The following is a 144,179-nucleotide window of genomic DNA, read 5'->3' on the forward strand; positions in this document are numbered from 1 at the left end:
AATTGATTGAAGGGAAGGAATTTTGAAACTCTAAAAACACAATATGCCAAAGTGCTATGAATGAAAAGAACTAATGTGAAATGAAAGAAGTCATTATCTAGCACATGATTTTGATAAATGTAAGTGAAAAGTGAGGTAATCATATGTGAAATAGCAAATAAATCAGATCTATTAAGTGCCATAATGAATGTTGAAAATTAATGTGAAAAATGAAGCAATCCACAAATCAAATTAACCAAAATAAATTAGGGTTTTTTATAATTTAAACCTCTAAATTTATATAATTTGATCAAAATGAGATCTATGAATTTTAAATTTGAATTTTAAAATTTGAATTGTAAAATTAAACAATCCAAATTTTCCTTTTCTTTGTAAATATGATTGTTCAATTAAATAGAGATAAATGCAATCCACAAATGAATTTAAATTTAAAAATTAACGTTTTGTGAAAATAACCTCTTAATTTTTAAAATTTGAAATTGGATCTAAGATTGAAATTTTGGATTTGAATTAGATCTGAAATAATTAATCCAAATTAAGCAATTCACAAGCTCAATTTTTAAATTTAAAAATTAGGGTTTTTGAAATTAACCTCTTAATTTTAAAAAATTGATTGGAAATTGAACTTGTAAATGAAAATTTGAATTTTAAATTGCATAAACATTGAGATTTGAGAACATAAATTAGAATTAATGGTGTAAGGAGTCAGGTTCACCAAAATGTAATGGTGAAAAATTAGGGTTTCCACCCCAAAAGGATGAAAACTGCTATTTTTTGCTTAGGATGACCATCACATTCAAAAGAGGGGTGAATCCAATAGATTCAACGAAGATAAGGACTAAATACTAATTGGATTCAAGGTGTATGAATTTGTGTACCCTTTTTTGTGAGTTGAATTGCTAAAATTAGGGTAAAGTGTTGAAAATGAAGGTAAAAACACAAGAACAGTGAGTTATAGTCATCTAATTGAGCCACACCACTAGATCTGAGCAATATAAGCAGATTCAAATCCAATCCCTAAAAACGCTCCAAAAATGTTGGGACTAGAATGCATGTCGCTCTTGTCCTCCGAACTTTTTGTACATGAAAGGGGGATTGATTTGTCATTATAAATAATGCCTATTTTGAGGATCGTAGCTCCGCACTTGTTTCATGCACACAAAAAGAAAGGGAAATAGGTTGGGAATAGGGGCTTGCCTAAGTCAAACCTTGGTTTAGGAATTAACCTTGAATGAAATATTACAAATACTGAAATAAATAATGGAAGGATATACCTCATATCTGCAATGACCGATAATGATACTTTACTTCTTAAATGTAATCACATATGTTGTATGAAATGGTATGAACATGACAAAACCCTAATCACACACGCATGCTTGCATATGAATGATGTAATGTTTCTCCCCAATTGATGAATGAAGAATGCAGCCTTGAAGACCTCTAGAGATGCTTGATGACTTGATGATTATAATTTTTCCCTTGTAACATTATCTCCTTATGATTGTTGTATATCAAAATGAGAGGGGAAAACCTCCTTATATACTTACTCATCAAGAAAACAACTAATTTTCCAACACAGGCCAACAAGGAACAAGTTTTGCCACCCAAATTTGAAAAGGCAAGAGGGGTTCAAAATGGGGCCCAATTAAGGAGGACGAGGGTGTGGCGCCTGGTCCCAATGAGGACCAAGGCTCCATGCCCTGGTTCTATCCCAATTTAGGGCCAAGGCAAGGGGGCCATTCAAGGTATAAAGTGATAGTAAGGCCATATTTGCATGATGTAAACATAATTAGGTCTTAATTAAGCATTGGGGAACGAACACTAAGGTGAGGGCCCAAAATGAGGACTAAATTGTAAGGGAATGCAATTTAGGAAGCTACAAATTATTTCCTTGCTTTCTTAGCTTTTGGTACATCCTCACTTTTGTTAAATTTATTTCCAACACATCTTTCCATAATTTCATCATATGTTCCAAATCTTTTTTCATTCAAATCATTTGGCATTTTAAGAGTTATCTCTACAATACTCATACATTCATCTTCTGACACTTCATAAGGAATCTTAGCCACCCATTAAGTCCTCAAAATAACAACTTCAATGAAGTAATTGTCCTTGTCAACTAAGAATGTAATGTCATCCTTGTACCATTCAATAACTTTTAGAGGAATCTGATTCCTCACAACCAATTATTTGTAAAGAACTTGTGACAAGTAGCATCATACTCATCCAAACTTTTCAAATTTTCCTTGATTTGAGCATTGATAGAAACATCTCTTTTCTATACAACGTTATTTATTCTCGGCAATACATTGAGAAAATAAAATACCAAGAACACAATAAGATATCCATACCAAAAGGGGTACATCTAAGTCTTTGTCAACCTGAGATTGTCCAACAATTTCCACCTCAACAAGTCACATAGATCATAGTTAGTATTTTCTTTCACCATTTTATACGCTACATATACTGTTGTGGAAGAAGATGAACCTTCTTGATTCTTGTAATACACCTTGTATGAATTTCCCATAGTCACATATCTTACTGCCAAGTCAAGAATACCATCAATTCGAAGGGCTCTCTTATCCAACACAAAACCAGTCAATCTATTCACTTCATCATTCTTCACATACTTCAAAACAGATACAATTCCAATTGAGCATAGATTAGTCATATCCCTTAGGGTTTCCTTTGAAATCAAATATGGACAATCTAGCCATAAACAATCTTCATGAATTATGCTTAACACAATATTAATTATTTCTTCATCATAGAACATGGGAAAGTTACTCCAAGCATCCAAACCCTTATGCCCTAAACTAGCACAATCTGCCTTAAATCTTTGTGCACCATCTACTAGATGAATTCTCTTAAAATCATTAAGCTTGTTGTGATTATACTCTTCCAAAGAAACATGAATGTAACTGAAAATATCTTCTTTACAAATCACCTTGTCAGGAACAACAAGAAATGCACCAACAGGGTTGCTCATTGCTAAAACAAATGGTGGAATTTTAGCACTAGGTCTAGCTTCACTATAATTACTAATAATCTTAGAATTTGTTGGCAATTGACACTCATCCAGTGGTTGTTGATGCTTGATTAATGGTTTAGGGTTGTCATTGATGGCAACTCTTCATGAGATTCCTATTCGGTAATTACGAAGCTTGATATCCAGAAGAGGATGTGAATCGGTAGCCAGTTAACCGATATTCCAGGTTGAGCTGAGAAGTTTTGATCCGAAAGATTTTCGGTGATTGCGGTGTTATGAATCATGTATAGGGTGATCGGTCCAATATAGAGACAACATTTTATCACCTATTTGGTGATCCACATTTATCTTTAGTGATCCGGTCAAGTCAAAATATGACTACATGTTACATTAGCAGGCCGACTTGGTGAATGATCTATTTTGTGATTGTGGATATATAAGATCGATGCATAAGATCTTTTTGGTGTATGACATGGTTAATGTGCAAGCGAGTGGGTCGATGATCCTTTGTAGTGTAGCTTCATGTGCACATTCTTAATCTGGTAGTTGACTGAGACAAGAAACATAGTAGATACAGTAAGAGATTTGGCGCTTAACCAGAACTCATTCGGGCATTGTTAGATGCTATTTTGGAGTTATTTCACTGTATTTCATCATTGTAATTGATCAGTAAGGTAGTGAGCCTTCCGGGGTTGCAATCCTTATTGTAATTGAGCAATGAGATCTAGGCAATATGCCTGAATGCTTGTGCATTCCCCCTCATGTAATATTGTTTTGCTACTGGCCATAGTGGAATAATATTTTGGGTTCAAATCCCACCATGGTTTTTCCCATCTGGGTTTCCACGTAAAAATCTTGGTGTTATGATTTTGTGGTTGGTTGTTTTGAGTTTCTACATTTCAGTTTCATGCATTTGCTTCCGGTGGTTTAAAGTTAGATTTGAAAATAGGATAATCGGTAGAACACTGATTCCCCCCCCCCCTCTCAGTGTCCTCGATTCCAATAGAATTTGCCATTAGAAAATATCACAAACAAGAGAAATACCTCTATTGATCTCCTTCACTCCTCTTCACACTTTGTAGCTCTTCGATCGCATTTGCAAAAATGAATTTCAAAAAAGCAATATATAGTCGTCATCTAGGGTTTCCTCAAAAAGCTAAATAGTTCTAGATCATCAATTTTACTTGGAATCCACCAAAATTATCGTCCAATCATCTGCCATGTTGAGAACAAGTTAGCACCATACCGTGAGGGGACAAAAGATATGTGTTAGGCTCTCCCCCTCAGACACAGTTGTTTGAGCTAGTTAATGGAAGAAGGGTTTGCACCCACAAAAGGTGTGAATCCATCCTCAATATTTTTTTTAGCCTTATCATTTGATTTCTTTACCCAGTTCATCTTCATCTACCCCTTCTCTTCATTAATATCGATTTTCTTTTCTGAATCACTAGGTTTCTTAGTTTTGTCTCTACAATGTCTTGTAATGTGTCCTATTTTGTTATAATTGAGCATACCAGACCTCTCTGGGGTTCACTATCATTCATTTTATCATTTTTGAATCTTCAATTTGTTATACAATTAACAACTCTATGCCCATAAGCTTTGCATATATAACAATATCCACCAAAATATTGAATACCTCTGCTAGAATTTCCATTTCTATCCCAATTCATCCTACTTCTGCACACACTTTCTTTATGACCAAATGCATTATAGTAATGACAATTTCCATTAAAAAAATGATTCCAATTTTTATTTTTGCAACTAGCTTTATGTCCAAATCTATTGCATGAAAAACTACCATTAAAAGATGAATACTTGGTAGGAACAAGAGGTCTCCATACATTCTTTGGATTTTTGAATCTTCAGTTTGGAATACATTTTTTTTATCTTTGGAGTTTTTCAAATGATTATCAACCTTGTCTTTTCCTTTATCCTTTTTCAAACATTCACCGTCCTTAAAGCCAAGTCCACTTTTGTCTTTACTTTGTTTCTAAGAATAAGAACATTATCTAATACTTCACTGCCACCTTTGAGTTTTAATCCATTGTTAACTACTTGTTTTGTAATCTTCATTTTTTCCTTGAGTTTTGTAATTTCTTCTTCAAGCTTTGAGCATTCTTTGGTCTTCTCATCAAGCTTTGTTTCATATTCATCAATAACCTTCTTTCTTTTATCAAGCAAACTTCTTAAAAAAGAAATCTTCTCAACTGCCTTTTTATGTTTCTCTCTACTATCATCTAGGTTTGCTAATGCAAATATCAATTCACCTTCCAAATCAACAATTTCATCCACATCATTCCAATTATCCTGATCCATATCATCCATGTCATTTAATTCTTCTTCAAACATAGTATTCAAAATCCAAGATTTACTTAAGCGGTTAAGTTGTCTCTTCAGGAACCAACACTTTGATACTAATTGCTGAACACTATCGTAAGCTAAGAGGGGGGGGGTGAATCAACATATACAAAAACTTGACCTTATTAAGCTACTTGAACAATAACATTCATGCATAAAATTAAACCATTGAAACACCAAAATCATTCACACAAGAACACCAAGATCTTTTATGTGAAAAACCCAAACTAGAAAAAACCATGGTGAGAATCTAACTCACAATGTATATATCAACTATTTATAATGAATAAGGCTTCCCGCCAAAGATCTTATTGTTCTAGACTTGCAGTTTAAGGTGCACACCCTCAGGCAAGATACAAAAAAGACTTGCACAACTAAATATCACTTCTTTAGGGGAAGATACAAAAAAACTATTTAAATACAGTAATGAATGGCTGAACTATATGCAAAATAACATCTACCAAAATGTAGATCTAACAGTTCATAGTTTTATACTCATCTGTCTACTCTGCACAACTTTTGAACCACTAACACACATCATATTCACTCTATAATCATAGTACCATATTGCACCATACTAATACTCTTACTCTCTCCCTTTCTTATAATTCATATATCATAAACACAATTGTTTTGTCCATTATATATCAATCGGATCCACAAATAATCTCTACTAGGTTGGCCAAAAGAAAATTATAATGTGTACATAACATCAACCCAAAATATGTTATCCAAAAGTTCAAGAAGACGTGTGAGGGTTCACACCAAGTGGGCACACCTTCTAATCATCATAAAAAAGCTTTGCACACAATTGCTCGGACCAATATGCATAAGTTGGTACAAACTGATATGCTAAATCCAAAAAATCTTAACACAGACCCAAAAATAGAATAAGCGTCTGCCACAAAAGAAGTACAACACCTTAAGAATAGTAATATTTGATCTACAAAAAATTAAAGACGAGGAAAGAAATATAGTCCTCCACAAACTCCTGATAGCAACATTAGAGTAACAATGACAATTTTGTAGTAGGACACATGATCATGTGAAGCATATTTGGTCTAAGCAAACATTCTGGATCATAACATAGTTCATTAGATGAGACAATAATGATAACAACATAATTTTTGGACCATGTAATGAGCATTGAAACTTTTAAAAACAACTTGAATCAATATCCCATATCATCTGATCAACACAACATATATCTGGATCAAGAGCATGGTGAACCACACACTTCTACTGTACATCATTTTAGATACGTGGTCAACACTAACATCATAATACATATCTAGATCAACATAATCGCCAACATCCAATTTTGACATCAATGGCAACAAAGACACTCATAAGTGCAACACACTTCATGATAAAGATCATCTATGAAATTTCCCCCAACATTTCTCACTTACTAGTACTTTATGCTCATCTTGAATTCATTCTATCTTGTAGGGTCTTGGATGTTTCAATTGATTCAAATTTAACTTTCCCACCATCTCCTCTGAAACTAAATTGTATTTGCTACCACTATCAATAATGACTTTGCAACATTTACCTCTTGATTTGCATCTTGGTCTAAACAAACTCTTTCTTTGTAGTGGCTCTTGAGTTGTTTCTTCTTGCAACAAAGCTATCCTCATCACCAGTGTTTCACATTTCTCTGGTTTTCCAACTGAACTAGGTGATCCAATAGGTTATTCTTTCACATACGTTGCTCTTGCATGGTTCTCAGTTCTCTAACCGGTACTCCCTTAATGGTACTCAAATTCTTTGTGCCCTTCACCTCTACACTTGAAATAAGTTCCTCTGAATGGTCTTTTCTCATATCTACTTCCATCTCTCCAGTATCCATCATTGCATAAGGAATTATAACCTCCTTAGTTACTGTGGTAAGAATTCTTGTCTTCTCTCCTTTTGTAGTCATCTTTTCATTCACTGCGGTAGGGCTTAAATCTTTTTTGTTCTACTCAGCATAAGATCTTCCTTCTCTAGAATATATTCTCCTTCTTTGAAATCTTCCTCTTTTGGACCATTGTCTCTGTTCAAACTTAATGGTCAATTTCTCCTCTACCTTCAATGCAAATTGGTAGGCTTCCTCAACTATGCTTATCTTCACCAGACTCAATTCTCCTCCAATTCGAGTCGACCATTTATCTCTTACACCTCTTAATCCTATCCCTCCATTTATAGGGTACTCTCTATATAAAAGGATCCCTTTATCCTTATCAATCCTAATGCTCATGCGAATCTTCATAGCGATCAATCACTCAAGCAACTACACAACCACAATCAGTTCTTTGTTGAGCTCTTGTATACACATAAAATCTGAGAGAAACCAACATATCAAGCAAGATCAATTAAGATAGGAAACAATGAAGATCAAATGTAATGAGCATGTGAATGGTATAATCTTTCATGTTTTTTGCTTTGCATGTTTTTAGGTTCTTCATTGGTGTATTGTGGATTTCATTGTAGAACTAGGGTTTTATGTGGTTGGATCTTTTTAGGTTTTATAATAGTTTAGTCTTCCAAATTTACTATATACAGGCATACTTCCTCAACTATGCTTATCTTCATCAGACTCAATTCTTCTTGAATGATTATTCTTAGTGTATTGATGTATTGCACAACCTTTTCTTTACTTGCTTCACTATGTCCAACCCTAATGATCACTTTATAGAATTCTTCAGTGTACTCTTTCACAAATTTCTCCTTTTGCCTCAGGTTTTGTATTCTCTTCAACAATTCAAGTTCATAATCAACATGTATGAATCAATTCCTCAATTTTGTCACCATTCTATCCCAATTTGTGATTTTCTCCTTTCCTCTCCTATTCCTATCCAACTGAACTTCTTTCCACCATAAAGCAGCATGAACCCTTTCCCAATCTTCAATTTCCTCATATTTAAATTCCTCAAGGTTTTGGTTACCCACATAATTTTGAATTTCAATTCTACGTTTTTTGTTATTTTTTGAAATGGCTCTCATCATCTTCATGTGATCTGATTCTTCTTCCTCTTCTCCGAAATCATCCTCAATTAGGTTTTGGTCAAACTCATCATCACTTTCACCTTTCAGTTTAGGGTTTAGGTCTCTCTTTCTATCTTCTTCTACAACATCCAATCAAACTCCCATCACTCTCATCATCTCCATCATTTCATCCATTCTATTAGCGACATTTTTAACAATATGTAATCTCCTAGGTGGCATCTCCTCCTTGGATTCAATTCAACTGCCTCAATTTGGTGATTTTGCTATAAGGTCTTAATTGCCTCATAGTCGATGATTAGTTGAAAACACTTGTAGACTGCCTTAGGTTGGTGATCTATTCACCACAAGGAATGCCTCTACTTCGCAAGGAGTCAAAACTCACTCTAATACTACTTGTTGTAGTCATAAATGGAGCATCCAAATAGGTCTATCCAATTGTGAATCATAGATTTCAACATAGTGGAAACAACATAAGAAATTTCTCAACAATCACGAAGATCATTGATTTCACCATCAACAACATTACATACATCACATGCCTCCATATGCAGAATGTCTGTGGGCTCATAGGTCTACCACAAGGCATTATATGATATTACAATGGGTGTATTGGCTTGATTGCAGTCCCATGGGTTGGTGGATTGAAAATATCTAACTATTATGCACTTCCAACTATCTAATTACTTGATTTCATATAGATAATTGATTACAAAATAATATTAGATATATTTCTCCATCTCTATCAAATGCTTGTGTTGGCCTCACGAGTCACAAAACCTAAAAGAATGATGAAATATGTAGGTTGGCCTCAAAATATAAGAAGATACTTTGCGAAAGGTGATAACATGTTGCAGATCATGGGGAAAGTTCCCCTAGGACCCAAAATGCCATGAATGGTGTTCCAATCAAATCCACATGCAATTGAATGGTTTGCAAGTGAGATGTCCCAATTAGGTACACAATGCTCCAAAAGAGAAAATGATTGCAACTTCATGGAGTGATAACTTAGCGATGCAAATCACAAGATTTTTGGATATGATGTAGATGACCTCATGATGAGTCTAAATCCAGATCTGTAAAGGCATGGCAAGAAAGATGTGGTTAAATGCAAAAGAAAGTATTGAGACAACTAAATACTGAAATGCAAGGAAAGAAACTATTTTTGGTTGACACAAGATTGCTTTATATCCAAGGATGCCCCTACACCAATTCATCAAATCAGAGGAAAAAAAAACACATTTTTATAGAAATATCTAAGAGAATCAAGAGTCGAGATTAAGTGTTAAAAGATAAATGACAGTAATTAAGTAGTTGGGGGAGAATCAATAGGTTTAAGAGGTTAAAGTGAGATGGAGGGATAAGATTGAATGTAGGTGAAAGTGAATAAGATTAAGAGGTTAATTTGAATGAGGGGCTAAGATTGAGTGGTAGGTGAGAGTTTGGTAGATGTGTTGTCATGTGAAGAGGATGAGAGAGAAAAGGGGAATGAAGAGGAATGAAACACTTGTCACATGCCTATGAATTTGAATTATGATCCACGCGAACAAGTTGGAGGGCTAGGATTAGAAAGAAGAGGATAATGAATTAATTAAATAAATAATTTTTTATATTTAATTAATAGAGGAAAATAGGATAATCAAATAAATAATAACTATTTATTTAATTTTAGAAAGAAAAGGCTAATGAAATAATTAAATTAATAAAAAACATTTCTTTAATTAATAGAAAAAAAATTGAGGTAAAATAACTAAATAATAATAAATATTTATTTAATTAAGAAAGGACAATTTTAGTTGCCTACAGTAGGTTCCCAAGTTTGTGAACTCTTCAAATCATCAGAGAAGAAATAGACCAAGGAGATGAACAAATGGTTTGTGGAAAAGTGATTTCACTAAAGCCAAGTTTGTTAAAACATCAAATCATCAAAAAGGAAAAATAGCTTAGGGAGAGAACTTCAAAGGTTTGTGAAATTTGATGCCGAACAAGGAAATGCCAAATGTCAATTGTACAAGAGACCAACAAAGGAATTGAAGTTCTATAATGTGGACATGTGGAGCTGCATGTTAAAGGTTGTTATAATGAATAAAGTGGCAAATATTGCTAGAGGGACACAATTGTTGTGGAGTCGACATGTCAAAATGTGCCATAGGGATGCGACTATTGGGCATAGGCCAGAGAAGATTTGGTGGTGGGAAAATTCTTTGATCTACCACACTAGAAATATAAAAGGAGGATCACATGTTACATGAGTCTTTGACTAATTAAGAAGAGTTTTAGGATGAGATCAAGAAGGCATGAGCGAAATCGAGTGAGAAAGGAAATTGCCATTGGAGAGTAGGTGAAAGGTTGAGTGGTAAAAAAAATCCCGAGAGGAAATGACCATGAGCGAAGACCAATATGTAATGAGACAAATCTAATTTCTGATGCGATAAATAAGAAATTAATTACCACTATAATTTAAATTGAAACATTTTATTGCATTAATAAATTAATTCAAAATTAAAATAAAATAATTTAATGTCTTTTTTCATTAATTTTAATAATTTAAATTAATAAATTATTATTTACAAAATAACTAAACATATGAAATAAAAAATATTTCATTTTCATAAAACTTTATACATAGAGATAAAAACTAAAATATTAATAAAATTACAATAAAAGATATATTAATATATCTATTTTAAAACATCAAACAACAAGAGTATCTATATTAATGATCTTTCTTTTAGATTGATATATTTAAGACATCTTCTACACATATATCATTTTTTATTATGAAATGTTGAAGAATATAAAATAGGTTGCATTTAGATGGTCCTTTAAGCGTATCCCGTCGAACGTTGTAAGGCCATGGGCACATGATTCGTAGACTATGGTAATATTAATATTCTTGTGAAGAGCCACCATTCATTTATAAATAATAAAAACTAATAATATTTAGGGTCCGCCTACCGTGGCTTGTAAAACCATCCAAGGCATCCAAATCTTACATGGTGTGCTGGTCATGGAATTTCTTAAGAGGATTCATCACGACGGGCCACTGTAGCATACTTTTCAAACCATACACACTGCTTAAAATAATAATCATCAGATTTCCGTGACATAATTTATATATTGGGTTGGACCGGAAAACTCACAAAATCCATTCGATCCAGCAAGGTTTTCTTCTTCAGAAATGTATAGCAATTTCAAGGAGCAAGCAATAGAATTTGTCAGGCAGGCAGTAAATGAAGACAACGCAGGAAATTATGCCAAAGCATTCCCTCTATACATGAATGCTTTGGAGTACTTCAAAACCCATCTCAAATATGAGAAGAACCCCAAGATCAAGGAGGCCATTACACAGAAATTTACAGAGTACTTGAGAAGGGCAGAAGAGATCCGAGCTGTTTTGGATGAGGGCATCACTACCAAGCCCGCTGCCAACGGGGACGCTGCCGTGGCTACAAAACCCAAATCCAAAGGCGCCAAGGGAGGTGATGGGGATGGAGATGGAGAGGATCCAGAGCAGGCCAAGTTGAGATCAGGTCTCAATTCGGCTATAATAAGAGATAAACCAAATGTTAAATGGAGTGACGTGGCAGGCCTCGAGAGTGCCAAGGCGGCCCTGCAGGAGGCTGTAATCCTACCTGTCAAGTTTCCTCAGTTTTTCACAGGTGGGTTCTGTTATTTGTTAGTTGAAATTTTCCATTTTTGTTTGAGATTGAGAAGACGATCATCCGTTCTTTTGATTGTTGGTGAGAATATGCCTCTAAGAATAACCTACACCTATTAGGAGGATTTACTTCTATACCTAGCTGCTGAGAAATTCTCCAGCACGGGTCAACCCATAGGATTAATTCTAATTGTAGAAAGAATCAGCTTAGCGTTGGCAAAAGCCCAACTGTCTTGCCTCTTCAAGAATGTCAATGGTGTTTGTCGTGGCCCCTAACTGTGTGGTGATTATGCTGTTTTATCCCCGTGACTTGAGGATTAAACCTACATGTTGTAGGAATCACCCCAGCCGTTCTAACGGTAAACGAGCAATAATCTTACCTCTGCATGCCAAGCAAGAGTGTTTGCCTTGGCTTCTGTTCATTTTGGATTTGTGCCAATGTACACAGGTGACTCAAGGATTGTACCTAATTGTATTAGGAATCACCCCAGCCTTGCAAATAGTAAAATCTTAATAATCTTACTTGTGTGTTTAGGGCAAATGGGCTTGCTCCATAACATTTGCTAGTGGCTCAATGTAAGGGGATCGAAGTTGCTATGTGTTGTCCATACAAAGAATAAGGAGGTGGGCATTTTGTATACATTTTTGGTTGCAGTTGGTTTTTTGGTTACCATGTATACATAAGTACTTTATTCCTTTTTAGGGTAGGGTTATCTTCTGTTATACTTGTACACCTGCGGATTTTGTTCAATGCAAGTCCATAATATGTGGCCTATTTCTATTTTTCCAAAAACAACACAGGGATGGTTTCTTGCTTTTTCCCTTTTCATGTGTGGCTTTGCAATTTGTTAATTTTGCTTTTCTCAATTAGTTTGGAGAAAAGTGGCCAGCCTGAGGTCTGAAACAACTACCCATGCTTATTAAGTTGCTTGAGTTGTATGCACTGGTCCTCTGGAAGATGGGATTATTGCTAAGTATAGGTGGAATTTATGTGTCCCTAAAAGCCATTAAAGTATAGTAGTCTCATTTCTGCATGCCCGACAGACATGTTTGTCCTATTATATTGGGCGTTTGTTGCAGACAAAGTTCTGAAAGGTTGGCATATTGATTTTAGTCAGATCTATAGAGGTGTTTATTCTTGTCATTTACATGTGGTCCTTCAATTCCTTCTTGGGCCTGCAGTAGAAGTCTCCATCGAGGATATGCACCAGTACTCCGGTGGCATGGGCTTACACCTTATCGTTGGAGGAATCATGCAAGCCCTGCAAATGATGAAAGACTTGATTAACACCTCTGCATGCCTGACACGAAGGTTTGTCCTACCAAATTCAACATTCTTTGTTCCAAACTTAGAACAAAGAAGTTGCTTATTGCTTTTATTTGTGTTCACAACTAGGTTAATACACAACTAGGTTTTTGTGATTTTTATGTACAGATGGCCCTTTTGTTCCTTTTTATGGCAGGTATGTCTTCTGAAGTTCTCTTGTAGTTGGGCATTTTGAAGTTCTATTGTAGTTGGGCATTTGTCCAAAGTAATTCCCCAATCCATGTTTATTTCTACTTTTCTAACAGTTGGATGGCTTCTTTTGGCTTTATGCATTTGTTAGACTTAGTACTTTTAAACAAATGCCAGTTTGCCGATATCCATTGTGTTTGACATATTTTTTTAACCATTGATTGTAAATGAATAAGGATATAGACAAGGTAGGTATCTGGCATACAATAGATTTTTAGAAAGCTTTTGTATGATACGACTAAGATATTTTGTAGGTGAAATTTATTAACTTCCAGCAAATAACAACAGCCAAGAGAAGCAAAACAACTCGGAATCCTGAGAAATTTGATAAAGAAAACACACTTGTTTAGTGATGAAATCAGCTGTGAGGGAGGAATGGCAGCCTTCATGGCCAAAAATCGGTTTGAAAATTCTCCAAGTTACACAAAAACACTTGGAAGCACAGAATGGATAATCCATCAAATGTGAAGTTAAAGATAGTGGATTATGTTTTATTAATGCCCCTTTCTATAACTTCCTTATTTTTGCCTTCAATAAATATTCCACACTCATAATAATACTTGCTTAATGAATTATAAATATTGATTCAACTTTAAACTTATAATTTTGATAATTATAAACTTCAGATTCAAAGCTTAATTACAAATTTGAAAATCTATAAAATGTCTTAAAATGTCTCTGAAATTTCTATCTAAAGTTAGGGGTTTCCAAATTCACTAACTTGGCAAGAGAAACTAAGGGTTTTCGTCCTTAAATCTCTGCTCTTTGAGGGGTTTCCTCCTCTGTTTGCTGAACCGCATTCTACATTCCACAAAGGGATGAAAGTCAGATATAAAATATATTTTCCATGATGACCTCTCTTCTCCTTTTTGGATTTCCTTGTACACCTTTTCTCTTTAATAGGCATAACTCTTCATAATGCCTCTTGTCTTTTTGTTAAGGCTAATCTTAATTTGATATCATATTATTATTACTTAATCTATTGAAGATTATGTTCATTATTATGGTGGTGGCTTTCTTAGTTTTTTCTACATTTGTGGCTCACATTCTGAATGCTGCCATTTATATTTTTGGACCCTTTCTAACCTCGTGAATGCTTACTTTATTCTGAGTTGAGCAATGAAGCATATTCCTTAAACATATTTGTAAAGAAACAAATATTTTGGTCTTGTCTAGGTAACACCCCCAGGGACATATCTCCTTAGGTATATCTTGGTTTTCTTTGAAACGGTTGATCTCCATGTCCCTTCCTTTGTGGAGATTCAGTTCTTTTAGTGTGACAGTGCTTTCTTTATATACATGGAACAACTCCTTACAAGGTTGCATCTAGGACTATGACTCCTGCTACATCCCCTTTTACATGGCACACATAAGATGATGAACAGTTGCTTGCTCTATACTTTAGGCATGGCGTGATAATTTGACAGGTAAAGCTGCGTTGCCTTATTAAATGTGTTTCCTAGCCATACATTACGCTCAGTCACCATATGAAGTAGCTGGCGACCAACACCAACAATTACATCATGAATTACAAATGTCTTGATGGTAAGAAGACATATTCCATCTAGATGAAAACCATCATATTTGCATGAATTTTGATTTACAAGTTTGTGCCTTAATATTGGGGCATTACAGTTGTTTGAAAGGCTGCTTGTTTCTTTTTGGAGCAGGAATTGCATTAATTTTTCATAAATTACATTTAGGATTTTGTACTCAACAATTATTTTTAGCTCCGATGTATTGAAGACACTGAACTCTGGAAAGTTAAGCAGCATGAGGAGTTGCACACAGGTTTATTTTTGTGATTTTTATACACAGATGGCCCTTTTGTTCCTTTTTAGGGCAGGGATATCTTCTGAATTCCTTTGTAGTTGGCCATTTTGTTGAAAGTGATTCCCCAATCTAAGGTTTACCTATGTTTTCCTAACAGTTGGATGGCTTTTTTTTGGATTTCTGTATTTGTTAATCTTAGTACTTTTAAACAGATGCCAGTTTGTCAATATCCACTGTGTTTGCCATTTCTTTTGCAAGAACAAGTGCTATTACTGTGGTTAAGTTGTATTGATTGGAAATGGATAAGTATACAGAGAAGGTACGTATCTGGCATGAATACATATATGTATAGAAATCTTTCATATGTGGATTCTTCCAACTTCCAGCAAATCACGGGAGTCAAGAGAAGCAAAATAACTAGGAAAACCAAAAACTGGATAAAGAAAACATGGTTAGTTAACGGTCTCATGATGGATCATGGAGTGTAATCCAAAAATTCAAAAGCATACACACAGTTTCTGTGAAAAGCTCTTCAATTAATTATAATGGTCCGAGGAAGTATCATGTCTTTTAAAGAAAACATACTCAGTCAGTGATGAAATTAGCAAAGATGGAATAAATAGCAGCTCTCATAGCCAAAAATCAGTTTGGAAATCCTTCATGTCACACAAAAACACTTGGAAGCACAGAATGGATAACCATTTTGTTAATGTTAATAGCTGCAGGAGATTTCATTATACCTGCGATGATGTAAATCTCCTTGTTGTTGCTTTCCTGTCAGTGGTGGAGTATGTAACAACATTCAATGTAACAGCATTCAATGTAACGACATTCAATGTGATGGTGTATTCGGCTCCTGTTGGTGGTATAATATGTAACGGCATTCAATGTAACTGCCGCTTTGGGTTTTGCATGTATGAAGTGTTGGTCCTTTGTCTTCCTCCATCTTAGAGATGTTTCAAGCCTTGCCTTCAAAAAGGCGTGTTGCTGTTTGTGTTGGTGTATGAAGTTCACAATAGAGAGTCTATTATATGTGTTCACTTAAGCTGAGAGTTTTGTATCTTCTTCTTCTGCTATTCTGTATATTTTGTAGAAGATCTCAGTTCTGATATATTGTCAGCTTCTACCATTGATTGTTAAGTGTTAACAATCTTGCTTGAGAGCATTATATTCAAATTTTGTTCCTTCAATAAAGGTTGATTTTTGGTGTGGTTGGGTTTTTCACCCAAAGGTGGAGGGTTTTCCCAGGATAAAATTCTGTGTATCTTGTTCTTGTGAGATTTGCTAAGTTTCAGATTTATGTGTCTTATGTTTCTGGTTCTAACTTTAACACATTTAAATGTGATGTTAAAGATAGTGGATTGTGTCACTGGGAACACTTGCTCTCTCGTTTTGGAGCAGATACTTGAATATTTTAGTTTTTTCCTGTCAATTTTATAAATTTAAAATTACAGTCAGGATGCTGCACTAAACAATAATTTGTAGCTCCTATGTATTGAAAACACTGAACTTTGGACAATGTTGAAAATTCCTGTACACTATGGTAAGCAGGCTCTGATCTTAAAGAATCCTAAACTAGATAACTTAAAAGTGAAAGCTTAAAACTGCTGAACTTTAAATGCTAGAATCTGCAAACACATACAGTTGAGAAACAGTAGTTGATAAATAGTCAGGTCTGCTTCAAGTCAAATCACTGTTTCTCTAACATATGCTAGCCTGATTGCAATATCAAGGTTTTAGACTTATTTTTTGGAACTATGGCATCTTTTTGATTTGGAATTGAGGGGCAATGTTGCTGAATTTCCATTTAAATGGATTTTCAGCTATTGTAGTGATATCTTGGAAAATGTTGACTTTTCCCATGAGAGTAAAACAAGATTCATCATCGACAATGGAGGCTGATTCATTTTTCATTTTTAACACAGATGTAGACATGCATACTGTTGCTGATAGTTCAGCAGTTTCTGCAAAATTGTCATAGAAACTGAATTTCCATTTAAATGGATTTTCAGCTATTGTAGTGATATCTTGGAAAATGTTGACTTTTCCCATGAGAGTAAAACAACAAGATTCATCATTGACAATGGAGGCTGATTGACATCTATCCATCATATCTTCGACATCAGCTGGTGCTTCACCTCTTTCATTTTTCATTTTTAACACAGATGTAGACATGCATACTGTTGCTGATAGTTCAGCAGTTTCTCCAAAATTGTCATAGAAACTTAGAAGCAATTGTTTTTAGGGCACTGCTGCACATCAATTGCTAGTAGATTCTCTTGTAGGCCTTGCAACAGCAGATGTAATTCTTTGAGCTCATGGATCTTCTTACATCAATGTTATGGAGTTTGCAGCCTTAGTATTTGAGGCCTTTGGTGGATGTTATCATGCCCACATGCTAAAATAAGTGAAAGTAGCAAGGAAGCGAGACTGATTATTTCAATACCTTTAGAATCTGTGAATTGCTAAAGGTCTATAATTGTATATAATTGGCCTCTAAATGCCTTGTATGTTTTAGTTGGTTTGTCAATTTTGTTAGACCATCTAGCTGCTTAGAGAATCATAAATGTCATGCAACTTGGCATCCGAGCATGCACTTAAGTTTTGGTGTCATTATAGTGGATGCAACAGTAGCTATGTACAGAGTTGAAAAACTTAAGGCTTGGCAATAACTTAACAGACTCAAATTTTTTCAAAAGCTTGGGAAAGAAACTTGTCAAAATTCCTAAACATTAAAAAAACATATAAGTTTGTAAAATAATCTTAAAAAACATGCAAAAATCTGATCTTACAAAGATTTTTCCATCATTTATAGATTAAAAACTGAGTTCAATTCACATCATGTTGTCATATGATCATAAATTTCATATTCATATTTCATCATTGGAAATTTGAAAACATTGGTCCAAAACAAGATTTAGATTTTGCTTTTTAAAAGAGGTAAGAGGGGCAGCACCACTCATGCGGGCTGGGGTCACCACCCTTGGTGTGTACCCGGTTGTGATACAAGATGGGGTTCTGGGAAGGGGTCCCTGTTGCCTAGTCTAAATTAAAGCCTTTGATCCCACACGGGCCTTCGTGGCACATGCTTGGAAAAAACTGTTTTATTCCAATGCAGGTGGAATTTTATTTGGCTTCCTAAATGCTTGCAAACAATTGTGAAATGCTCCAACATGAGCGCTAATAAAAAAGACACTCCGAAAATGCAAAATGAACTATTTTCTGGACATAATTGACTTATCTAGCCCTGGCTAAGTTTTTGTCACAATTGGGGAGTTATTCAGCAAATAATTTATGAGCCTGAATGACTCGGGATTACTTGTGAGTTTAGTGATTTTTTCATGCTTTTTTCAACTATGGCCTATGGGTTAACATCATTCATCCTCCTTGGCTGTAGATTGGTTGTACACATCATATGAAAATCCAAGTAATGTTATAATCATTGTACACATTTCCATAATTCAATAGAATTCTGAACAAATTTTCACACATAAACAGACAACTACACTCTTCTATGACTCCTCCAAAATAGGGACCCCACCCAGATGCAATCCTTGAATTTGTTTGGTACCAGAGTGAATTTTCAAAATTTCTTTTCTAATGCATGTATGTTAACACAAGGTTTGGGTAGAAGGTATGACTTTGCTGCTAGATCCACTAACATAATTTAGAAGTGAATCAAAATGTCTATTCAATTATTTTGGACATATATTCTGGGTACTCTTGTTGAAGATGTCTATGTAGGAGGTTAAAGGAATTTATGTTCCGGTACCAATCCTAATTGATGCAAGAGTGGAAAAAGTCACCTGTTCAAAAGAGAACTGCATTATACCAAATCCTTCATAGGGAAATCATTGCCAAAGCTCTGGGTTATTACCTTTTAGCCGCTAAAAAAATTAATTGACAAGGATCCAAAAAATATTAACATGAAAGAAATAGAAAGAAAAGAAATTAATTGGTCAGATTTTTTAAAGAAAAATTATAAATCTATATTTGTTGAAAATAAGGAAAAGTGGGGATATATACTAAATTGCATGTAATTGGAGGAATTGTGATTAAAACAGTGAAACACGAGGATGTGTGCCCTCTCCCCTCCCCCATTTTCTTGCCGTTTTGAGGACGGGGATGTTCCCTTGTCCGTCCTAGGGATGCCTATGAGTCTTTCATAGCCCCCACTTAGAAATTCAGTCCTTCAGCAAAAAATGGTGAAAAATTTGTGAAAATTGGCATCCTTGTCTTCAAGTCGGTCTCATTCTTTTCATCAGTGTATATATATATATATATATGAAATATAACATTTAAGTATAAGAAATGTGACTTATACTTTAAGTTATATTTCATGTATATATTGGCAGGATGTTTTAGAGTGGTTTCAGATCTTTAGGAGTTATAATGCAGATTGTAGGCTTTAGAAGATTTATAAATTTTCAGATTTAGTCAAATTTCAGTTATCAGCAAGCGCCTATCAGCATTCTCTCACTCTCTTTATATCCCCCAAATTTTAGACCTACCCCTCTCCCTATCACTGTTCTTCTATCTCCTCTCTCTACCTCTCCCTATCTCACTATCTTCTCTCTCTCCCAAGATCTAGACCTATCTCTCTAAATCTCTCTCTCTCTCAACCCTAGACCCTCGCGAGGGGTGCTACCTTAAACATCATTTCTTAGTTGCCCCCAAATCTCCATCAAACTATAAGTCTAGGCAAGTAATAGCTACTAATAGGCCAATAATGAATCATGATCATAAAAATCTACATAATACATATCACTTGTTGCAAATATCTGCATATTCATAGTGAAAGCCACAATCAAGACCCCCGCAAGGGGTACTGCCCCTTCAGCCCAAACCTCCACCTACCATTCTTATTGTTTATGCAATCATTTCTATGTTTTTAATGTTTATTAGTTTAAAACTTTAAACTTCACTTAGCATGCTAAAGTTTCATTTTCAATTCTTATACTTATTCTTGGTTTGCACTTTGCTCCCAAAGTTCTAAAACTTTGCCTGCCATTGCTAATATTCAAATTTCAAATTTTCAATGCAATCATTTTCATGTTTTTAATGTTTATTAGGTGTAAACTTTACATAATGTGGCAAAGTTTCATTTACAGTTCTTATACTTATTCCTTACACATCTTTTTATAACTAATTTTTCAAATAATATATGTATTTGTGCCACCTCCCTGCCACTGCCCTTGAAATCCGTCCGCGTCCCTGCGGCCCCCTGTCAGGGAACTCAGTGGAACATAAGATTGAAAGGATATGCAGGATGGCATATAAGCAGAAAATTTAATGAAGTTTCTCATTTAGAATTGTCTGCCTTGGTGGTAGTCAAGGACATTAAATAATCTGTCAGGAAGATTTGAAGGTATTACCACCATATATTCCATTTTTTTAATGTTCTTTCAATATTTAGAAGCTGATTTCTTATATTCAGGTTTTTTAATATGTTTACTTCAATATTTAATGATCATTGTGTGGTGTGGTAATAAAAATGTTATGTAATGTGAACATGTGCTCTTCAGGCATTATCTGTTGCTTCATATCTCCCATGGCTGTTTTTTGATTTTTAGAGCTTCTTGTTACTCTAAAGCATCCCCTTTTCAGCCTTTTATTATTTGAGAGCTCATTCATGTTATTAATCAATTGCACATTTATGTCAATATAGGTAAGCGGAAGCCCTGGAGAGCATTTCTTTTATATGGCCCTCCTGGTACAGGAAAATCATACTTGGCAAAGGCTGTTGCAACGGAAGCAGATTCAACATTTTTCAGGTACCAGTCTTGATTTTAACAAGCATAGTTTTCTACTTAAAAATTAAAATGGCATTTATTTGTGAAAATAAAATCGAAGAGTTTAAACAACTTCAATTATATTTGTTTTGCTACAAATTCAAAATTATAATTATCATTCAATCTATCCTCAATCTACATGGCAAACTGTAAAAGCATTTAAAAGTGTGTGAATGCTGAAAGAGTTGGTTGCTGTATCCAGCCTTTTTAACTATTGGGTGAATGATTCTAAAGTGAGATATCATTATGGTATCTATTATAACTTGTTCATGGTCATGTCTAAATTTTGTTCATAGTCATGTCCGGAAATAAGATTGGCAATTTCTATTTAAAATATGTTCTGAAGTCTACAAATACAGGTCAAATGAGCATCTGAGACAACTGATACAATGACTTGTCTTCTTATGAGCAATACAATACTTTTACCTCCTTAAGAGCAGAAACTTAGAAGTTACTGCTAGAAGCCAAACAGTGGAAGACCAAAAGTGACCAGGTTTGGAATTTTTTTGAAAAATGAGATGATTTTTTTATTGAAGTTAGGTAATTTTGTTATAACTAGGAAGTTACACACCAGAGATCTATAGCTCAGTGGCTTGTATTTTGATTGAAATACAGTTTTTCGGTTGGCATGATATGATATGAATTTCTGTTTTCATAAGTGGGAAAATCAGGAATCTTACTATTTTGAGAAGTTCTAACACAGCTGTTTGGAAGCTATTAAATAGGAAGGTAAATGCTCTATTATTTCTTAATTATTATATAATAGTAGATTAAAATATCAAGTCAAAAGTCTATTCACTCAGATTATAATGCATGGATATTAGGCTGTGAGGAATGTTAATTTATACTCAGGCAATCACCAGACCTCTGGCAAAGGTCTCCTACAGATTTTTTTTGATCGGTAATAAAGTATATTATATTAATATTTAATCAAAAAAGTACATTGAGATTATTCATCAAGACTACATCTGACTACCGTAGATACAAAAATTACATAGCCATAGCTTCACCGCTCCCCTATCAACCTAACAGAAACTTCACCATGCCGAAAACAAGCAAACCCTGCCTGTATACAAAGTACCATAACGTTCTGCCATTAACGGCTAATCAAAATTTATCCCTAGACAGCTTACCCAGACAACGACACTAGCATGGTCACTCTGTGAGGGAAAACTAGAGTACCATCAAAACCAAACCCAGCCACGTCTCAGAATTTCTGTACAAAAACAAACAAAGAGAGCAACCACTTCGAAACAAACCCCAACGGCCGATGGCCAACACCTTCGAAACAAACCAAAATCACCACAAAATTGCCACAAAAGTGACCCCATCATGAAAACCCTATACAAGAACACAAACACACCAGGGAATACAAACATTCTTTTGAAAACAAAATTTTCCTGACAGTCAAAAGGGCAATACCAAAAAAAACATTGCCGAAACCTCCCCCACCATTCCATCACTTACTGCTCCTTTGGCTTCCTCCCTCGCGGTTTCCTTTTCCGCCTCCCGCCATCGTCACCACCTGCACCATTTGCTACCACCAACACACCCCCTCCCAGAGCCTCCCTCTGCCATAGAAGATTCTTCAAAGAATCCCAAGCAATGAGGGCCTACACCTGTCGTTCATCACGGTTGAAGCCCATCAGCCAGCGCATGAAAGGTACAAGCCCGTGCAGTTCTGCCAACACAGGGTCCTCAAAACCTTCATTGACATCAAAGCCCGCACCAGGAATTGCCCATTCGAGCACAGAATTCAGACCCAACAACCATTCATCCTCAACAATAGACCTCACAACCCACTGCACATTATTAGTAGTATCCCCCAATTCCAATCCCCAAGCAACCACCATGGTGACAATATCCATATTCGAACGGAACTCGTGCTTAGCAGCCAGAAACACTTACCCCAGTAACATCTCCATCAACCTTATGAACTCACCATCTTTCACTTTGAACAAACGCTTCATTCTCAGCGGCGTCACTAGCCCAAAGAAAGCAGCCTGAGGTTTGGTAGTATACAAAGGGAAATTTAAAACAATGTGAGACACGCAATGGATTTCAAAGAATTGATTTTTTATCAGAATGAGCAAGACGCTCATAAATAATACAAGGATATTTACAAGAATAGCAAGTTTCTAATAAGAAACTGCTGAGAAGATCGAAGACGATCTGTCTAAAATAGAAAATACAGTATTGAGCATTAATACTAAAATTAACATTATTTTAATATTCTCTTACCCTCCCTTAATGCTCAATCTATGAACTACACCTATAGACCCCCTGAATGTTACAAATTTATCAGGACCAAGGGGCTTGGTGAAGATGTCTGTTGGCTGCTCCGAGGTAGGAACATACAGCAACTGGATGGATCCGTCTTCAACCAGCTGTCGAATATAGTGACAATGCGTTTCCACATGCTTGGTTCTTTCATAGAAGACTGGATTCTTGGCGAGTTTGAGCACTCCTTGATTATCACAGAACAAGGGAGTAGGACCTTCCTGGGAGACATGCATATCCGCAAGCATTCGTCGAAGCCAAACCGTCTCACAAGATGCCTTAACTGCTCCTCAATGCTTTGCTTCTGTCGAGGAGAGAGCCACTACCTGATGCTTCTTACTAGTCCATGTGACAGCACCAAATCCCAAACTAAACACATACCCTGCTGTAGACTTACGGTCATCAACCGAACCTGCCCAGTCAGAATCTGTGTAACCACTGAGTATAGGATCAGAACTCCGAGTGTACAGAAGTCCATAATCAGGAGTGCCACTCACATAACGCAGCACACGCTTTGCTGCTAACCAATGATCAGCCTTGGGAGCTGTCATGAAGCGTGAAATGTAGCTCACTGCAAAACTGATGTCAGGTCTAGTGGCAGTAAGATAGATGAGGCTGCCCACTAGTTGCTTGAACAGAGATTCATCCACAACTGGTGAGGATGACTGAGCTGAAAGTTTGAGCTCGGGTTCCATAGGAGTAGAGGCAGGTTTGCAATCCTGCATTCTGAACCTGTCCACAAGACTTCTGGCATACTTGGACAGAGAGAGAAAGATACTGTTCTCAGTCTGCCAGACTTCAACTCCTAAGCAGTAATGTAGAAGTCCCAAATCTGTCATATCAAAGGTGCGGCACTGTTGACGTGTATTTTGTACACGATCATACACAGAATAAAATACCGACAGGCATCTTATCCTCTCTTGAGAAAATAGTCTCTAACTGCTGAAGATCTGCAAAAAGGATCAGTTAGATGGACTCCAAGGTTCTTTTAGTGGGGTCTCCACGTGTGGACAAGCTTCTTTAGTGGTATGATGTGATTTGCTGTTTCCTCCAAGGCGTCTTACGGATTCCAAAAGTTCGAAGATTTACTAAACTAAAAGGAACTTTCAAAAAAAATGGAAAAAGATAGGGCTTAAGAGGTCTAATCTAGCCTAACCCTATGAACGACTTAGCATGAATGAGATTTGGCAAGACTCAACCAACTTCAATTTTGCCATAAGATAACAACTTAATTGAAATTAGTGCGATCTTCTAAGGTAATAATGGTATTCAATGCATCAAAGACCAAGGACACTACTACGAAGGTACATATCCTAGATGCGAAAATGTTTGAAGGTTAAGGACTCAAAATGTTTTCCAGTCGACCACGCAAGGCGTTCCTACAATCAGCAAGAAGCTAGTGGTTTGGATTGCGAATCCTACCAAATATCAAATCTCACACTTAGCCTTTCAAATTAACAAACTACTTTGATTGAGCGTGATTCAAGTACATCCAACAACCATGAAGATAACTTATGAAATTTGCAACAAAACACCATAACTTCAATATTTTATTGATTTCCAAGTCATCATATACAACAATTGCTTGAATTTCTCTCTTCAAGACTCAATCTTGCTACAAAATAAAAATTGCTTCTAATTCTAATCTCTCTATCAACTATTATCTCTCACACTTATTCACTATTAACTCTCTCCAAATGAAATGAAAAATGGGGTATAAATAGCATCCCCAGTTACAATGAAAGGTCCAGATTGAAAGCAAATCAATGGACAAGATCATGACACCTAAACCCTAATTAGGGTTTGTTACAAATGACCTCCTTTTTACTGAACAATATTAAATACATAGCCAAATATTAAATTTGGCACAAAAATCTAGGAGGTATCAACCAATGAGAAATAAGATGTCATGTCATCTGTAACAACCTTTCATCTAGAATCTTATTCCCTTTCCAATTCTCTTTCTTAGCATATGCAATGAATTTTGTCACGATTTCTTCGATTTCTGTGCTTGGAATCTCGGGAAGATTCTTGATACTCTCTTCTAAGTGGATAACCTGATCAAATGCATCTAGAAGAGCTGTGTCCCAAGTAGGTTCAAGTTCCTTTGTTCTATCAATCAGGAGCATGGTGGCATACATCTGATCATACTGCTCATCTGTAACATCTGCGTCCTTGCGAAAGATGATCTTGATTCTATCCTCAAATTCTTGTAAATCCACATCTGTCTCGACCTCGATCCTTCTACCAAGAATGGTACGAAGTACCTCAAATACTCTGTCCTGGATCGGATTGATCACCTCCTCAACCTGGCCACATCTAACACTGATGTCCTCAAAGAGAACACTCTTTATATGGAGTAAGGTTGACCACTGAAACAAACTGTGAGAATCACCTTCTAAGATCTTCTCTTGTGCTAAAATTCTTCTGGATGTGTGTCTTATAACTTTCAAGACAGGAATGACAACGTCCTTGGTATGGGCAAATGCAGCTACTGTTGCCATCAATCTGTGAATAATCTCAAGAACTTGGATAGCCTGATGGGTGATCTTCGACATCCTTGTAACAAACTCAATGGCCACCGTGTGAGATCTATCCATCCAACTACATGTACGCTGGACCATATTCCTGAATCTTTCTGCTTCATTGATTGATTGAAGGGGTAATGCCTGCAATGGTGATCTAACTGGATCCTGACGTCCCAAAGGTTCATTGATGTGACTGAAATAAGTCCTCCATGCACCGACCTCTCTCTCAAGCTTTCTATTCTTTTCTACTTCTTCTCTAAACTTGTCCTTCAATGCCTCAAATGTGTCGGTGGCATCATCTAAAGTTTGCTCTGCTGTGGACGGTCCTAACTCAATAGTCTGTATATGATAGTCTTCTGCTAGGATCTCACCCTCATATTTGTCTGCTGCCGGTGTAGCTATCTGCAGTTTTCTAGATCCAGCCTCATCTCGAATCATCTTGGACATCTTTGTAGCCTTCTTCTTCTCTGTTGTCATATGTGAACGTCCCACAAGGCTCTCTAAATCAATTGCACTGTCCTCGTCCTCAATTACGATCACCTTAGTCAATCTTTCCTTCAACCAATCTGGGATATTCGATCTTGTCTCTTGAACTTGAATTTCTTTATGTACCATTTCTTCTTGTCTGGGAGGAGATGTCACTTCATTATCATTGTCTAAATCATAGTCTTGGAGAGATCCATCGGATGAAACATGCTGTGCTTGTCCTTCCTCCTGCCTGTCATTCTGTACCATCGATTCCATGGATTCTTCCACTCGAACTGTTCTATCCTCTGGCCTGGAAGAAGTACCTGGTGTTTGATCTTTGTTAGCACCTTGCTTTTTCTTGGAAGGCTCTTTCTTTTCTGATCTTTCCTTTCTCTTTGAACCTCTCGAATGGAGATTGCCCTCACTGGCACATCGAAGGTTACCTTCACCTGAATTCCTAGGATTAGGATTGCCTTCACTAACACTGGCTCCACCTTCGGCTGACTTTTCTTCCAAAGTAAAAGACATGGCTATGCCTTGTTCTCTCAACTTCTGATGTTGAACGTCTACCCATCTGCGAGTACAAGACAAGACTGGTGCCATCAAATCATCTAAATCCACGGCCTCGGGCTCATTCCAATTCAAACTTATTGTTTTGCTTTCTCTATCATATGAAGATTGGATGTGCCTGCCGTTGTCCTGAGCTTGGTCGGCTACTCTGTAAATCTTACATCTCCTGATGAAATCCAAAGGCAATCTAGAATGTATCTTTCGTTTCACTTCGAGATCATCTAGGAGATTCATCATAAAATCTTCAATCTGGTACTCATGTCTAAATCTTCTACCGACCGTCTCCTCTAAATGTCCATGTGGATCAAAACTATTCCTCCAAGCAAAAGATGAAAAAGGATACAAGGCTAACTCCTTCTCTGCGTCATCCATGGCTAAGACATTAGGACATACCTCAACTGAATTACCCAAAATAATAGGTACCTGAACTCCATTCTGATGTCTGTGTCTGAATGCCTTCACATATGCTGCCAACTGCCTTGTTACTTCAAGTAACACAATTCTGTCTGTCGGGTACCTCGGCAACATGTATGGAGGTAAAGGACATCCATACACTCTAATGTAAGTGAACTTGGGAAACTGAATGAACCAAGCACCATACCTCTTGATGAACTCCTGGGCATCCTGAGATAATCTGTTGTGAATCCCTCCTTGCAACGTCCTTGTGATGTTCATCGTGAAAGTATCATTGATTAACTTGTAGTTCTTCCCTGGTGGATGATGCAAGTAGGTATAGGATTCACAAACTCTGACTTCGTCGGGTCCTCTTCCAATCACTCCTCTATGAGGTAGTCCTGCGTACTCAACGCTCCTGATTAAGGCATAGATGACGTATGAACTCATGTGGAAGGACTTAATAGCCCTGAGTCTTCTCAACTGTACGTCTAAGCAATGGCTAATTATCCTAGCCCAATGTATTGTACCCTTTCCTTGAACAATCACCTGGATGAAGTAAAACATCCATTTCTCAAAATAGAAGGCATGAGGTGCTCCTGTGACTCTGTTGAGCATGGTGATCAAATCTCTGTACTCCTCTTGGAAATCAATCCTGTGTGGTGTGTTCGGTACTTTGCTCAGACGGGGACGACTCTTAAGTAGCCAGTTCTTGTTGATTATGCTTAGGCAAGCATCTGGATCATCATCGTACACTGATCTGGCTCCTTCAATGCTCTTGTATATCATGTCCCTGTGCTCTGGAAGATGGAAGGCTTCACTTATAGCTTCCTCTGAAAGGTACGCCAAAGTGTTCCCTTCATTGGACACAATTGTCCTGGACTGTGGATTGTAATGACGGGCACACTCGATCATCAACTCGTGGCACTGAATGGCTGGAGGAAAACCGGCCGCCTTGATGATGCCACTCTCTATTATTCTCCGGGCGACAGGTGATGGCTTGCCGATGTAAGGAACCTCTCGGAACTTCTTCGTGCTAAAGTTCCCCAAGTTGGTATCTCCAATGTTGCTCCACTTGGACACGATCTTGGTCTCCACTTCTTCAGTCTTCTGATCTTCTTTCATGAGAGCCGAGCGACTGGTAGATGCTCCCGCCTTTGGGGTCGCCATACCTACACAACATTTCATTATAAGAAATAGATTTTGCAATAAATAACGTAAATAAGAGAGATAAATTTTAGGAAACCTCATGATAAGTCTCTAGAGTTATCATTTCCTAAAATACAACGATTGAGCCAAGAGATACTCAAGGATCAAAATTTCAAAACTTGAAATATGACGATGAATGAATAAAACAATAACAATAAAATCGCCATACCTCGATAGAGAGCTAACTCTAGAATGCAAAAACAAACTTTGCCTAGGCAAAATTGAGGTATAAAGATAATCTTCAATATGATCCCCTCAAAATTGACTTCGCCACCTCTGGATAGGATGTGATCTTCACTTATCGCCTTGGACGTGGTCTCAAATGGATCTTCAAATTCGCACTAACAAATCTCCAAGTCCTTAGCAAATTCCCCTTTGGCGTGGTCTTAAATGGATCTTCAAATTCGCATCACCTTTTGATTGCTTACGCCACCTTGGATGGAATTCGCACCTCTCCAAACACACTTCGCACTCCACGCAAGATGATACTAGCGCCACCCTTGGTTTGAAATCGCACCACCTTTGGATGAATGAAACTCGCACTACATTCGCCTCTTCTCAATTCGCATGAAGGAAGGTAAAATAATGATGTAGAAAATGATAATTCTACCCCCCTTATATAGCGCATTCATCCTTCACCCCTTAGGCCGACTTAACAAAAATAAAACCATTTTAAACGATTTTTAAATGATTTGCAATGACATGACAAGGCCGACCTCCATATATGAGCGCTCCAATTGATTTTTTATTAATTAATTAATCAATTATTTAATGCCTTGCGTTTTTTTATTTGAGAATTTCGATTTTAAATAAAGGCAAAATAATTAATAAATGTCTAACGCCATATTAAATGCCAATTTAAATAAGATTTTCAATTTTTAAATCGATTTAGCATTTAAGGAAATTCGAATTGTTTAATTTGGCGCCAAAAATATGAAAATAAAGGGACGTACCTCATCGCTCTGGTCCCTTGGAGAGGGACAGGAGCGATCCATGATTTTGGTCTAGATTCTTGCGTTTTCAACGTTTAACTCCTTTACTTCCACGTCCCAAATTGATCATCTGGTGGACCTTTCGAATTTGAATGCCTTTCTTGTGCGAGCAAATGCATCTCATGATCATTATCGCCCTGGTCCCTTGGAGAGGGACAGGAGCGATCCTAAGTTTTTTGCTTGAAATTCTCCATTTTGGTACGATCCTTTCCTTGTATCATCTTCCAAACGTTATTTAGAACCATGTGCGTCCTTGTCTTAACGTGACTTTCAAAGAATGTCATGTGTTTTATCTAACATCGCCCTTGTCCCTTGGAGAGGGACAGGAGCGATCTCCATGTCTTCATGTTCATCTTGTATCTTTGACCTTCGAAATATCAATGCTTGTGTTCTTTTGCGCTTATTCCCATTTGCTTTTATTATGTGTTTGGATGCATTAAAGGGACCATCGCCCTTGTCCCTTGGAGAGGGACAGGAGCGATCTTGATTTCTCCTTGATCTTGGCGACTTTTAAACTTCGATCTCCTTTGCAATGTCCTTCAAACGTCGTCCTTCGCACTTCCTAACCTTGCTTCGCCTTGATCTTTGAAGGAACGTGAGTGTTTTGATAGTATCGCCTTGGTCCTTGTCCAAAGGACAGGAGCGATGTGGGGCCTTTACACCATTTGGCGATGTTTGGACGTTCAAAACTCTTGTTTATCACCTTGTTGTCATACCATGGACCCTCCAGAACATTGCAATATATTGTCCTTACGTGAATTTTGTATGAAATGATCAATACATCTAATATCGCTCTGGTCCCTTGGAGAGGGACAGGAGCGAAGTTTATCATTATGTGCTTGTTCTTGTTTGTACCAACTTGCAATCAACTTCATTGCGTGGAATAACGTCCTTTCGACCTTCTTGGTTGCTCGAAACTTGTTTGCCTTTTGAAATCTACGCCATTATGTAGATATCGCTCTGGTCCCTTCCCAAGGGACAGGAGCGATCTGGGTCTTAGAGTGCACGTTCCTTCCATGTGATAACCTTTACAACCTTGCGCTTGATGGAAATGCTCTAAAATGTCTTCGCCACCCTTCGTCTTGACTTGGATCGGCCTTGAACTTTGGAGGAACGACCTTGAACTTGCGTAGAGAGTATTATCATCATCATCGCCCTGGTCCCTTGGAGAGGGACAGGAGCGATCCTTCCCTTGTGGCCACTATCTCACTTTGCCTGGTTCCAAGTTTATATTCAACGGACTCGTCCTTCTTCCCTCTATTCGTTCATACCTTGACATCATTTGTAACTTTGCAAGAAAAGCAATTATATCAAAAATCGCTCTGGTCCCTTCCTGAGGGACAGGAGCGAACTAGGCATTTAGCACTGGTATGGACGTCCAAAAAATCTTCAAATTATATTCAATGCGTTCATCTCATGTTTTCCCTTGTTTTTGAACATAAACTTGCCTTGACCCTTGTCTGGATTTTGCAAAATGAAGGAAATCGCTCTGGTCCCTGGGAGAGGGACGAGAGCTACAAGGTACCTCGCCCTGGTCCCTTGGAGAGGGACAGGAGCGATTTAGTCAATATAGGTCATTCTCCTTCGTTTCTGCATCTCAAATTATATTCATTTGGCAAAGCATCTTCCTTTGGACGTCCTCAAATCATTAAGTTGTCGAAATCTTGCAAGGACGAGGCGAAATTTGATTTGTAGCTCCTGTCCTTCACTGAGGGACAGGAGCGATTTTTCTCCTGGAGGCCTTTCTGTGTTCATGACAATCTTCAATTTATATTCAATGGAAAGATCTCGTCGTTCTCCATCACTTGAAACGTAAAATTTGTCTGGACTCTGCAAGGATGATGAGATATTTGAAATTGAGCTCCCGTCCTTCACTGAGGGACAGGAGCGATTTTGCTCCTACAGGCCGAAATAACAAGATTTTTCACATTTTAACACTTCACGAGGCGAAAACAAATCAATTCCAATGCCCAGGATCAAAATTCAAAAAAGTCAAAATTTGGTCAAAATATTCAATCAGACAAAAATTCATATTGACGGTCAACACTTAGACAAGTTTAAGTCCTGCATGAACATTCTAATTGAAAATTAGACCATTTTGGCGAAATCATTGCATTCAAAATTTGCATTCTAGAAAAGAAGCGCAGAAGCTCTCAAAAATGACTGGATTTTGGCTTGAAAAGGCAAAATTTAAAACCCTAAGGCTTGGCCCTAAATCCAGACAACTAACTGACTAACAAAACCCTAAAAACGAAAGCGAAAACGAGCGAAAAACAAGCAAAAAAGAGGGGGTCCCCATTTGCGATGGGGCGATGTGTGAAATGGTCACAACAGGCACAAATCCTGTTTGATTCCAGTGATCAAATGTGCTGAACTGCCAGTAATGATTAAGTCATCCACATAGACAACCACGAACAAAATATCATTACTAGTATGCTTGATATACAGGTTTGCATCAGATGGACTCCGCGGAAAACCATGATCTGTCAGGTACTTATCAATTTTCATGTACCAAGCCCGAGGAGCTTGTTTCAGACCATAGAGTGCTTTGACTAGTCTACAGACCTTCTGTTCTTGACCAGCAACCTTGAATCCTGGGGGTTGCGTCATGTAGACTTCTTCCTGTAAGTCACCATTCAAAAAAGCACTCTTGACGTCCATTTGATGGACTTTCCAACTGAACTGGGCTGCCAAGGCAAGAACGAGCCGTATGGTACTCATTTTGGCTGTAGGAGCAAAAGTCTCCTCATAGTTAATGCCTTCTTTCTGTGAGAACCCACGAGCAACAAGACGAGCCTTATACTTGTCTAAGGTTCCATCAGCTTTGTATTTTACTTTGTACACCCATTTGCAGCTAATGGGCTTCTTCCCTGAAGGAAGATCAGAAAGGGCCCAAGTGTGATTCTTCTGAAGACTCTGGAACTCAGCTTCCATAGCCTGTTCCCACTCAAGTATACCTTTAGCCTCTGAGTATGTCTGAGGCTCAAAAACACTGTGTATGTTAGGCATGAGAGCAAAATTGACTGTATGCTGCTGTTTGCTCTTATTACGGGAGGTTCTACCCTCAATGAGCTCAGTATCCCTGAGATCACCAATGGTCTTGGCCCACCATTTAGGCCGGAGAGTAGAAGTGTGAACATCTGGAGGAGCTGGAAGAGGCTCAGGATCAGGAACAGGAGCAGCAAGAGGAGGATTATTCTCCTGAGGGAACTCAGGTAGTGCATCATCGGAAATAGATTTTGCATCATCCCTCCCATCAGGAGAACCTAATGGAATAAGAACACTGTGAGGCTGATCCTCAGAACTCTACTCAGAAGAAGGTGACTGAAAGAATCCTCTGTCTTCATCAAATACAACATCACGACTGAAGATAAGACGTTCAGTGTCTATATCTATCAGTCTGTAGGCCTTATGGTGATCACTGTATCTTGTCATCATGAGTTTCTGACTTTTGGAATCCAACTTGGAGCGCTTAGCATCTGGAATCCAAACATAGGCAACAGAGCCAAAAACCTTTAGGTGGCTGATCTGAGGCTTCTGACCAGACCAAACCTCTTCTGGAGTCTTCCCTTTAACAGCCTGAGTAGGAGAGCGGTTAAGAAGGTAGACAACAGTAAATACTGCTTCAACCCAATACTTATTCGGAACACTCCTGTGTTGTAACATAGAGCGAGCCATCTCAACAACCGTACGATTGCGACGCTCGACAACACTGTTTTGGTGAGTAGTGTAGGGTGTAGTCAACTGGCGTTTGATGCCATGGGTATCACAGAAGTGGGAGAATGCAGAAGAACAAAATTCCCCTCCGTTATCTGTCCTAAGAGTAATGATACTATGTCCAGACTCTTTTTCAACAAAGGACTTAAACTTCTGAAAGATACTAAATACATCTGATTTATGCTTAAGAAAGTACACCCACATCTTTCTACTAAAATCATCTACAATAAACAAAAAATATTTGCAACCAGTAACAAAAGATGTATTCATAGGACCACAAATATCAGCATGAAGTAATTGAAGTACCTTAGATGCGCGCCAAGACTTTCCATGTGGGAATGGAGTCCGATGGTGTTTGCCAGCTTGACAGGCGCCACATACTCCAAGATGCTGAGTCTGAATATCAGGTAACCCTGAAACAAGTCCCTCCCGAGATAGCTGAGAGAGATACTGAATGTTGTGATGTCCATATCTCTGATGCCACAAAGTGCTAAGAGGAGAAACACGAGCTGCCAGAGCCACTTCAGGAGAATCACCAGTATCAAGAAGCCTATATAGGCCATGATCCTCTATGATCCTCTAGACCAACAGCAACAGTAAGATGAGTCTCCCGATCAATGATGGAACACTTGTGAGCACTGAACACCACATCTAGTTGAGGAGAATTCCTCATAATCTGGCTGACAGAGAGCAGATTAAGTTCCATTCCAGGAACATAGTACACATTCAGAAAAAGGAGAGTCCTGCGACCAGACTGTATCTGAACAGTGCCTCTACCAACAACTGTATACTCCTCACCTCCACCAAATACAACGGAATCACTGAAAGGTGAGAAGTCGGTAAACCAGTCACGCCGATGAGAAAAATGATGTGATGCACCAGAGTCGATGTACCAAGTAGAAGACTTGGCATGATCTGAAGACCTCTTAGCCATAAAGGCATAAAAGGCAGACTCTTTCTGCTCGGAATGTTTAGCAACATGCGCCTTCTGGTGTGACCCTCCTTGCTTCTTTTGTTCAGAAGCGAGCCTCTGACGACAATCTTTCTTCATATGGCCGTACTTGTGACAGTAATTGCACTGCACATTCTTCTTCTTAGCTCCATCCTGTGTCTGAGAAGAGCTTTTCTGCTGAGAAGACCGAGAGGACTGAAATTTGCCTTTATCCTTGTGAAAGGATTGGGCTGTGAAGGCATTTTCCGAGGAGGCTGATGTAGTACCACTACCAAACTGTTGTTTCCAACGATCCTGCTGTAGAAGTTTGGTGCACAATTCTGAAAACTTCAGATCAACATTAGTGGAAGTAATATTGAGGGTCTCAATGAAGTGTTCATACGATTTCGGAAGACTTTTCAGAGTGATTACTACCATGTCTTCTTCCTCCATAGTCCGACCAATAGCTTCGAGTTGATCTCGAATGTCCTTAATCCTCGTGAGGTGCTCCTGTAAGGACATACGTTCGTCCATCATAATGGAGAACAACTGATTCTTGAGAAAGAATGCTCCGCTCTTGTCGGATGTCTCATGCAATTCCTTCAGATGCTTCCAGATGTCGGAAGCTGTCTTGCCGGAAGGAATTTGCGGTAACCGATCATCAGTTATTGAGAGTTTGAGAAGCATAATTGCCTCTCGATTGCGTTCATCAAACTTATCTTGATCTGCACCAGGTGTACCAGGACTGAGCTCTTTGCCCAAAACAAGCTGGTCAAGAGGCCTATATTCAAAAATGGTCAACGTACGCTGTTTCCAGATGTTGTAATTGTGACCATTAAGGCGTTGACTGCCTTCTAACATCAGATTGGTGAGAGAAGCCATTTGCACGTTTCCCCAAAAAAATTCCTGGCTGACCCAAAAAAATCCAAAGACAACCCAGAAATGCGTGCGAAAAACCCAGAAGGAATCTGCTATCAGAATCTGGATCCGCGGGCTTGAAAATCGAGGCACAAAAATCGAAGCACCTAGAAAAATTGGGCAACTACCCAGATTAGATTTCGAAAAACCCACCAAGAATCTACAGGAAAAATTGATTTTCGATAAAAACTGGGAGGTTAACACCTTAATTGAAAATTGCAGAGGTCGTGGGCGCCATGGTTTTCACAGAAAATGACATCGCCAAAGGTACAGATCGCGGGTTGCAGGTTGCGTGTTGCAGAGAGTTGCAGGTCGCGACACTTTGCAGACGTGCGCGATGCCGAAGACAGGTTGCAGACACCGAACAATGCTGTGAACAGGTTGCAGGTGCCGAACGATGCCGAAGACAGGTCGCAGGAGCCGAACGACGCCAAGAGTAGGTCGCAGGTGCCGAATGACGCCGAGAACAGGGCATGACGCCGAAGGTTGCGAACAGGCGAAGCACTAGACACAACAACTTTGCAGGTTGCGGAAAAAAAAAACAGGTCGCGAAAGAGAAACGCGACGACCCTGCAGCTCGCGCGGGAGTTATAGTGCGAGCACAAACGCACAGAAAAACCAGGCGATAGCCCCCACACAAAAACGTGAATTATAGGCCCTCACATGAAAATGTGTATTACAGGTCCTCACCCGAAAATGTGAATTACAGGAAAAATTCGCTCCAGATCACTACTGCTCTGATACCATAAAACAATGCGAGACACGCAATGGATTTCAAAGAATTGATTTTTTATCAAAATGAGCAAGACACTCATAAATAATACAAGGATATTTACAAGAATAGCAAGTTTCTAATAAGAAACTGCTGAGAAGATCGAAGACGATCTGTCTAAAATAGAAAATACACTATTGAGCATTAATACTAAAATTAACATTATTTTAATAGTCTATTAAAATTTGCTTCCATAATGCCTCCACTACCCAAGATTGCTAGAACCAATTCTGAGAATGATAGAGTCACTCCCAGACCGCCCCTAAAACGCTACTCCCACAAGCCAAGTCACATCAATCAATCACCCTCCTTAATACTCATTAATGCCGTTATCATTAATCCGAGTGCCATCTCAAAAATCATCAAAGGGAATGATACAGAAATCTTCAACTCGTACTTCCCCGACCACCTCAAAGCCAACTGCCCATTTTGACAGGGTGTCTGCCACATCATTTGTAGAATGTCTTACATTTCCAACTCGATAATCTCGTACTGATGCCAACTCACCTCTAATAGCTGATATGTCACTTTCTGCAAATGCCACGCTTGTGTTGCACCCGTCAAAATAGCATTCACTATGATCCATGAGTCCCCTTCCAGGTACAATTTGGAGAAACCCAGTTTCTTTCCAAACCTGATTGCATTTAGTACCGCCAGCGCCTCTGCTATATTATTCGTCCCATCATCAGTTCGCTGAGTTCCAATTGCCAAAACATTCCCGTAACAATCCCACACCACAAATCCTATACCTGAGGGTTCAGGGTTGCCCTTCGAAGCCCCATCAAAATTTATTTTTATATCTCCATCCTCTGGTTTATACCAAACCTCCTCTTGCCTATCGCTAATCAGATTCACCCGATGAAGCCCATTCACGGGCCAAAGGTCTCCTACAGTTGAGATTGCAGTGCAAGCTGCATTTTATGTGGGATTGACCAGATAATCAAATGCCCCAAATTTAGGCTGAGAGGTTTGCTCAGAGTGAATAAATTTAGTCACTTCATCTCCTTACAACATGCTTTATGGAACATGCTATATGGTCCAAATAGGGCTTGGGTGCCAAAGAACACAACGATTCTGATATTAATACTAGATTAAAAACATTTTGAAGGAGTATACCTACATTCCATGTAATTTCACATGCATTAGCTCACTTGTTGGCAGGATGCTGTTTCTGGGATAATTTTGTCAGCCTGAATGATCTTGGTTGCATTTGCAGACAAAAAATTCCTGAAACAATTTTAATGATCAGCCATATTAATATTTATTTTAATTCTTGTTAGCTGGTAATTTTAGTATACTTTACACATTACTGAGTGTTAAGCAGATTCTGTACTCAGAAAATTAAACCCTAAACTTGATAACTCCTATCAAAACTGCTGATTCTGAATACAAGAATCTACAAACACGTACTGCTTAAAATATGTCATATCTCCCTTTTCAATGAGAAAAAAGGGGAAACATTAAATTATTGTAAATATTATTGCAAAAGGAAAAAGTAAAAAATAAAAAAATGAAAACAGATCTCAAATAAGGATAAGGCCAAAAGTTTATGTCTCAAATAGAGTAAGAATCTGATTTTTCTGATAAACAATCAAGCAAAAAGAAAGAAGTGAAAGGAGATGGCTGCCCTAAGGTTACCAGCAGTTGGCAGTAAGAAAGGTATTCAGAATATTCTATCACGAGCCTTCATTTGAACATCTTATTCACACAGTCCTAGGATAGAAAATTTGAGGGTTGTTTGAGATGACAGGACATACATCTTTGGACATCTCATATGTAGATTGGGGATGAAAATCCTCAGTGTTGTTCCAGTTAGGGAAGTTCACAGAACTTAAAGCCTTCAGCATAGTTCCAGTTTGATGGTTTCAGTCAGTTCAGTTTGGAGGTTTCAGTATTGTCTCAGTTAAGCAATCAAGCTTAAGCACTTGCATGGTCCTAATGTAGCAGTACTAGTTAGCAGAATTTTTTAACTTCAGAACAACAGTTTAACTAACAGTCAGCTTCAGGATGTTCCAGTTCAACTTTGCAGCCCCAGTTCAATATCAGCAGTCAGCCTCTTGTCAGCAGATTTGAAGTGGGATTGTCCCATTTCATTGTAAGAATTGATTAATCTGCAAATTTACTTTGCATCTAGACTCACCACAAAGTTTCCATGTTTTAAGAGAAGTATAATTTTCCAGTAAAGTGTCTCTGAATTCATTGTGTTGTTTTCTGAATTTGTTAAATTTTTCTATATTCAGTTGCAATTGAAGAATCCATAAATTATTGTTATATAATAAGTAGTCATGACAATGATATCAGAGCAATAATCTTGTCAGTGTGTAGAGTGAGTTCATCTTTGATATTCGGAAAGAGAAAAGAAGAAGAATTCTCAGACATCAGATATAGAAGCAGAAAAGATTGGTGATAGAGAAAAAAAAATCATTCGATGAGGCCTTGAGAGAACTTGCAGCCCAACTCACGTAGAGGCAGGAAGCATTGGCAAATTTAGTGAGAGATTCCGTAGCCATCCTGATTCTTGCTCTATGTGACAACAATATGAGCAAGGCCAATGGCGGAGAAGGTAGTCCATCAGTGACTAGTTAGGTTCCTAACAGCTCAGCTCCACCTATTCCAAGCCCAAGATCTTCAGATTGAAACTCCTACCAAGGGAAGAACCACGTCTAGAGGTAGAAGCATGTGAACGTCCAACCCTAGAGATGATGAATATCTATCGCAAGGAATATCACAATCTCATTCTCGGTTTCCAGTTGGGTATGTCCCTCAAGGATTATTGTGATTTGTAAATGAGTAATGCACCAAGAAGGGGGCATAGAAGGACTCCTCAACATCAAGCTTCTAGAGACTTCTAGAGTCATGATGGCAAATTAACAATTCCTACCTATGATGGGTCTAACAAATGTTTAGCCCAAGCATGGTTACAAATTATTGACACCTATTTTTCATTGAACCCAATGGTTGAAGATGAGGCTATCCAAGTCGCCACTCTTTGCCTAGGTGGGATGGCTCATGAGTGGTGGTATCATGGGATAATTTCTTTGGGAGACAACTCTGTTGCCACCTTAGAAGAGTTTGGGAAGATGCTATTGAATAAGTTTGAAAGGAAGGATCCATAATTAGAGAGCTAGCCCAATTGAAGCATCATGGATTGTTAGAAGACTATGTGAATAAATTTAAGAGGTTAGCAATAATGGTACCAAATGTCTTAGATAGGAGAACTACATTTATTTTCGTCAAAAGGTTAGCCGAATTCCTGAAGGGTTTAGTGATAGCTTTTGATGCATCAACTTTTTAGGATGCAGTCAAGAAGGCCCTAGATCTAGAATCTTTGTGTTGATGTGTTTTTTATGCACTTCGTACAAAATAAAATACCAAGGTATCTTAACCTCTCTTGAACAAAATCTCCTCAAATGTTGAACTAAGTGATCACTTGAGGTGACTCCAAGGTTTCTATTGTCAGGTCTTGACGTGTGGATAAGCTCAAAGGTTTGATGTGATATTGCTGGAATCACAAGGGGGACTTATGTTTTGCATGAACTTATGCTTGAATGTGTGTGGAATGTGGAAATTCACTTGATTTGAAAACGATCAAAAGGATGAGAGTTTAGGGAGTATAATCTAATTACTAGAATGTAAGAGACTATGAATGATTTAGTTAAATTCTACTAGACTTTGCTTTGCTATGCAAAAAACAACTCCACAAAGCTAGTGCGATCTTCTAAGGTTATCTTATGATGTTCTAATCACCACCAACAACATAGACACCATCAATGTGATGCATATCAATGGGTGAGTAGCAATTGAAGTTGAACTTGAATAAAGAGTTCAGTTGACCATGCAAAGTATTTGGCAATCAGCAAAATACAGGTAGTATGAACATGCAAATTTCACCATTAATCATCCACAATAACTTCCATCCATCTAATCGACATAAAAATAAATTAGAAGTAGAGACCATGCAAATTTTGAATCAACACATGAAATTCACCATATCTTCAATGATAATAATATGCTTCTTGCAACAAAGTCTTGGCAACAATCTCCTTTTCTCCTACTCTACTCTAGCTATCTGCTATCAACTATTGTCTTTTAAATATTCAATGTCTATTATTGAACTATTAACCTTTACAAATGAGGAAGTGGAGCCTTATATAGTGCTCTCAATACAATTAAATGGCTAGGATCAAATCCACATCAATGGCCAAGACCGAAAGAAAGAAACCCTAATTAGGGTTTGTTTACACCCATTACATAACATTTAATGTTTGACCAATGATTGAATTACATTACATAGTGATAGGACACATGTCCATCCTTGAATTTCAACCAATGAATGATGGGGTTAGGTACATTGAACTTTGTGCCTCCACAGGTGGTAGTTACCTTTCTCATTTGATGAGTCAAGTGCATTGAATTTGGATGGCTTGACTTGGAATGATGTGATTAGGTTGGAGATGACCAGGCACCACCTCAGCTTCTTACCCCTTGTAACTCATCACAAGTGTTTGTGATTGAGCAATATCTCTTGACACTCAACATTTCCAAGCGCTTGATGTGATGATAAGTGGGAGATATTCCCAAATTGCATCATCTTGATCAAGTATCTAACTTTGATTAATTCTTCTGAAACTATTTAGCTTGATTATGTTTGTTCTTCTTGATGCATCCTCTAACTTGGGAATCTTTGTCCTTGTGATACCCTGAACTTTGATTGTGTTTGACTCTGACCTTGTGATACAAAAGCTTGATGTAGAATCCATTTGTTCATGGTATACTTGAAATATCCTTTCTTAGATTTGGAGGGAAATTATTGTAATTTGTTTAGCTTGATTAGATGTTTTGTTTCACAGCAATGAGTTTCGATTTGTAACATTTAAAAAGCAGAAACCAGGAAATACAAATGGAAGGAGAAATTGATAGCAATAGACTTTTATTGAAATAGGGAAGATAAGAGACACTACAGTATTTGCAGATTATTCCTTCAAGATTTAAAGTATCAAACACTAGCCTGATTGCTAAAAGAAAATATTGTTCCAGATATTTGTAGACATGCTATACATTTTCTTTAGTGCCCAGACCCTTCAAGTGTTGCGATTCCAGCACTGATTATATAGCTGTGATTTCTCCTTGAAGACTGACCTCTGGAAAGGTGGTTGTAAAACTGAAACGCGCAAAACTTACTGCTGCCAAAAGGGATTTGAAATCTGAACTCCATACTTGCTGTGGCTGTTGCTATGCTGTACGGCTGAATGAAAAAGCATGAGATATACATGGGGTTGCGTCCAAGCATGCACCTTTCAAGGGTTTCGTCCTGAAAAGCAGACTGTGATTCTTGCAGAGACAATTCATAACAAAGATTGAATGATAGAATGAATCCTAAACCATTTCCATCGACTTCTTATAGAGCCTCCCAAAAAAGCATCGAATTTCTCCATAGGCTTGACTTAGGCATTAAATGATAATTGCTTCACTTTATCAAAGTCACCTCCATGGGAATATTTGCCTAGGAAAGGTTAACATTGTAACTTATTTTGGCCCCCTTTTCTGAACTTAAGTGAACAATTAAATTCATCTCAGCAACTATAGCTTTTTGGCCATTTATTTAAATATCTCCACGTCCCTTTTATTATTAAATGCCTTAGCCTATGAGGGACGAATAAAAGAATGGGCTAGCATTTTATTTATTTATTAATTTACAGCCTAGGCTAGAGGGGACATTGCAATACTTGACTTTGATCTCCCCCTTTTTAACACTACTTTGATTCTTGGATTTCCGGAGGAAATTCAAGATAGTCTTATGTATTTCCTTGCTAAATCCTCCTGCGTTATTGAATGCTTCGTGCAGAGTAATCGACTTTATTTAGTTTTCCTCCTTTGTGTTGTGACGTTTTCAGTTTTCACACATCACCTCATTGCAAATGGGGACCCCTACTTTTTGCTTTTTAGGGTAGTTGTTTAGCTAAGTGTCTTGGTTTTTAGCCTTTCAGTGTGAGGAGGTTAATCTAGTTGGTTAGGATATGATGAGTTAGGGTTGAAGTTGCCAAGGATGTCAAAATTGCAAGATTGTTGTCAAAGATGTTAATATCGTCAAATGTTGTCAAGTTGCAAGATATTTCCTAAAGTACTTGGTCGCTAGGGTTGATTTGCTTAAGTTTTGGAGTTAGAGTTAGATGAGATTTGCATTATTAAGTTGTATTAAGTGATCGAGTCACCATGATCTCAATTGTAAACATGACTATCCTAGGGTTTTAGGGTGGCATAGGTCAAGATTGAAGCATGGTGGTCAAGAATTACTTTCCAATGATGAAAGACATCCAAATGGCGAAGAATGAATGCGATGAACTCATGAAGGCTTGAGGCGAAAATTTTGACTAAGCCATAATTTTGCTCAAGGCATGGTCTTGGTACTGGCTTGCTCACCATGAGCAATTTGTGCAAATGCATCATTATTTTGCGCCCTCCTTCAAGATTTGTGCAATTGAACCTAGGATTTGCGTCCATGCTAGAGAGGCAAAACCATGAGATAACCTAGGGCAATGTTAGATAAGTGATCAAGATTGGTGAATTGGGGTGTGAAAATTAAATTTCATTAAGTCAAATTTTTGCTCAAGTTGTGGTCTTGATGTTAGTTGCTCACCAGGAGCAAATTTGTGCAAATGAAGGCATAAAAGCCGCTTAACCAAACAACTTGTACAAATGAAGACATAAAATCTGCCCTAGCATGAACTTTTGTGCAAATGCATCATCATTTTGTGCCCTACATCAAGGCTTACTCACCACAAAGTTGTGCAAATGGACCTTGAAAAGCCGCCCTAAGAAACAAAAGTTGTGCAAATGGAGGTAGGAAATGCACCCTAAGTTGTACAAATGACCTCAATTTGTGTCTTCATTAGTATAGTTGAACATGAAAAATAATGCTCACTTGTGTAAACAACCATCAAAAGGCTGCCCTAGCAAGAAACTTGTGCAGACGACCATCAAAAGGTCGCCATAGCAAGAAAGTTTTGTGCAAATGCATGGTAAGAATGCGCCCTAGTTTGTGCAATTAAAGATGAAAAACCCCCTGAACCAAATAGGGCAGGTCTAATGCAACAAAGGGGTCCTAGTTTGAGGTGTGTGAAGTATCACAAGTTGAAACGTGTGGACTTGAAAGGGGCAGCGTGGAGATAGGATAGGTCTAAATAAAGCGTGTGGATCCAACACACAAGGCATATGAAAGAAGAAATAGGGTCTACTTAAGGCATTGGAGTCAAGAAGGCATGTGGGGACTTAAGGTGAAACATGAAACATTAAGCAAATTGCACCAAGAAATTGACCGATATCCAAGGATTTCACATCAAGATAAGAAGCGGGTTATGAAGGGAAAAGAGTTGTTTGACAATACAAGCAATAGCAACAGCAGTCACAGCAGTGATGAAGTTAATAGTTAATACCATCAAGGGGGCATTTCAAATCAGAAGCAAAATTCAGAAACCAAACCCTAACTAGAGTCTTATCAGGCCTTGAACATCACATAATCAGACATAAAAATCAGAAGTCAGAATACTCAGAGTAGAATATCAGATATATTAAGTGTGTTTAATTGCATCTCTGTTTGTTTTGCGGGTGACTAAGGAATAGATGGAGGAGTAAACTATAGATGACATTAAGAACATCACAGAATGAAGATGTGAAGCAAGAATTCAAGTACAAGAGGACTTTATCACACAGATAGCACCAAGTATTCAAACAGGGCCACATCTCAAGAACAACAGTCATAAAAGCAAGATGACAGATTTCACAGTTTCAGCTAGGCAATTGCAGCAGAGTGATCAGCATACTGAAGACAACGTTTGCAAATTATCAACACTTCAAGGTACAGCAGGGTGGATTGCTCAAGGCAAAGGACAAAGCTCTCAACATCATGGAGGAGTTAGGGAGGACAATATCAGGACCTGCCCATGAAGAGGAAAATGTTCAGTATTTCAGGTGAAGGACTTCAAAGTGAAGGAGATTCATGATCACATCAACACATTTGAAAAATAAATTGAATGAATGATTCAATAATCGGATAATCTATTCAACAATATACAAGCGTATATAAAGAGATTACAAGGACGACGTTCTAAATTAAGAACAAGTTGTTTAAAGTGAACTACTAAAAAGCTAAACGCTAAATAAAGCTTAAAAGCTAATCAACTAAAAAGAAAAAGCTAAATGCTAAATAAAGCTTAAAAGCTAATTAACTAAAAAGCTAAATGACCATTAAACAAGGAACTAAATATAGGTGACTAAAATATAATTAAATATTCTAATACCCTCCCTTAATGGTCATTCTATCTACTAACTAGCCTACAATAGGTCTTTTGATCACAAATGAAAAGAACACTCTGCTGTGGTGGAGATTCTCCCTGGATCTGAAAAGTGTTAATGACCAAGAATACCAGAATCCATCCAACCTGACGTTTGGTAACCAAACTGAAACCTGAAACCATGATTTTGAGGAAAAATTGACAAACCCTCCAAAACTGAAGATACAAATCATCATTTTTGTGGAAAAAAATGGTAAAAGCCCTTGAAACGATTTTTGTGGAAAAAATCAAACAAAACCCTGAAAATTCACATGGCAAGACCCAAAACACCACGTGGTAAGACACCAAATATCACGTGGTAAAACATCAGACATCATGCGGGAAAACACTAGACAACATCACGTGGTAAAATACCAGACATCACGTGGTAAAACTCTGATTTTTGAGAAAAAAATCAAGCAAAACCTTCCCATGATTTTTTATGGCGAAAAGTCAGAAAACCCACGCAAGCTTTGCAGATGATAGATAATAATTTTTAAGGAAAAAATTCTAAACCTTGCGAACAATTTTTGAGGAAAAAAATGTGAAAACCTTGGGACCTGTAGGACGAGGTCTGGCCTGAATCAATCTGATCAAGGCAATGATATTTAGATATCGTGAACATGCACTGTTTCCAAGTGTTGTGGCAGCTGTTGAACTTCTATCCGTGTTCCAACATGATGTTGGTCAAAGATGCCATCACGGAAACCGAGGTTGATCGAGGTCAACTGAGTGAAAGCAGAAGATTGAAGAATCTGATTAGAAGCGGCTGTTGAAAAAACTGAAACCTTTGGAGGAGAATTCTGGCACGAATTCCAAGGTGCAATTTCAAGGTTTGGAAGAAACCCATAAATTAAAATACTCTGCAAACTTAAAACCTGAAATTTTTCTTGAAAATAATTAGAATTTTTTTTTTTTTGGCAGAAAATAAAAAAATACCTCTGATTTTTTTTGTAAAAAAACCCAGAAAAATATTGACGATTTTTTTCCCCATAAAACGCAAAAAAAGTAGGGGCAGAAACCCTACGTCAGATGTACAACATAAACGGCCCCCAGAAGACACCAAAATTCCTGATGTCCACTTAATTAGTAGAAATCGCTGATTGTTTTTAAATTCCAAGGCAAATTTGCTGGCACAGAAAACAATGCACCCAAAAAAATTTGACGACCCAGTTGAGGTTTCAAAAAACCCATCAAGAATCCGCAACCAGAATAAAATTTTGACTTGAACTAAAGGGTCAAAACCCTAGTCGAAAATAGCATAAACCCTAGGAAAATTTTCAATTTGCAAAAAAAAAACCTTTAGGTTGCAAGCCCGAAAATCTCCAGAACCCTAAAAAAAACATGAACTGCTGCCTAGCACAAAGAAATTTGCTCATGAATTAGAAACCCTCGAAACCCTCAAAAAACCTTCAAAAAAGCAAAATCGTTTTTTTATAAAAAAACAATAAAAAAAATTTGGAAAATATTCCGGAAAGAAGGCCATGAATTTTTATTAAAAAATTCGCCAAACTTTAAAGAATCCCGTCAACCCGCTCTGATACCATGAAAAATAAATTGAATGAAAGATTCAATAATCGGATAATCTATTCAACAATATACAAGCGTATATAAAGAGATTCCAAGGACGACGTTCTAAATTAAGAACAAATCATTTAAAGTGAACTACTAAAAAACTAAACACTAAATAAAGCTTAAAAGCTAATTAACTAAAAAGAAAAAGCTAAATGCTAAATAAAGCTTAAAAGCTAATTAACTAAAAAGAAAAAGCTAAATGCTAAATAAAGCTTAAAAGCTAATTAACTAAATAAGCCTAAAAGCTAATTAACTAAAAAGCTAAATGACCATTAAACAAGGAACTAAATATAGGTGACTAAAATATAATTAAATATATAACATTGAGGTCCCCCTTGTGATTACAGCAAATCACATTAACGCACTAAGTCTATTCAAGAGCATGTCAAGACCTGACATTCGAAACCTTGGAGTCATCCCATTTGATCACGAAGCTTAGCATTTGGGAGGATATTGTTTAAGAGAGGATAGAATACTCAGTATTTTATTTTGTGTTGCATAGTGCATAAAAACACATCAACACTTTGCATTGTGGAGTTCCTTCACCCCCTGGATTGTTGTGATGTTTATTCTTCTCAAGTCACCTTGATGAAGTGTGCATCTTCACTTCCTTATGGTGTTGAGCCTCCTAGCATAACTTGATCTCTCTTTTCAAGTGGTGAAGTTTTCTCTTTCTTGATCTATCTTATCCATGTATCATTCCTTGCATAATTCTTCCTTTGTCTTGAGCATCCTTGATTTTGATGCTGCCCCTTTTCACACTATTGAGATATCTTTTTCTTTGATTGCCATCATCGTGAATGCCTTGACCTTTGAACTAGTATATCAATTGTCCCTGACTTCATGTTGTTTATTCGCCTTCTTCAAACCTTGATTAGGTCTACTCTGCGCACTAGGATCAGATCCTTTCATTGTTTTATGGTTTGAAGATTCTTTCATTGTTTTATGGTCTGATTTTTTTTATGTTCTTTGACCTGATTTTGATGTCTTTCCAGGTCTGATTATTAAGGTCCGAGCATGTTTTTTCTTTTTCTTTTTTGAAATGCTTTTTTAGAACTGATTTCCCCTTAGGACTGTGTTGACGGGTGTTTTGTGACCACACCAACAGAGAATAAAGTTTCCCAACGGTCACCTTATCCTCGCTCGATTAAAATCAGATGTATGCTAAGATTGCAGGAAGATCATACATTGGCTCCAACGTTCCAACTGCGTAGTAGCGAATTTACAACGGATATAGACTCGTTTGGCTTTGATGTTTGCTGGTAATCCAAGGGGACATACGTTTGAATCATTCTTTCACTTCTTTGCTATGGCTGGAACTTCATCATCAGATATAGCAATTCTATGATGCTTCTACATCGAACGAATTGAATTGGAATGAATTGAAATTAAAGGGGAAAGGGTTTAGGAAGGCTAAGCTAAATCTAAGAACTCAATAGATAACAATGCTTCGGATGAGATCAACCACACTTCACTTTGCCACTAGAAGAAAACTACATGAAGCGGGTGCAATCTTCAAAGGTTGTGTGCTCAAAGGATTTTAAACCATCGATGAACACCATTAGAGAACAATGTTCATCCCATGATTCAAATTAAGCACACACATAAATAGCTCAGTCCAACCTTGAACTTTTAATAAAAATCATCTATCAACAAAAGGTGTGAGCAAGCGTTCTTCACCTTAAAACATTGTAATCAACTTTGTTCATCTAAATGCTTGAAAATAAATTTCTACTTCGAGGAAGGTGAAACCATGCAAGTTTTGAAAAATAACTTAAGTGAACACTATCAGAGAACAATGCATCACTGTTATTATCTCAGTAACTTATCACAACAATTTCATACAAATCTCCCTCCTTTACAAATGAAGGGGTCATCCCCTTAAATAAGACTCAAGCTTTGATTACATGCAAACCCTAATTAGGGTTTCACCCTAAAGATTCCACACAAATGATGCAACAAGGTGGGAATAAATATTAGATGCCCATCATGCTCATTTACAATAGATTCTTTCCTGCCCAAAATGGCGCACGCTGTGCATTAAATGCACCACTTTTCAAATTCGCCCTGTGTAATAAATGCACCATCACCTCCAAAATCAGTTACATGCAAAAGATGCTCCATCACTACATTAAGTACGATGGCTGCCATACAATGAATTAGCCGCTACCTTGGTTAGATATTCCAGCAATGAATGCGCCACTATGCCTTAATGTATTCAATAGATTCTCGCCATGCAAATGGACCTCGCCGTCATTTATAATTTTCCTGGTTGTGCTTCATTTATATAGAATATTCTCTTTGCATGTTGCCAACTCATCCTTTACAAGAATCTTTCCATTCCGGGCTCACAAAAGGCATTTTGGAAGATTTTCCTGCCTTGGAAGAATTTTAAAAAATTTATTCGCTCTTGCATGATTCCTACACATCTGGAATTCTTGGAGAGAAAATTCTTGAAGAGAGAATTTTTCATCCTGAAGGAATTTTTCACGTTTTTGTGCTTATCTCATTTTGAAGGAAATTTTTTGACCAATCAATCACTTTTCCTATTTTTTAGGGATTTTTTCGATTTTGAGCTCCAAAATTCAGGAGAGAAAATTCTCTTCCTTGGCTAATTTTTTCTTCGTCTTGAAATTTCTTCCTTTGGGCGAATTTCTACCTTGAGAGAGGAATTTTGATTTTCTTCAATTTCCATGCCCCGCTTTCCAACTTCTTCCTTGGGAGTGGAATTGACCTTGTGGAGGAAAATCTTGCTTGGAAGGAATTCCTTCCTCACCCTTGCTTCAACGTGTATTTCTTGCCTTGGGTGTGGAATCTACCTCATGGAGGAATTCGTCTTTGGAAGGAGAAATCCTTCATCATCTTGTTCTAGCGCTCCTACCAGGACTTTGGCGCTGTTTTTATCATGAGGAATTTGATGTTGAGGAGAAATTCCTCCTAACCCCAGTTTTGGTGGCTCTCTTACTTGACTTGGGCACTGTTTCCATGTGGTCAAGGAGGAAAATTCCTCTTGACCCTCAGTTTGGTGCTTCCTTACCTGACCTGGGCACTGATTTGATAGTGTGGAGGAATTTGGGTGTGTAGGAAAATTCATCCTCAACTCCATTTTAGCGCCCATTTCCCATGCTTGAGCGCTAGATTGATTGACCATCTGCAGGAATTTTGATCATGGAGGAAAAATCCTCCATGACCCCATTTTGGCGCCCATGCATATGTGGAAATACATTCTGCCATTACAAGGATTTTCTTGGACTTAGCCAAAATTGGCCATTTTTGCTCATTTCCGGATTGGGATGCCATTTTAGGATTGAAGTGGTTTTTTTTGCCTTGGGAGATTTTTCAATGCCTTTGCACTTCTAGAATGAATTCCACACTTAGCCATTCTTGATCAACTGTTTGCTTTTCAAACTTTCTGAATGTAGGCAAATATTTAGGAAGGCCCCTGCCAGTGTCGGGCCCCTGCCAATGAAGAACCTGCCAAAAATAGACTTATGAAAAATAGTAAGTACTTCAAAATGTCAAAATTAGGGCAAATCAGGACAGGATGACACTTACTAAAAATAGAAACTGCTAAAAATGATAAGTTTGATTTCTGGCAAAATAAAGACAGTCTGGGAGGCAGTGAAATCTCTAAAAAATAGGAACTCACTCAAATTTCACTGGTAGGTTCCTTGAAGGGTCCCGATTTCAATGCAATGTTCAGTTTTTTCAAAACCCCAAGGAAAAGGCCTCAAATCTAAGGCTGAAGGGCAAAACCCTAAAATGGACTAAACAAGTTGCAGGCTTAACCAAATTTGCCCAAACGACTTGCAGACTTGATCAAATTCACCCAAAACACTTGCAGACCAGGGAGACCAAAAGGATTGCTGCGAAAAGGCCCAAAGAACAAAACCCAAAAGACCAAGAGGGCCTAAAAAGTAGGGGGTCCTCATTTACAATAGGGTGATGTGTGAAAACGTCACAACAGACTGATTTCTCATTTTTTTAAGTCTGATTCTTCTATACCTTGAGGCAAATTAGGTCTGCTATCCCTGATTTTTAGGTCAATTCTTAGGTCAGATTTTTGATGTGTGCAGGCCTGATTTTCCACCCTTAGGACTGATTTCTTTGTCTGATCCTTATGCGTTTTGACTTGATTTTACAACTCTGATTTGCAGTGCTTTAGGTCAGATTACAGTCTTTCAAAGTCTGATTCATTGACCCAGGTCTGAGATTAAGGTCCGATCTCTGTTGTTAACCTCTGATTCTGAGCCTTAATCTCGTCCAGATCTGATTGACATGCTTGGAAGTCTGATTTTAGATGTTACCTTGGTCTGATTTTAATCCAGATCTGAGTGCATACTGTATATGACACTGCACAGTGCACTGTGCATATGGTGATGCACAGTGCGCTCTGACTTAGGCAAATTGACTTATGTATTTTGATATAGATAGCAAGGAGAATTACTAAACTATCTAGATTCTTCAATTATTAATTTAATTATTTATTCTCCTAGAAGCAATCATGCATGGGTTAGTAAGGAGACATGATTGGGAGAGCAGCTACAGGTTCCCCCTCTAAGTAGGCCACCACAATGCTGGATGGACAAGAGATTCCTGCCACTTGTGGGCCAAGGGGTGCTATATCATGCTCTTGGGCTTAGTTGCGGTGAATGTTCCAGGTGCTCTATCATGCTTTCCTCTCCAACCTACGATGGTTGGTTGTTGGAAGTGAGAGCAAAGAATAGAAGCAATCATGTATGGGCTAGTAAGGATTCATGATTGGGAGAGCAAATATGGGTTCCCCTCTAGGTAGGCCTCCCCAATGTTGGATGGACAAGAAATTCCTGCCACTTGTGGGCCAAAGGGTGTTATATCATGCTCTTGGCCTTAGTTGTGGCAAATGTTTTGGCCGCCCTATCGTGCATTCCTCACCAATCCCTATCGTAGTTGATAATTGGAAATGAAGCTTTAGATTTAAGCATGTGATATTAATTGCTTATTTACTTCAGAAAGTTCAATAGATATTATATGAGTTAACTATAGAATACTTTTTGTTAAACAAATTATGTTGTGGAATTTTTACTTTGGGCAAAATTAGGTATACCCCAACTAGGGGACATTACATTAAATTCCTCTAGATTGTTGGCATTTGTTGTCATATACATTCATGAAGGAGACTTACAATTGACTTTGAGGTCATTTAAAGCACTTTTTGCTATGCCCTTAATATGCATTGGATTATGAGTAGTCGGCTTGTGTAATGTCCCCTAGTTAGCTATACCTTTAAAGTTAACCCCAATTTACAGCAAGTCTAAAATAATTTAAGTTTAGGGGAGTACCTCTGTTTACTGTTTTCCTGCATATAAAAAATCAGAGAACATATATGTAATGATACTTATAAAACTGAAACACACACTAAAAAGTATGTGAAATGATGTATGTCTTAATGCATTAATTACCATTAGTATGAGATTTATTAAATAAATTCAGATTGTTATATCTGTCAGATATGGTCAGATTTGTTAGATAAAATCAGATTTATAGGCTAGTTACTTTTCTTAGCTATCCAATTCCTCATTACACTAGGGTAGGCTAGTTGGATAGGGTGTCCAAGGAATCCTCCCTCCTAGGCCCAAGAGCAGATACCATATCCCCCTTGGCTCCATATGGCAGGTGTTAAGCATCCATCATGCAGTGGCATACCCAGCAAGGTGTCCTATCGCCGTTCCCCCTCATCACAACCACCCCCTCTCTTAAGCCCAAGAGCAGATGCTTCATCCCTCTTGGCTCCATGTGGCAGGGGTTAGGCATCCACTATGGAGTGGCGTACCTAAGAGAGGGTCCCTCATATGCAATGAACCAATTATGATATTCCCACTGAAATCATATTTGTTATTCAGCTCAACTAATTGTGATAATCAATTGTATTTGACATAGTTATTATACTTCCATTATACCATATTGCTTAGTGTCTTATATCAGATTGTTAACAGTTCTTTCTGTTAGTATTACTTTAAATCAGAATCATTCATTAAGTGTCATTGCTGCATCTTATATTAATATCATTTTATAGTATTATAGCAATTTATTACAAACTACATTTGATTGCCTTATTCCTTCTGGATTCATTAACAGATGTATATCTATATGTATTATGTTTAACAAACAGTACTGTTATGTATAATCATTTCAATACTGTTTGAATAATTATATTTTATTTGCTTCTCAACTTAATATCATATAAATGTCACCCATTTGAGTAAGATTACACGCAGCAGTTATATATAATTACATACCAATAAGATTTTAATATATATAAATTGCTGACTGGTTATATTCTAATATTAAATCAAACGTCAGACTTATACATACCTGTCACTGTTGACTCTTTCCCTTATCCCTGTTGGCAGCCCTGGGGATTCCTTTCTTTTCTTTCCTTTCCAGCAGACCCCTGATTTTCCGTTCTTCCTCCTCCTCTGATTTGCACAGGGAGGAGGGGTATTTAACCTACCCAACCATCGTGGTGGAAAGTCACGATACTTCTCTTGGTAGCCAGTATGAAGGGACACCACCTTTACCTATCGGGGCCCTCCACAATCTGACGTGGCTAACACTTAATCATCCCACCGATTCACCAAAGGTTATCGGGCCTTGGGAAATAGAATTAGTAAGTTGCTTTCTATTGCTTATAATGTATTTTTGAACATTGCTAATTAAAATAATCATTAATCAATATAAAGTGTAAATTAATAATATGATATCAATAATGCAATATAATAATTTCATTATGATTTTACATATGTTATGGTAAAAATATATCAATTATATTTTCTACAAATGTGGGGACATGACAGCTTGTGGCTACCTTAACTCTTAATTAAGTCATATTATTATTTATTAGATTGTTATTTAGGTCGGCCTAGGCTTATATCTTGTTATCGAAGTCGGTTAGGGTGATATCGTAGGAATAAGTAGGGTATATATAGAGAGGTACTAAGTCTTATTTGATTGTCAGATTATGAATTGTACTCTCGTTGGAGATATTTGTAGGTTTGCCCTCTTGAAGTGGTTGTAATTCTCAGCTATTATCAAGCAATTGTAGAATATTTCATATTATCTTCCTCTTTTCTGCAAGTTATTTCATAACACTTTCTCATTCCTAGGCAATAGAAGAAGTGGAGAATCTTTGTACAAAATGGAGCCAGACTCGAGGATGTGAGCCTTCGGGGAGTTATTGGTCAAAGATGTCTTTGTGGTTATGTTTTTTTGTTTGGGGACTCATTAATTGAGCACATGTGACACCCATGTGCAGTGATTTGATGTATGTACTATTCTTGGAAGATGCTCCCCAAGGTGGGTGTGGAATTTTCACATGATACCATGCTTTTGATATCTATTCTTCTGGTAAACCATTTGTGGTTTTGGCTTTTCTCCTTTCCTAGACATCGTAGGTATGAGATAGTGGTTTCATATTAATTTTCACAAGTACACAGGTGTTGCCGGAGTGCTGTTAGTGTGTAGGGTGGTTTGTTGATATCATATTGTGTACCTTGAAGATTAATATGTACTTGCCCTTTTTGTTTGGTGCAGTTTTTCTCAAAAGGATTTTCCCCACCTAAATCTCGTGTCTAGGTTTGCTGAATTTATTCCTATTGCTGATATGTGCATCTACATAATATTCTTTTATGGTGATCTTGGATAAATAAACATATTTTATATTTGCATACACTTTGTAGAAGATTCTATTGCAATAGTTTCACATTTAGAGAAAATAAAAATTTATTAAAAGATCAGAAAAATATTATATTTTACAACTTTGAGACTTACAAATGGCAAGAACCATTACTAAAGAAAGAAGAGGGAAAACCCAAGAAGGTTTACCAGTATCTTGAACCCAATAGAAGCTAGAATAACATAAACTAATTACCAGTATCTTGAACCCAATAGAAGCTAGAATAACATAAACTATCATATCCATTGAAAGAGTGAAACCCCTTATTCCTTTGTAATCTGGTCATTATTGATAAGTTGGAAAAGCTTAGAGGAATTATTAGAAGGCAGCAACCCCAACTCAGAAACATGCAAATAATGATTATTCTTTGAAGACCACTTGGCAAGGCAATCTACCATAGCACATTCTATTCCCTAGGAATATGAGAAAAAGAGACTCAAAATTCAATGAGAGATGAAGGATTTGTCCCACTAAAGGAGGACTCCTGAGAACCCTTTTGTTCATAAGAGAAACCAAGATCAAGGAATTAGATTCACAAATAACCTTAGTCCAACCCAACTTATAGGCTTTCTCAACAGGCACCAGAATAGCCTTGGGTCCCATCAAATTATTAGAACCAATGCCCAATTGTCGTTTCACCTTGTTTGTCAACAGTTTTTAATGCCTCTGGTAAATGATTTCTTAGTCTGCCAGAGTCGAGAGTTTTTGTCCACAAACTCAGCAAGGAAAATAGAAGGGTTTTTGTACTTCAATCTTTGCCATGAGGGGTTTCATCCTTAGGATTAATAAACTGTAGTTCCATGTTCCAAAGGAGTAATAATCAAATAATAAAAGATAAATTCTTCATATCCTTACCCCTTCTTGTTTGGTGTCTCTTATATATCTGTTTTCCTTCAATAGCTATGTTCCACGGGGACGCGTCCCTTGTGCTGGTACCCCTGTTCCTGTACCGGGGACAATACGGGGACGGCTTTTAGAAGTACCTTGCCTGCCCCCAAACCGAGCAGAGTTTCGGAAATGTTTCCAGGATGCCTCTGGGAGTTTGGGGACATAGGGGACAGCCATAATTCCCTGCGACGGCCAGGGGACTTCTGGAAGTCACTTGGCTGTCTCGGGGACTTCTGGAAGTCACTTGGCTGTCTCGGGGACTTTTGGGGACATAGGGGACAGCCATAATTCCCTGCGACAGCCAGATAATTTTTCTTTTTAATTTGAAAAAGGGCTGGCTGGGCCCACAAGGACCCCCAAACCACATTAAACAATACCAAAACCTAATCCAAGCATAAAATAACCAAAAAAGGAAAAGACATTCATTTCGGATTTGAAAAGGAGGAGAAGAGCAGCAAGAGAAGGAGCAGTGACTCAAACTGGAGTTCTGATTTTGATTTAGACTCCTAAACCTACCATGTGCTGATCATGGACAGTCATATATTTTCTTAGTTCTATCATTTCATTATTATGGGCAGCTGATTATGGACTTCTATGTTTATTGTTTACAGTTTGTCATTTCATGGTTGATACCATAGCAGCAAAAATAGTGGGGGGAAAAAATTGGCAAACCAAAAGTATTAATTTTTTTAAAAAAAATTGGCAAAATATTGGATTTAAAAAATAATAATATAATATATATTTATATTTAATTATAATATCATATTTGATTATAGTATTAGAATATTATTATAATCATTGTATTATTATTATTATATTATATTTTGTAATAATATAATATAATTATACTATATTAATAATTGTTATATTATTATACATTTATAATTATCATAATTATATTATTATATGATACAATATAATATTATATTAATATTTTAATATAATAATTGACATTATTATAATTATATTATATTATGTTTTTAATATATTATATTGTAATTATACTATATTAATAATTGCTATATTATTCTATATTTGTAATTATCATAATTATATTATTATATGATACAATATAATATTATATTATATAATATAATTATATTAATATTTTAATATAATAATTGATATTATTATAATTATATATTATATAATAATTTACATTATATTATAATTTGAATATATATTAAAAAAAGTGGAAACAAAATTAAAAAATAAGGCATAGTGGCCAAGGTTGACGCCTTGCATGCACACCTTATTGCAAAAGGGCTCAACGCCATGGGCATAACTAAAGTGGGTATCGTGGCTCATGGAGAGCCAACAACTCAATTTTTTTTATTGAAATCAATTTTTAAAACTGCAAAATTTTTAATCGAGATGCAGGATATCCAAGGCCAATGACTCTCTTTGATATTTGTTTGCATCTGAGCCCAAGCAAGTGTGCAGTCGTTTTGGGGAAACATTGTGTGACTAGTATTTTATTATTTTTTTTGCTTGTTTCTAGGGTTTCACAGGTTCATAGATTGTGGGAAAGTTAGACATGATTTTCTTTGGTTTTAAGCACAATCTCTAACACAATAAAACATGATTTAAATGCCAAAAAAACGTTGGCCGACGGTCAATGTTTTTCAATAGAAATTAGGGGAAAAATCGTCTCTAGGTCCAATTATATGAAAATTGCGATTAATCATGATTTATTGCATATTTATGCTTTTTTGGTTGATAATTGGAGCCTTTGGACATTTTTGTTATAATTCTAATATAATATGTATGCACATTAACAATGAAAGCATTTGAATTTTATTAATTTTTTTGTCGATTCTCAGGTGAAATGTCAATTCAAGTCTAATGCTATGTATTAATCTTCTACGATGTCTATGATGAATGCTTTATCAATGTTATGATATGCATATTGAAATTTCTCTATTTTAAAAAAAATTCTCCTATTTTTTTAACAACCGTCCGCTAATATGGCCCAAAAGTACTTCCATACTAGAAACACGTCTTGTTGTGCCGTGCCGTCCCTGTCCCCGTTGCTGAAACTCAGTGGAACATACTTCAATAGTCACAATTCTTTCACATGCTCCTTGACCTTAGATATAATTAAACTTTGATATTATATTTAATATTTTAATTTATTATTATTACAATCCCATTTCAAAAAGGGGACTATACAATCTTTTTTAAGATACTAGGATTCCAAATCAATCTTGGAAATATTATGAATATCTTTAATGATGTAGCGTATTTTGTTTAACTTCCCATCCTTGTCAATTCTTGTTGAACAAATTGGTCTTTCTTGTTTTCAAACAATTTTGCTTAATGTTTCATATTGTCTTGAAAAGCTTTTCTTGTTTTTTGTAATAGAACTCTTATATTCTCAAGTTCTTTTTTTTGTGTTTTTAAATGCATCTAAAACTCATTTTTTTCTTGTTTCCCTTTCATAGTTTTTGACTTGTCATTTCTTCATTCTATAGAATTTGAACATTGCCAACTTTTAATGCCTTTATCTACTTTTCCTCATGAGATCACTTGGACTCCACTTGCTGAAATAGTTGGAAACTTGAAACAAAGAGCCTACATGCCCTATACTGCAAGTTGTAGCCCTTACTCTATCACTTCTCTCCATGTTTTCCATGGTGACAAGTGTTTTGTAATAACATAGGAAGCACCAAGTCTGAAATATTCTCATACCTTAGGCTTTGAATAAAATGCTCATCCTCATTTACTGAAAAAAAGGTTTGTTAAGATATCCTAAATGCCTTCACTTTTTCAACTCAAAACTTTTGAATTTGGGCTAATTAAAATATTCTCTTCAAATGCCTATTCATCCTCAATGCTCTTCTGAAAATCAGGTAACAACTCACCATGTGGAAGCTTGAAAGATAGTGCATGATTTGGTGCATCTTACTTCAACATGAAGTCTTCCCATTCAACAAGAAGAATCCTTTTTGTCTTCCTTTCATTGATATTTTGGTGACACATTTTATCATTAGAAACCAATAAAACATCTCCTACCTGTTGTGACCATTTCACACATCGCCCCATTGCAAATGGGGACCCTTGCTTTTTTGCTTTTTAGGGTTTGTTTTTTGGTCTTTTAGGATTTTGTCTATTAGCCTTTGCATTTTGAGTGCTGTCGGGGAGATCAATAGGAAAGCAAGTCCGGCTTGAGTGATGTCCTGATCCTGAAAATTTGGCTCAATCTGAAAGTCCTGATCCTGAAATTTGACTAAGTCTGGAAACTGAAAAAACCTCCAAAAACTAGATTTTGCTATATAACTCCTGGAGGTCTGAAACCACTCTCAAACATCCTGAAAGTATATATGGAATATAACTTAAAGTATAAGTAACTTATACTTAAATGTTATATTCCATAAACATTATCTTGATAGAGAGTTCAAAAGTCAAATTTCGCTCCTGTCCTTCAATGAGGATCCAGAGTGAAAAGCGCTCCTGTCCCTCTCCAAGGGTCCAAGGCGAATCGCTCCTGTCCCTCACCAAGGGTCCAGAGCGAAAAGGCTTAGTGGAGTCATTCCTGACCTTGTTTGGACAAATTGAGACATCAAAGGCATGATGGAGGACAAAATGAACGTGATAGAGCATCCAGACTTGATTAAAGACGATGAAATGATGGAGTTTTTGTCTAGAAAGGTAAAAGCGCTCCTGTCCCTCACCAAGGGACCAGAGCGATTTTATTCATATACACATTTTTAACCTTTCTTAGACTTGAACTCTTATTCATGGCGTGTAAAAAGATGATATCTTCCCCAGCAAAGGAATTTCGAGATGAAAATTGTAACGATTTGGCCTAGAGGGCAAAATTCGCTCCTGTCCCTCACTGAAGGACCAGAGCTTGAATTCCAAATTTGCATTATCCTTGCAAGATCTAAGTGATTTTACGATTTGAGGAGGCCAAGGGAAGCGAGTTTTGTCCGTTGAATATAACTTGAGTGGGCCACAAAGGAGAGAATCAACCCAAAAGACAATAGGCGCTCTTGTCCCTCACCAAGGGACCAGGGCTATTTTCAAAGGGCGCTCCTGTCCCTCTCCAAGGGACCAGAGCGATTTTCCCTCAAGGCAATTTTTGGCAAAAGGAAAGCAAGTTTCATGTTTGAAATGAATGAAAGAGGGCGTAATCGGTCCATTGAAGATAATTTTGAAGGCTAGCAAAGCATAAGTGAGCTCATAATTGCAAAATCGCTCCTGTCCCTCTCCAAGGGACCAGGGCGAAAAACCTAAAAGACTATCTCCTCTCCAAATTGGGATGAATCTAGGCCAAGGCACAAGTTTGGAATGATACTTAAAGTGCTTCGGGGTGGAATGGAGTTGCAAGGACCACAAATTTCGATGACAATTAGCAAAAGCGCTCCTGTCCCTCTTCAAGGGACCAGGGTGATTTTTACAAAATCTACAAATCTCCTTCCAAGATCACGCCAAGACAAGGTTGTGCAAGATGAGAAATGTCTTTCAAAAGATGGTGAACAAGGAATTGCCTCCAAGAATCGACAATCCTAGGCTCAAATGCAAAAATCGCTCCTGTCCTTCACTGGAGGACCAGGGCGAAAATCTTGGAAGAGTCTATTTTGCCTTGAAGAAATGAGTTAAGCATGCATAGAATGGGCGAAGGAGATCATTGCTTACCCCACAACATGAATTGGCAATTTAAAAGATAAAGACCAAGGACAAAAGTGGAAAATCGCTCCTGTCCCTCACCAAGGGACTAGGGCGAAGATGTCCTAAGGTACGCTCCTCCTAAAGATCAAATGAATTAAACTCGAAGTTCCAATTAAAAATGCCATTTTGGACGCCTAGGATGAGGTTTTGAACGTGAAAGCAAGGAATGCAAGGCTTAAAATGCAAGAGCGCTCCTGTCCCTCACCAAGGGACCAGAGCGAAGTTGGTAACATTCATTATTTTTTTGCCTTATTCCTCCAAATCGCATTAGATACCAAATTTGCCAACTTCGAGATTTTTGAAAGAGGAAAATTTTAATTGAATTGGCATTTAATAAAAGCGCATGGGCATTTAATAATTAATTTTAAGCCTTGGAAGATCGATTTTTTCTTTTTTATTATTATTAAGGCATTTAAAATTAAGTTTTTATTAAATTAAAAATTGAAAAAGGAGCGCTTGAGGTATTATTTTTATCTATTTTATTAGGTCGGCCTTCTTGTTTTTGCAAATTTATTTATTTATTTTTTGGCCAATTTTGCCAAGTCGGCCTATGGGGAGGTGAACTGGTGAGCGCTCTATATATTTGGGGTGTGTTTTTCATTATTCAAATCATTCATTCATTTTTTCAAGTGCGATTTGGAGAAGCAAAGAAGACGTGCGAAAGCTGGCCTATTTGGAGCAAATTTTCCTTAAGTGTTGAAGACTTAAGGTGGTGGAGTTGATGCTTGTGAAAACTAAAGGAGGCGCATTTTGCTAAAGGGAGAGCTTTGATCTACATTTTGCCTAGAAAATTCTCCTATTTTTACATCATTTTTTAGAATTAATTCCCAAGTGGAGGTATGGCGTAATCACCTTGGCACCATTTTTGAGGATTTAAATTTTGCGTTTTGTTTTGAAAATCCTAAATTAGGAAATGATAACTCAAGATTTATCATGAAGTTTCCTAAATTAGAATCTTGAATTTTCCTTTCTACACTTCAAGATATATTATTAATTGTGAAATGTTGTGTAGGTATCAAGATGGCGACTCCCAAGCTCGAAGGATCTACAAGTCGGAAGGCTCTCCTCAAGGAAAATCAAGCTGGATCAAGGACGGTCTCCTCCAAGAAGATCAAGCAAGGACAAGGGCGACCTCCTCCAGTCTAACATCGACAAGGATGGCTTTCTTCGATCAAGCATCATCAGGATAGGGATGACCTCTTCCAATCCAGCGTTCCAAGGCGAGGTACATCATCATCCTGCAAATCAAGGACACAAGAAGTCAAAGCAAAGGGTTCGTTGAAAAAGCAGATAGTTCCAGAAGAATTAATTAAGGCTAACTTTTCAACGTTACCAAATTGAGTATCAACCAAGTGTCAAATGAGGTGGCATCCTAGTCATCACTTCTCCAGTTAGTGTGGTCCACCTCAGCACGTCCAGATTCAATGTACCTAACTCATGGAAGGTGGCACAAACTCCGATGTACCTACCTCAGCTATCCATTGGTGGAATTTTCTAGAGAGGACATGTGTCCAAGCAATACAATTTTATCATTGGTCAAGCATTAAATGTTATGTAATGGTTGTAACAAACCCTAATTAGGGTTTTCATTGTAAAATCTTGGCCATTGATCTCGAATTGATCTTAGCCATCGAATTGTATTGAGGGCACTATATAAGCCCTGACATTTCATTTTGTAAAGGCAATAGGAAGGAGTTAGAATATAGTTGGAAGCAGTTAGAAGACAGATAGAGAGTAGTTAGAAGGTGATTAGCTAGTTGATAGAATAGCAATTAGAGTAGAGTAGAGAGAGAAGGCAAAGATTGTTGCCAAGATGTTGTTGTAAAGACTTGTAACTTCATTGAAGAAATGGTGAAATTTATGGGTCGATTCAACAATTTGCATGGTCTTTATACTCATCATATTTGATTTCATGTTATTAGATGAGTGGAAGAAATGTGCTTGATTGATGGTGAAATTCGTATATCCATACTACTAGCAGTTTGTTGATTGCAGACTTGCCTTGTGTAGTCAACTGGAATCATTCAGCTTAAGCTTAACTTCAATTGTCGCTTCTTTATTGATATGCATCAACTTGATGGTGTCTATGCCTGCAGTGATGATTTGAACATCATAAAGCTTTCCTTCGAAGATCGCACCAACCTTGTGGAGATGGTCCTATGATGTCAAAACAAGACTTACTTAGAATTTCATCAAAGATCATTCATTGCTCCTAAATTCTTAGTATTAGGATTAGATCCTTTCCACGCCGTCATCTTTTTTTCCTTTTTTCAAATCGAAGCTAGTGAAAATCCTGTGTTCCAGCAATATTCAAAGCAAATCAGAAGTTCAGTCATCAAGTGTAAGTCCCCCTTGTGATTCCAGCAAATCACATCATACCACAGAGAGCTTATCCACACGTAGAGATCCTACATACAAGAACCTTGAAGTCATCCCGATTGATCCTTTTCGTGATATCTTCAGCATTCGGAGACTTTATTCAAGAGAGGATAAGGTACCTTTAGGTATTTTATTCTGTGTTTGATAGTGTACAAAATACACGTCAACACTACCAAAGACTCTTTATTGTCAACTCTCTCATTATGTTCCTCTTTTTCTTGCTCATTGATCTGTTCATTTTCTTGTAGCTCTAGTTCTGGCCCTCCATCCATGGCTTTACCAGCTTTTTGTGATTCTGATTCTGATATGGACTTCATTTCTTCTATCAAAATTTAAAAGTGATTCTTTTGGGTCATGTTCCCTGATCTCCTCCTTAGCCATTTTCCTTACGTATTCATATGGGCTTCTTTTTTTGGGATAATGGTTCTGGAGTGTCTCCATGTAATCATTAAAGGGAACACTAGCTTTGAAATCATTTGGCAACTTTTGGTATTGGTGAAAGATTTTGGGGGCCTCGAGTTTGTAGCTTTCTCTGCCCTTCTGTATTTTCATCAATAATTTTTGAACAAAGTCCATGTCCTCTTTGTGTAAGAACCTTGGATGGAAAATATTGTATTGTGCTTCTATAGAACCTTTTATCTCTATATTTCTTGTAGACTTTCAAGTCTTTGTAACTGGAATGCATCCAACATGTTAGCGTTACCCTATAGGCTGGCAGGATCACAGCTTTGATGCCAATCATAATGTTCCTTTTTAATTCCTTTAGTTTGAAGCCCTAGCACACAGAATATAATCTTGCACAATTGATTATTAATAAGAATTCCTGGTTTTAACTTATTGATTTAATAATTGCTATCAAAATTAAATATATTAAAAAAATTTGCATACTCAGAAATTGTTGAGAAAATAGACTTATCATTGCTTCCATGTACCCTCCCATACCTCACCCCCCAAAAAGTGCCAAATAGCCCAAAGAGGCGTCAGAATGTTTCTAGCATTGGGATTGCATAGTGATTTTGCAGGTGGAAATGATTTAATGTTGACATACAACAATGATATGGTTTACGAAAATTGAAAGGGAAAATTCCAGAAATTTTTTTTGGACTTAGATTTTGGCATAGAGAATAGGCGATCTTAAGGTTTTGATGCCTTTTGGGTGTGTCAATGATGTTCATTTTGCTCAAAGATGCACTGTTTGAAAGTTGACGACCAATTCTCTTAAAAGAAGGGCAATGAATTGGAGATCTAGAGCTTTGATGCTATGTTGGAGTTGATGATTGAACTCCATAGCACCACAAGGATCACTTGCAATCAAAAAATCCTATCACAAGCTATTTATTTTCTATGAAGCTTGAGATTTCATTAGATGCAAAGATTGCAACATACAATGAAACCCTTGTTATAACAAATATGAAACACTAGATGAGGATATAATTAGATCATGACGCGTGTTTTAATTATATGACTTCAGACAAAAAAAACATGGCCTAAATAAGCTTAAGCATGCTAGTGTGAATAGGGACCTAATAATAATTAATTAGGTGATTTACCTTTTTCACACCAACAATATTTACCACTCATGTTTACCACTCATGAGTAATAATACTGCCTAAAGATGATTCGAGTAAACATCTTGTCAATGGGTGAATGTAGGTGTTCGTTATTTATACCTGTTTGAATGAATCATGACAATCTCTGTTTCATTATGAATGTTTCGTTATTTATTTGTGTTTGTAAAGTCATTTACTCACATCAATCTTCGATAGCAGAAGAATTTATTGTCTTTGAGCAAGCAAGCTCATATATGTTTTTTGAACATATTGTATAATTCATCTCTGATGATAATCTTTTATGATGTAAATTTTGCAGTATATCTTCCTCAGACCTTGTTTCGAAATGGATGGGTGAAAGTGAGAAGCTTGTTTCCAATCTATTTCAAATGGCTCGGGAATCTGCTCCTTCAATTATTTTTGTTGATGAAATTGATTCTTTGTGTGGACAACGAGGGGAAGGTAATGAAAGTGAGGCTTCAAGACGAATAAAAACTGAGCTTTTAGTACAAATGCAGGTATGAATGAAATCAATTATCCAGTGCACATTAATATTTTGATTCTTGAAAAGGGAGATTCAATTCCTCGTAGGATTCACTTACGTTTGACAAATAAGCCACACTGAAAGAGCTGGAACAGAGGCCAACGAATTTGAAACAACAATTGTTAGTGTAATCCATTAAAAGTTGAATTTTGCATGTGTCCATGGTTTCTTTTACAGATAAAGTGTCCTAATTTTTTACTTTTTATAGATTATTGTGCTGATCTGATAGTCATTTTGGTTAAACGTACTTGGATACTTGTTTTAAACTTCTATGATGTTTTTTTTATTCTCTATAATATATTTTAATTTCAGCTATGTTTGTTGTTATTCCGAACTCAAGTTATCCTTGAGGAGTTTACATGCAATTGTAGTTATTGCTGAAAACTTGATGTTTTTGGTCCATCATTAATCATATTATGATCCGTTTCATGTATTACTGCCTTGTACCAGTGACTTAGTCAAGCTAGAATTCATCATCATGAATTATGCAAGGCTTAATTAGATTAAAATCTGAAGGGGATTTTTAAGAAGAGTTGGCACAACATGCTTAACTGGATTCAAAAGCAAGGTGGAAGCAATTAGATTTACTTTAGCTGTCCCATAAGACATAAATTTTATGTACATAATGCAGTATATGAGTAATTGCCTGTAGAATTATCATTTGTAATCTCATCTCCATTAATCAGGGCCCTTTGTCAGGTCTGGGGAAGAAAGCAAATGCTAATTCTTTGTTGCAGTAATCTTAAGCAGAGTTAGGCAAATCCAATTGCCCTTTTCACATTTTCAATCCGAATCTCTGTTGACCTCTTTTCTACCCTAGAGCAATGCAATTGAATTAATTATAATAGATTGCAATGGAAAACTTAATGCTGATTGGTGTGCATACGTGATGCAAATTATGAAATTCATTCAACTACAAAATGTTCTTCAGCAGTCATCTCTTCAAGGATTCTGCACTCTAGAAGAATAGAGTATGAGTTTGGGAAGCACATTGGAGAGCATAATGTGCTGTAAATATCAATGAATTGATAGCATTTCTAGAATAAGAGATTAGATTTGAAAAAAAAAACAATACTCTTAATTCATTGATGTAATTGGATGGCGTACTCAGTTTGCATGCTTGTTTGCAAAATGGATTCCAATTTTTTGGTATCTTCAGGCACTGTTTTCATGAATACTGTTTGTATTTCAATGTTTTGGTTGATTTATATGTTTTTTTGATACAGATGGCTAGCATTTTGTTTCTTCCATGAGTGTAATTGGATCTGAATCAACTCTAAGTACAAGCTTCCTCGTACTAAACAATGTGTCGTATCCCTTGCTGAAGATTTTGCTCTGCAATGATATATATATGTGTTATTTTATCTAGGGTGTAGGACATAATGACCAGAAAGTTCTTGTGTTGGCAGCTACAAACACTCCATATGCACTGGATCAGGTATGCACTCTTACAAGGCTTACATAAGCAAATTGGTTGTCTTTAATGAGGATTGATAAGTTTCTTATTTTATTTGCTTAATTAGATGGTTTCGAACAGTCATGCTTCAAAGAGCTTGTATCTCATGGGTAATTTGGTTGCAGGCTATTAGGAGACGTTTTGACAAAAGAATCTACATTCCTCTACCTGACCTGAAGGCAAGGCAGCATATGTTCAAGGTACAGGATATCCTAACCATTTTTTGTTGTCTTTAAATTGCAGCATCAGAGAATGTTGAGACTTGATTGTTGAAAAAGTTAATGGTAAACAACATAAAAATGTATGTGTTTATAATATTATTTTTTGATTTGTTTGGTTGTGATTTTGGACATTTTTGTTTATGTTTTATTCTGAGATATAAACAGGTTCATTTAGGTGATACACCTAATAATCTAACAGAGAGCGACTTTGAGGAACTAGCATCCAGAACAGATGGCTTCTCTGGTTCTGATATTTCTGTTTGTGTAAGTAGACATTATGTCTGGTTATTCTGTGCAGATAAGCTCCTAATGAAATGTAGAAAAATGAGGAGAAATGGTAGACATGTTCAGATGGAGTACTAAATCAGATTATAACATATTTCATTGCGGAAATATTGACAAAGAATTATGTTGGCAGGTAAAAGATGTGTTATTTGAACCTGTTCGTAAGACTCAAGATGCTATGTTCTTCAGAAAAGTCTCTACTCAAGATGGAGAGATGTGGATGCCATGTGGCCCCAGGCAATCGGGGGCTGTGCAAACTACGATGCAGGAACTTGCCATTGAGGGTCAAGCGTCAAAGGTATTGTCTCAAATCTGTGTGATTTTTTTGATAAAAAGCTGCTTATTGTCTGTATTGACTTTGCCTACTGCATCTCTTAATTTTTGATTTTTGCAAAGAATGGATTTACTCCTTTGCTTCCATTAAATGATCTTTTGTTTACAGATTCTGCCCCCTCCGATTACAAAGACAGACTTTGATAAGGTTCTTGCAAGGCAAAGACCAACTGTTAGCAAGGGTGACCTGGAAGTGCATGAGCGGTTTACTAAGGAATTTGGTGAAGAGGGTTGACAAGCTTTCATCTTTCAAGGTCGTCATATTGTATTTATTTTCTTCAATCATATCATACTCAGTCTTTGAAGCATTCCAATTATTGTAACAAATAATGGTTGTAAACTGACTGCCCTGGGTCTGTCAAATATGTTCAGAAATGTTTCTGTGGAAGATATCATCGGAATGAATAGTTTGTATGTTAAATTCTAAGCTCAAAATCTCCAAGTCAGCTTCCCTTGGTCTGTCAAATATATTTTCTTGAATGTTTATGTGGAAGATATCACCTGAATGAATTGTCTTTTAGTTTTTGTCAGTCTAAAATGAAAATTTCCAAGACAGCTTGCACTTTATTGTCCATTTGTGGGGTCAAAAGTACCATTTTCAGTACTCAGCAAAATTGATTGAAAAGATTCAACGGCCTAAAATAATTTCAAGCCAGAAATCATGTATTATTTTTGTGATTGTATGGGTGTATATCAAACTTAATCAATATGAATATATTTATAATAGTCAAATCCTTAAGAATATGATGGGATGATAACTGTTAAATATTCAAAAACCTATTGTTTAATACTTTCAAACAGATCATGAGGTTTAATTTGTATGTTGTGTCCCGGTTTCTGTTTTTTGACAATTCATCAGAATAGCCTACTGAATGTATTATGGAAGCATATTCCAAATATTTGGAGTCTTTGCCTGTGGTTATTTATATATCAATGCTTTGTAGAAAACCTACTTTTTTGACTATGGAATTCTACGAGAATGGTTTTTTTAATTTAATGTGATTTTTAAGTGTGGATTTGTGAAATAATAAAATTTTCTGCTGCAAAATCAACATATTCTAAGACAGATGCTATGCGAGGTCCAGTTGTACGAAAATTTGTGAAACATATGATAAATCTGACCAGTCAATCAGCATTATAAATCAGAAATTTCAATGGGTTCAACAAGTACAAATTTGTTTGATTTTTTAATATACCATTAAGTGTTTAAATGAGGTAACTCTTGATGAAGGTGGAATGTGGCAGTTTGGGGCAGGGGAGCATGGGAGGTTTTAAATAAAGACAAGGATGAGGAGTTTCTAGAGCTGCAAAATTGAGGGATTATTAGGGGACCTTGTCTATAAAGTTATACATATTCTTACAACATTTATAATAAAATCACAAATTTTTAAAAAAGCAGCAAAAAAGATACAACTTAGTCAACAATTTAAATATTTTCCATTCCAGGTCTTTTTTCACTTGTAGGTGGGTCTGACTTCTCTGCTGTTGGTGGATTCGTCACTGTGTCCTGCTTGTGTGTTTTCAGATAACCTCGATATGTGCAATTTACTGCTGGGCGCCAGTTATGCCCACTGACCTCAACTCCTCTCCTTCAGTTATCCTCCGTAAGATTAAAGTCATTTTTTTTAATCTTCTCCAATTCCTCCTATGCTTTGTTTGGCACAACCTTGGCACTTTCAAAATGCCTTTGGATTTAGGGACAGTTTCCAAGACGATCCAGTCATAGACAATTGAACCATGCCCCTTGCCTATAGTTTGCGATTAATATCTGTAACTATTGATTACTTGGTTTTTGGAATACCGGTATCGGCATCCATTCAGCCCAAGGATATTTTTAGCGAACTAGAGAGGATTCTGAGAACAAAATGTGTTGTTTAGCCTTGTCTATTAATGCATTTCGGTCCTTTGCTTTTTCCCCATCTGCTCCATGCTAAATGGAAATCTGCAAGTAATGGAATTTTGTTTCTCCTTTTTTTATAAGTTGATTACAACAAACATCCAATGCCTCCGTTCAATATTAAATCAAGACTAAACCCAGCACCCATCATTTCCTGTGGATCTTGGGAATTTTGTGCTATGAGATGGTTTTTGATTATTTTTAATTCAAATTGGTAAGGAAGAAACTCTTTCAAAATTTCAGTTGAATCAAGGAGCAGAGCAAGAAATATCACAAGTCAGTTGTTATTTACCACTTCCAAGCGTGAAGTATGTATTCAATCTGAATGAGATATTGACTTAAATATATTAGATACACTATGTTCTGTTGCCTCTAATGAGTGTATCGCAGTGAAGACCAGCCATGCAAAGTTTGAATATGTTGGGGACATCGCATGATGAACTGATGCAGCTTCCAAATACTGATGATAATATCATTGATCTACAGGCAATTAAGGAGCATGTCTGAAATTGGAAAAAAACATGATTCAAAGGAAACCCATTATGTGAAGCTCTTGGCAATGTATTTGGCAGGTCCTCAATAGTAGGAAAATGCGATTTCCAGAAGGAAGGGTTGAGTAATAAAATGGAGTTAATTTTATTTTTAGTAATATTAATCGAGGGACATTTGAAGAGTTTGACTCTTGGAGGGAAATCTATTTAAAGAGAACAAGCGGAGAGGCATATTTAGAATTTTTATTTTATTTTTTATTATCCGATTTCTACTCCTTGTGGAGCATGAAACTTCGGTTCAATTAACCTAAGAATAAAAATTCAACAATTCTTTGGAGTGATTTCAGACACAAATCACTATTGTCTAGATTCGATAAATTTTAGTTTAAATTAAATAATTTTTTTCTTTCAACTAGTAGTATTTTCACACATATTAGACATATTTTGAGGCATCCTAAAGAGAGAAAAAGGTCCTTCATTAAGAAATGGATCACTGCAGATTTTGGGACAAATTAGCAACCACTACAGAGGATTAACTTGGTCGTTTCTGACCTAAATTCTGAACATTAAATCTGATTAGAGAATAAACTGCTTAACACACACAAACATACATATATATACACGTTGGGAAAAATGAGGAAATGAGCAATCATAATATAGTTCATGTGCATTTGTTTGATGCATTTCTCTCTTGGTTGAGTAATACTTCGAAGTTATTAAGGAGTCTGTCAAATGGTTTGTTTAAGAAATTAAAGGCTGAATTTACCTGCATTGTGAAGCCAAATTAAACCACAAAACCAATTTAGTTGTCTATGTGACCTTAAATGCCTAATATCAGATAAACAGTACTGCTTTTTATATAACCTAATTTTTTGTTAAAACAAAATCAAATTTTATGTGACCTTGAATGCCAACATCAAATAAGCATTACTGTCTTTATGTAACCTAATTTCCTATTAAAAGAAAAATCAAATAAACAGCATTGTCTTCTATTAACCTAATTTCCTATTAAAACGAAAATCAAATGAACTGGCAAATTGAATACATCTAGCTGGTGTAGTGTTTTACAACCAAATTCCTTCAATTTAGCATTGGACTGAGACATAAGTGCAACACGACTCCAATTTTGCAACTCAGTCAATATAAAATAATTATTTGTAACGTGCAAGTCAAAATATTCACTTAGAGAAATTAAATAGTATTCCAACTAGTAATTTTGAATCTCAAAATTACTCAAATAGAAGACTTATTGAGGGAAACCCTTTTTAACACATTTATCCTTGATTTCCAAGTGATTGGCTGGCGATCGAACCCCAATTACCTTTCTTAGTAACAGAAAGCATTACTGATTAAACCAACTCGATTAAAACATTAGTTTAAATATTCCTTAAAAGAGGACGCAAGTAATAGTTGAGTTAGTCGGAAAAAATTATACGTTTTGTCGTGCTTGAAATAAATAACAGGTAGCACGACATCATATGGCTGGTCTGAATCCCAATCAATGACACAACTGATCATGCGACAACAGAACACCTCACAGATTTTAATCATATTTCACCAAAGGAAAACAACTAAAAAGTGCAATCGAAAAAAATTACATTATGTAACAAAAACTGACCTGTAAATCGACAATGGAAGGGCAACGCTTGCCTTCAGTCAATGAGTTATAAGATTGGTTTAGAGTCTTTTTCTTGGTTGAAATGTAACTCCTCATTTGAAATGAAAGGAAAGATTTTAATAACGATTACAACATCAAACAGTTTGTGGGATTAAGAGCTGCAGCAGAATAGCATCGTATATAGAATATAAGGGCTGTCTCAAAATATTATGATTATTTCAAATCCTTTTTAATGTTAGATCTCGTGTGTATTTCAATTAAAAAAATTGACGCTTTTCAAATAAAGCATTAGCGTTGTTGACCTTTAGGTTATATTTGTAATTGATACTAATGTCATTGTAAGTTGTGTATGTTAGGGTCCGGAGACAACTGAGAGGGGGAGGGGGAGCGGAGGGGGCGAGTGTGAATCAGTTGTCAAATAAATTCCAACCAAAAACAACTTAACCAACTTAATGCTTAATACCAGTAAACGAGTTCAATATGCCGGTAGATAGTTTTAATAGTTAATTGTTATACCGGTAAGGATTAGTGCATGAAACATAAAGACAAAATCATCCACAACACATAGCACCAATATTTGTACGTGGAAACTCTGTAAGGGGAAAAACCACGGTGGGAAACCTTACCCACAATCAGATGATACTACTGCAGATAGTAAGTGTACATAAATGGGGTCTGCACATGCAGAAAGGCCAAGCGCCTAGAGCTCATTGCTCAATCACAAAATGGGAGTCACACTGACTACAGTTGGATGGTTAAATCCAATAAGAATGTACTGCACAAAATAGCATCTTCATATGCTGGATTCAGTATCGGTGTAGTTCTGATGTCTTCACAAAAACCCTCCTTCAATCTTCAAATGATGTCTGCGTGTATAGCTCTGCTTATTCTCACATATACCTTCACACAATCCTTTTTCGCATTTCACATCGGTTTCTTACAAATAAGATCTTACATTTATACCATACCCTAAGACCAATTTTAGTAGGTCGGCTCTACAAGATATTACAATAAAAATATTTTACAAACAATACAATAAGCGATGCAATAACCGATTTAACATGTCGGCTTAATGCATTTACAACAATAATTAATCATCTCCATAGCGTGCCGTGCTAATCTGGAAAAGATAAATCTGCTGGTGCATAACTTGGACCTATTTGCCGATAACAACAAATATGCAAATATGAATATACCAATAACCAATTCTCCAAGACAAGATGTCAAAACGATGTCTTTGACATTACCAAATGTTTTCCATGCTATTCCAAGTGCCGGTGACCATTATATCTTGCCAGTGTACCAGATATCGGTGACTGTGCATGAGTCACTTGCTTGTCGGTAAATGTTGCCGATTCTCCAAAGTTTCAGAGTTGATAAGTGTTTAGTAGGTGTTGACATCAATGACAAAACCATACCAAAATATCAACAATCTTCCCCTTTGGCATTGATGGCAACACAAGATGGAAAAACCATCAAAGTGCCAAAACAGAAATGCCAAATACCAAAAACCAACAATCTCCAAAAAGAGATCATAGCTAGAAATCAAAATATAGATACAGAGAGTAATAATCTCTCCCCCTGGGAGCAACATGTGTTTTCCTTGTGTTTTTCCATACCAATCTCTCCCCCTTTGACATCAAATGCCAAAGTTCTTACCAAGCCAAGTTCATATACAAAATACCAATCAATTTAGTATACCAACTACTCCCCCTGAAAAGTAGCTTCCCATCAAAGCCAGAATAAAAGACTTTTTTGTTAATTCTGCCGGTTGATGACAATCATCAACTTCCTAAGTCTCTACCGGTGGGGGTATGACCCCAAGCTGATATCTGAGATATTCAAAAGTCTCTTTAGGCAGAGGTTTAGTAAAGATATCTGCAATTTACTCTTTAGTACTCACATAAACTAGTTTTATTTCCTTTGCTTCAACATTTTCCCTTAGAAAATTCAATTTGATAGAAACATGTTTGGTTTTAGAATGTAATACTGGATTCTTAGATATATCAATTGTTGCAGTGTTATCATAATAGATAGTAATAGGTTCCTTGCATTTTACCTTTATGTCTTTCAACATTTGCTTGAGCCATAGTACCTGTGTACAGTTAGTTGCTGCTGCAACATATTCTGATTCTGCTGTTGATAAAGATGTACAACTTTTTCTTACTCAACTAAGAAACTAGTCTGTTTCTAAGAAAGAATGTTCTGCCAGTGGTGCTTTTTATATCATCCACATCTCCTGCCCAATTTGCATCTGTGTATGCACATAATTCAAAGTTTTCATCTCTAGGATACCATAATCCAAGATTTATAGTACCTTGTAAGTACCGAAAAATCCTTTTTACTGCTGATTCATGATTTTCTCTAGGATTACTTTGAAATTTTGAAACAACACATACTGCATTCATAATATCAGGTCTGGTTTGTGTCAAATACAATAATCCTCCTATCATAGATTTGTATCTAATTGGATTAACAGGTGTAGATTCATCCCTTAGTGATAATTTGTCATTTGTAGTCATAGGTGTGCTTGCCGTTTAGAGTTCTCCATCCCAAATTTCTTTAGTAACTCTTTTAAGTACTTGGATTGACTAAAAAATATACCTTTATCAGTTTGTGAAATCTGCAATCCTAAAAAGAAATTTAATTCTCCAATCATAGACATTTCAAATTCTTGCTGCATTTTAATAGAAAATTCTTTACATAATCCATCTTCTCCTCCAAAGATTATATCATCAACAAATACTTCTATAACTAGGATGTCATCATTAGTCACTTTATAGTATCAATTGCTGTCTGCATTACCTTTAGAAAAACCAATCTTCAAAAGATACTTATCCAATCTTGCATACCAAGCTCTTGGAGCTTGTTTCAATCCATATAAAGCTTTTCTTAACCTGCAAACCATATCTTTGTTATTTGTCAAAGAAAATCCATCAGATTGTTCAATGTAAACTTCTTCTTCAAGATCTCCATTCAATAATGCACATTTAATATCCATTTGATATACTTTGTAGTTCTTATGTGCTGCAAAAGCAAAAAAAATCTGACTACCTCAACTCTAGCTACCGATGCAAAGGTTTCATTATAATCAATTCCTTCTTTCTGAGAATATCCCTTACACACTAGTGTTGCTTTATTTTTGATAACCTTACCATCTTCATTAAGTTTGTTTCTGAATACCCATTTGGTTCCAATTACATTTTTATCTTTAGGCCGAGGAACTAATGTCCAAGTGTTATTTTTCTCAACTTGTTCTAATTCTTCTTCCATAGCTTTAATCCAAAATTTATCTTCACATGCTTCATTGACTGATGACGATTCAATTTGAGAAATAAGACATACCTCTTCATTTGCCAATCTTCCTCTTGTCATAACTTCTTTAAACTTGTTTCCAATTATCTGATCTTCAGAATGATTCAGTCTTACATACCGGGGTGTCTTTGTTTGCTGCTGTTCCTCAGTTACTGTGGAATCCTCAGATGATACTGGGGTAACTGGATCTTCATTCTGTACCGGTGGATTCAGAGTAGGTTCATTTGTCAAAATTTCTGTTCCCAGTTCAGAGTCTATATACCTTGAAGTTCCTCTGAATTGTTCATCAATTTTTACATTTGTACTTTCAACAATTTTCAGCAATCTTTTGTTAAAACATCTATATGCCTTGCTTTTAGATGAATAACCAATAAATATTCTTTCATCACTTCTAGGATCAAATTTGCCAATATACTCATCTCTTCTGATATAACATTTACTTTAAAAAATTCTGAAATATTTAAGTGTAGGAGTAATACCAAACCATAGTTCATGAGGGGTCTTACCGGTTTCACCTTTGATGTGAACTTTGTTGAATTTATAGACCACTGTACTGACTGTCTCTCTCCAATATACATGTGGTAGGTTTGCTTCTGATAACAGACTTTTTGTTGCATCCAAGATAGTTCTGTTTTTCCTTTCAACAACTCCATTATGCTGTGGTGTCCAAGGTGCTGATAGCTGTCTTCTGATTCCATTTACTTCACAGAATGTATTAAATTCCTTAGATGTAAATTATCCTCCTTGATTTGATCTTAGACATTTGATTTTCTTACCGGTTTCATTTTCTACCATTGCTTTGAATAGTTTGAACTTTCCAAGTGCTTCTGATTTTTTTCTGAGAAAAGTAATCCAACACATTCTAGAATAGTCATCGATGATTAGCATGAAATATCTATCACCTTGTAAGCTTTTAGTTCTAGCTGGACCACACAAATAAGTGTGAATCAAATCAAGAGCATTATTGGATTTTTCTGGAATACTTTTGAAACTAGCTCTAACTTGTTTTCCAAATTGACATTCCTTACATACTGTATTGTGAGGTTTGACAATTTTAGGTAAATCTCTAACTACCTTAATAGTACTGATTTTCACCATGCAATCAAAGTTTACATGACAGAGTCTCTTATGCTATAACCAACTTTCATCAATATGTGCAATTAAGCATGTCTTTTCACTGTTATTCAAGTGAAAGATATTACCTCTAGTCTGATTACCGGTTGCAATTTCTAAACCAGTTCTATTCATGATTTTGCATTTTCCATTTTTGAATTGTAACTGAAATCCTTTCTCAACTAATTAACCAACACTCAAAAGATTATGCTTTAATCCTTCAACATAGTAAACATTGTTAGTGTTATGCTTACCATCAAGAGATATTGTACCCCTACCTTTGATCAAACAAGCTTTGTCATCTCCAAATCTCACTAAGCCTCCATTGTATTCTTGAAAGTTCAAGAATTTACCTTTGTCTCCTGTCATATGATGTGAGCATCCTGAATCAATGATCCATTCATCCTTTACTTCAACTTTAGCTGCCAAGGCCTATTCTACGGTTGAGCAGTAGGTGTCGGTTGATCTTTTGTTATAGCAACAAAAACCCATCAATTGTCTACCGGATCCTTATCAGAATCATCAGTCACACCTTCATCAGCAATGTAACAAGATTTGTCTTTATTCTTCTTGAATATGTATCTCTAGTATTGAGGGTTAGGCTTGTATGTTCTTCTAGCTTCTTCTCTTAATCTAACATGTCTATCAGGGCATCTTGAGGCTATGTGACCAATTTTATTGCAGTTCAAACATTTAAAGGGTGCTTTACCTTCATACTTACTTCCAACTGGACCTTTAGGCATTTTCCTTGCAAATAGTGCTTCAAGTTCTTCATTTTCTTTCCTGCTTTCTTCAAGTTCTCTTGCATAAAAAGCTTTCCAATTAGATTTGTCAAATGATGGAGCAGATGATGTTGATGCTTTAAAGGCCAAATCTGTCTTTATAGTAGCAACAGGACCAAATTCTTCAATTTCAAAAGCTGAAAGTTTCCCAATCAATGTATCTCTAGTTACTGATGTATTAGGCATTGTTCTTAACTCATTTATAGCAGTGACTTTCATTTTATATGCCGATGGCAATCCTCTTAAAACTTTTGAAACAATTTCATCCTCACTTAAGGTTCCTCCACAACATTTAATACCCAAAACAATCTCATTTACTCTTTCCATAAAAGCAGAAATCCTTTCATCTTCTTCCATTTTCAGATATTCATACTTGACCCAAAAGCTTTCAAGTTTTGCAATTTTGACTGTGAAATCTCCTTCATTCAGTGTTTCCAAATGATCCCAGATAGCTTTAGTAGTAGTTCTATGTGATAGTCCCATGATTTGTTAATCAGATAATGCGCTCAAAAGTGTTTATCTTGCTTTGCAATCATTTTCTTCATCTTTTCCCAAGGTAGGTGGATTAGGCTGACCAGGAGTAGGAGCAATATAACCAACTTGTCAGTTGTCAAATAAATTCCAACTAAAAACAACTAAAAATTGTCAAATAAATTCCAACTAAAAACAACTTAACCAACTTAATGCTTAATATCGGTAAGCTAGTTCAATATGCCGGTAGACAGTTTTAACAGTTAATTGCTATGCCGGTAAGGATTAGTGCATGAAACATAAAGACAAAATCATCCACAACACATAGCAACAATATTTGTACGTGGAAATCCTGTAAAGGGAAAAACCATGGTGGGAAACCTTACCCACAATCAGATGATACTACTGCAGATAGTAAGTGTACATAAATGAGGTCTGCACATGCAGAAAGGCCAAACGTCTAGAGCTCACTGCTCAATCACAAAATGGAACACTGACTATAGTTGGATGGTTAAATCCAATAAGAATGTACTGCACAAAATAACATCTTCATATGCTGGATTCAGTACCAGTGTAGTTATGATGTCTTCACAAAAACCCTCCTTCAATCTTCAAATGTATAGCTCTGCTTATTCTTGCATGTACCTTCACACAATCCTTTTTTGCATTTCACATCCAATCTTACAAATAAGATCTTACATTTATACCATACCCGAAGGCCAATTTTAGTAGGTCGGCTCTACAAGATATTACAATAAAAACATTTTACAAATAATGCAATATCCGATGCAATAACCGATTCAACATGTCGACTTAATGCATTTACAACAATAATTAATCATCTCCATAGTGTGCCGTGCTGATCTGGAAAAGATAAACCTGCCGATGCATAACTTGGACCTATTTGCCGGTAACAACAAATATGCAAATATGAATATACCAATAACCAATTCTCCAAGACAAGATGTTCAAACAATGTCTTCGACATTACCAAATGTTTTCCATGCTATTCCAAGTGCCGGTGACCATTATATCTTGCCGCTGTACCAGATACTGGTGACTATGCATGAGTCACTTGCTTGTCGGTGAATGTTGCCGATTCTCCAAAGTGCCAGAGTTGATAAGTGTTTAGTAGGTGTTGACATCAATGACAAAACCATACCAAAATACCAATAGTGTACTACATGATGAATTATGATTGTGCTTTTTTTATCTTTTTGTTTCAAAATATGTAGGGGAAGCATATTAGTAGTCATTATAGCTAATTTTGTGTATCCATAGATTTTAAATGGTATATCAGATTTTGATGATTTTTTTTGGTTCTTTTTATGTAGCTTAACTACTTATACCCATTGTTCTAGCTTCTGGGTACTTACGACGCATGTGCACAAGGGTCAAAAAGCGGTTATTTCAAAGTGTTGCCTGATACCTACTTAAAGATGCTCCAATTCTTTAAAGTTAGTAATTGGATGAGCAAGGAGTGTGATAATTGGAACATGGGTGACAACTGGTGCTCTTTCTCTATGTCCTTATTTTTCACTCTTTCTTATGTACTATCCATTTGCTAGTATCTCATCAAAGATGATGTATTCTAGATCTCAATTGAACATATAATATCTTTACTTTCCTCTTTTTTTATTTTATTTTATTTTTTTCAGATTTGTAGAGGGGCAAGTGTTTTTTGAACCATAGCTATGAAGTGGTGAGGTTACAAACAAGGGACCTCATCCTCATCCCAACGAGGTTTGGACTGTAACACATTTAAACCATCACACTATACCAATAACGACATCTTTGCTTTTCTCTTAATTTCAACTCCTATCTAAGCTTTTCACCAATTTACTTTGTTCATATGACAATTGTGAATTTTTTACATTTTATTTTTATTTTTTTACTTTGTTCATATGACAATTGTGATTTTTTTACAATTTTTATTTTATTTTTTATTTGGTGATGGGCCGAAGCCGAATCGCTTTTGACTGGAGTGTGAGACGAATCGCTTTTGACTGGACTGTGTCATTCTATCTTCCACGCCTAGGCATCACCTTATCTCCCCATTGCCTGTGTGTGGGACACATGGGACTTGAGTAGACTCGAACCCAAGACCTCCTCCCATGTAGGAGGCTCGTAGCTAACCGCTGCATTGTGGGGTCATCCCCTACAATTTATTTTATTTTATTTTCATTAATGTTTAGACATTTTGACAAGTTAAAGTTCCATTTATCTTTCTATTATTATTTTTCAATTATATTTTCTTTAAACCTACACTTCCATTATTATTCAAGATCAAGAATAATTCTGAATATTTAAACTTTTTTAGATAAGTTAATATCTTGATGCTTCAAAAAAAAAATCAACCAACAAAATCTCATACGAAATTGAAATTCTAATTAGATAAATCATGACAATAATACAAAAACTAGAAATTTATAATAATAAACTAAACCCTACATTATTGGGAGAAAATGTTTTTATTCATAACACTAGAAAGTAAAGATATTAATCATGAAATATCATTTAATATTCACATTATGAGAAAGTAATAAACCTATCTTGGAAATTTAATTAATTTTTATTAATAGATAGTACCCTCTCCTTCGATCGACATATTAATTATAGCTACTACTATTTAGTTATAATCATTTATGCCATTGAAAATTTATGGATTTTTTACACTTGAATGTGAGAGTTTAGAAAAAAATCAAAATCTTTATTTCATCCAAAATGTGTTTGGAATTTAAGAATTTTACAAAACTTGCCATGTAATGGGAGAAAAAAAAGGGGATATGTTTATTTAATAAATACTTATTATGTAAGGACCACCATAATTTCAAAATAACATAATACACAAATTACATGTCATCAAGTATATATTAATGCAGCGTGCCCAAATATACAAGAATAGAGATACAAATTACATATTTTGACATAAAGTTAAAGTGAGCAAACAATAACAAGACTAAAAGTAGTGAAACATATACCTTTACCATAGACCATAAGGTTGAATACAATAAAATACTCAATGTACCAACATGTAGGCCACCATGATAGGAACTTCCGACATCTGTCTCCCTCAAACACATCATGGGTGAGAACATTGCCGAAGCACGTTTCCACCCTACCACGAAGTAGTTACACTTCCCCAAAATCTTTCATGACACGAAAGATACCCAAATCAGCACAAGGTAGGCTAACAATGTGATACTGGCAAAACAAAATATATCCACATTTGAGCACTAATGTAACGATATCATGGGCACATGTAAGATGCATATAACACAAATATGAAGATAGAAGCAACAAACCTTGCTTAACTACCCTTTCAAGATATTTAATTCCATCTTAGTCACAATTGTTCCAAGGGGTACACATATGATGCATTTACTTCAATTTAGAAAAAAATAAAATGAAATACAAGAATACAAGCACTCATAGGCAACAAGAGAATCAACAAGCAATATCTTGTCGTGAATATAATTCTTGCATGAAATTCTATTTCAAGCATATGACTAATCACAAATGTTTATCTAATAGGCATATGCCTGACATACCTATTTGAAGACAAACATATTTCAATCTTAGAAACCTTCATGCACCAATATATAATCAGTTAAACATGAAATTAAGTTAAACATGATTATCAATACATGCTAATTGGAAGTAAACTAATCAGTATCAACAAAAGGAGAATTTTTCGTACTTTTCTCGATTAGGATCTATTATAAAATATTAGTCATTAAATTCTCAAATCTTCACAATACTAGATAAAGCTCATACTTAACTAATAGTTGAAAGATCAGGGTACACATAGACTACCATCATGGTCAATGAATAACAAAGATCATGCTTAACTAATAGTTGAAAGATCAGGGTACACATAGACTACCATCATGGTCAATGAATAACAAAGATCAAGTCTTACACTAGTCAACTCAATCTTAAAGGCAAGCTTGAATAACCTAAAATATTCCAAAAGAGATATCTTTTATATAAAGATTTTATATTCTTCTTAATTCCATGTCTCAATTATGCCAACCTAATGTAACATTCTAACCCCAGATTATGTTGGAATTTCAAAATAGATATAATATATTACCAAATATGAAAATATAAAAAGAGCCTTACAAAACATAATTATAACCCGCACCTTTAATAAAGGTCAAACTAATTGTAAAATACTTTTAATTTATTTGTTGATTCTACATTGTAAGCTCAATCCTTCTCTCTATAATTTGTTACCATACAACACCTGAAGCAAGTTCAAGAGGGTTACCATAGGGTTTCACTTTGGTCGGCTCTTAATAATAAGCACATTCTGGAACCAATAATAATAGAACAACAATGATATATTAGTCACTATCGTCACAATGATCTAATCGATTATAACCATTGAGTATGCTCTACTGTGAAATAGTGCCAACACTTATAACCTACTGTGTAACCTGGAAATATACCTCAAAAGTGAACTTGCAAGATTGATTAGTTTTCACAAATAACGAGAGAAATCCTACATAATAGTCCAAAAGTTACCAATGAAACAAATAAATGATTTAAAACTTAGAACATTATACCTTCACTTACTCTCCCATTGTGTCCTATCACCATTTGAACTTGGTTGTAGATATTTGCTCTCAGACTGCATTGTAGTTGCTTCCAAGATGACAATTTGATGAATGGATTGATAACTAGATGTTTGATATGCAAGCTAAATGATTGTGCAAAACTATATGAAAAATGATGAAACTAAAATGCCAAAGGCACACTGTAAATTGCCAAAAAATCACGTGAATGCAAAATAACTCCTAGGTGACTATTAGATTCAAAATGCTCAGGAAATGCCCTTTTTAATAGATTTTTATGAGCAAAAATCCCATGTGGCAGAGATCAACGGTTAAGATTAATCTTGCAAGATTGATGGCTATGAAGATATTGGTTGAAATGTGAGAGAAAAAGGTAAAAGGAGAGGCCAAGTGTTAGAAGGCTCACCTTGACTGGAGTTGAAGACTTTAGAGAATATAGGATAGTTGGAGAAGATTTAGGGATGTTGAGACAAGTGGACTCAACTTCCTCCAAGAATGTAGGGATGCTAGAGAAAATATAGAAGAATTGAAAATGTATGTAGTACACATTATTTAATTTAGGAGATGAAAGTTGAAGATAAATATGGCTATTTAATAATTGAAGATTAATAATTTGTTTAGTTATTAAAGATTAATAATTTGTTTAGCCACAAAATTGTGAGTTGGCAAGATTGAGTGATGCGGAGATGAAGTGAGGTGGAAAAGAGGATTAAATAATTGTAGAATTATTTAATTAATGGAGACTTTAGAAGAATACATAGTGCATGATTAAATATTAAATATTTAATAAGATTGATATTGAAGAATGTGTAAATGAATTAAATTAATTAAACTTTTCAATTTAATTATTTAATAGAGGAATAAGCATTAAAATGAATTAAATAATTAAACTTTTCAATTTAATTATTTAATAGAGGAATAAACATTAAATAAATAATAAATATTTATTTAATTATTCGTAGCCAAATTTGAGTGTATACATTTTGCCTCTCTTTGAAATATTTTTGGAACAACATTGTTTCAAAAAAAATCAAGTCTCGATATTTTTGCCCTTGTCGGTGATAAAATGCCAATAGTAAGCCCCCTCAGGAGATTGATCATGAAATTTTGAAGAATTTTGATTGAGTGATGAATCTCACGATAAAATGATGAAAAGGTTCGATTAAAAAGCGCCTAACAATTAAATTTTATTTTTGAAAAATAAAATTGCCCCTCTAATTTTAAGAATTAATTACCCCCTTAATAAATAAAAAGGTAATTATATTAATCACATTGGGCCCATTTCCACCTCATTTTCATTTTGTCTTTTTGGAGAGTGAAAGTAGGAGAGTTGACTTGGAGTGCTGACTTGTCACCATGGTGGTCCCATACGCAAGTCATCATTTCGAGCGAGTACGACGGTATAAGAGGGCAGCTATTTATGGACCCTTGATAGGTACCCTGGAACTTGCCTTTAGTTTGATTTGTACATTGTTTTTCCAAAATTTTCCCGTGGTAGATTAGGTTTTTAATTTTCCGATTTTTTCCTCTCGTTTTGGTGCATTTGTTTGATTTTTAGTGCATATATTAGGTTTTCTAGCGCTTTTATTTCTTTTGTGTTTTCATCTTTTTTGCTCACACATATACAAAACGTTTTCATGTTTTCATGGTTTTAGGGCATTTACTAGGAGTTTCCATGCATTTACAAATAGTTGTAGAGCTTTTATAGTTTTAGCGCAAATGCCTAGTTTTTTCACGCATGCGACTGATTTGATAGCGCTTTTACCTAAAATAGTGCATATGCATTGTGTGATCACACATTTATGATTTTGTGCAACACTTTTGTCTGATGTGGCGTGAATACATGAATTTTTCACACATATGTTTGTTGGTTTAGCGCTTTTGCATTTTCACCTTGTACAGTTTTGTTCAAAGTCAATTTTGGTTGATGATTTGATGATTTTTGAATTGTTGATGTTTTATTTAATGTTGATAAAGATAGATGATCATATGGGATTGATAGATTGATAACCATGATTGATATGGTTTAAGTTTGGATAGAAGCTCTAAGAGATCGATTTAATCTCTGATGAAGAGCTTGATAGGTTAAACAACCAAATTTGATCGTAGATTGATATCATGGATTCCTTGATAGATAGGATAGTTGAATTGATAAATGATGATTGACTTAGACAAGTTTGTCTGCTTAAACAAGAGAAACTAGATGTTCTCCATTGTCGTGAGCGGTTTCCCTCTATGTGACACTTAGTTCCTAAGTTAGACGCAACTACTTTGAGACATATTGATGCATGTGGTTTGAGACAACTCCTGTATATGCCTGATATTAGGATAAAAGGGGATTGTTGACAACTCTTGTGGAGAGGTGGAATAGCGACCACAACTCCTTCCACCTCTCTATTGGCGTGATCAGTGTGACATCAGAGGATGTGTATAGGATATTGCACATCCCAATTGTTGGAGATCTTGTACAGTATGATCACCATGAGATGGGCGGGACAACAACATCGAGGACCATTTTTGGTGATGAGTCTATTGATGGTCTTGAGATTAGATGGGAGGACATGTTGATGTATTATGACACTCTCCCTTCCATTTTGGTCAGATTAGTTGAAGGTTTTATTTGCCTAGATAGGAGATCACGCGGCTTATCAGTTGGATGGGGCCGGATTTTGTTGAGCATGATGCAACATCAGACGAGATTTGCATCGGGTGTTTGTATGCTAGCTCACTTATACCACATGATCTTCACCAGCTTGTATACGATGGTGCAACCAGTTTATCTTCAAGTGTCACTCTCCTACATGTGTGGTGTTGGGAGCATATTGCTATCATACGACCGGTTCATGATAGGGTGCGTGGTGATGGACAACCATACATTTATTTATACCATGGCATGATTACCCAACACAAGCTGGGTAAGCTTGAGTACTGGTGATGGGTTCTTGATTTCATGGACTCAGTTGTTTGGAGGCCCTATGTAGATTTTGAGCCATGGATGGATGATGCTCGGTCATTACCAGTGATTATGTAGACGAGATACTTGATTGGTATGACTCCATTTGTTATTGAGAGGCAGCTCAATCAGAGAGTTCTTAGACAGTTTGACAGGCCATAGGGTATGCCATAGGGTGTCGCCTTGTATGCATGGACATACAAGGACAGGCGAGACTGGGGGCCTTCTCTTTATTTTGATGCAACATATGTAGAGTTTATTGCCATGCCACTTGTTCCTTATGATTTGTGGCCACATACTTTAGATGTCGGGACCACTTAGGAGTATGCATGATATCTAGTAGCTCATCCATTCCCGCACATTACAGATCCTACAAATCCACCACCGAGTTTAGGGGATGAGGATGATGATGAGGATGACCCTTGACAAAGGAGGAGGCGAGGGTGGTCGAGGAGGGGATGGAGAGGAGGGAGATGATGGAAGAAGTGGGAGGAGAGGTGGTAGGAGAGGTGGCCGACCACGTGGTCGGAGTGGACCTTTTGTGATTAGAGGGCGAGGTATTCCACCACCTATTGGAGGTAGGGATGCAGGCAAAGGTGGAGGGCAAGGTGGACCATTATTACCTAGTCCTGGCAGAGGCAATGGGAGAGTTGGGGATAAGGGAGTGGTTCAGATAGAGTCCGAGGGGGGAGAGAGAGGAGATGTACACCTCTTGATTTTGGGCAGGTTGGTCTCGATCCAGGTGTGCTAGCAGCTCATGGTGGATTTGATGAGGAGAGTTCTAAGGATGATGTGCCGTTGATTAGGCATAGGATCACCAGGATAACATAGGTGGATGCCCCAGCAGGTGGAGACACAATAGAGGGACAGGTGGGAGGTGAGGATGAGATGATGCAACAGGATGTGCCAGAGGCACAAGATGATACAGGTGATTTGAGACCACAGGTTGTACAACTCACAACACAGATCCAAACAATTACTCTAGAGAGAGACACTGCCAGACATGAGAGAGATACTTCTATTGAGTGATATGGGTAGGCAAAGAGCATGCTTCAGCTCATACAACAAGTTGGCACTGGGGGACTTATTGCAGAGATAGTGAGGGAGATGGTTCGTGCTGGGAAGGAGATCACTCATTGACATAGTCTATATGAGAGTATGGTTCCTCCCAGTCAAAGAGCAGGTAGCTATATGTCCACCACACAATGAATAGGATGATAGGGCCAGACAGAGAGTGGTGGTGTCAAGGGACCACCTTGCAGGGACCTTGATCCAGGGACAAGACCATTTGGTGGTGCACAACCCTCCTGCCAGAGACATACAGATTTTGGTGGCAGTGCCACATGATGTATCTTTAGACTTGATTCTCTTTGATATTGTATCATGGAACTTTTCTACACTATTGATGATTTTTTTGATATCATTATATACTTGGACTTTTCATGATTTATGATGATATGCAAACATTGATGGACTCTATATGATGTTTACTTTGTTATTCATGCATGATGATGTTGTTATGATGATTATACATGATCTATATGATGATTATACATGATGTATATGATATTTATTTATTCTCTACATGCTTTATTTATATGAATGATGATTTGATTATGATGTCATGATTCTATATGTAATGCATTGATGATTCTATAATGCAAAAATGATGATTTAACATCTTATTATATGCTTATGATGATACTTACAATGAAATACTTATAATGTTGATGATTATCATGTGATGTCTTATTGCTATGGATGTATATACATACGATGATGATAGGATGATAGGAAATGATGATAGATGAACTAATGTTTATGCTATCTGTAAATGCAAATGTGCTTAATGAATATGATAATGAATCAATGAACTAAATCAATGATAAATGAACCTAAATGATTGATAAAATGAACCTAATGCAAATGCAATGAACCTAATGCAAATGTTTTTTTGTTCATCCAAGTATACTCCATCATTATTTTTCAACCATTGATCATGAATGATATAAATGCTTATAATGCAAAATGATAATGAACACTTAAAAATGCAAATGCAAATGCAAAGACCTACCTAAATGATATTGTCATCTTTTTCACATTTTGGAACAATATAATTCACCATTGAGCTTTTAAATTGTTGTAAGGAAATTCAAGCACCTGGGTACAATTACACCAAGATGACTTCAGTATTTCTTACATGGATTTTAATTTAGCAAGTTAATACAAGCATCTAGGTATAGGGAGCTAAGATGACCTAAGTATTTCTTGCATAACAAGAAAGGATTATCCCCTTCCATGTATGACTTGGTACGCCCTCAATGATATTTTGCCAATCATGTCCTTAGACAAGTACACACATTACTAAGGGATAAACCACAAACAACAGACAAAGAAAAATAACCATACCCCATCATAGCTCCTCTAGTCTCAGACATCATCGAGTTACATAGGGAACATGATTAACAAAAATCAAGATACAAACATTGAATCATGCATGTCACATGTATGTTCTCTTAGTCAAAATAAATATAATCATCCCGATTAATGATTGTTGATAGGCATTGCTACTTGCTTGTTGAATCTCCCAAAGTTTGAGTTTCATGATTTGATTTTGTCTACATCTTAATTTTGTTTTGCTTTGTTGTCTTATTGCTTCTTGTCTGTTTCAAAATCCAAATTGTTTTTGGCTTTTCTAAATTTTTTGTTGTTTTTATTTTTCCGAGTTTTCAATGTTGCCCCCAGCTAAGTTCAAGATTTTGCCCCCATCTAGAAACAAAATACAACATTTATAAAACATGGTGAGACGACTATGCCTGATTATGTACAAAAGGCCTTATTATGAATATACATAGATGCGATGGATGGACCAATGAAAAAACATGAACTCATAGATAGAAGAGCCAACTAATAGATAACGCCTATTGCTAGGTTTTCACCATCTGTTTTTATTGCATTTTTCCTTATATTTGATTTTGTTTTCACTGTTTTCACTGTTTTTGTATTTTCTTCATTTTCACTTTTTTGGATTTTCTGGTACTTCAAACATAAAACTTGTAGTGTCATAAAATTGTGACCCTTGCAATTTGCGACCACATTAGGGTCTTCATGTTGGCGATTTGAATCACCAAGCCTAATCGGAGACCTGAGACTTGCTCATCCCCAAAAATTGTACTTTTTTTGCCCTCCACACTATTTGAACCTGCTTCTTGTCCCGAGACAAGGGTAGAAAAGGGGCGTGGCTCCCTTGTACCTTCCCTATTTTGGGGCCCCCTCTATCCTATCTTTGCATAAAGTAGGAAAAATTTCCCTGTGTCAGCCTGTGACGAAAATCAGTCAATTAACCCTAATTGATGAGTATATAAGTGGCATTTTCCCTCCCATTTTCATAAGTTCAATAAGTTGGATAATTGATAAGGTGGGCATAAGTTCAAGCATTCTTTTCCAGCATTGAGCATTCTCAAGTCTCCCTTCAAGGCTAGGTGTTGCATTCAAGTCAAGGATTTTGTAGACATATAAAAATGACCATATTCCTAAATGAATATTTTATGTTCATTTCTCTATTTAATTAAATCCAATTTAATTAAATTATCCACATTCTTCTATTTCATTAAGTAAATTACTCAATTTATTTAAATAAAATTCACTATACCCATTATTGAATAAATCATTTTATTCAATTAAATCCCCCCTATCCACTTTTAATTAAATTCAAATTTAATTAAATAGTTATCCTAAATTGAATAAATCTAATTTATTTAATTTCTCCAAATTGTAACCAAATTGAATAAAAATCATTTTATTCAATTAAATCCTATTATCCCCCCATCCACTTGCAAAATCCCAAACCCCTTCCTAATCCCTTCTAGAATCTTCTAATCGCTTCTAATTAACCTAACCCTCCTCTAAACTTTGTCACATCCCTAAGCAAAGGGAAGTCACTTCTCAAACCCTCAAAGTCTTTGATAACCATTGAAGGTTTTCAACCTTCAACCACTAAATCCTCAAAGTCTTTGAAAACCATTGAAGGCTTCCAACCTTCAACCACTTAATCCCCAAAGTCTCCAATAACCATTAATGGTTAACTCAAACCCTCCCACATGGTTAAAACATTTGTTTTGACTCAACCTCTACCCAACCCAAAGGTCTCATCAGGCCATTAATGCTTTGACCATGATTATCTCTTAATCATTTGTACAAAAGTTTATCCTTGGATTAAATCTTAATCCATTGGGTAAACCTAATTTAGACTTGACCCTTAACCTTTAGATAACCATGAGGTCTTCTCAGGCCTTTAATGCCTCCAACCTCTTCTCTCAACCCAATCCTATGTTGACACTTGTCACCATTTCATTGGTGCCAATTGTGCACATGGATCCCCAACTTTCAAACTTGACCCTTGATTAAACCTTTCAATCTTGACCATCCATTTCCCTGTTTATGCTATAAATAGAGCTCTCATCCCTCCATTCTTAACAATCATCTTTCAAATTTGAAGCATCACACTTATGCTCAAATTCTTTCAAGTTTTCATTTCATATATGCTCATCATTTAGCCTCTCTTTTAGATCATAAATTAGACTAATATGCATGCTTAGATTACTTTCTTTATCATTTTAGTTCAATCATAGACTAAATATAGTATGCTAGGATAGTATTCATACTAATCTTATCATCTTATCATTTAGTTTATTGCATTTTAGCATCATACATAGCTTACAACACATCTCATACTAAAATCAATCAAAAGCATCTCTCGTTCTCATATTTGCCATCCCTAAACCATTTTGCTCAGTGATCTGAGAGCAAAAACGTTGGTTTGAGGGACATTGTGAGATAGAGAACCATGGGACCCTCCTTGGGAAGCTGAGTAACACTACGTTACTCCATAGCTTGCATCAAGAAGTCCTGTGTGTGTGTGTGGACTAGTATTTAACTAAATTTTCACATTTTAAGTTTTATAAGCCCACTTTTTCCGCATACATTTCTGGCGCCCATCGTGGGGCCCGACCCCAAATAACAAATCGGTTTTTCAAATTGATCACTTATGCAGGTCCGCGGGAAACAGGAATCAGCGCGTCGAAAACATATATTAGCACATCCGCCTAATAGTCTAGCGCTTCTAGCCTACTGTTTAGCGCATGGGCTCTCTGCTTTAGCGCGTGAAGACTTTTTCTTAGCGCATGATTTTGTTTAACAATTTTTCCTGTAGGTCTCGACGCGGGCAAACCACAGAGTAGGGCATCAACTTAACATATTAGCGCATCCGATCCCCAGTTTAGTGCCTGTAATACATCATCCGGTGCTTAAAACCCAAACATTAGCGCATCAGATTTAAAATTATCCTGCAGAACTGACCGCGGGAAAAAGAAAAACACAGTAGCACTTCCAACACCCAGAGCAGCGCACCCAGGGAACAGAGTAGCACGTTTATCATAAATTTTAGCGCATAGAACGTATATTGTAGCGCGTACAGTTTGTTTTGTAGCGCATCGAAAACAAAACAAAAAAAAATTATTGTAACCGAATTAAAATTTTAGACTTGTAGAAGTCCCCCAAATCACCTGACATTTTATCTTTTTGTTTGCAGGATTCTAACGGTTTCTTGCAGGTAGAGCGAGGAATTTTATTTTTACAAAAAAAAACGATTTCTTTTGTTGACCTCCAAAATGAAAAATTTGCTTTGTTGACCATTTCCATTATTATAGATCAGAAAATCTTTCTTTTAAAATTAAAAAGAACATCATGTTTTTGTGGAGCAACATCTCTACATAGGTTAGCAAATCACTGAATTGGAGGTTTAAAAAGAATCTTTGTTTGCTTTGTCTCGAAAGTGGAAGGTATATGCTCTCCCCTTAACTGGGTGATCAAAAATCCAGACCACTCTTACCGCTTTCAGTTACTTCAAAGCATTTACATCCTTTAGCAGGCCTGCTTTCCCGAAGAGTTGCAATCAACTCTTAAAGCCGTTTATGGCTGGTGTGAAGGGAACGACCTAAGTGGGGAACGACTTTGACACCAAGAATTCCAACCCACTATAATCAAATGTGGAAAGTGACGAAAGTCCTTTTCAACGGTTGCGCGTAGTGATTAACTTTCTCCCAGTATCCTCGAGATATGTAAAGCCTTTGTTCTAAAGGTTGGGAAGCCTCCTGAGGGAGTTTATCACTGACGGCCGAACGGGAAGCCTGATTACGAACCATAGAATTAGAAACTTTGAACCGAGTCAGTAACCAAACATTTGTAACATCATAGTGCAAGGGTGGGGAAGAATCCGCCCCCAAGATTACTCACCATATATCTCCCAAGATAACTACTCAACTGTGAAGCAATTCACTTTGGGTTAACTTTTAGCAAAAGGCAAAAAAACGGGCGCCCTTTAGGGGGTGACACGGCTATTTGAGCTAACAGAGTATCGAGACTAGTAGGCTATGATGTTACTTATGACCCTTGAATAAAGAGTCTTTCTGAAGTGTCTTATTTGTATCCAAACCTGTTAAAACATTGGAGATTTGAACACATCCTCACAGAACATACACTTTCTGTTAGATTAGGCAAAATGATTGTACTTTGTGTGCTGTGCTTATATTTGTTATTTCAAAAAATCATCCACACTTGAAAATTTCTCAACAAAATTCAAAATCCACAAAAAAATCACCCAAACAGAAAAATCAGGGCAGTCTAACGCATAAGAGCAACATCTTAGCGCGTAGAACATTCAAATTAGCGCATCCAAAACGCAAATTAGCGCGTGCAGTAAAAACAGTAGCGTTTCATCCTCAGGCAAAAATAGTATACAATCCTTTAGCGCATCCGAAAAACATTCTAGCGCGTAGCAATAACATCTTAGCGCGTAGGTTCCCATAATTAGCGCATAAAGAAAAACAGTTAGCGCGTATCAGGCCCAGTATAGCACGTAGCTTTTCAAACAACTTTTTCAACAGCCTGAACTTTAGCATGTAAAAGAAACAGCCTAGCGCTTTGAAACTAAAATTTAGCACATAAGGCTGGACAGTTAGTGCTTGTAAAACCCAGGATAGCGCATCAGTTTTTCAACTGTTAGACCGTCATTTTAAAAAAAAATCTAAAGTCTAGCACGTGTCTAGGGGCAGATTAGCGCGTGTGCTTAGTATTTTAGCGTATCAAGGAAATTCAGTAGCGCATGTAACCTCTGTTCTAGCGCGTGATCAAAACCGAAAAACAGAGAGTTAAAATTGAAATTTTTTTGAAAATTTCAAAAACATTTTAGAAGACTTTTTCATAAAAAATCATCTTTTATCAAACCCGAGTGACAAAAACAAACCACAAAAAAAAAAAAACAAAACTTTTCTCAAGCTAAATTTGTGTCAAACAAAGTTGTCAGAATCTAAAACAAATCGAGCAATAGAGGACGTCTCTCCTATCATAATTCGAAAAATTTTCATCATCAGTATCAATCAAATCCTTTAACATCTTACGGATTTTTATCTCACAAACACTTGTCTAAAATTTTCAAATTGTCAAATCTAGTTTCCAGATCGAGAAACTTTTTATCCATATCATTTGACATGCTTTATCGTGAAGGGGCATCTAAACCTTCATTCTGATAAAGTAAGATTTAAAATTTTCAAAACAAGAATTAACTGAATCCAAACAAATCAAAGGAAATCATTGATCACTCATGCATGACTAATCCCCTTATTCTGAGAAGAAAGAACCTCTATCGTAACATCACGTTGAAGAAACAACAACCTAGCTTTTCCAAATTCATCAAGCGAAATAAGTTTTTATACATCAATCGTCAACTCTTCAAATCTCATCGGGTATTTCTTCATCACGTCAAACGTTATATCCAAAACAAATCTAGTGAATTTGACAAAGAACCCCTGAAAACAAGAGCATACTGTCAAAAGTCTGCTTTTAATCAAAAGATAAACCACGGAGGAAAGATCAATCCATCCTTCCTACCCGACGAGTGCATCACATATAACACATCTCGACCAGAACCACCAATGCTTGAGTAACACATCGAAGAGGACTTTGTTCCTTTCATCACTGAAAGTTTCTATTAAAATGCCTATCACTCGCTCTCAAAGAAACAAACAAAGCGAGACACCCGCAGAATCAAGTATGAATCGCAGATTATCAAATCCTTTTGAAGTTCCATCCTGAGAAGAGCCTGAAATTACTGACGCAATTCTTCAGGAATGTCAAGAAAATCCTTCATTCCAAAAACTCATCGAAAAACTCATGGAAAATGACAAAGAAAAATATCTACTCATGCTTACAAGTAAAGGCGTTAAACTTCCTGAAGATTTCGACGCAAACGTCTTTCAAACTTGGTCTCAACAATATACATATCAAGAACGACAAAGAGAAGAAGAAACTCGCATACCTGAGCAACATATTCCAGAACAACATATACCAGAAATGCGAATACCTGAATTTGTGTAATGCCCCGCCAGGAAACCCCTAAGGGTTTAAGTTAAAAACACTCAATTAGAGTGTAAATTTTTTTTTTAAAAAAAAAAAATAAAAAAAATAATTAGGAGTGTTAATGAAAAGTTACAACATTAAGATAGTTTGAAGTTATCTCAGTTCACAATTAGACACAACATTAAGATACATTGGAGTTACCTGACAACTTGGATATCACAGCGGAAGGCTAAAAAGATCCTAAGGAGTTTCCCAACGCGATTACATAACCTTACACCTAACTCAACTTGCGTCATTAGATCCATTAAACTGGATAACATAATTGCGAGATAATGCATAGATCTTGATTATATATGTGTTCAATGGTTTGACATCTTATAACTTTATGAAGCGTTCAATTACTTTGGTTGGTGAGGAGGCCATCGAGAGGTTCAAGCGTTTTAAATATAACAAAGTTCATTCATTAGGGTTTTAAGATAACCATCCACACTTGACATCATTCTTTAATGCTATAAATGTGCCTAACGAGATTTATTCGTTTAGGGTTAAACCACGATTAGTACAACGAGGGTTCCATCATTTGATTTTAAAATATTCACCCACATTTGATGTATATTTCTTAAATATTAAAAGATATGGTTAATATGAAGAATTCGTTCCTTAAAGATTAACTACAATTAATAGAGTGAGGTCTCTTCATTTGTTTTCATGCATAGCCAACTGATGAGTTGAAGTTCTTTTATGAAAGGTATAATGTGAGTAGTCATGGAAATTCATTTGAAGTTTTAATAATGCAAATAAATGGACTAATTTCATTAAGATGGATATGCATTAGAACACACGAGAGCATCCTTCAATTTAAAGTATCGTTAACTAGATGACATTCATCATTTCAAGATTAGAGTAATAAGATCATAATGATGTTCTTCTATTAGAATTAAAATACAATTATCTTATTGCATATCTTTTTTTTTGTTAAATGAAAGTAATATGCGAGAGATACTTTTACTAAGATTTAATGTATAAACAACAAATCAATTACCTTCCCATTTTAGATTAATTTTAGCAATCATGAGGGATTCCTTTTATAAGGATTAAAATATGGATATCTAATTGAGTTCACCCAATTATAAAATAAATCTGGTGAGGATTATTGGTTACAATTGCGACATAAATAACTAAATATATTCATCCATATAGTGGAATATAAATAACATGGCGTTGCTCATTCGAGAAGATAAAAGTAATTACCTATATGTTGATCATCCTTTAGATTCCAACTTAGAAAATTATAACATTAATTCTATCTTTATTTTCCCATACTCATTTGGTCAACTTACATGCTTAATAACAAGTTAATTCATTGATGTAACCTAGCAAGATTCTTTCCACTATTACTACGTCTATTTAACCTTATCAAAATACTTCTTTCCACAACTTTAATTACAATATTTTAAAATACTTTGCCATAATCATAATTTACAATGTTTTATGAACTTAAATAACTACATTTATCCAGATGAATAATGTTATGCACTTAGTTTTGAATACATTAAATTTCCACCATACACTTATGCAAGAATACAACCATTCATGATAATTTAAAACTTAAAACAAAGTAAGCTAAAAACATCGCACAACACAGATATGATCTCGGAGTTCACCCCTAAAGGGCTACATCTCTGGGTCTGCTCAACTGCAAGACCCCTCTGGCATTTAATATAGTTAAGGTTACATATTTACATGTCTTTACAACTCTGCCTTTTAGGCGAACACATACACTATTCAACATCTATCTCTATTGATTATTACATAGTGATCCCTTTTAAAAGCGGGTCAAATTGAATTATAACCAAAAGAAACAACAAACCTAGATTCTATTGCTTGACGGTAGCCTAACTAGGGGCTTGACCTACTTATAACCAACCACTATCATAACAAGTCTTGCCATTCCGTAACCAAATTCTATTATAGAAATTTAAACCTACATAGGCATAATCCGGTAGAGATGTTCGTTTACCATAACTGTCTAACCATTAATGTCGAACAAGTTTACGGATTTGATAAGTTAGCTTTTATTTAAAATTTCGTATTAGTCCACCATGACTATTTAGTCCATGTAAAAAAATAAGTGTTAACTTGAGTATGATGAAACCAATATGACTATTTGTATTCAAGTATGGATTTACTAATGTTGATTCCCTAAAGTCCAAATATATTAATTAATAATCCAAGATTTATAGTATACGAAACTGAATTTAAAATTGAATAATATCAAAGAACTGAATGTAAATCCCTTATACTAATTTTGAATTCACTTGTTAATCTGATTCTTCTCTATTTTTATTTTTTTATATCTTATATGCATATATTCATTTATTTATTTTTAAAACCATTATATAAAATAAATAAAATAAATAAATAAATAATTAAAAATAAAATATGATAAACTTTTTTTAAATTTAAAAAAAAAACAAAATAAAGAGTGGGAAGGTACCCACGTGGGCCCTCCCCCCCTGGCAGCCCAGCTACCATTGGTAGCGCTGCTACCAAATGGTAGCAGGCCGCTACCTTTGGTAGTGCTGCTACCATTTGGTAGCAGTCCGCTACCTCTGGTAGCGCTGCTACTAACAGTAGCAGTTGCTACCAGCAGGGATGGGGGGGGGGTTTAAAAAAGCATTTTTAAATTTTTTTTTTTTTAAATAACAAAAGAAAAACAGGCATCAAAACAGATTTTCCTGGGCTGAACAAATTTCCAGGGTTATACAGATTTAAAAAAAAAAAACAAATACAATCCCCCTAAAATCCCCAAATATTTATTCCTTCTTTTTTTTTTTTTGAAGAAAAACACAGAATGAAACAACCAAAATAACACAAATCTTCCATTATCTTTTTTTTTCACAAATCCATTCATTTTCTGGATTTTACCAAAAACTACATTATGGGAAAAATAATTCCTCATCAAGTTTAAAATCACAAAATCCATTAAGAACAAGGATTTGATTCAAGAAACAACCAAGTCTGAAAGTAAACTGAAAACTAAACCCCAAATCATTCATGGGTAAGACTAAATTTCTTTTTGTATTCAACAAATAAATAAGGTAGTAGATTCGAATCCTACCTTATAACGCACTCCAGGCATGAATCTGATGAAGAGCTCCACCTGCAACTCCAAGCAAGAGAACACCATTTTTCCCCACCATTTTTCCCAAAAGAGAGAACCCCCAAAATGTTTACAAAACTAGGTTTAAAAGAGAAACCCTAATTTTGCCCTAATTTTAAATTTCGAAATTAGGCATTTATTTTTAAAATAAAATGGATGAAAAATGGAAACCTCTTATTCAATCCCTCTTATTCATTTTTCCTTTAAAATTAAAAAGCTTCCATTTCTTATTGCGTTTTTAAATTTTAATTTCTCACTATAAATTTTAGGCCTACTTTTATAATTCGGAACTATTGACCGGGTAAGGCGTTTGATTAATTTAATTTTCTAAAAATCAAACTTTTATACTATATCGACTTTACAAGTAAGAGGGAAATAATTTCGTTTAAATAATAATAATTTACCCCTTTTTTCTTCCAAAATGCGGAAATGAGTAATTTATTTCTATCTCCCAAATGACTTAAAATTTTTTCCTTTCTAAAACGCATAACTCAATAAATTCGTTATTTTAAAATTAGCTATTAAATTAACTTGCTATAACATAATAAAGCGACATTTTTAAATAAATGACTAATCTAATGCAAGAGTCTGATTTATTCTAATTTCTCAACTACAAATGCGTAAATGTCGCAAATGTGTAAATGAGCACACTAACCCCAGTTAAATACCTTAAGCTTGCTACAATAATAATTTAAAGCAAATCTCTTAAATTAATGATTAATCATATAAAAGAAGCTACCTATTTAAATTCCTATATCACGATTGTGTACGCCTACTCATTAATTTTGAATTTAATACTTAGGATAACAAACCCTCACTTACCTCGTGCAAGGCATGCAAATCGAGGAAGTCCTCCAAATCTCTCGACACGCATCCCAATAAAAAGCAAGCCCCACGAATCCACACACGATGCTCACCTAACCATGGCTAAGGCAAGACGAGAGTTATATGACCACTAAATCCGAATTCAAAAGATGAAGGAGCATACTCAACCTTGCAAATTCCAAAGGAGATGAACCTTGCCCTAAGCGGTGTTGTACCTGCAATCTCCTACACCCATGAATTCATACAAGCATGCATATACATATACATATTCAATGAAGGTGTTAGCTCAAGATTTATCTCAAGGGTTAGGAAACAATTACATTTACACGAGAATCGATGCAAAAGCACAATAATAAGTATGCACAATTTATTTATATTATCTAAACTACACATTGCATATCGGTTAATCTACCATTCAAGAATGCCACATAGGAAGTCAATCAAGGTTAAACGGGTTTTAAAAGTCCGACTAGGGTATGGGCATTACAATTTGAAACTTCAGAACAACACATACCATTTACTACACCTTTTCAGTTAAGAACAACTACAAGGGAAGAACTCTTCCCTCAGCAAGATAATGCGCCCTTGGTTGCTCTTACTCAACAAATGCAAATGTTGCAAAGACAAATACAAGATATGCAACAAGGGACAACAGTGCGGTACTCTATAAATGAAATTTGTCCTTATCCATTTGACAGAAGATTAAACATGGTACCTTTTCCTCCAAACTTAGACGTTTCCAAATTTGATAAATATGATGGGAAAAGTGATCCTCGAGATCATGTTCAAGAATTTTGCACCATGAGTCTTGAATTTTCTCATGATGACACTTATTTGATGAGGTTGTTCCCAAGAAGCCTAGGAGGACAAACAATGGAATGGTTATCCAAGATTACACCACCTGTCAGATCATTTGACGAATTGGTTAACAAATTCATCACCCACTATTATTACAACATCCGACATGCCATAACCATGCTAGATGTTTGCAACACCAAACAAAAGAACAATGAAACATTCATGTTATTCCTTCAGCGTTGGCGACGCATGGTATCAAGATATCCTTGAGATATTCCTGAAAAAGAGAAAATGGAAATCTTCATTGATAACTTAAATGGTGAAATGAGTTATAGACTCAAACTTCAATGCATACCATCTTTCGCCAAATTGATTGAAAATGGCATTCAAGTAGAGGAAGCTTGTGTCAAAAAGGGAACACTCAAGTTCTACAAGGAAGGAACGAACTCATCAAACTACAATAACCAAAACAACACCAATCTTGACAAATCTCGATTTTAGACGCGAAACAAAAATGAAAGCAACAATGAATCATATGATCCCAAATCTAAACAACCAGTGCTTGCATTATCAGGAAATACTCAAAATGCGAAAAATCCTAAAAATGCTACTCCCAGTGCTAATACATATGCACCAAACAATGCTCAAGGACAACTCAACACCAACAACGCCAACGATAATCAAAGCAAAAACCTGAATCCAGGACCTAACAACAATTCATGCAGCAACACGAACAATTTCCAAAAGCGTATCTTCACACCACTGGGCCAATCATTAGAATCCGCATTCAGAGAACTGTTGGCAAACAAGATTCTTTCTTTGCCTCCAATCAACAATTATGAACCCCCAATCAAACCACCTTGGTGGAATGATTCACACTATTGTGATTTCCATCGCAACAAGGGTCATAGAACAAACAAGTGCATGAGATTGAAACACATAATCCAGGACATGATTGATCGAGGTGGCTTAACAGTGGATGGTCTCAAAAAAAATAATGATCATGAAGCCTTCAAAAATACTCTCCCAAATTATAACAAAGATGGAGCATCAACTTCAAATGATACACGCGAAGCTCGTATTAATCACATCTACAACAACACAATCAACCACATATCAACTAAAGACCATCAAGTCAATGTCATAACCATTCGAGATAGGTATGATCATGAATTTGTCAATGTGACAACCCGGACTCAGAAATATGTCTTGAAGGGACATACTGCACCTCCAACTGCCACACCAAAGATCCAATATGACTTAGTTAACCAACTACGCAAGACTCCAGCTCAGATATCTATCCTAGAATTGTTGAAACCATCTCCAAAACACAAAGACATATTGGAGCAAGCGCTATTGAAGACAAATGTACCTCAAAATCTGGATACAGACAGATTTCAAGCCATGGTCGCCCATATGACAGAATCTCGTAACCTCACCTTCTCAGAGCATGATAATACTTCATTGAGTCACCCGCATAATACTCCTCTACATATTGCAGTCATTGTTTGCAAACACCGAGTAAAAAGAGTCTTAATAGATGGAGGAGCCGGACTTAATATATGTAGTTTAAAGCTTATCCGTGCATTAGGCTTCTCAAAAGAATCTATTGATCCTTGTAAAAAAATTACTATAAAAGCATATGATGATGAGGAAAGGTCCTCCAAAGGAACAGTAATATTACCTATTCAAGTAGGACCAGTACAAAAAGATACTATATGTCAGGTCTTAGATATTGATCTCACCTACAATATCTTATTAGGATGACCTTAGATACATGAAATGCAAGTAGTACCTTCTACATATCACCAGTGTGTCAAGTTTCCTTATGATGGACAAGAAATCTCCATATCAGCTGATCACAATCCATTTCAACATTGCAACACAATGGGGGCAGCCCAGGACAGTTTGGTTCCTCATAACAGAGAAAAGCAGCGGTCTTCGACACCTGATCCACCAACAGCAAAATCCAACTCCTTATAGGGAGACTTCAAACAGAAAATGCAAATCAAAGACCAAGGCATGGGCGAATATTCTATGGAGCCTTTATGTTTGACCAGATTGCCAACATCACCTAGATCGCATGGTTTACCTACTATATCAACACGTCTGGCAACTCAGCCCATCACTAAATTTGATGGTACCTTCATCCAATTGGGTACTCTAGCACATGAATCAGAAGATTAAGACGTTCTTAACTGGCTATACAAAGATAAAGAAGAAGACAATAGAGCAGCCGCTCTGGACATTGTTCTACCAACGCACCTGTATGGAAAAGGCTACTTAATCATGAAGCAAATGGGATATGGCGGTAAAGGACCTATTGGGAAACGCAAGGAAGGAGTCACTGAACCTATAGATCTTCCTTCACAACCTAGTAGAAATAAAGCAGGATTAGGTTCTAAATTCACCTTCCTATTAAAACGACCGCCACACACAAATGCAAAACCTCAATGGAAGGAAAAGAAGAAGTACAAGGAAGAATCCTGGCAGGAAGCACTCTTTGAATCAGCAGAAACAATCTGCAAGGCACGAGAACGTCAAGATCAGAAGTTGCATCAGGGAAAGTTTTTAAATCATAAGAAGGCCATATCTACAGTAGTGGCTCATATTCATACACCCATGGCTCAAAAACAAATCATGTCATCACAAGAAACCGTCATTCCTCCCCGAGGAAGCACAATCTATGAACAAATCCAGACCGTGGAAGATGGATCGGATACAGAATCAACACAAAATATCAAAATAGTATCCATTATTAAAGATTTGTTTTCACCATACAACATACCTGTTTGTAGCACAGATAGAATTTAGGATGATGCCTATGAGACAGATTCAAATGAATATGAATGGGGTACCTGCTCCGATACTACTACAAATATCCTAGATGATACTGAGTTCGTATCTATTTCTCAAGAAGAACATAATGCATAAGATAGACCTCTTGAATTTGGACCACAACATATCTATGACGTTCAGGAAAGCGAACAGAAATATTACGAACAAGTCTATGTAGAAGATGATACCATCGAAGACCTCGATGAAACCCTAGACTTCTTTAAAACCAAGACCCATCACGATGACAACTCTATCCTAACACTTACAGTAGCCGAACTTGACCCGCCCAACGATTCCTTACCACTTGTCTTCCCTGATCTCATCGACTGGAATGAACCTGAAACCCATGATATACCAATTTTCCCAGATGATGAATCTATTATCCATTACCTATGTATCGTAAATCCTGAAACAGGCTCTACCAGTGAACAAAATGACGATGTCTATTTTTCAAGGAGTGCCAAGTCTCTCAGTCACAAAAATGAATCAAATAAAGAATCTAATGCTGAAAACCAGTTAATGGCAACTATAGATCCCAAAAAAGTAAAAATAAAGGACGCATCTGAGGGTGAAAACCTTTTTAAGGCACCTAACGATGGGAGACTTGACACTCTTCCTGAACATTTTCATGAGCGATCACCCATATTGATTGAGCCCACTCAATCAATCAACATTGGTACCACAGAAGCAGCCAGAAACATTCACCTTGCAGAATCTCTGACAGAGGAAGAAAGATCGACATTCATCATCTTCTTTAAAGAACAACAAATTAACTTTGCCTGGTCATATGCTGATATGCCCGGAGTTGATCCACACTTAATCATGCATCACTTGTCCATCTCTACAGGAGTCAAACTAGTCAAGCAAAAGCTACGAAAGATGAATCCACAAGTGGCACTCATGGTCAAAACTGAATTGAAGAAATTATTAGATGTCGGATTCATTCGACCCATTGACTATGCAGAATGAATTTCTAACATTGTTCCAGTCTCAAAACCAGATGGTAGTATCAGAATATGCACTGAATTCAGGGATGTCAATAAAGCTTGCCCAAAGGATGACTTTCCTCTGCCAAGTATTGATATAATTGTAGATCTCACAGCAGGCCATGCAATTCTCTCATTAATGGATGGTTTCTCAGGCTATAATCAAATCAAAATAGCTCCTGAAGATCAAGACAAAACAACATTCACCTGTCCTTGGGGAACATACTGTTGGAATGTTATGCCTTTTGGCTTAAAGAATGCGGGAGCAACTTATCAAAGAGCAATGACAACCATATTCCATGATATGATGCACACATTTATGGAAGACTATGTGGATGATTTACTAGCAAAATCCTTCACCAGAGCTGAACATCTCGACATCCTAACAAAGATCTTTGATCGATTGCAAAAATTCCAAGTCTGACTCAACCCTAAAAAGTGTGTCTTCGGGGTTACATCAGGCAAGTTACTAGGCTACATAGTCTCAGCTAAAGGTATTGAAGTTGATCCAGCAAAGGTACAAGCCATCATGGACATGCCACCACCAAAGAATATCAGTCAACTTAGATCTCTACAAGGATGACTTCAATCAATCAGGCGATTCATCGCTCAACTAGCAGATAAAAGTCTGCCATTTAACCACTTGCTACACAAAAATGTACCGTTCAGATGGGAGACTAAGTGTGCAGAATCTTTTTACCAAATTAAATAGTACTTGATGAATCCACCGGTTCTAGTACCACTAGTTGCAGGAAAGCCTCTTATACTATATATCTCAACAACAGATATTTCACTGGGGGCACTATTGGCACAAGAAGATCAACAAGGAAAGGAACATGCCATTTATTACATCAGTAGAACATTGAATGGCTATGAGCTCAACTATACATTCATTGAAAAGGCTTGCCTAACAGTGGTTTTTGCATCTCAGAAGTTCCGACATTATATGCTAGCACACACCATAAAGCTAGTAGCAAAAATTGATCCTCTCAAGTATCTACTCAGCAAGGCAGCTCTCACAGGACGATTGGCTAAATGGGTCATGATTCTTAGTGAATTTGACATCCACTATACAGAACGACGAGCCATCAAAGGACAAGCAATTGTAGATCAGCTGGCTGAAGCACCGCTACCAGGAAAACAAACCATGGACATCGAATTTCCAGACAGGGACGTTTTTGCTCTTTCTTCCAAACAATGGACCCTATACTTTGATGGATCCTATACACAACATGGTTCAGGGGCCGGCATTCTATTCATCACTCCTGAAGGACACACTATGCCAAGATCATACCGGCTTATGTTTCCATGTGCAAATAATGTGGCTGAATATGAAGCATTGGTCATAGGCATCAAAATGGCCGTCGAATGGAAAATCACAGAGTTAAAAGTCTCTGGAGACTCACAACTGGTCATCAATCAAAATCAACAACAACTATCAGACAAAGGATGACAAGTTACTACCCTACAAACGGATGGTGGATGACTTCAAACAATATTTTGTGCACATCACCTTTGAACAAATACAAAGGTTGAACAACAAAGCAGCCGATGCAATGGCTATGATCGCTTCATTACTACACATTCCAGAACAACAGAGTCGTTATGAGTTCCTGGTAGAGCATCTGTTCTCCCCTGCCTATGACCACTCTGAATCCTAGGTTATATATGCCTTGACCGATTCAGATTTTTCGTTATATGGACCAATATACGACTACCTCAAGCATAATATCTTACCCATTGACCAATCCCGTAACCAAAAATGTAACTTTATCTGACAAGCTTCCCGTTACACCCTTACCGCTGATACCTTATATCGTCGAGGTCTAGATGGTACTCTTCTTCGTTGTCTTGATCGTAATGATTCCGATTCAGCTTTACACGAGCTTCATGAAGGTATTTGTGGCACACATTCAAGTGGCACTACTCTTGCTAAAAAACTTCTATGAATGGGATACTACTGGCCTACAATGGAGAAAGAGTCATATCATTTCGCTAAGAAATGTCCTAAATGCCAGATCCATGGCAATCTGATACATGCACCAGCATAGGAACTGCAGCCATTTACAACATCCTGGCCCTTTTGTCAGTGGGGACTAGACCTGGTTGGCAAAATACATCCTTCATCTTCAAATGGACACAAGTTCATTATAACTGCCACAGAATACTTTACCAAATGGATAGAAGCAGTTCCCATGACCACAGTGACTGGGAAACAAATTGCCTCTTTTATCCTAAATTATCTGATCTGCAGATATGGTATTCCAAGTTCAATCGTCACAGATAATGGTCGACCTTTCAAAAATCAAGATGTACAGGAACTATGTGAAAAATTCAAAATCCAACATCGATTTTCTACACCATACTACACACAGGGTAATGGTCAAGCAGAAGCATCTAACAAGACAATCCTAAAAATACTCAAGAAAACAGTGAATGATGCAGGCAAAGATTGACACGTACAACTCAATCCAGCACTTTGGGCATATAGGACTAGCATCCGCACACCTACAGGAGCAACACCATATTCATTGGTATATGGATCAGAGGCTATTTTACCCTTGGAGGTAGAAATTCCATCTCTTAGAGTCTCTTTGAAAGGTTTAATCCCCGATGAAGAGTATCGAGTTAACCAACTGCAAGAACTGGAACTATTAGATGAAAGACACCAACATGCTTATACTCATCTCAAAGCATATCAGCAACGCATGTGCAGGAGCTACAATCGCAAGCTCATTCCTCGCAACTTCAAGGTTGGTGATCTAGTCCTTAAAGAAAATCCAAGAAATCAGCAAGATAGAGAAAAGAAAGGGAAATTTGAACCTAACTGGTTGGGTCCCTATGTCATCATATCAGTCTATGGATCTGGTGCCTATCAGCTAACAAATTCTGAAGGAGATGTGCTCGATGATCCAACTAACAGCATTCATCTGAAGAAGTACTATACTTAAGGTAGCCTAGTGCACGAAAAAAGCCAAAAACAAACAAAAAAAAAAAAAAGTCAAAAAATCCAGAAAAAGAAAAAATACAAAGTACAATAAAAACAAATGGTGAAAACCTGGTAAATAGGTGCCCTTGTGAAAGAACGGCTCCTTTATCTATATCCATGCCATTTTATCCATCAAAACACTATCAGCCATCGCCCGACACTTAGCATATATTCATTCAGAACATACTTAGCGTAGTCACTATCCTGAGTTATCCATCTGTATCTATTCTCTTATCGCATTCCACCATGGCTTGGCAATCACTGTACATAATCATATCCAGAGGTACACTCAGCTAGGGGCATTAAATTGTTCAAACACTTGCAAACATTCAAGACATTCCAACTATTGCAAAACTCAGATACATGACATCCAACAAACACAACTATGCTTCATCACAACAACCAAACCAAAAACAATGCACAAGCATCTCACGGATGGATGATTTTCTGAAGTACTAAATGTTTCATTATCACATAAAAGTCTTGATTATTTTGCATTTTGAACTTTTTAACTTGTTGGATTCTTCTCCTTATCTCATACAAAGCTTCAAAGCTAGAGATCATGAGGTACTTCCAATATTTTTATTAGTTTTCTGTCTAGGAGGCGAGCCCTTGTACTGTGTGAATATTTGCCTCGAGACATGATACATTACATATCACTGAAGGCCTGATTCCATTTCATGCATATAAATGATCTACTCTGGTATGTTTACGCAATACGCACTCAGGTCGTCCTGGTTCAATTATACCTTGACGCTTGTGCTATCTTGCAAAATAAAAAATCATGTAAATTTTACTCAAGTCATTATGGTTCAATTATACCATTATGCTTGTATAAATTTTCAACATATCCAAAAATCAATAAATGCTCCATGATGATATTTACAAAGAAAGCAAACAAATGGTTATATCGGATGGCAAATACAGAATGAGAGATGCTCCAAAAAAATAATTAGTTGCACATCATTTTACAATTAGTTGCACATCATTTTACAATTAGTTACATATCATTTTACATCATTATTACATCATTTTACATCATATCATATTACAATTAGTTGCATATCAAAACATACATCTCATTTTCAAGATACATCTCACAAGCATATAAAAGCATACATCCTGCATCATACATTACATCATCTATGTAAACATTACATCATCATATGAAAAGGAAGTAGCACACATAAACATGCATCCATATACACATCACATGATAAAAAATGATGCCATCCATATATATATCTCAAAAATGATCCAAATGTACAAAATATGTCAAAACTGTGTCCAGTACAACGCATACAATGCTCAAAAATACAACAGAGACCATGTCTCTCAAGTATGACTATCCCCTGATGGAGATGGTCTAGCTCCAGATGTGCTCGCCCCTGGATCTCCAGGAGGGTCCTGTCTCGCTCCAGATACACTCGCCCCTGGATCTCCAGGAGGGTCCTGTCTCGCCGGCCCCGTCACACATTGGCTCTCAGATCATGGTTTGAGATCGACTCGATCTTGACTGTGCAAAGCTCTCTACTCGTCGATCTCTGGGTACTGCAGCCTCATAATGCCACCTATAATACTCAGCCTCCTGCACTCTTCATGTAAGCTCTCTAAGGGTGTCTCTCAATGGACCACCCGCCGCTGCTCTCTGCACAGTCACCAACGCCTCCTCCGCTCGACCCCACTGCTCTATCTCAGTATCTCTCTCAGTAGTCAACTGCGAGATCTGTCGCTGATATGTCAAAATCTGTGCCTACAATTGTTGAACGGTAATCTGCAGGGTCCAGATTTGTGCATCCTCCACATGACCTGGCACTCGAACCCACATCGGTACCTGTGTTGGAGCCACCCTTCCCACTCAGCCTGTCCTAGGTACAGGAGGTGGGAGTATATCTACCCTCCTCCTCTGTGCTGGTCTGCCCACCTCCTCCTCACCCCCCACTGCAGCTAGCACCTCCGTCACTCTCCCCTCTCTCCCGACTCCGATAGCCAATCCTCCTCTCCCCCTCTCAATCCTCCCCTGCCTTACCACTCTCTCCACACCTCTACCTCCCCGCTTCCCTCTGGCTCCTCCACCTCCTCCATCATCCCCATCATCTCCATCATCTCCCCCGTCTCCCTCCTCTCCATCCGAGTCAAATGCTGGCCTCATCTCCTCTGGATCTGAGATCCTCACCACTGCCCACACAGCAAACAAATGGGCGAACTCATCTGTCATCCCTGCATCCTATATCTCTGGGGCATAATCCCAGATCTGTCCTGCCAGCCCTGTAAACTGCCCCCAATCGGCCACATCCTGCTGCCGCCGTGCATACAAACATGCTCCCTGAGGAATCCCCTGCTGGCGCCCGAACTGTCGCAAAACTCGGATCACCAAAAATCGCTCAATGACGAACGAGGTCCTCCCAATCAGATACCTAGTCATAAATACAAAAGGCATCTTTATCCCATCCTCTGCCCATACCTCGCAACCTGTATACGGTCTCCAGTTGACCGTATCTATATCATCAAAAACCTTCCTCCAATGCTCTAGTTTGCCCAGCTTACACTGAACAACTAGACCTCTATATCCGTAGGCATATGCTACACCTACGGGCCTGTCTCTATCTGTCAGTGGCGTCATTGCTGGAATATGCTCCCAGCACCATACCTATAATAATGTCATGCTAGCTGATAAGCTACCGTAACCGAGGTATACTACCTCATGCAGGCTCCTGTAAAGATGGGCCAGCATCGCTGACCCCCATGAAAATCTCCGGCCATGTGTGACCATCTGCTCCAAAACCAACCCCCATCCCACTGAAAATCCCTTTGACCTGTGATCAGGACAAAGGAATCCCCCAATGAATCCTGCCAATATAGATGGTAATGGTGCATAATCCAAATCCAAAAACTCCTGCCAGGGGATCTCATATCCATAGACAGTCTTATCATGAAATATGCGGCGCAGTGCCTCTGTGCTGCCCTCCTCTGATTGCTCGTAGGGTAGCAGTGCCCCTACCACAGGAATGCGCAAAATCTGGTAGCAATCCTCCGGTGTCACTGTCATCTTTCCAGTGGCGAAATGAAAGGTGTTCGTGTCGCTATACCACCTCTCTGCCAATGCTGTCAAAAGTCCTCGGTTCACAGTGAACCGAGGCATATCCAGAAGAGAGGTCAATCCACATCTCTCTATGATGTCCAAGTCTGCCTGTGACAATCTCGATATCAGCATCCACGGTCTCGAGAATCTCTCCCTCAACTGCACAATACCCAATCGCTCTTGTCAACAAACCAAACATATCCAATATTAGTTTCCACATCAACACAAAGATATCAAAATCAAACTTACATCAACAACATGAAATAATTTGCTCATCTACAATCAAAGTTCAACATCCTATCATTTCATATCAACTTGTAAAACAACTCAAGTTTTCAAAAACCATATCAAAACTTGTAAAACAACTCAAGTACCAAAATCACATAAACTTGTAAAACAACTCAAGTTTCCCACCCATATCAGCTTGAAAAAAACTCAAGTTTCCAACTCATATCGGCTTGTAAAACAACTCAAGCTTTCCCACACATTGAACTTGAAACGGACAATGCAAATACATCATATTCTGATCAATACAACAGCTTGATATCTATACATAACTTGGAAAATTGCACATCAAAACAAGTTATGCAAATACTCATCTTGGATAAATTCATCAAAACACGATAGGCAAACAAAAACAAATTTTCAACTCGACCAAAACTGCAAAATTTTTCGGATGCGCTAAAACAGACCTTCAATGCGCTACATAACCCCCACGCGCTAGGCTGCCTCTCCTATGTGCTATTCTATCTAATCTATGTGCTAGATACAGTCTACGCGCTAAACTGTTCACCCAATGCGCTACCTAACCCACCCCATGCGCTAGACTCTGCCTACGTGCTAATCTACCCTTCCTAAGTGCTACCCTTTTAGTCCTATGCACTAGGTTAGTCCTCCACGCTAAACCCCCTTCACTATGCGAACCCTGGCGGCTCCTATGCGCTAGGTCATACCTACGTGCTGCCCTGTTGACGCGACGCGCTACCAAACGCAATATATGCGCTATTTTCTATGTATGCGCTAACCTACAAGTTTTATGCGCTAGCCTACAATTTTCGGACGCGACCCCTAATTTAAAGTCGACGCACTACTTCACACTTCGTATGCGCTATAACAGACCCTAGACGCGCTAAAATGAAATATCCAAACTTTGAAATTCAAAAAATGCTTAAAAATGACAAAATGAAAAATCCAAAAGGGGTCAAAAATGTTGACTTACTGGTGGTCCACGCGCTGTAGGTCTCCGATATCTCCAGACGCGCTCGAAACTGTGTCTGTGATAAGGAATAGACATTTTCTCTCCAGAGCAAATTCTCTTTCTTCACAAGTCAACAAAGCACAAATGAACCTAATTTGAGCCCTTTTCCCCTTTTATAAGAGGAATATGAAATTAGGGTTAGCCAACTAGACCTATAATATGGTTGCGGTCTCCCTTATACCGAAACAGTTGTAACTTATCGGGAGATGAATCAATCTGCACTCTTTTTACATGCACAAAATCATACACATCATACAAACTTCATCCATTTAAAATCAAAATTTTTTTCAAAAAAATTGATTCATCTCCTGAGGGGGCATCACACATCAAATATCGAATCTGGGGCACGACTTGCAAATAAAAGAGCAACACAACAAAAATTGCATTTGATCATAAAATTACAAAAACACATCATTTTCTTTGAAATAACATGTGCACACACGTCACTTCAAAGAGGGGCAAAATGTAGACGTATAAAAATGACCATATTCCTAAATGAATATTTTATGTTCATTTCTCTATTTAATTAAATCCAATTTAATTAAATTATCCACATTCTTCTATTTTATTAAGTAAATTACTCAATTTATTTAAATAAAATTCACTATACCCATTATTGAATAAATCATTTTATTCAATTAAATCCCCCCTATCCACTTTTAATTAAATTCAAATTTAATTAAATAGTTATCCTAAATTGAATAAATCTAATTTATTTAATTTCTCCAAATTGTAACCAAATTGAATAAAAATCATTTTATTCAATTAAATCCTATTATCCCCCCATCCACTTGCAAAATCCCAAACCCCTTCCTAATCCCTTCTAGAATCTTCTAATCGCTTCTAATTAACCTAACCCTCCTCTAAACTTTGTCACATCCCTAAGCAAAGGGAAGTCACTTCTCAAACCCTCAAAGTCTTTGATAACCATTGAAGGTTTTCAACCTTCAACCACTAAATCCTCAAAGTCTTTGAAAACCATTGAAGGCTTCCAACCTTCAACCACTTAATCCCCAAAGTCTCCAATAACCATTAATGGTTAACTCAAACCCTCCCACATGGTTAAAACATTTGTTTTGACTCAACCTCTACCCAACCCAAAGGTCTCATCAAGCCATTAATGCTTTGACCATGATTATCTCTTAATCATTTGCACAAAGGTTTATCCTTGGATTAAATCTTAATCCATTGGGTAAACCTAATTTAGACTTGACCCTTAGCCTTTAGATAACCATGAAGTCTTCTCAGGCCTTTAATGCCTCCAACCTCTTCTCTCAACCCAATCCTATGTTGACACTTGTCACCATTTCATTGGTGCCAATTGTGCACATGGATCCCCAACTTTCAAACTTGACCCTTGATTAAACCTTTCAATCTTGACCATCCATTGCCCTGTTTATGCTATAAATAGAGCTCTCATCCCTCCATTCTTAACAATCATCTTTCAAATTTGAAGCATCACACTTATGCTCAAATTCTTTCAAGCTTTCATTTCATATATGCTCATCATTTAGCCTCTCTTTTAGATCATAAATTAGACTAATATGCATGCTTAGATTACTTTCTTTATCATTTTAGTTCAATCATAGACTAAATATAGTATGCTAGGATAGTATTCATACTAATCTTGTCATCTTATCATTTAGTTTATTGCATTTTAGCATCATACATAGCTTACAACACATCTCATACTAAAATCAATCAAAAGCATCTCTCGTTCTCATATTTGCCATCCCTAAACCATTTTTCTCAGTGATCTGAGAGCAAAAACGTTGGTTTGAGGGACATTGTGAGATAGAGAACCATGGGACCCTCCTTGGGAAGCTTAGTAACACTACATTACTCCATAGCTTGCATCAAGAAGTCCTGTGTGTGTGTGTGGACTAGTATTTAACTAAATTTTCACATTTTAAGTTTTATAAGCCCACTTTCCCGCATACAGATTCAACCATTGAAGAGGAGATCCCTTTCAACATTCAATTCAATACAAATAAATCTACCTACATTCTATATACAACCCCCTCGAGTTGAATTACATTTCAGTCTTTCATTTACATTTACTTGCAAGTACTTTCTTTCATCATTTGGTTAATTCCAAAACTGGGTTTTGACCCGAAAGCAAACCTCCAAACCCAACCCCTTTTCCTCTCTTTTCTATGTGTAGGTTGCAGGTGCACAACTGTGTTTGCTGATTCAGACTCCATTTGCGGAGGTGAAAAAACCCTTTTCGTTTCGTTGATTTTTCGGAGGACCGTGGACACTTTCAGCACAGTCCCGACAACTTTTCATTAAATTCGTAGGGCAGTTTCGTCTTGACATATTATAGCCAGATCCAGGTGCACAGCTTCATCTCACGCTTCCATCTCGTGTTATAATCAGTTCTTTGCTACTTTTACACTTAGTCTTACAACATACAATTCAATCATTTTCCATTCTAAAAGAGGAGTTAGCTTGTCATTTCTATCTCATTATCAGTTCATTTAGTGTTCAATCTCTTTCCTAAGAGATTGGATCTATTGAATTCCCCCCCTCTTTTAAATGTAATGGGGATAAAGTGTTTGAAGGGAAATATGCAATGAAACCTTTATCTCTCCTCGGAGGGAAGAAAAGCTTTCTTCTTGATCTCTCCATCATTCACCCTTTTCACCATTACATTTTGGTGAACCCGACGTCTTACATGCTTTATTCTGAAAATCATTGCATGTTTTTCATTTACAAGTTTTACTTTTCTGCAAACTTAGTGGTTAATTCATTCAAAACCCTAGTTTTTAAAATTAAAATTGAACTTGAATTGTGTAAAAATCGCTTGTTATGGTCTTAGATTTGAAAATTGCTTTGTTTGTCAAATTCAATTTCTTCATTGTCCAAATCAATTTGCAAATCAAATTCACAAAATTAAGAGGTTAATTATCAAAACCCTAATTTTCAAAAATCATCTTGCAATTGTGTAAAAATTGAATTTCCATTTAAATTTTAGATTTGTGACTATTTTCAGATTTATCTTCTGTCCTACAATTCAAATTTTCAATTTCCCTCCTTTTTCAAAATTCAAAATTTTCAAAATTAAGTAGTTAGGTCCTAAAACCCTAATTTTCAAATTTAATTGGATTTTGTGGAAATTTCAATCAATTTCGCCAACTTCAGTTTTATAAACATTTTTTAAGGTGTCCCTATCTATTAGGTTTGACCCTTTTCAAATTTTCAATTCAATTCCTCTTTTTACTCAAAACCCTAATAGGGTCCTATTTTCACATTCAAACCTTCATTTCGCCTATCTAGAGATCGTAAAATCCGCCAATTTTTTGGGGTTATCTTTAAAATCATTTTAATTTTCATCCTTGAAAATTTCAAAAAAAGTTGGTCGAACTGTGTACACTTTCAACACGGTCCCTGACTTTTTTCCCGAAATTTCAGGAGACTATTATGAGCGTATTTAATAGCTTAAATCTAGAAAATTGGTTGATTTTGTCAACTTTTGATCTCTCTAAAATAAAAAATACCTTCACAATTCAACATTTCAAATTTCAAGATTTTTTAAAAAATTGAGTGGTTAAATATAATCTGCTGTGATTTTAAAATTTCTGATTTTATCAATTTTAAAATTAAGAGGTATCCCATTGGCCCTAATTTTAAATTCCAATTTCCTTTCATTTATCATAAAATTATTTTTGGAAATTGTGTCATTTCCTTCTTTCAACAAAGTTCAAATTGTTTAATCATTATTTTCTTAAATTTTGCATTATTCAATTTTTGTGCACTTTGTTCCTATTATTCAAAATTCAAATTCAAATTTTCCCTCTAGTGCACGAGTTTCACCATTATTAGTCCTACCTACACTATCCCTGTTAGATGAAACATTATAATTAAGGCTTCCTTAGGTTTAATTACTGAGGAGATGGAGCATAATTTGGGTGACTTCTTTAATGAGGATAATGCTAATTCTTCCCATCCTAATCATGTCCCTATATATATTCAATTGATGAAACCCATGATGAACACGAAGAATCTTTGACTAGAGTTTCCATAGATCAACTTTCAAAATTGGACAATCAATTTGATAACTTTCAACAATGGATGTCCCAAGAATACCCTAATAGTGAATCTCTTCCATTAATTGAAGGTCTTAAACACATGATTCAAAGTGATAAGAATGAAATTGATATATTCCATGAAATTGCTCATATTGTTGATTCCAATGTCGCTCCTATAAAGAGTTGTGCTGAGAACCTAGGTTATTCACAACCTTCAAATCAAATCAATTCTTCTATTCCTTTGACCACTCCAATGACTAGTGTTCCTACTTTTACCTCGAACCCCATGGCTACTTCAACTCAAAATGTCATTCCTACAACAATTGGTCATGGGGGCAATCCCTCTTCTTCATTTAATCCTCCATCTTTACCTATGTCTTCCATAAGTATTCCTATTATCCCTCAACCAATCAATGCGACACAAGGGGACAATTCATTCAACAATTTTATTCCTCCTTTGAGCGTCCCTTTTCTTACTCAATCATCACCTATGCCTACTATAATCAGAACATCCCACCACCTTATTCTCAATCAATGCCTTCCTTCAATAACATCACACCACCTTCTCAATCAACCATGTCTAACATTAATTCTTCTATTGAAGTAACCATTAACAATCTTGCTCAAACTGTGTCTTCTTTACAACAACAAATTGCTTCCATGAGTCAATCCAAGTTTAGTGTGCCCACATTTGATGTTGTGAGCCCACTTTCCCTTGATATGGTTAAATCTGTCCAACCTAAGCATGTTGAGGTCCCATAATTGGAACTCTATAATGGAAAAGGTGATCCTCTAACACATGTTAAAACATTTCAAACCTTGTGTACTGATTTTGCTTATGATCAAAGATTGCTTGCAAAACTATTTACAAGAACATTGTGAGATAAGACTTTACAATGGTATTGCTCTTTGCCTTCTTATTCTATCACTTCTTTTCAACAATTAGCAAATGCTTCCATTCAACAATTTCAAAACAATATTGATCCTACATTCACTTTAACTGATTTAATGCATTGTAAACAAGGTGTTAAAGAGAAAGTGACTGATTTCGTTGGTAGGTATAAGCATTTGTGTGCTCAAATTTCTTTTCTACTTGATAATGATATTCAAAGAATTTTTCATTTCTAATTTGCAAAAAGATATCAGGGAAAAGCTTCTTTTGTCTGAGTTTACTTCCTTTTCATAGTTGTGCGCAACACTCCACATTTATCAACTGGCTGTGTGATGGACTTGTAAAGCACTCAAGGGGGGTGAATCAGTGACACTAAAAACAAAACTACTTTAAACACTGACTGGTAGAAATACTTAATAAGTTTGTTAAACAATATGCATGCAATCCAAAATGATATAACAACATCAACAATAAGTATAACATTCACCATAACACAAGTGTTTATACATGGAAAACCCAAATAGGTAAAAACCTCGGTGAGATGGGACTCACAAGTTAGCTATCTGTAGTAATAGATAACTGACTGGTTAAGGTCTACAAAGTGCTCTGCTAGGAGCGAATCCTGTTAAAGATCCCAAAGATTAGTTAAAAGCTATACCATGTAAAAGGTAGTAGCCTATAAGGAGTAAACTCAGTGGAGGATTTATGAATCCAAACTAATGGATCACTTGGTTAGAGGATTTGTACAATGAAGCTTGTTAGAGCTTACCTGGTTAGGGGATTTGATTGTTGCAATGATTAGAAAACAACAGGTAGTGTGATCTAGTAATAGAACAACTTTCTTGGATAGATCCTCTTCTCCACACTCAACACTTCTTTACCATCATACTCTGCAACTTAATATTTTTGCCTTTGCACATAACATATCTCCTTCGCTCATACAAAACAATTCATTGTGATTTCAATATATAGACATTTAGATTTCATGTCGGCCTCTAGAAATCACATCATAATTACCTAGGTGTAGTGTATCTGGTCAAACAATCATAACTCATCACAAAAATACCGCCAAAACTTATCAGTAAGGATAACTCATCATGACTAGTGATAAATCATCACATAATCAATGAATACTGGTTGGAACAATCAACACCGGTTGGAGTTAAACATATAAACCATTTATCCTTTGATGCTCCTTTGATAATCTCCACTGGATCTTCATGTTGATGCCGAGGTAAGTATAATAACTGGTTGTCTCCATGCATATATCGGCTGTCACCATGTACCGGCTAGATATAAACTTCTAGTATACCAATTGTAATATAAACAACTTTGAAGTCACACTGGTAGACAATATGAACATATGTGTGTGTATGTGTTTCATCAATGATAATATATGATGAAGTTTAATCATTACAATCATCATCAAACCAACACTGTGAGTCAAATGGAGAAATCTACTCCTATGGATCCGAGTGATAAGGGGGAGAGTGTTCAACAACCATTTGCGAAGTTCAAACCAACAGAAAGCTTCATCAAGCTCAATGATACAATAAAAAAACAATGTGAATGTTACAACATGTGTGCCTCCTATCTCTAAATTCTTTAAAAGAGAAAGACAATTTACTCCTTTGAATGAATCTTTACATAGTATTATGTCTCTGTTGTTACATAGAAATGTTTGTTAGTTAGATGAGAGGGGGGGTGAATTAGATAAACTCACAATACAATGATCTATCCAGATTCAACCTCGGTAGAACTTACTTGATATGCAACTATGACTGTAAATCATTCAAACTCATAAACTGATAAACTTGAAACAACAAAACATATTTAACACCAGATTTAACGTGGAAACCCAAATAGGGAAAAACCACTATGGGATTTCAGACCCACTAAGAAAATATACTCTTCTAGAGTATGCTTGGTTAAAAGCCAATCATGTTAAAGATTACATAAACACATTTGCTAGATGTGACCCGGTCAAGGGATTTCCCTCAAATCTATCAGAATCTTGCACTTTGTTAGAAGTGATCTTGTTAAAGGATTTCAAACACTCATTCAGAATGTTACCTTGCTAGAGGATTTACAAATAAGATTGTTAGGTCCACTCGGTTAAGAGATTTCTTGTCACTTACAAAAATAAATAACAGTAATAAAATATATCTGCAACTTCACATTTGAAATGTTAAAGAAGACTCTATGTGCTCAAAATAATCTTGTCAAAAGACTTATCTTCCTCCTTCCTGGGCTTCTCAATCTGTTCTTCAATCAGATCTTCAATCTTCTGTACTCGGTAATCACCTCTGCAGTATCACTCCTCTTCTATTTGTCCGCATACATTGTTCATCAACTATTCCTTATTTATAAGCAATTCCTAACCGCTTAATCTCCTTAATCACATTTCCTATGATTAATATTAGCCATCAGATCTTCAAACTTGACTAGGTTCATTGAATCCTTCGAACTAAAAAATGTTTTATCTTGCCTTGAAACTTGTATTCCTTCCTTGGTACTTGTGCTCGGTTATGACCGTTCAATTTGTGCTATAGATCCAACTCTTGAATTTTTAGTGCCGTTGATCCTTAACAAACTTCTTGCATGACATTCCAATCTTCTATAAATCTCTAGCTCATTGGCATCCTTCATTTAATACTGTATTTATTCATCCAATGTATTCTGTTATTGCTCGTTTGATACTTGGTAAATACTGAACTTTACTCGATAACTTCTTTCTTCTTTAACCGACGCTGATAACCTTGGTGTTTACCGACTAGCTCCTTGCTTGGTAAAATATAACAGTATCAAACCTTTACTCATTCTATTACATGAAATATTTTCTCCTTCTTATTCAGTCTGCGAATACACATATATAGGATATCAAACCAATCAAAATAACATAATCTCATCACTGTCTAACTTGGTAATAGTTGCCCATTGAATAACTTATTACTCCCCTTCATTTTCACATTCTTTCTATGTCACTTACCAATATCTTTATACTCATCAAAACATACTCTTTAAGATATGGCAACATCATACTGAATCAGAAAATGAATTGCTTGACATCAATGACAAAATAATATTATTAAGACAATAATCATCCTTTATCAATTATATCATCAATCTCGAACAACCTTCTCAATATCATCATACCAACAAACTTAATGTAATGCCAACAATGTTATCAAACTTCCTCCTATAAAACCAATTGAAGTCCATCTAAGCTTGCATCCCCTTATTTTGATAGCAATTGTTTTTGTCAATTTCATCATCAGCCTGGTCATGATACTGAGAAATGTTTTGCATTGAAAAGTAAGATTCAAGATTTGATTGATAATAATACTATATCCGTGGCAGGTGTGAATGATAAGGGAAACAAATCAGTAGCTCCTCCTAATCAAAATCTTAATATTTTTACTGATCCTTTGCCTATTGGCATATGCACACTCCAATGAGACATTGTAGGTGATTGAAGGTTTTGTCATTGATGGCAACCTTACAATCCTATGACACCAGCAAGGCATTCCACCGGCACTAGCAAAATCAGACTCTACACCGACACACAATTCATCGGTACCGGCAGTGAAAGGTAGCATATCGACACAGAGGCCGACAGGATTTTGTTGTAATATATTTTGTTTATTATTTTTAAAATCATTGTAAGCCGACTTGGCAAGTTGTAAAATGACTCTTATATAAGAGAGATCATTATAGAACATTTTGTGATGAAGTAAGGAAGAGGAATGTAATTAGGTGAAATAAGGAAGACCTATTATGCGAAGTATAGGTTAAGGGTTTATGTAAGAAGCAGAGCAGAAACCGGTATTGGATCTGGCATTATAGATGCTATTTTGAAGCAGTACAAGACATTGGATTTATACAATCCATTTTTGTAAGTCAATGAGACTTCCTATGTTGTATTTGAGTAGTGAGCTCTACGCAGTTGGCCTTCCTGCATGTGCAGGCCCCTCTTGTAGCAGTAATATTCTCTTATTGGCCAGTAAGTGAATATTGTGGGTCACAAATCCCACCAAGGTTTTTCCCACACCGGGTTTCCTCGTTAAATCCTTGCGTTATGGTGTGTTTTTCATGTGGTTGTTTTTATCTCTGTTTATTGCATTACTTTCTGCTTACCGGTACACAATATTAATATGCTCTACATGTTTTAAGTTAAGAAAATCTATTAACCAGTTAGATACTAATTCACCCCCCCTCTCAGTATCTGTGGGAATCCTAACATTGCCTTCTCATACCTGTAACGTGATTAATATTAAACATACCTCTTTATCTCCTTCTGATCTTACTACCACAATTCTGAATTTGGTGAACATGGCAGAGAAACGAGAGACACCTAAAGATCGTTGTATCACATTTGACCCTAGTGAGACCATTAGAGCACCCGATGGACCTTTCTACATAGTTACGAAGGTTAAGGGCATACCTTGCCATGGTGCTCTTGTTGATCCCTCTTGCATGGTTAATGCCATCACTGAGGAGTATCTTTTCACTTTACAATTGCATAAATTGATCTATGATGACACTAATGTGGTTGTGAATTTATTTGATAGATTCTCTTGTCTTACCATTGGTTCTATTTGTTAACATTTGCATGAAGATTGCATTAATGAAATGTTATGTTGTCATTGATGTCATTTATAACCGGTAATGATGTTGTAATAATGTTGTTGTGTAACCAGTAGGAAGAGCTAGTAAAGGGAACTGCAACCGATAGGTGAATTTGTGAAGGAAATTGGTATTAATAGAGAAGTAGCGAGTTCAACTAGTAAACCCTACCTGTTGATATGATAAACCCTAACCGATGAAGTTTAGTGAATCGGTTGTATTGGTTTATGATCTAATGATGAGCGGTAATGATTATGACATGTATGCATGTTGTATGAGAAGAGTTTCAAAAGGTTTTTGGCATGTAGAGATAACATTTTTTTGTCTTGGGAATGAGAAAGTTCATTGCATGTAATGTAAACGACGTGATGAGTTACAGTGTTCGATGAAGCAGTGATCAAGGAGAGGCCAAGTATATCTTGAATGATGTGCAATGATTATTATGTAATCCAATGGTCATACTTGAACCGATTTGTTTGTAATCTCTATGAGATATTTAGGTTTGTGATGTGTTATCGACCTATTGATTTGTTTATAAGGTCGATGAGTTTTTTTGTTCAAGTGTTGGCAATTTGTAGTTGAGAGTAAGAGAGTGTGGTTGCTGAACTAGATGATGTATCTGCAGTATGTGTAAAGGCAGATAGGAGCATGAAAATGATCTGAACAAGCAAGTGTAGTGCTATTCAAACAGATCAGCAAACCCCTGTTGTTTTCTAACAATTACAACAGTAAAATCCCCTAACTGGGTAAGCTCTAACAAGCTTAGTGTTATTCAAATCCTCTAACCAGGTGGTCCATTATCTTGGATTCCAAATCTTCCAGCGAGGTTACTCCTAACAGAGTATTACTTCTAATAGGGCATTTTAGTCAATCCCTTAACCAGGTGGTCCCTAACAGAATATGTTCTTAACATGACTTATTGCAAAGCTTTAACAGGATAGGCTCCTAACAAGGTGAACTTTAGAAGAGTTTAGAATACTTGTGGGTATTTGTAGCGTCCTAAAATTGCGACACTTGCAATTTCGACTGCATTTGGATCTTCACGATGGCGACGCAACACTAAACCTAAATGGAGACCCCGAAACTTGTTCATGACATCAAAAACTACATTTTTCAGCACCCTGGCCTGATCCTCCTTGCACCCTACTGTCCCTGGAGGTGGGACCATGGTGCCCAGTGCCCTGGTCCCTCAGGACCATGGCGCCCAGCACCCTAGTCCCTGGCCCTATTTTGGGCCCGGTCCCTTATGGGGCTTCGAGTCTTTAAGTTTGCAAATTGGAAAATAAGGTTGCTATGTTGGCCCAAGGTCAGAAAAATTAGTCTTTCAACCCTAATTGGCAAGTATATAAACTACATTTCCTCTCCCATTTTGGAGGAGGGAGGATATATGTGTACAAGACGCGGAAACGAAATTCAAACATTCAAGCATTCAAGCATTCCTTCAAGCAATTGAGCATTCTAAGTCTCCATTCAAGGCTAAGTGTTACATTCAAGACAAGGATTCAACCATTGAAGAAGAGATCATATACAACATACAACATACAACAACAATTACACCTTCGCATGTAAGAATACAAACATTCTTACAACAAGGTATCAGTACTTTATTACATTACGAACATTTAGATTTACAACATTCTCATTTCTTGGTTAATTCCAAAATCAGGGTTTGACCTAAGGGAAAACCCCTAATCCCTAACCCCCCAATCGTCCTCTCTTTTTTGTGTGTAGGTTGCAGGTACGCGACTGTAATTGAAGATCTGGAATCCTTGTGCAGAGACGAACAGATCCCCCTTCATTTCGCGGATTTTTCGGAGGACCGTGTGCACACCGGGCGCCATCGTCCCATCAACTTTCACTCAAATTTGTAGGACAACACCGTCTTAACATTTTACTGCTAATTCCAGGTCCGCAGCTTCATCCCATATTCCTATCTCTGTTTATAAGTGAATCTTTCTCACTTTTCATGCATTCCTAGCTTAATCCTTCTATCTACATTCTTTACAAAAGAGGGTAGCCTTGCTGTCACAACCCTTGAAACTCATTTATAATCCAATCTTGCATTGTGTGGGATTGGATCTTGTGGGTTTCAACCCCTCTTTTGAATGTAAAGTCTCCCCTAAGTGAAAACCGTCAACCCTAGTGACCTCCTTTCTCTCTCCTTGGAGTGGTGGGGGGAACACTTACGGTTCGATCGCGATTTTCCGCTTTACATTTTGGTGAACCCGACGTGAACATCCTTTCTGATTATTCATGGTTAGATTTGAAAATTGGATGCCTTGATTACATTTCCATGTTTGATCTTTTGCAAATTTTAGAGGTTAATTGCATAAAAACCCTAAATTTTCTTTTTAGTAATTGAGCTTGCGAAATATTTAATTATTAATGCTTGTTTCAGATCTACCCTTCTATTACAAATTGTCAATTCATATTTGTGCTTTAATTTTGAAAATTAAGTGGTTAAGTGTCAAAACCCTAATTTTTAAAACCCTCTTAATTCAACCTTTGACCGATGATTTCACTGATCAAAACATCTCCAAATTGGCTGTAACTTTGGATTCCACAACAAAATCATAATATCTTTCATCCCTGAAAATTTGGAAAAAAGTTGTGAGGACTGTGTGCACCCCGAGTGCCATCGTCCTCGACATTTTTTCCAAAATTTTGGGAGTTAGATCTTACTGTATTTTTCTGCTAAAATCCAGAATTTTGGCCGATTTTACCAATTACAACACTTTCAAAATTAAAGTCAAAGTTGGTCTAGTGATTGCTTGGATTAAGGCTCCTAATCATTCAAAAATTGTTGAAATTGAAATTTTGTGGCAAAATTGTGTTCTTACTATCCTAAATCTGAAAAGTGTGTTGGCATTCATTCGAAATTTCAGTGCTTTATTCAAATTCTTGCAATTTGTGACTTTTGAAATTAAGTGTTTAATTACACCAACTTTGATTTCCGCTTTCAAAATTGAATTTTGTGTGAAATTGAGTCAACTTTTAAATTTCAAAGCTTGCATTGCTCTTAGTATTCCCTCTAAAATCATAAAATTCAAAATTTTAGTTTCCCTCTCTTCTTCAAAATTCAAATTTTGCATTTTCCAAAAATCTTGGTAGGGTTCAATTTTGAGATTGCAACTTTAATTTGGCCTATCTACAGATCGTAAAATCACTCAATTTTTTCAGATTAGCTTTAAAATCATCATAACTTTCATCCCTGAAAATTTCAAAAAAATTTGCGAGGACCGTGTGCACTCCGTTCGCCACGGTCCCTGACATTTTTTCCGAAATTTCGGGAGAATGTCGTGATTGCATTTAACAGCCTAAATCTAGGAGATTGGCTGATTTTACTGAAATTTGCTACCTCTAAATTCAAAATCTTCTCTCTCTCTCTAGTGCATGAGTTTTACAACAATAAGCCCTACTTACACTATTCCTGTTAGACGAAGCCTTAGAATTAAGTCTTTCCAAGGTTTAATTACTGAGGAGATGGAACCTAATTTGAATAGCCTTTTTAACGAGGACACGGGTAATTCCTCTAATCCTCCTAATGATGAAGAAGCTCTTCATGAGGTTTCTGTAGAACAACTTTCAAAATTGGATAACCAATTTTATGGTTTTCAGCAATGGATGTCTCAAGGGTATCCCGATAGTCAAGCTCTTTCATTAATTGAGGGTCTAAAACGTATGGTTCAAAGTGATAAGAATGGAATTGATATTTTGCGTGGTATTGCACACATTATGGATTCAAATGTGATGCCTATGAAGAGATGTGCTGAAACTTTGGGTTATACACAACCTCCTACTCAAGTCAATCATTCTATTCCTTTGACAACTTCTATTGCTAGCATACCTACCTTTACATCAAACATAATGGCTACTTCTATACAAGACATTCTGCCTATGATCACCAGTCATGGGGGCAATCCTTCCTCTTCAATCAACCCTCTTCCTTCATTCAATCTGACTTCTTCATTCATTCCTTCAATAAGTGTTCCTATTATATCTCCACAAATGAACATGACGCAAGGGGGCAATTCATTTAACCATTCCATTCCTCCTTGTGGTGCTCCTCTTTTCCAACCATCTCCTATGACTAACTATCATAGTGTCCCGCCAGCTTTATCTCAATCAATACCTTCTTTCAATAACATAATACCTCCATCCCAATCTAACACGTCTAATATGAACTCTTCGACTGAAGTGACCATTAACAATCTTGCACAAACTGTCTCTTCTTTACAACAACAAATTGCCTCTATGAATCAATCTAAGTTTAGTGTGCCCACATTTGATGTTGCGAGCCCACTTTCTCTTGACATTGTTCGAGCTATCCCTCCTAAACATGTTGAAATCCCACATTTGGAGCTTTACAATGGTAAAGGTGATCCTTTAACACATGTTAAGACTTTTCAAACAATATGTACCGATTTTGCTTATGACCAAAGGTTGCTTGCAAAACTGTTTACTAGGACATTAAGAGATAAAGCCCTACAATGGTATTGCTCGTTGCCTTCTTATTCTATTACTTCTTTTGAACAACTTGCAAATGCTTTTATTCAACAATTTCAAAACAATATAAGTCCTAAAGTTACTTTGATTGATTTAATGCATTGTAAACAAGGTGTTAAAGAAAGAGTGACTAATTTCATTGGTAGATATAAGCATTTGTATGCTCAAATCTCTTTTCCAGTGCCTGACAATGATATTCAAAGAATCTTTATTTCTAATTTACAAAAAGATATTAGAGAAAAACTTCTGTTTTCTGAGTTTACTTCTTTCCAACAGTTGTGTGCAACTCTTCACAATTATCAACTGACTGTGAGTCAAATGGAACAAGCAAATCCTATGGCTCCGAGTGATAAGGGTGATAGTAGTCAACAACCATTTGGGAAGTTTAAACCGAACAGAGAGTCCATTAAATTCAATGAAAACATCATCAACAACAATGTGAATGCAGCATCAGGTGTGCCTCCTATTTCTAATTTTTTAAGAAAGAAAGAAAGTTTACTCCTTTGAACGAATCATTTCATAGTATTATGAATAAGTTATTGGAACAAAATGTGCTTACTCTCCCTGCTGTAAAGCAAATAGATCCTGCAAAGATTAATTCACCCTATTTTGATAACAAATCTTTTTGTCAATTTCATCATCAACCTGGGCATGACACTGAAAAATGTTTTGCTTTAAAGGGTAAAATTCAAGATTTGATTGATAATAATACTATCTCTGTTTCTAGTATGAATGATAAAGGCAACACATCTGTAGCTCCTCCTAACCAAAATCTTAAGATTTTTACTGATCCATTACCTTCTCATACCTCTAATGTGATTGAGACTAATGATTCCTCTTTCTCATCTGATGGTCTTGTGTCTATGACTCCGAATGTGATTAACTTTGTAGAGCAGCAAGAAAACCCTAAAGAACCTTCCATCACATTTGATTCTAGTGAAACTATTAGGGCACCTGATGGTCCTTTATACATAGTTGCAAAAGTCAAGAATACACCTTGCCGTGGAGTGGTTATTGATCCTGCTTGCATGGTTAATGTTATTACTGAAGAATTTCTCTTTACTTTACAATTGAATCAAGTGATCTATGATGAAACAAATGTGGTTGTGAAATTATTTGATGCATTTTCTTCTCCTGCAATTGGTTCTATTACATTACCTATTGAGGTCCATAACAAATCCCTGGATGTGAACTTTGCTATTATTCCTTCATCCGAACAATTTCGTGTGAAGCTAGGCTATCCTTGGCTATCTTCCATGAAAGCTATTGCTTCTCCTATTCATAAATGTTTGAAATTTCCCTATAATGGTGAAGTTGTTACTGTCAATCATAGTCTCTTTAAACTAGCTGAAAGAACTTCTAGCGTTCTTATTGATTATTTTTGGCCTAAACAATTCCAATCTCTTCCTCCGCGAAGTGATCATCTTTTCAAATCTTATCAAAAGTGGAAAACCGATATGATCCTATCTCTAAGTGAACCTAGAACACCCAAACTTGATATTCCTATCATTCTTGAGAAGGAAGTTCTTCCTTTGAAAGATAAAACTAATGTCTTTCCTCAAGAAGATTCCCAACCCATTCCTATGGATGTGACTATGTCTATATCTAATAAGCTTTCTAAAAGTAGACCTATACCCCCTCGTCATGATGGACTTGGTCTCCTTCCTAAACCAAATATTCCTCCTTTATATGGAGCAGTTCCTCCTCCTTCCTCTTATGGAGAGAAGAGACCTTCCTCTTCTCCTATTATCCAGCCTAAGAGACCACAACCTAAACACCCAAGTGATAAGGATGAGAACATTCCTCCTCCTCAATCTTCTCAACTTCCTACTAAGACTAGACAAAATCGTTCTGCGTGTGAACGCCGACGAAAGCGTCGTCTTAGAGCTCAAGCAACTGCTTCTCAAACTTTGCAATCCCCAAAAACACCTTCAACAAGCATTATTCCATTTTCTCCAAAATCTCCTAAACATAAGATGCATGATGGTTTTGATCCTGTGCGAGTTAAAGATCCTATTTTTATAAATCTTGATGATGATATAGATGAAAATGTTATTCATGATGAAAATGTTACTTCTCTTGCTTCTGATAGTGAATATGAATTTGTTGATATTGATAACCATTTATCTAACAAATTTTCTAAAGAACTTATCCTAGCTCCTAGACAAGAACAACGTGGCTTGGAACATGAACATAGCCCTTGTTTGGATCTTGTGATAGCTCCATTTGCTGTGTTGAATGTTCCTCCTCTAGCGTGTTTCCTGCCTTCCCGAAATATTGATCAGCAAGATCGGGGGGTGGATGACGTGCTAGACTAGTTTCATTAGCATAGCAGACTCTCTCCTCCTCTCTTGTGTTACTTCTTCTATGTGTTATTCTCATTCTTCTATTTGTTGTCCTTAGTGTTGTCTACTTGAGGACTATGCAAAGCATTGAGATCTCTTTTGGTCTCTCTCATGTTGACTCAAAAGATACATGTGTTCCCTTCTTCTAGGTGACCTTCCTTGATTGGGGAATGAAGAACAATTATGCATACATACATATGATATACATGAATTATCATACAGCATACTGACCCCAAGGAAAGCGAAGTCACCTCATGCTTTGTGTTTTGTGTCTATTATCCTTGGGTTTATCTCACTCTTGGGGGCTAAATCTTTGTGATAACGTGCTCCTTTCCCTTCTCATTTCTTATGTGTATCACTACCTTAAAGCAATCACCCCCGTTGAGGCGTGTGCGATCGCTTTAATGTAGGAGGGAATACACCCTGTCTATCCCTTCAGGATACTTGAAATTTTCTTGGCGAACTTAGCTTTTCCTTGAAAAGTTTTGGTATTTTTCTTGCATGACTCATAGTGAGGGAACCTTACTACTGACAGTCATGGTTCTCCCTCGTGATCTTCCCTTTTACTTTGTCAATCGAAGTCGTAAGATCCTTAGTCCACTGGGGGCTTGGTGTATCTTGCCTCCTTGACATGGTGAAAGTCTTTTAATGTTGTTTCCTTGTACTTTATCGGAAGTATAAGCATACGCTTATACTCTCGCTAAAGTGGGGACTAAATGTAGTGTCCTAAAATTGTGACACTTGCAATTTCGACTGCATTTGGGTCTTCACGATGGTGACGCAACACTGAACCTGAATGGAGACCCCGAAACTTGTTCATGACATCAAAAACTGCATTTTTCAGCACCCTGGCCTGATCGTCCTTGCACTCTGCTGTTCCTGGAGGTGGGAACATGGCGCCCAGTGCCCTGGTCCTTGGCCCTATTTTGGGCCCGGTCTCTTATGGGGCTTCGGGTCTTTAAGTTTGCAAATTGGAAAATAAGGTTGCTATGTCGGCCCAAGGTCGGAAAAATCAGTCTTTCAACCCTAATTGGCAAGTATATAAACTACATTTCCTCTCCCATTTTGGAGGAGGGAGGATATATGTGTACAAGATGCGGAAACGATATTCAAACATTCAAGCATTCAAGCATTCAAGCATTCCTTCAAGCAATTGAGCATTCTAAGTCTCCATTCAAGGCTAAGTGTTGCATTCAAGATAAGGATTCAACCATTGAAGAGGAGATCATATACAACATACAACATACAACATACAACAACAATTACACCTTTGCATGTAAGAATACAAAAATTCTTACAACAAGGTATCAGTACTTTATTACATTACGAACATTTACATTTACAACATTCTCATTTCTTGGTTAATTCCAAAATCGGAGTTTGACCTAAGGGAAAACCCCTAATCCCTAACCCCCCAATCGTCCTCTCTTTTCTGTGTGTAGGTTGTAGGTACGCGGTTGTAATTGAAGATCTGGAATCCTTGTGCAGAGACGAACAGATCCCCCTTCATTTCGCAGATTTTTCGGAGGACCGTGTGCATGCCGGGCGCCATCATCCCATCAACCTTCACTCAAATTTGCAGGACAGCACCGTCTCGACATTTTACTACTAATTCCAGGTCCGCAGCTTCATCCCATATTCCTATCTCTGTTTATAAGTGAATCTTTCTCACTTTTCATGCATTCCTAGCTTAATCCTTCTATCTACATTCTTTACAAAAGAGGGTAGCCTTGCTGTCACAACCCTTGAAACTCATTTAGAATCCAATCTTGCATTGTGTGGGATTTGATCTTGTGGGTTTCAACCCCTCTTTTGAATGTAAAGTCTCCCCTAAGTGAAAACCGTCAACCCTAGTGACCTCCTTTCTCTCTCCTTGGAGTGGTGGGGGGAACACTTAGGGTTCGATCGCGATTTTCCACTTTACAGTATTCATCCCCACTGTGGTTTTTCCCATTTGGGTTTCCACATCAAAATCATTGTGTGAATTGGTGAATGCTTTTTTGGTTATGTTTATTATGGTTGAATTGCTGAACTACTAAATCCACTTTGATATGTTATGTTAACTGACAACAATCTGAAATATCTTTTACTTATGTTAGGTAAGTATTTGAATGATTTAGTTAAAAGGTTTTGAGAGTTTCAAAGATGTTTTACTGTTAGTTTTTTATAATAGTCAACTAGTTTAACTTGTTAGTATTATTGCATTTGAAGTTCAGTGTTTAAACCAATTAGTTATTCTTGAGAGGTTGTTTTTGAGATTGGTGAAAATTTTATGTCAGTTTTCTATCTACTGATTCACCCCCCCCTCTTAGTAGTTGACCAGATCCTTATTCTTTCATCATACCATCAATTGGTATCAGAGCTATTTAGGTCCTCTAAGGTCTAAGCCTAAGAGCTTGAGGTAAAGATCTTGAAGAACATGATGAAGAATGAAGGTCCAAAGTTTAATAGAGAGAACTATAGAATATGGAGTGATAGAATGAAAATTTATATCAAGAGTCTAGGAAGTCAATACTGGGAACATTTTGGTACTCAATATATTGCACCTAGTGGGATTATGACTGATGATCAGAAGAAAGAGCAACAAGAAAACAATCAAGAATTGGAGGCTATTATCAGTTCTTTGTCTGATGTAGAATATGTAGATGTTCATGGTTTGGAGATTGCATATGAGGTGTGGAATAAACTTGAAGAGATCTATAAGTGAACTGATGAGCATGTAAAGATTTCCAAAGAAGAGAGTCTAAGAGAAAAAATCAATGACATGCAGATGGCTAAAGGTGAGAATATACAACAGTATGGTCAGAGGATCAAAGAGATAGTTGGTGAGATCAAGAGTGCTAGTGGTAAAGTAGAGGATGCCACAGTGATTAGTAAGGTGTTGAGAAACCTTCTATCGGTCTACGCTATTCAAGTTGCAACCATTCAAGAGCTAAAGTCAATTGATAAAACTAAGGTAACCCTTGAATCCACCATTGGTAATATTACTACATTTGAATTAAATGGTTATGATAGTAGTGTTCAGAAATATGAATCTGCATTCAGAGCTTCAATTTCTAACCCTTCTATGAGGAAAAGTAGAGATTTTAGTCACAACTATGAATCTAGATCTAGCAGAGAAGTTGATGATGAAGACAGTTTGGTTGAGCTTGAAGAATTGTTGGCCAAGTGGTTGCCCATAGGTACCGGTAAGGACAAAGGTAAATTACCTTTGAAATGTTTTTCATGCAACAAGATTGGACACATTGCAGCTAACTGTCCTAATGGTGACAATGAGCATAAGCGTGAGAAGTTCAAGAAGTACAAAGGAAAAGGTAAGAGAGATTGTCTCATTGCAGTTGATGATGGTATCACTGATGAGGAATCCGAGGGAGATGCTAATGAAGACATTGTTGTTGTAGCCATTAAAGAGGAGACATATGATCAGAAAGCATTAGTTTCTCGCATGGATAATTCTGATGATTGGATCATTGATAGTGGTTTTTCACACCACATGACCGGTGACCGGAGCAAATTTCTTACTTTGAAGGAATTTGATGGAGGAGTTGTGAGATTTGGTAATGACTCACCTTGCATGGTAAAAGCTAAGGGAACTATTTCTCTTAATGGAAAGAGCAGTGCAGATGATGTCTATTGGGTTGAAGGATTAAAGCACAATCTTTTGAGTGTGGCTGAACTCAATGATAAAGGATATCCATTGGAGTTTAAGAATGGAATGTGCAAAATCTATGGGAGCAAAGGTGAACTGATTGCAACTAGCAAGCAAACTAAAGGTAACTTTGATTTGAAGGTGTATACAGATGCAGACTAGACAAGTAATGTTGATGATAGGAAAAGCACAACTGGTGGAGCATTCTTTCTTGGTGGAAGACTTGTTTCATGGAGTAGCTGAGTATGTTGCAGCTTATATGAATTGTACCTAGGCTATCTAGGTGAAACACATTCTAGAAGGATTCAAGATGAAGTTTACAGAATTGGTAAATATCTTATGTGACAATACTAGTGCCATAAATATCTCAAAGAACCATGTTTTGCATACATGAACCAAGCATATTGAATTGAAATATCATTTGTTGAGAGAAAAAGTGCAGAGTAAAGATGTGTTATTGGAGCAGGTTTCTTCTAGGGAGCAGCTAGCAGATATCTTTACCAAACCTCTGCCTAAGACTACTTTTGAGTATCTTAGAGGTTAGCTAGGGGCTGTACCCCTACATGAGGTCAATTGAGCATGATGTGGAATACATCAGTCCTGAAGCTACTTGCAGAATTTTACAATAGGATTGGTGTAGAGTGGAGTTATTCCACAGGGGGAGCATCAAGTTGCAGGTTGATGATGCTTAACAATGAAGTTTGACATTGCATGTTTTACTTTCACTTTGGCATTGCTGTCAAAGTGGGAGAAGAACTATATGACTAGGGAAATGATCTATATGATTGACAAAGAGAAGATCTATAGCCAGTTACCAACTGAAGACATGGAGACTTAGTTGAAGGAGAGTACATGGTAAAATGTAAACTAAGATTCCTATTCACATTCATAGCAATCAAGGGTATTGATACTTGTATTGCCATCAATGCCAAAGAGGGAGATTGTTGTAATTTGCACGAAGATTGCATTAATGAAATGCTATGTTGTCATTGATGTCAATTATAACTGGTAATGATGTTGTAATAATGTTGTTGTGTAACTGGTAAGAAGAGAGAGTAAAGGGAACTGCAACTGGTAGGTGAATTTGTGAAGGAAACTAGTATTGCTAGAGAAGTAGCGAGTTCAACCGATAAACCCTACCTGTTGATATGATAAACCCTAATCGATGAAGTTTGGTGAATCGGTTGTATTGGTTTATGATCTAATGATGAGCGGTAATGATTATGACACGTATGCATGTTGTATGAGAAGAGTTTCAAAATGTTTTTGGCACGTAGAGATAATAGTTTTTGTCTTGGGAATGAGAAAGTTCATTGCATGTAATGTAAATCGTGTGATGAGTTACAATGTTCTATGAAGTGGTGATCAAGGAGCAGTCAAGAATATATTGAATGATGTGTAGTGATTATTATGTAATCCAACGGTCATACTTGAACTGATTTGTTTGTAATATCTATGAGATGTTTAGGTTTGTGATGTGCTACCGACATATTGATTTGTTTATAAGGTCGATGAATTGTTTTGTTGAAGTGTTGGCAATTTGTAGTTGAGAGTAAGAGAGTGTGGTTGCCCAACTAGATGATGTATCTGCAATATATGTAAAGGAAAATAGGAGCATGAAAAGGATCTGAACAAGCAAGTGTAGTGCTATTCAAACCGATCAACAAACCCCTGTTGTTTTCTAACAATTACAACAGTAAAATCCCCTAATCGGGTAAGCTCTAACAAGATTAGTGTTATTCAAATCCTCTAAACAGGTGGTCCATTAGCTTGGATTCTTCCAAATTCTCTACTGAGGTTACTCCTAATAGAGTATTGCTTATAATAAGGCATTATAGTCAATCCCTTAACCAGGTGGTCCCTAACAGGATCTATTCTTAACAAGACTTATTGTAAAGCTTTAAAAGGCTAGGCTCTTTACAGGGCGAACTTCAGAAGAGTTTAGAATACTTGTGGGTATTCATCCCCAGCGTGGGTTTTCCCATTTGGGTTTCCACGTCAAAATCATTGTGTCAAGTGGTGAATGCTTTTGTGTTTATGTTTATTATGGTTGAATTGCTTTACTGCTAAATTCACTTTGATATGTTATATTAACCAACAACAATCTGAAATATGTTTTACTTATGTCAGTAAAGTATTTGAATGATTCAATTAAAAGGGTTTGAGAGTTTCAAAGATGTTTTACTGTTAGTCTGTTATAATAGTGAACCGGTTTAACTTGTCAGTATTATTGCATTTGAAGTTCAGTGTTTAAACCAGTCAGTTATGAGTTTGTCTTGAGAGGTTGTTTTTGAGAATGGTGAAAATTTTATGTCATTTTTCTATCTACGGATTCACCCCCCCCTCTCAGTAGTTAACTGGATCCTTATTCTTTCATCATACCATCACTATCACCCTTCCTGTTGACGTTCACACTAAATCTATGGATGTCAACTTTGTTATCATTCCTTATTCTAAGAAATTCCGTGTGAAGTTAGGATACCCTTGGCTATCTTCCATGAAGGCTATTGCTTCTCCAAATCATAAGTGTTTAAAATTTCCACCCAATGGAGAAATAATAATTGTTAACCATAACTTAATTCGACCATCTGAAAGAAGCCCAGGTGTTCCTATTGATCTCTTTTGGCCTAAGAAATTTCAATCTCTTCCACAAAGGAGTGATGCTCTTTTCCAATCTTATAAAAAATGGAAGAAATATATGATCTTATTCTTAAGTCAACCTAGATCCCCAACACTTGACATTCCTATCATTCTTGAAGATGAAATTCTTCCCCTAACATATAGAACTAATATTCCTCCTAAGGAATATCCTCTACCTATTCCTATGAGTGTATCTATGCCTTCTCCTAACAAGACCAACAATATTCCTCCTAAGGTTAGACCTGTACCACCTACTCATCATGGACTTGGTCTCTTTCCTACACCTAATATTCCTCCTTTATATGGGGCAGTTCCACCTCCTTGCTCTTATAGAGAGAAGAGATCCGCCTTTCCTCTTGTGCAACCTAAAAGACCTCAACTTAAACCTTCAACTATCAAAGAGGAGATTGTTCCTCCTTTCATAAATATTCCTCCTCCTTCTCAGTCTTCCGCTAAGACTCGACATAATCATTGTACGAGAGACTGCTGATGAAGGCATCGTGCTCAAGCTCATGAAGTTGTTCCTCAAACCATTCAATCTCCCAAGACTCCAACAATTGACATGATTCCCTTTTATCCTAAGCAAGAGGTTGAACCTACATCTCCAAATCATAAGTTGCAAAAAACATGTGATGGTTTTACTCCCATTCAAGTTCGTGCTTCTCTTTCTATAAATAGTGGCGAAGAAATGAGTGAAAATGCTATTCATGATGGCAATACAACTCCTAATGCTTCTAATAGTGACTCTGAATATATTGATGTGGACAAGCATTTAGCAACTGAATTTTCACAAACCCTAATCCTAGCTCCTAGAATCGAACAAAAGGACTTAGCCCATGAGCATAGTCCTTGTTTGGATCTTGTGTTAGCTCCATCTGTTGTGCTTGATGTTTCTCCTCTGGTATGTTTCTCGCCTTCTCAAAATAGTGATTAGCAAGATTGAGAGGCACATGTCATGCTAGATTAGAAATATTAGCACTGTACAACTTCTCCTTCTCTCCTCTCTTTCTGTTTGTAACTATTCTTCTATGTGTATTCCTGTTCTTCTATTTTTCCCTTAAGCTCTACTTGAGGATGATGCAAAGTATTGAGATCTCCTTTGGTCTCTTTTCATGTTGACTCAAAAGACATCCTCTATTCCCTTTCTTCCAAAGTAGAGTCTTTTCCTTAGGGAATGATGATTATTATATGCAAATACATATATGATATACATGAGTTATCATACAACATACCGACCTTGAGGAAAGAGAAACTACCTCATGTTTTGTGTTCATTATCCTTGGGTTTATTCCTCGATTAGGGGCTAAATCCTTGCGATAATATGCTCCCTTTACTCTCTCTCTCTTGGGTGTATCCTACTTGAAAGCAATCACTCCCGATAAGGCGTGCACGATCACTTTAATTTGGGGGCATACACTCCGCTCATATTTTCCTTCTTGATGCTTAACACTATTTAGTGAACTTGGCTTTGCTTAATGATTTGCTTAACAATTTTGGTATCTTTGCTTTTCATGACTCATAGTGAGGGGAACCTTGCTACTTGCAGTCATGGTTTTCCTTTCTTGATCTTCTCTTTTAGTTTGACAATCGATGTCATAAGATCCTTAGTCCACTGGGGGCTTGGTGCATCTTGCCTCCTTGATGTGGTATAAGTATTTCAATCTTGTTTCCTTGTACTTTACTAGTAGTATTGGCGTACACTTATACTCCCACTAAAGTGGGGGCTAAATGTAGTGTCCTAAAATTGAAACCCTTACAATTTGTGACAACATTAGGGCCTTCACATTAGAGATTTGAATCCCCAAGCCTGATCGAAGATCTGAGACTTGCTCATCCCCAAAAATTGCACTTTTTCTGCCCTTTGCACTGCCTGAACCTGCTTCCTATCCTGAGATAGGGGCAGGACAGAGGTGTGGCGCCCCTGTCCTCCTAGAACATGGGCTTGGTGCCCTTGTCCCTGCCCTATTTTGGGCCCCCCTCTATCCTATCTTTGCATTGGACTATGCATAAAGCAGGAAAACTTTCCTTGTGTCGGCCTGTGATGAAAAATCAGTCAATTAACCTTAATTGATGAATATATACGTGGTATTTTCCCTCCCATTTGCATAAGTTCAATAAGTTGGATAAGCGATAAGGTTGGCATAAGTCCAAGCATTCAAGCATTCCTTTCCAACATTGAGCATTCTCAAGTCTCCCTTCAAGGCTAGGTGTTGCATTCAAGTCAAGGATTCAACCATTGAAGAGGAGATCCCTTTTGAAATTCAATTCAATACAAGAAAATCTACCTACATTCTATCTAAAACCTCCCTTGAGGTGAATTACATTCCAGTCTTTCATTTACATTTACTTGCAAGTACTTTCTTTCATCATTTGGTTAATTCCAAAACTGGGGTTTGACCTAAAGGCAAACCCCCAATCCCAACCCCTTTTCCTCTCTTTTTTGTGTGTAGGTTGTAGGTGCACAACTGTGTTTGCAGATTCAAACTCCATTTGCAGAGGCATAAAAACCCTTTTTGTTTCATGGATTTTTCGGAGGACCGTGGACAGTTTCAACATGATCCCGACAACTTTTCCTCAAATTCGTAGGGCAGCTTCGTCTCTACATATTATAGCCAGATCTAGGTGCACAACTTCATCTCATGCTTCCATCTCGAGTTATAATCAGTTCTTTACTACTTTTACAGTTTGTCTTACAACACACAATTCAATCATTTTCCATTCTAAAAGAGGGGTTAGCTTGTCATTTCTATCTCATTATCAGTTCATTTAGTATTCAATCTCTTCCCTAAGAGATTGGATCTATTAAATCCCCCCCCCTCTTTTAAATGTAATAGGGATAAAGTGTTTGAAGGGAAATCCATAGTGAAACTTCCATCTCTCCTGGGAGGGAAGATACGCTTTCCTCTTGATCTCTCCATCATTCACCTTTTTCACCATTACAATTTTTTTTCAGGTGCATGGTATTTATTGGTTCTTTGAACCATTCACCCTCCAGTGTAGGCAACCTGTAAAATCCAGATCTATATGCAACTACTATGATATAAGGACCTAACCAGTTTGGTTCAAACTTTCCCTTTTTCTCTATATCTTGCTAGTTGCGTGTATTTTCCCTTAGAACAAGATCTCCCAAGTGAAATACTCTAGGCTTGACTTTGTGATTATAGCTTCTCGCCATTCTTTTTTGATATGTTTTTAAATGGTCTGAAGCACTCTGGTGATGTTCTTGTAACAATTCTAGTTCTTGCAACCTTGATACTCTTTGTTCCTCATCTGGAATGAGTCCTTTTAGTGACACACATAAAGAAGGTATCTCTACTTCAATTGGTAGAATGGCTTCTGATCCATACACAAGGAAATATGGAGTTGCTCTAGTTGGTGTACGAATGGTAGTACGATAAGCCCATATAGAAGGATTGAACTGAACATGCTAGTCCCTACCAGCCTCATTAACTGTTTTCTTCAAGATTTTGAGGATTTTTTTGTTAGATGGCTCAGCTTGACCATTCCCTTGAGGATAGTATGGTGTCGAGAACCTATGTTGGATTTGGAATTTTTCACATAGTTCTTGCACATCTTGATATTTAAATGGTCTTCCATTACCAATGCTAATAGAGATGGGAATGCCATAGGGACATATGATGCAATTAAGGATGAAAGATGCAATTTGTTTTCCTATCACTATTGTTAAATGCACCACTTCAATCTATTTAGTGAAGTACTCAGTTGTAGTCAAAATGAACTTGTGTCCATTTGAAGATGGAGGATTAAAATTTCCCACTAGGTCTAGTCCTCATTGAGAAAACAACCATGATCCTACCAAAGCATGCAATTCTTGTATTGGTGCATGTATTATATTATCCTAAATTTGACATTGTTTGCACTTTTTAGTGTATGTGAAGGAATCTCTTTCCATAGTGGGCCAATAATACCCCAGTCAAATGAGTTTCTTAGCCAACATAAGGCCACTTGAATGCATGCCACAAATACCTTCATGGACTTCTTTTAGAGATTTTTTGGATTCTTCACGTTCAAGACACCTTAGGAGAGTGTTAACTAGACCTTGTCTATAAAGTACATTGACAATAATGGTATAACGGGCTGATTGACAGATAAAGTTTCGCTTCTAATTTCAGGATAAGTTTGGGAGAAGGATATTGTCTTTCAAGGACAAATAGGTTTGGCTATATAGTGAGGCATCATTTCTAGATATATTGTAGATGATTTGGATATTATGGGAATCAGGGGTGGGATAAAAGATTTCTTCCACCAGGAATTCATAATGCTCTTGATTCTCTTGAGTTTGTATAAGAGATGCTATTGTCACCATGAAATCTGCTGCTTTATTCTCATTCCTTGGAATTTGAACAAATGTGATTTTAGTAAAGTATATCTTAAAATATTCAACCAATTTCTTGTATGGCATCAACTTATCATCCTTGGTTTGGTATTCGCCATTTATTTGGTTGATAACTAGCTATGAATCTCCATAGACATGTAGCTCTTTGATATTCCATTAAATAGCCATTTTGATCCCAATGATTAACACCTCATATTCTGCAGTATTGTTTATACATGGAAAGCACAACCTGCATGATTTGGGAATAGTGTGACCTTGAGGTGTTATGAATAAAATTCCTGCACCCAATCTATGCTGTGTGTAGGAGCCATCAAAGAATAACTCGCAAGCCTTCATGCTGATAGTGAGAACATCTGCATCAGAAAACTCAATATGTAAGGGTGCATCATCGTGCAGGGGTGCTTCAACTAGTTGATCTGCAATCACTTGTCCTTTTATGACTTTTCAATCAACATACTCAATGTCAAACTCGCTTAGCACCATGACCCATTTAGCTAGTCGTCCTGTTAATGCTGCCTTGCTGAGAAAATATTTTAGAGGGTCGATCTTGGAAATCAACTTAACAAAATGTGTGAGCATATAATGTCACAAATTTTGGGTTGTGAACACTAGTGCAAGGCATGTTTTCTCCATTGTTGTGTAGTTTAACTCATAGCCAACCAGGGTTCTGCTGATATAATATATTGCTCTTTCTTTTCCTTCATTGTCATGTTGTTCCAGGAGAGCTCCTAATGATACATTTGTAGATGAGATGTAGAGAAATAATGGTTTTCCTTTAATTGGTGATTCTAGCACTGGTGGATTTACTAGATATTCCTTGATTTGTCTGAAAGCTTCCTCACATTTGTCATTCCATCTGAATGGAAAATTGTTGTGTAACAAGTGAGTAAATGGATTGCATCGATCAACTAACTGAGATATGAACCTTCTGATTGATTGCAATCTCCCTTGCAGATAACATAGTTGACTGATATTATTTGGAGATTCCATTTCCATTATAGCTTGTACTTTTGCTGGATCAACTTCTATGCCATGAGCAGATATGATATACCCTAGGATTTTACTTGAGGTAACTCCAAAAGCACACTTCTTCGAGTTCACTCTCAATTTATATTATTCTAGTCTGTCAAAATTTTGTCTAGGATCTCCAAATGCTCCTCTCTGTTGTGTGGTTTTTCTAGTATATCATCCACATAATCTTCCATGAAGGTGTGCATCATATCATGAAAAATAGTTGTCATAGCTCTTTGATAAGTACCTCCATCATTCTTGAGCCCAAATGGCATGACATTCCAATAGAAAGTACCCCAAGGGCATGTGAAGGTTGTTTTGCCTTGATCCTCAGGGGATATCTTGATTTGGTTATACCCTGAGTAGCCATCCATTAAAGAGAACATTTGATGTCCTGCTGTGAGATCTACAATAATATCAATGCTTGGAAATGGATAGTCATACTTTGGGCATGCTTTTTTCAGGTCCCTAAAATCTGTGCACACTTTGATACTTTTATCTGGTTTTGATACAGACACAATAGTTGAAACCCATTCTAGATATGTGACTGATCATATGAACCCTACATCCAATAGTTTCTCTTCAATTCTACTTTGACAAGAATAGTAACATGTTGGAATCCAAGAACACTGAGAGGGGGGGGGAGGTGAATCAGTGTTCTACCAGAATGTTCAATTTTAACCTTATTATAACATGCATTCACCAATCGATAAACCGATACATATGTAATTGAGAGAAGTAAAGATATCAATAAGCCAATCACACAAATGAATACCATAAAATAGAGAATTGTATGTGGAAAACCTCAAAGAGGAAAAACCACGGTGGGATTCGTGACCCACAATATCAATCCACTGACCATATGAAAAGATATTATGTAATATGGGGGTATGCACATGCAGGAAGGCTTACAACCTAGATCACACTACTCAACACAAAGGAGTCTCACTAACTACAATCACTTTGAATAATAAAACATAAGACTGAACTCATTTAATACATCTGCTATGCTTGATAGAGTTCTGGTTCAAGCTTTGACTGTTCCAGTTCTAAAACCCTAAACCCTTACCGGAATAACCTTCGCATTACAAAATCCTCAATTACAATCATTTCCATCATATCACAATACCATATCCTCTTATTACACAAAATGATCTAATCAACTGACTTATATACCCTTACAATCCTTCATGACTAATGTCGACTTACATAGATAATTACAAAATGATTATACATGTTGGCTCGTTACATATAAACATAAATAAAAAAATGAATTTTTGATTGCTGGATCTCCTAATGATGTCGGCCTCCTATGCCAGTACCCTAAATGTAAGTCATGTTGGCCTTTAATGCCGGTAACCATAGAATCCTTCCTACCGGTGAAGATACCAGCCGGTGAAGAACCAAACCAAAGAATAAAGCTGGAAAATGTTTCCATCAATGACAACATATGAAACCAATCAAATGAGTGTCAATTGCCAACAATCTCCCCCTTTGGCATTGATGGCAATACTCATGTGAAAAATGATAATGGTTTCCATCTGTCGGTTTCACCTTGAGACTGCTCCCCCTAAGCTGAATATCCATCTATGATCATGATCTATACAAAATACTCCATATCTCCTGATGTCAAGAATAAATTTTTCACCTATACTTCCCCCTTTGACATAAATGCCAAAAAAAAAACCAAAAACCGGAACAAAGAATGAAATACTGTACAAAGAATGTGTCCCAAAACACCTTACCAGAGCTGAATATACTTGAAAATTTCTGGATAGGCTTTCTCCAAAAGCTCTAGATAAGTGTCCCAACTGGATTTGAATGTTCTGGAAATAGATACAAGCCCATTTATCATATGAGCATATGACTCTTTCTCCTTAAGTTCTGTTGGTGTGGGCTTACCAACCATATCAATGCATTCCTTCTTATGTACACTCATAGAGTCCAATTAGGGACTCACCAATCCTTTGAGCCCTTTAGCTCTCCTAATAATTTTGTCTTTATCCCTTTCTAGAGCTGAAACTTGAGCTTCTAATACCAAAATTTGTCTATCAATAAATGTAGTCAAAGTATTGGAACCATCAAAATAATTGACTATACCTACAATTTTATCTTGAGAATCCTTAATCCCTTTATCTATATCTGTAGTAAGTAATCCCATGTTACATCATACTTTGTATATATTAGTACATTGCCTTAAAGAATTATCAGTTAACTTCAGTTTGTCAGAAATCTCTTCTTCTCTAATTCAATCATCTGATCAAAGTAGCTCTCTTAGCTTGTGTGAATCTCTCCAATGCCTACCGGTTAGATATTTGCTGCAGTGATTGGAAATCCTTCGAAATGTGCTTAGTAATTATTTTGAGCTTGCCGGATGGGCTTGCTCCTTTTTCAAAATGGCACTCCAGGACAAGTCTATGCAAAATTAGGATTGATTGATCAATTATTCCTTTGTCTATTGATCCTTCCTTCATCATCTTCTGAGCAACCATCATCATGAGCTCAATAGAACTCATCTCAGTTATTCTCTTCTGCTCTACCTGTGAGGTATCAATTGACAAAAATGGTGTTCTTGCTACCAGTTCCCCACCAGATTCCTCTTTCTTCTCCTCTGATGGTTGATTAAATTTAATAACTTCATCTTTTGCACCGGTGGCTTCGCCACTTGGTGCAGTATTTGTTACTGCCGGTTCCACATGAACTGTATCCTTAACCTATAGATTCTGATTTGGAGGACTATTCTCCTCAACATTTGTAACCTGTACACTCTGTGAATCTGCGGTATCTCCTCTGTGTCCTGTACATTAGATTCTACCAAGGGCTCTGCAACCAATGCCTTATTATCTTTCAAAATTGTAGGTGGGGTACCTATTATACCTTTGCCTTTCCCTTCAACCAGGATGTCAGTAGTGTCTATTTTAGCTTTCGGTGAAGTGTAGAAATGAGGGTTGTCAATAAAGAATTGAACCCATACCTTGTGGGTCTCACTGATTATTTCATTAACCCTACCTGACATAAGATTAACTATCCTGTGCTTACTGCAAGAAATTGTTCTGTCAACAACTTCAAGTGTCATATCCAACTCATTTGGAGTAATGGATCCACAAGTAGTTAATAATTCTTGAATTTTTATGTGCTTTTCCTCCTCCATAGCTAATAATCTTCTAGCATCTAGGTTGTCATATAGTTGTGCTAGTATTTGCTTCTCAATTCTAACAAAGATTTCTTAAATATATCCAAGTATAACAAAAGTGCTTCCTCAATTTCACTCTGCTCATCATCATCTAAGTGCTCATATTATAATTGTACATTTTTCAACATACCATCCTTAGTTATTTCATCTATCAATTTTGTACAAGTCTTGAGTGGGATAAAAGTTACATTACCGGATACAATAGCAAGGTCTGTGTCATCCATCTTCTTTCTTCTACCAGAACTGGATGGAGCAGAAGGTGTATGAGATGTTTCCTTTGGAGCTCTTTTCTTTTCAGGTTTTCTTGTCGGTACCTTGATTGTGACCTTACCAGTTGCTTCCTTGATTCCTCCTTAGATTCCTCACCTCTCTTCCTCAATACCCTCTTGAATGCTAAAGGTGTGTCATCTTCAGTTCTAGAGTCTGATGGAATAGGCTCAATGAAAATTTTAGGCTCTTTCCTCTTCCTTACTTTTGCCAAAACAACATCCATTAAGGCCTTGATGTCCTGAGATACTTGCTCAACAAATTTGCTGGCCTTGCCTTGCTGTTTCTCCCTCTTCTTCCGATTGAATTCAATTTGAACCTCTTGCTTATTTTGTTTTGCAGTACCAAAGGAATTTTTAGTCTCATCAATAGGAGCATCAATTAACATCTTGGCATAAGCATCCAGAATCTCAACATCAACCTCATATCCCATCTCTTCTATCCATATCTTCCGGGGTTTAACTGCTTCCATTAAGGATTTATCCTTTTTGACCATAAAGCAAATCTCGGTTGAGTATTTCTCAACAATTTGTTTAGGAACCCTCTCTTTGGATTTTATTGCCTTATGAAATGCCTTGAAATAACCCCAAACCTTATCATCTAGCTGAATACCCAAACTAACAATAGATTATTTCAGTTGTCTGGTTATCGGGATATCCAATGCTCATTGTCTCTTCCCAAAATTAGGAGTTTCATTAAGGAAAAATAGCATCAAGCAGACCATAAGATTCCCATATTAGAATATTCCCTTTTTCTCTCCTTTGATCTTCCCAAGGTTAATTAACAACTCATCTAACATCCATCCACATAGATCTATCGTCTCATTTTCCCTCATAATCTTATGTGCAACATATATGCAAGAGCTAGAAACATAATTGAGATGATTGGATTGAGTTACCTTATACCCAATGATCATGCTGCCAAATTTGATGTCTCTATCACTGATGGTGTTGACCCTCATTGATCGTCGGTCTGAAGTTGCTCTGGTAAGTTTGTTAACCTGATCATTTGAAATCTTTTTCTCTGGATGCTGACCAATTTGTGGCAAACCGATGATGGCCCTAATGGCCTCCTTCGTGATCTTATAAGGTTTGTCCAACCAAATGAATTCTCCATGAACTCTGCTCAGTACATATCTGATGATCTCATCTTCAAATTCAGGGACATCAAGAATGACAGTAAACACTAGATCCTCACTATGCTTATACTCGGGGTTGATCTTTCTAGAGTCTCCCATCAAATCGCTCATATACATGCTCTTGATGTCATTGGTTACCAAGATCCTCAATGTGGTAGTGAATGTATGCTCTGACGTCTTCCTCATAAATAGCTCCTTTCAGAACATGGGAAAATGCGCCAACCGAATCATCCAAGGTGGCAATATGCGGACATTACTTGAAAATTGGCCTGGGATGGTCCTTAACCTTGACAACACTAGGATTTGAAATGAAAGTAGGTGCAGAGGATGATCCCGCTTCCATGATGAAAGATGAATTCGATAAGTACTTGAGAAATGGTTGCCGACGAAACCCTAGAGAACTCTTCCTATCACTAGTGGAATCGTTGAAGAATATATATGATCACATTGAATCACCTTAGACTTGCTTTGTATCGCTCTTAATCATTCTGAATGCAAGGTGATAAAAAATGAAGTGGATTCAGCCTTTTAACCTTGAAGAAACCCTAATCCATCATTGATATGAATGACTTCTGAGGAACATACCGGATCTCGGTCGAACATATCCATGCCGGATAAACTTTTCAAATGTTTGGAACATCTTCCAGAACCTCTTCCCAGGGCTTATGCAACATTTTCATGAATTTTGCCTACCCCTAATGCATCTGCCTCAGTTACCGGATGAGATTCCTACTGATGTAGGAGCAACCTCCTCTGCCGGTTGAGTAACCAGAGCATTCCCATCTACTGATTGATCATCTGACTTCCTAATCCATTTCTTGATATGATCTTTCTAGATTTCATTGACCTTTTCTTTCCCTTTATCATTTGATCCATCATTGTTAACTGGTGGATTTTTGCTTCTACAGAACTTAGCTATATGTCTAATCTTATTGCATGCATAACATGTAACATTGTTCTTTTGAAGTGCTTTTCTATAATCGGTATAATTGCTTGACCTGCACTGATTAGCCATATGTCCAAATTTTTCACATGCATGACATTTTACATTCATTCTGCAATCTTCTGCCTTATGAACATACTAATTGCATTTAGAACATTGACGAGGAGTAGAATTATAGTTCTGATTTGCTCTATTTCTACATTTCCTAGCCATATGATCAAATTTATTATAAACAAAACATCTACTATTAAACTTGTAAGCATTAAGCTTCCTTACCGGTGTCTTTTGGTTCTGACGTTCATTTGCAGTACCAGAGATTTGACCTTGTTTGAATCCAAGTCCACTGGAATCTCCATTTTGTCTTTAGCTTTTCAATAATTCATCAAGCTATTTTGAACTAACCTTGAATTTGTCCTTGTATTCACTTGCAATAGGCAGATCATCTCTTAGAATTATCATCTATATTTCAAGTTCTTGTTCATTTCTTTGGGATTGCACTAATTCTATTCTCAACAAATCATTTTCATAAGCCAACCAGATGCATTCTTCAGATCTGTCTTTCAGAGATCTCCCAAGGTTTTCTTCATTCATCTTCCGGTCTTCAATCTCCTTTGACATCCTCATAGTTAGGGCTTGCATTTCATTCCATGATCATATTCTCCTGACTCAACTTTTGACGTCTTTCATTAAGGGCATCTTTCTCTTCATTATCCTGATTTTGCAGAAGTTCCTTTCTCCTAGCTTGAACAGATGACAACCTCTCCTATAGGATAAGAATGAATTCTTTGGTAGAATTCAATTCATCTTGTAACTTAAAGTTATTCATCCTTTCAACATCATAATCTTCAAGTGCTACCTCAAGTTGCCTCTCCATACTCATATCCATGGATTCTGAATTCAGGATCTCCCTCAAGCTATTAGACTTCCTCTGAGGCACAAGGCTTTGATACCAATTGTTGGAATCCAAGAACACTGAGAGGGGGGGGGGGGGGTGAATCAGTGTTCTATTGTAATGTTCAATTTTAACCTTATTATAACATGCATTCACCAATCGGTAAATCGATACATATGTAATTGAAAGAAGTAAAGAAATCAATAAGCCAATCACACAAATGAATACCATAATACAGAGAATTATACGTGGAAAACCTCAAAGAGGAAAAACCATGATGGGATTTTTGACCCACAATATCAATCCACTGGCCATATGAAAATATATTATATAATATGGGGGCTTGCACATGCAGGAAGGCTTACAACCTAGAGCACACCACTCAACACAAAGGAGTCTCACTGACTACAGTCACTTTGAATAAAAAAACATAAGACTAAAATCATTTAATGCATCTGCTATGCCAGATAGAATTTCGGGTCAAGCTCTTACTGCTATGGTTCTGAAACCCTAAACCCTTACCGGAATAACCTTCGCATTACAACATCCTCAATTAAAATCATTCCCATCATATCACAACACCCGATCCTCTTATTACACAAAATGATCTAATCAACTGACGTATATACCCTTACAATCCTTCATGACTCATGTCGACTTACATAGATAATTACAAAATGATTATACATGTCGGCTCGTTACATATAAACATAAATAATAAAATGAATTGCCAATTGTCGGATCTCCCAATGTTGTCGGCCTCCTATGCCTGTACCCTGAATGTAAGTCATGTCGGTCTTCAATGCCGATAACCATAGAATCCTTCCTACTGGTGAAGATACCTGTCGGTGCCAGTAAAGTGTTTGCCGGTGAAGAACCAAACCAAAGAATAAATTTGGAACATGTTTCCATCAATGACAACATATGAAACCAATCAAATGAGTGTCAATTGGCATTATAACATGCAGGTGCATCTTTCTGAGTTTCCATTTAACTAGTTTGGCTCTTGGAGTGACATTGAGATGATGCATAATGAGATCTGGATCAAGTCCTAGCATATTGATGTATGACTAGGCAAACTTGATTTTCCTCTTCTTGAAAAATTCGATAAAGTTATGTCTTTCTTGTTCAAATAAAGATGCACTAGGATGAAGAATTTTATGACTCTCAAGAGTACCGATATTAACTGCCTCTGTAGGTTCTATCAAAATAGCCAATTTCTCTTGAAAATATTCTGGGAGAGTGTCAAATCTTCCATATTTTGGTGCCTCAAGGAGGTTTTCACCATCAGATACTCCCTTGATTTTATCTTTTGATTGATCTAATGTTGTCATAAAATGGTTTTCAACATTGGATCTTCTTCTTTGTTTTATTATTTCACTTTTGCGACTGGAAGATTTGGCACCCTCCTGACTACCAGAAACATTAATCAATTCACTAGTGGAAGCTCCTTTTGGTGTTACGTGTTCAACAACATTAAGGTATACAGATATAGCATGGTCATTTGGGAAGGTATCAATTTCAATGAGTTCAATATTATCCCATTCAATAAGTTCTGGATGGACTAAGGGTAAATGATCTGCTTGATTAGTCTCAAAGGTCTCAATGGTCATTACGTAGTTGTCAAAGTTTCTGGGTGTGTCAATCGAGTTAAGGATTTCACTCTCTTAAGGATATACTCTCCCGATTGCTTTCCAATTAGCTCTAGCAAAGTTAGAATGAGTAATTTGTGATTCACCCTCAAGTAGTCTATTTGCTGACATTTGTCCTTTAAATGAATGGGTCATATCGACCTGTATATCTTTTAGATAAAACACCTTTTCAAAAGATACCTCAACATTTGAGTCATTTTCACTGCTAGCTTGTAATCTACATATTTGGGCAGCTTCTACTGCTTTTCTTTCCATTTCTTTTCTTCTCTCATACTCTACTTCCTCTGGACTATTTGTTTCCTCTGTTTGGCTTGCTATCAATTCTTCTTGAATTCTTCCTATTTTTGGTACTTGTTGACTGGGGATTGATTTAGATTTTGTACCATTTTGTCTTTAATTATTGACTGCTTTTGTTACTTCTTTTTGTTTTATCTTGTTTTCCTCTTCTTGTTTTTTAACATGTTCATCTTTTTGTTTGATGGAAGGTGTTTACTGCTTTGTACTAACTTGCTTGTTCCCTAAGCTTGTTGTATCTTCATTTTATTTCCCTGGCAAATCAATTGGTGAGATCAGATCCAACTCATACTCACATGAGTCTATTTCAGAATCACTCTCTAAGATTACACCACTATATCTGACAGGGATGTTATATG

At 36.7% G+C, this 144,179-nt stretch overlaps 2 protein-coding genes across 2 annotated transcripts; both read left to right on the plus strand.

The window, feature by feature from the left end:
• Positions 1-11,285: 11,285 nt before the first annotated feature.
• On the plus strand, positions 11,286-66,384 carry LOC131047665 (protein SUPPRESSOR OF K(+) TRANSPORT GROWTH DEFECT 1). The gene is made up of 8 exons (XM_057981461.2): positions 11,286-12,003; positions 20,960-21,065; positions 63,291-63,489; positions 64,885-64,953; positions 65,097-65,171; positions 65,358-65,456; positions 65,611-65,775; positions 65,920-66,384. Exons 1-8 carry the CDS (start codon positions 11,523-11,525, stop codon positions 66,043-66,045), a joined length of 1,320 nt encoding a protein of 439 aa, XP_057837444.1. The 5' UTR covers positions 11,286-11,522; the 3' UTR covers positions 66,046-66,384.
• Positions 66,385-83,445: 17,061 nt separating this feature from the next.
• LOC131875284 (protein argonaute 2-like) lies at positions 83,446-84,170 on the plus strand. The gene is made up of 3 exons (XM_059219364.1): positions 83,446-83,772; positions 83,862-83,975; positions 84,069-84,170. Exons 1-3 carry the CDS (start codon positions 83,446-83,448, stop codon positions 84,168-84,170), a joined length of 543 nt encoding a protein of 180 aa, XP_059075347.1.
• The last annotated feature ends 60,009 nt before the right edge of the window (positions 84,171-144,179 follow it).

The sequence above is a fragment of the Cryptomeria japonica genome, chromosome 4 (genome assembly GCF_030272615.1).
Source record: "Cryptomeria japonica chromosome 4, Sugi_1.0, whole genome shotgun sequence".
NCBI lineage: Eukaryota > Viridiplantae > Streptophyta > Pinopsida > Cupressales > Cupressaceae > Cryptomeria > Cryptomeria japonica.

Bases quoted from the DNA above. Each gene is read 5' to 3' on its own strand.
- LOC131875284 (XM_059219364.1), top strand. From the start codon at position 83,446: ATGACCCTTGACAAAGGAGGAGGCGAGGGTGGTCGAGGAGGGGATGGA. The intron at 83,773-83,861 runs GTGTGCTAGCAG...AGGATAACATAG, and splicing joins GCAGGTTGGTCTCGATCCAG to GTGGATGCCCCAGCAGGTGG. The intron at 83,976-84,068 runs GTTGTACAACTC...TGATATGGGTAG, and splicing joins CAGGTGATTTGAGACCACAG to GCAAAGAGCATGCTTCAGCT.
- LOC131047665 (XM_057981461.2), top strand. From the start codon at position 11,523: ATGTATAGCAATTTCAAGGAGCAAGCAATAGAATTTGTCAGGCAGGCA. The intron at 21,066-63,290 runs GTACCAGTCTTG...TAAATTTTGCAG, and splicing joins GCAGATTCAACATTTTTCAG to TATATCTTCCTCAGACCTTG. The intron at 64,954-65,096 runs GTATGCACTCTT...ATTTGGTTGCAG, and splicing joins CTCCATATGCACTGGATCAG to GCTATTAGGAGACGTTTTGA.